General features: G+C 31.7%; 6 protein-coding genes and 1 long non-coding RNA gene across 9 annotated transcripts; 1 reads left to right on the forward strand and 6 right to left on the reverse strand.

The window, feature by feature from the left end:
• Positions 1 to 11,069: 11,069 nt before the first annotated feature.
• LOC114188449 lies at positions 11,070 to 12,966 on the reverse strand. The gene is made up of 4 exons (XM_028077027.1): positions 12,718 to 12,966; positions 12,471 to 12,675; positions 11,628 to 12,250; positions 11,070 to 11,570 (listed from the first exon to the last, which is right to left on the reverse strand). The coding sequence occupies exons 1-4, from the start codon at positions 12,964 to 12,966 to the stop codon at positions 11,070 to 11,072; spliced, it is 1,578 nt and encodes a 525-aa protein (XP_027932828.1).
• A 10,266-nt stretch (positions 12,967 to 23,232) lies between these two features.
• On the forward strand, positions 23,233 to 24,766 carry LOC114187109. Its single transcript, XR_003605191.1, has 2 exons — positions 23,233 to 23,492; positions 23,955 to 24,766. It is a non-coding gene; the product is annotated as an uncharacterized LOC114187109 (long non-coding RNA).
• Positions 24,767 to 24,830: 64 nt separating this feature from the next.
• On the reverse strand, positions 24,831 to 32,830 carry LOC114187108 (glutathione S-transferase F10-like). 3 transcript variants are annotated; one of them, XM_028075240.1, is made up of 4 exons: positions 32,741 to 32,830; positions 31,494 to 31,708; positions 31,314 to 31,362; positions 24,831 to 25,492 (listed from the first exon to the last, which is right to left on the reverse strand). In XM_028075240.1, the coding sequence occupies exons 2-4, from the start codon at positions 31,635 to 31,637 to the stop codon at positions 25,038 to 25,040; spliced, it is 648 nt and encodes a 215-aa protein (XP_027931041.1). In that variant the 5' UTR covers positions 31,638 to 31,708; positions 32,741 to 32,830; the 3' UTR covers positions 24,831 to 25,037. The 3 variants fall into 3 exon arrangements, with proteins under 3 accessions (XP_027931041.1, XP_027931043.1, XP_027931042.1); XM_028075242.1 differs by having other exon boundaries at positions 31,494 to 31,719; XM_028075241.1 differs by lacking the exon at positions 32,741 to 32,830 and having other exon boundaries at positions 31,494 to 31,752.
• Positions 32,831 to 37,341: 4,511 nt separating this feature from the next.
• LOC114189228 (glutathione S-transferase F10-like) lies at positions 37,342 to 38,935 on the reverse strand. The gene is made up of 3 exons (XM_028077946.1): positions 38,661 to 38,935; positions 38,478 to 38,526; positions 37,342 to 37,970 (listed from the first exon to the last, which is right to left on the reverse strand). The coding sequence occupies exons 1-3, from the start codon at positions 38,802 to 38,804 to the stop codon at positions 37,516 to 37,518; spliced, it is 648 nt and encodes a 215-aa protein (XP_027933747.1). The 5' UTR covers positions 38,805 to 38,935; the 3' UTR covers positions 37,342 to 37,515.
• Positions 38,936 to 41,403: 2,468 nt separating this feature from the next.
• Positions 41,404 to 42,950, reverse strand: LOC114186668 (glutathione S-transferase F10-like). Its single transcript, XM_028074645.1, has 3 exons — positions 42,691 to 42,950; positions 42,513 to 42,561; positions 41,404 to 42,125 (listed from the first exon to the last, which is right to left on the reverse strand). The coding sequence occupies exons 1-3, from the start codon at positions 42,832 to 42,834 to the stop codon at positions 41,671 to 41,673; spliced, it is 648 nt and encodes a 215-aa protein (XP_027930446.1). The 5' UTR covers positions 42,835 to 42,950; the 3' UTR covers positions 41,404 to 41,670.
• Positions 42,951 to 52,726: 9,776 nt separating this feature from the next.
• LOC114189003 (glutathione S-transferase F9-like) lies at positions 52,727 to 53,975 on the reverse strand. Its single transcript, XM_028077697.1, has 3 exons — positions 53,748 to 53,975; positions 53,625 to 53,673; positions 52,727 to 53,350 (listed from the first exon to the last, which is right to left on the reverse strand). Exons 1-3 carry the CDS (start codon positions 53,889 to 53,891, stop codon positions 52,875 to 52,877), a joined length of 669 nt encoding a protein of 222 aa, XP_027933498.1. The 5' UTR covers positions 53,892 to 53,975; the 3' UTR covers positions 52,727 to 52,874.
• A 42,291-nt stretch (positions 53,976 to 96,266) lies between these two features.
• Positions 96,267 to 98,119, reverse strand: LOC114186835 (feruloyl CoA ortho-hydroxylase 2-like). The gene is made up of 2 exons (XM_028074878.1): positions 97,550 to 98,119; positions 96,267 to 97,071 (listed from the first exon to the last, which is right to left on the reverse strand). The coding sequence occupies exons 1-2, from the start codon at positions 98,029 to 98,031 to the stop codon at positions 96,495 to 96,497; spliced, it is 1,059 nt and encodes a 352-aa protein (XP_027930679.1). The 5' UTR covers positions 98,032 to 98,119; the 3' UTR covers positions 96,267 to 96,494.
• Positions 98,120 to 125,904: the final 27,785 nt, after the last annotated feature.

Genomic DNA, 125,904 nt, shown 5'->3' on the forward strand with positions numbered 1-125,904 from the left:
AGACAAAATTGGGCTTGATGGGCTAGTACGGAACTAGGCTTGGTGGGCCAGTATGAAACTAGGCTTGGTGGGCTAGACAAAACTGGACTTGGTGGCCAGTACGAAACTAGGCTTGGTGGGCCAGTACGAAACTGGGGTTGGTGGGCCAGTACGAAACAGGGCTTAGAGGATATATAGGTCTTTGAAGATGATCCTCAATTTGAGAAATCTCAAGATGATTTTTGTAGATTGATTCCTTCAGAAGAAACAATGGTTGAAGATGTATGATGCATGAAAATGTTCGCTTGTTCATGATGTTAAGGTTTTTGCTTTTCGAATCTGGTGTCAATACATGAACAGTGATATATCATGCAAATGGTTATTCATGATAAAAAGCATGTTTTCTTATTTCAAGCACAAGGGATCAAAACATTATTGTAGAGATCAAGATCCTGAAATGTATGAATGCATGATGAAAAACTTGTTATGCTCTGCCTTTTGAAAATTTTTGCTAGAGTCAATTGTTCTCTTTTCAATCATCAAACTCATTGTTGTGGAGATATGTAGGATGAAAATCAACCTATTTTGAAATGGAGTAATGATTGCAAGAGATAGTTGACAAGGCGTTCAAACATTGGTAGCCATATCTTCAAAGAGAAGAAACAAGTTGTTGAAACTTTGACAGAATGATGAAACCCCAACTTAATAAGGAGAAAAACAAGATGTAGAACCTTGGCAAAGCGTAGGAACCCTAACTAAGACAAGAGAGACAAGATGTCGAAACCTTAGTGCAGGGATCAGGGTGTAGTAACCCTGATATGTAGGAGAAACAAGGTGTCAAAACCTTGGTGTAGGGATCAGGGTGTCGTAACCCCGATATGTAGGAGAAACAAGGCATCATAACCTTAGCGCAGGGATCAGGGTGTCGTAACCCCGATATGCATCAGAAACAAGGTGTCAAAACCTTAGTGCAGGGATTAGGGTGTTGTAACCCAGATATGCAGGAGAAAACAAGGTGTCAAAACCTTGGTGCAGGGATCAGGGTGTCGTAACCCCGATATGCAAAAGAAACAAGGTGTCAAAACCTTAGTGCAGGGATCAGGGTGTTGTAACCCCGATATGCAAGAGAAACAAGGTATCAAAAGCTTGATGCAAGGATGAGGGTGTCGAAACCCATATATGCATGAAAAGTTGAATGCCTGATGAAAACAATGTTGGTTGTGTTTTGTCCTTTGATTATTCTATGCAAGTATGAGCCAATTGTTTCATTTGCAATCATCAAACTCATTTATTTTCAATGTTTCATGAAAGTGAGGAATGTCACATTTATCGAGGTCTGACATCTTAAATGAGTATATCTTTGACTTTCTCTTTTATGATATTAGTGCACGCATGTTTGAATTCACAAGTGAGTGAAAGCTAGAAATGTTTGGGAAGAGTTTGAAGGAGACTGAGATAGTCGTGCGGGCACGTTGTCTCCACACACCCTTCAAAGGAGAAGCAATATGTGAATATCAGGTTGAAAAACACAAGAATCCCAAAACATGCCTAGTTATGGTGTATGAGAAAATTTTGAATGAACGAGGGATATTGTTTCAAAAGGGGAAGTAGAAATGGAAAGGATTGGGTGAAAAGGATTGCCCCAGTTGGTCTATTTTTCTTTCACTTGCCTTCGGTCAGTTAAATAGGGTGTTCCCTTCTTCATGACACATTATTTTTCTTTCACTTTTTCTTCACTTTTGAAATCAACTCTTTGGTCTGATCAATTTATTGAAAAACTTTTTATTTTATTTCTTTTGAAGCATTATCTAAACAACATGTATGAAATTTTTGATGGCTTAGAAGGGGTTGGATGAGATGACGAGGACCGACTAGGGAGCTGACCCAGTTTGATTTAGTCTTAGGGCACCAAGTATGTTTGGGCTTGCGCCAGCTATTGATGACATGAAGAAAATGAAATGGATTTCAAAAGTTGACCCAGTGTGAGAGTGTGGATTGGCCTCAGGGTACAAAATGTGTTCGACTTGCTCCATTTATGATGAAAAGGGTTAGACAAATTATAGGGAAGTTCAAAGATTTCTTTGATTTGAGGACTTGGATTGACGCACAAATTGTGTTTGATCTGCCCCAATTATGGCAAGACATGGAGTGGTTGAAAAAGATGGGGACATCAAAAGTTGCCCCTAGCGTGACCATGATTGGTCATATGAATGGTGATATGAAACAACTGTCTAGTTTGGATTTTAGAGAAAAAGGTTGGACAATTGTATGAAATTGTTGGACAATGTTTGGGCTGAGAGCAAAGGATATGGTAGGAAATGAAGATGAAATCCATGAAGAAGGTGAGAATGAAACAACAAAGGAGGATGCCCCTTATCTAATTGATTAATCAGGCTTATCAAAAACTGTCTGAATCACTGAAAGCAAATCTCAAAACCTATTTTTCAATTTTTATTTTTCCCTTTTTATTTTTGGATTCTGGACAAACCTTTCAGCACGTCAAAATGATTTCCATGAATTAAACTTTTTGAAAGGTACCGACAATCAGTCTTGGATCTGTGTGGGCTTTATTATGCTTGCATCGTGGTCAAGGCTAAGGGTATGAAAGCAAGTGTGGATAGTAAAAACTCAAAAAGATGTGATGGTATTTTGGAACAATGATCTTTGAATAATGCTGCATCATAAATTCATTTGCCTCTTATATGTTCACCATTTCTTTTTTTTTCTCTAAACATCGATTCTCCTTTTTTTTTTCTTCTTGATGTAACCAAATCATCATGATCATTTTTTTGTCTTTTTCAAACTTTTTGATTCTGATGGATTTTTTTTTATTGGTGAACCGTCTGTCAAACAAAAGTGCAAACCATCAATGTGAGGTGACCCTTTTCCAAGGTAATTTGAAAGAAAAATATTTGCTTTTTTAAGTCTCAAAGGGGTAACAAAGGATCACATTTTTGTGTTTTATGATAAAGAAACATGGCCACACATCATTTCGAAAACAAGATTATTTTCTCTTTCAAGAAATTTTAACTTAAGAAAAAAAAATTGGTTCATGTTAAAGTTTGTCCCTTGCTTTTATTCTTGTTTTTTTTTTTGCCTAAACCACCCTTTCAGGTTTTCAGTCTAGCAAACATTTTTTTATTTATTTTCATGCTAAGAGATTTGCTCATAGTCTATCCAGGCCAGTGTGCCCCTTTTATGTTGATCCTCCATGAAATTCAAAATGTAGGCTTTATGGTGCAAATGTGATGAAAAAATGATGAGTTTGAAAATCCCATGTTATGTAGATTAGACAAATGCTTCAAAAGATATGATATCAGACATTATCTATTTATTCAACCTACTTATCTAACCAAAGCATGTTTTGCCCTTTTTTTTAATAATAATTTTTTTTGTCTCGATGGATTTAATGACCACTCAACAAGTGTAGACAAAGATAAACTTAGAAAATCTACCAACTCTAAGGTTTATGTTTATCAACTTGGGTAATGTCAGTGTTGATAGGGCAAATCCTTCATTGTAGGGAAGCCGAAGGATGGACTGTTTCAAACCATGCGCACACGAACGTCTCAAAAGAAAAAGTCAAGTCGTTATTCTTGATTAAACATTTGACCTCAGAAAAGCGTGACACCCCATTATTCTCTTTTTTTAAAGAAGTGAATTTGATGATTTGCGAGAAAAACAAGTGACTCAAAATGTGACAACCTTTTTTATTTCCTTCCTCTCTTTCGCAGAGTCTGCATGATATGGATTAAAAAAACTATGTACATGCCACTATGACTAAAAACAACAATTGCAACGCAAGTTTGTGCCTAAGAGGCACTTACTCACTTGTATGTCGATGCGATTAAAGAGTACCATGCATGATATGCAACTAATTGAAAAAACCTACATGAGATGTAATGCATGTGCCTCAAGAGGCATTTATTCCTATGATATGATGATGAAATGTGATACAATTATTTGGAAACATCATGCATGATATGCAGAGTGACATAATGAAATGCATGAATGCAAAGTGACATAATGAAATGCATGTTTATGCCTCAAGAGGCGCTTATTTTCATGATATGTGATGTATGATATAAAAATGCTATGCGTGATTGTGCCTCAATAGGCACTTATTCACATGTACATTATGCACACCACAAGATGATGATTAAAGCAAGCAATCTCCCTTTGTGCTCAATAGAGGTTTGGCGCTTAAGATCTAGGGTGAAGTACGTGCGTTCACCAAGATGGTTCCCTAAACTTAAGGATCAAGGTCACTAGAGCTATGGCCCACTTCATGATATTTCCCACAACAGTTGGTATACAACAAGGAGTGAGAGTACCAAGGAAACAAGCAAACTCTAGTTGGAGTTCTCACAATGACCACTTGGGAAGTTCATCCACTGTGGCACTGTTATACAATCCCTTCTAATTCTAAGTTACACAGACCCGGGTATAGGGCCCACTCATGATATGCACAATGTGTGTGTGAAGGGAGGATGATGCATACCATAACCCCACATGCAAAATAGCCAAAAAATTTCCCAGACAAATATGTAACAAATAAGCAAAACAATTCACAAACAATTATTCCAAGAAACAAATATATACACATGCAAATAAAGACAATAATAAAAAAATAAAAAGAAAGAGGAAAGAAAAAATAATGAAAAACCACATCAAGTTTGCATATCTAATTAAATGACTTGACTCTCTAGCGTCCCAGTGGAGTCGCCAGCTGTCGCAACCGGAATCGCGACCGGAAGGCGAACCGAAAAAGAAAACGGGTTTTAAAAAGAGATTGGAAGTCGCCACCACAGCTATTTTGGGAAAACTATGGAAACCCATAAAAATAAAGCAAGTCTGCAAAAAACCAGATTTTTGGATTCGGGAGTCGGTTACGCGTAGGAAAGGTGTTAGCAACCTACAGCGCCCGTCCGAAGGCGGTACCTTTAATTAAAAGTGCAAAGTTGATGTGGTTTTCGAAATATTAATTTTTCCCAAAAATAATGAGACAAATAATACTAAAAAGAAACAAAAGTATTTTTTTGATTTTTGGGCCCGACAAGGATTGACCTTGGTCCTACGTATTCTCATTAAAGATAAGAAATCAGGGTTACGTAGTTCTTTAAAAAAGAACAATTTGGAAAACTATTTGAAAAAAAAAAGATTTAAATTTTTTGGTGGTGAACCTGACAAGGACTGGCCTTGCTCCTACGTATCTCACGGTGGAGAATCAAGGATCACGTAGTTCTAAAAAAGGACTCTTTGTTTGAAAATGTTGATGCTTTTCTATTTTGAAAATTTTATATTTTTTGGGTAATTTTGAATTACTTAAAAATATGTGTCACACGACGTGAGCGGTCGGACAGACACTAAAAGAGAAAAAAAAATTATTATTTTTTTGTATTTTTGAAAATCAATGTCACACGGTGCGGGCGACCGGACAGACACAATAAAGCAAAAATAACATTTTTCATATTTTTATATTTTTAATTTTTTTGTAATTTTTTTATATTTTAAAAATATTTTTGTTTCATTTTTTTAGAAAATTATAAAGGTAGAATTTAATATAAAAAAAAGGATAAAAGTGGAAAAACAAAATGTGAGGGTGCATGGATAATGTGTGAGGTGCATGAAGTAAATGAGATGAGTTTATTAAAAGGTGGGGTGCAGCGAGTAAAAGCTAAAAGTAAAGTGAACCTAGAAGGAGGGGTGTGAACTGTGAAAAGTGGGGTGCAATCAACAAATGGGGACTAATGACATAAGGAGTGTGAAACATAAACGGCAGGGGTGCAATGAGTAAACATAAATAGATACATCATAACACAAGAGGTGCAAGGCTAGTAAACATACGGGTACACACAGCATAATAATAAAACATGTCCAAACAAACAAAACACAGGGGTGCAGAGTTATCAGAATATGGAGGTGCACGAAGTAAATAGGTGGGGTGCTTAAACTGAGACATAGGTGTGAGAAATTAAATGAAGTGGAGTGTGTGCAAAGATTAAAAAAGGGGTGGTGTGAGAGTAAGGATGGATCTGGCTGCTAGCCCAACCTCTTCCTTTCTCAAATCAGAAAACCCTAAAAGCTTATTCCTCTTCTCCTCTCACGCAGACCTTGTCCTCGCAGAATCCGCAGCCGTTGCACCTTCATCCCACCACCGCGTGACTGCCTCGCCGGCGACATCGACCACCGTCGGCGTGGACGTCGACGTTAACGCCTCCTCGACCCACGACCTCCTTCTTCCGCAAGAGAGAAAGGCATCATGATCCCGGCAACTCACCACCGCCGCACTAGCCACCACCGCACCTGCCATCGCGATTGGGTAGCGCGAGCCCTGCAAAAACTGACCCCTTGGCCGCCGTGACCTAGTCCGTCTTCGCAGTCTCGTCACCGTTCACCGAGAGGGCTACTAGTGGTGTTTGTCCGTTCTTTATTCTCCAATGCGCGAGCCACACTGGGTTTGGAAGCTACGCCACCAAGCTTTACCGTCGCGCCCCCAATCGGAGTCGCCGTCACTCAGCTTGTTCGCAATCCGACTCGCAGGCGGCAATGCCGCCGAAAATTTTTGTTTTTCTCTGCTTTACTATTCTGTTATGGTGGTTTGTGCAGGTCCAAGATGAAAGTGATAATGGAGGGATTGAGAGGAGGTGAATTTGTTGAGTGAATCAAGGGGAATAATGGGTTATGGTATTTTAGTTGGAATCAAGAGGGTGAAGGTGTTGTTTTTCATCTTGCAGAGAACAGAATGAGAAAAAGCCTTCCAGTGAAGAAGGTGAAGGTCCCCTTTAATGAAGGGACCTTGATGATATTTGTTGTGCCTCTGCCCTGCTCCTTTCCCACCTCGAGACATGGGATAAGGCTAGAAGCAGATGTTGCTTCCTGCCCCTTCCTTCTTCAGCCATTATGACCATGGCCAGCTAGCTACCACCCATAGCTATTAGAGACCTTACGTTAACCTCTTGGTCTTTTTCTTTTTTTCATTTCATTTTTTTCCTTAAATAATAAAAAGTAAAAAGGAAAATAAAGTAAATAAAATAAAAATAAATTAAATAAGATTAAAACGAAAAATAAAATAAAAATAGAACAAAAATATAAAATAAAATAATAAAAAAATAGAATAATAATAAAAATAAAAATAAAAAAATAAAATAAAAGTAAAATAAGATGAAAAGAAAAAATCAAAATAAAAGTAAAATAAGATTTTGAGAACAAAAAGGTAAAATACATTATAACCCAGACAAATTTGGGTGTTGACACACATATACATTTTATATCATAGACTGACCATAGTATGATTAATTCTTCCATTAAGCTCACAGGATGGGCCCCTATTTTGATACCCCACCTGACCAAAGAGTACTCACCCCACTGCAGGTATATTTCAGCCATAAAACTTATCTGTCAGAGTTCTCTTCCCTATCCCCCATCTAATTCACCACATCTTATTAACCATACTTACGTCTCTACTCTCTTAAGCGTCCAATTCATCTCACATCCAAATTCCTTCACGTCCACTACTATTGCACAAACTGCACGAACTATACTACATCCAGCCCGAACCAGTCCAACCAATATTCCATCATGCCACTGATGTAACGCTGCCGCCTAGCGGTCACTTGTCTCCCGCCAGGCGGTGTATCAGACCTGGGAACCACTCTGGTTTCTTTCACCCCTGCCAACATTCCCGTTCACTCCCTATCACCTATCTCAATACAATCTCTCCCATTTTGGCATAATAAATCCAATAATTACAGCCCTCCAATCTCAATACCACTGTACCCAGCAAGGATCACAACAATTACACCCTAATTGTACCCCGCTTTCCTACCCTTGACATTTAATCATTGTTTCATTCACTTATACCTACTAATGCGTAAAAATGCACATCATACAATATCAAATTCATCTATTAATAACCACGAATAGCTTTCCCATTGATCAGAACCAGCCTAGATCACCAAAAATGTTGATTCGAGCCAGAACCCGCTCGCGCCGCCTGGCGGTTCACTTGCTACCGCCAGGCACTTCATCCTAACCCAGGAACCCAAAATCGTGAAATAAAGTATGAGCCGCCTGGCGGCTTTGAAAACCTGCCAGGCGGTTTCTGGAAAATTTCCAGAAACGTGAAATTATACAGCTTTAACCCGACAGAGACATTCAAATAAACATTCAATCATACAGATATTCATGCACATATGTATAAGCGAGTAAAACTCCCATAACCTGGATCCTTTTGCTAAGAATTGGTTTGCTTTGAAGAAATCCAATGATCACCACGTTCCCTCATCTATTGGTGTGCTCTCACTTGACTTCAGAACCTCACTCCACCTCACCAATCTCTCTTATTTTCGTGCCTAATTTTCTGGTATACTCTCAGTTTTGCAAAAACCCTAAGTTTAAGCCAAATCCTTCTTTTCAAAGGGTGTCTAAAACTATGTTAATTATTATACCTGAAAATTAAGTCATAATTGAGTTGTTAAATGCAATTTATCACATCCTTATGGCCATTTTCCAGCCACCTCTCTGCTGCCCACTCTAGGGTTTTCTCCCCAACCTTTCATATTCAATTCCAATCCAAAACACCAAAAAAATTAAGATTTTAGTTTAGATTTTCCAAGGTTTGAATCCATGACCACTCAATCACCATTTCATAGTATAACCAATTCAACTAATCGTATTTCATGCTTAACAACCCAATTCAGACATCATATCATTCCATAACATGACTTCACAAATTTAAATAATAAAACAATAACAAAAGTTAACATACATAGGACTCAAACCCAAGTCCTCACACACAATCAAAGTACTCTCAACATTTGAGCTAGTACTTTTCCACGTCATACCAACTATAATTTATTGTCATAAATGATTTGCCCACCCGCATTTATTAATTATTTATTTATTTAATTATCAAATTCTACGGGTCTTACAATACTCCCACCTTTAAAATTTTTCGTCCTCGAAAAAGAGAACTTACCAGCGAAAAGATGAGGATAGGACCGCCTCATGACATCTTCCATCTCCCATGTCATTTCCTGAGTTGGCTCATCCCTCTGAGTTGCTTTACTTGAGTTGCTTCACTGTTCGGATCTCCTTCCCTGTTCGGATCTCCTTCCCTCTGAGTTGCTTTACTTGAGAATCCAAGATCCTCACTGGTCCGACTCCCACCGTCAAGTCCTCCCGCACCTGCACGTCATCCTCCTCCAAAACATGCGTAGGATCGGCTATGTATTTTCTCAGCTGTGACACATGGAAAACATTATGCAAGTTTCCCAGGTGCAGTGGCAAAGCTATCTCATATGCGGCAGGACCAATCCTCCTCGTGATCTGATATGGCTCGATGAATCGAGGAGTGATTTTCCTCGATTTAAGTGCTCTGCCAATGCCTGCTGTAGGGGTCACTCGGAGAAATACGTGATCACCAGCCTCAAACTGAAGCGGCCTCCTCCTGTTGTCTGCATAGGATTTTTGCCGACTCTGAGTTGCACGCATGCGATCCTGTATCATCTTCACCTTCTTGGTGGTCTGCTGCAAGAACTCTGGCCCAAGTACCATCGACTCTCCGTCCTGCTGCCAACAAAGGGGTGTCCGGCATCTCCTACTGTACAATGCCTCATACGGTGCCATTCCAATGATGGAATGGTAACTATTATTATATGTGAACTCTACCAATGGCAGCATATCACTTTAAGTTCCCAGATGATCTAACACACAAGTCCTCTCAGATTGTTCATGAGTCTGAGGGTGATACGCTGAACTCATTCTCAACTGAGTACCCAAGGCCTTCTGCAAAGACTGCCAAAACCTCGACGTGAACCTCAGATCTCTGTCCAACACAATACTCACAGGCACCTCATGTAACCTGACAATCTCCCTGACATACAAATCCTCCAGCTTATCCATAGTCAACTTCTAATTAATCGGCAGAAAATGAGCACACTTCATCAATCTATCTACTATCACCCAGATTGAGTCATGCCCTCTCACCGATCTCGGCAGGTGCATGACGAAATCCATGGAAATGCTGTCCCATTTCCACTGTGGAATGTCCAGAGGCTCTAACATACCCCCTGGTCTCTAGTGCTCAATCTTCGCTTTCTGACATACCAAGCAGGAAGCGACGTAATCAGCCACATCTGTCTTCATACTCGTCCACCAGAAAGTAGCTTTCAAATCTTTATACATCTTAGTCATACCAGGGTGTATGCTAAGACGAATCTTATGCCCCTCATCTAGGAGCATCTTCCTCAAGACTCTACTACTAGGAACACACTCTCTCTGCCGAAATCTTAGTATACCGTCCCTGCCCACCTGGAAATCCTTCCTCTTCTCAGTGCCCAGTTCCCCAATGATCTGTCGCAGCTCCTGATCCTTACCTTGTTCAACTCGAACTTCATCTAGGAACTCATTTGTGATCCTTAGCATGTTGCATCGTATCTATCCAGGCCCCATATCCAGCCCCAGATTCATGTCCCGCAATTGTTCTATCAGCTCCAACTCTCTAATCATCATGGCTGACACATGAATTCTCTTCCTACTCAGGACATCCGTTACGACGTTAGCTTTACCAGGGTGGTACAATAGCTCAAAGTCGTAGTCCTTTAGATACTCCATCCAACGCCTTTGTCTCATATTCAGCTCCTTCTGATCAAACAAGTATTTTAAGCTTTTATGATCGCTGAATACCTGAAACTGCGCCCCATACAAATAATGCCTCCATGTCTTGAGGGAAAACATGACTGCCGCTAACTCCAAGTCGTATGTCGAGTAATTTTTCTCATGCACCTTCAACTATCTCGATGCATAGGCTACAGGTCGTTTATCCTGCATCAGTACACAACCCAACCTTGATACGAGGCATCACAATATACCTCAAATGTTTTAGTCGTGTCAAGGATTGCCAGTATCGGTGCGGTAGTCAATCTCCGCTTCATATCTTCAAAGCAGGCTTCACACTCATCTGTCCATGAGAAAGGCTAGTCCTTTCTGGTAAGCTGTGTCAGGGGACTCACCATCTTGGAGAAACCTTCCACAAATCATCGATAATACCCTGCCAAACCCAGGAAACTTCACACCTCTATAAGTATCTAGGGTCTCTCCCACTTCACCACTATCTCGATCTTAGCCGGATCAACTGCTATTCCTTGGGCTGAGATCACATGGCCCAAAAATTGTACTTCCTCCAACCAGAATTCACATTTTGATAACTTCCCATACAACTGGTGTTCCCTGAGAATCCCCAACACCACTCTTAGATGCTCTGCATGCTCTTCTCTGCTCTCAGAGTAGATCAGGATATCATCGATGAACACTACCACAAACTGATCTAGATATGGCCGAAAAATCCTATTCATATAGTCCATGAATATGGTCGGCGCATTGGTCACCCTAAATGGCATCACTACATACTCGTAGTGGCCATAACGTGACCTAAAAGAAGTCTTCTGTACGTCCTTCGGCCTGACTAGGATCTGATCGTATCCAGACCTCAAGTCTATTTTCGAGAACACCGCAGCTCCCCTCAGCTGATCCAATAGGTCATCAATCCTCGGCAGTGGGTACTTATTCTTTATCGTTAACTTGTTTAGCTGCCGGTAATCAACACATAACCTGGAGCTACCATCCTTCTTTTAAACTAACAGAACCGGTGCTCTCCGCGGTGATGCACTCGGTCGGATGAACTTCTTCTCAAGTAGATCCTCAATCTGTTTCTTTAATTTGTCTAACTCAGCAAGCACCATCCTGTACAGTGCCATAGAAACTGGCCATGCGCCAAGGATGAGGTCAATGGAGAAATCAACATCCCTGCTAGGCAGCAACTCCGGAATCTCATCCGTAAAGACATATGCGTATTCATCCACTACCAGAATCTTGCTGATTTTCTCGGCCGTACTCATCTTCTCCACATGAGCCACTATCATATAACATGTAGCTCCAGCCTCAATCTCCTTCACCGCCTGATTAGACGAGATAAGCTCCAACCCTGTTGTATCTGGGAACACTACCCTGCGCCGTCCGCAATCGATGACAACATGGTTGCTCGACAGCCAGTCCATGCCTAGAATCACGTCCAATCCCTCCATCGACAGACAAATAAGATTCAGCTTGAACCTGCGGCCTGCCACCTCCATGGGGCACCCCACACATATAGAAGTGGTGGATACCTCTCCAGATGTTAGCGTCGCGACTATCAATTCGCACTCCAGCTCTCGCATCGCAAGCCCGAGCGTTCTCACGCATTCATTAGACACGAACGAATGGGTGGCTCCTGAGTTAAATAACACCACAACCTCGTGGTCACACAACAAACACAAGAATTGCAATAAGTTACCTAACTGGGGTTGCCTCTGTAGTCGTCAAGGTGAACACACACCCTGGTGCTCTAGGCCGATCTCCAACAGGTGTCTTAGTTGGTGCACCCCCAGCTGGTTTTCTGTTAGGACACTAACGTGCAAAGTGTCCAGTCTACTCACACACGTAGCACTTACTAGTGCTACTACCTCCACTTGTACTGCTGGCAGGTCTAGTACAGTCTCTCCTCAAGTGCTCCCCACCGCAGTTATAGCATTGTAGCCTCCAGGAGGTATTTGGTGGCCTACTATAAGGTTTCTTCTGTGATCTGACATCTGGAGCAGTCTTCTGCTGTCTCCCTCCCCTTCTAGACCCCGTCTCCAACTGCTCCACAGTTTTGGCCTACTCGAGCAAAACTGGAAACTCTCTAATCCGAAGCGGCACAATGAAGCGACGCAGCTCATGTTTCAGTCCGCCCTCGAACTTCCTACACCTCCACTCCTCGGTAACTACAGGCGAGTAAAAACGAGCCAAGTACTCGAACCACTCTATGTATGCCTGCACGGTCATAGTTCCCTGCTGGAGGGTAAGGAACTTTGCCTCCCGCTCGTGCCTCGCATTGTCTGGGAAGTACTTCTCCAGGAACCTTGTCCTGAAGGTAGCCCAAGTTACCTGCTCCTCACGGGTCTGCATCAACTACTGCATCCCCTGCCACCAGTACTCTGCATCTGCCACCAGAAGGAATGTGACAAATGAAAGCTTCTAAGCATCTGTGCATTCCAACACTCTACAAATCTTCTCACACTCCCGCATCTAAGCGTCTGCCTCGTCAGGAGTGGCCTTGCCAAAGAACTTAGCTGGCCTGTGTTTCATGAAGTCCTCCATAGAGACTGGTCGGATAGGTGCCATTACGACTCTGGGTGGCGTCGCTATGGGCTGCATTGCGTCCACCATACGATGAATCGCCTAAGCTATATCATCAGCTCCAGCAATGTTTCTTCTCCTCATGTTAGCCATAGCTTGCACGCGCCACATCTTATAGTTGGTCACACACACAGCTCAAATTAGGATTTCACATCTAAAATTAATGTAACAATACAAGCAATTAGTCACGCAAGTGCAACACGGTAAGCTCACTCCCCATAGACCCCAAAAATCATTTTTGAAAACCATTGCTCTGATACCAAATGTAACATCCCATCAGGATATTACGAATTTATAAATAAATAAAGAAAATACATAATAACGTCGCATTTAATAATACCTCATTTCCCAAAACGCGGGAAATTTAAGTCTTTATTTCGTATATCGATAATGAAAATTCAGAACAAGTATTCGTCAATTATAAAATAGAAGTCCAAGAACATAAATGTTTACAACTGATTCAAAATCATAAAATAAAATCCCCAAGCTATCTCCTCTCCGCAGCGAAGCTTCACTAGAGCCACCTGCATCAACAACATCTACTCCCGTGTACCGCATACACGATCATCGCCAAACACACGCAGATAGGGTGAGCTTAACAGATAAAACATATATAATTATACAGTTTCATATACATATTCACATATCACTATGAATACTTAAACATTCTACTTTTGTTCTATACTTTAATTCCTACTATCTGACCCCCAATCAGATTATTCGTGTTCTACATCGTCTAATGATTACTTCAAGGTGACTTGATGCCATACCTATCAGCCACAACCGATAGAGCACATGTGGGAAACAATGCTACGAATCATACACCGTAACGCCAGGTAGAGTTCCCATATACGAACATAGTCTATATCGTCCCAAGACTACCAAACTCGTCAGCCAACAATTGAGGAGGGCAATCTATCTGGACCCATCCGTACTGGCCACAACCAGCACACTCACACCAGCAACACTCGCCAACCCGAGCCACAACTCAAGGGTTCCTCGTGTTCATCCGCCATCCCGAGCCACAACTCAAGAGATGTTATTCTGAGCCACAACTCAAGGAATACCACGTGCTTAACCCCTATCCCGAGCCACAACTCAAGGGATACGTTCCGAGCCACAACTCAAGGAACACTAGCAAACCCACCTTTAAAGCACCACTAGACGTCTTGTAGATCACAATTACACAACCAAATTCCAAGCTGGAGCAGTACGAATCGCCTGGCGGGGGACACGTGCCGCCATGCGCTGCCAGCTCCCAGACCGCCTGGCAGGTGTCGCGTACCGCCAGGCGCACAGCGCCTCAAAACATGCAGACTTAACAGCCACCGCCTAGCGGGTCAGCCCCCACCGCCAGGCGCCAACGCTACAGAATCCACTGTTGCTCTCACTACCGCCTGGCGTAATGCCTCTCATCGCCAGGCGCATCCAGCTAGGCAGCTTCCCTGTTCCGCTGCTATCGCCTGGCGGATTGGACCTCATCGCCAGGTGCCATATCAGAACCCCGCCAGGTACTAATTTCTCTACACTCCACTCCGCTGTTAAGACCTCATACATGCATTTGTACTACCCGGAATACTCGTTTTCACTAAATATTGTAACACCAAGATTGGTTAATATCAGTATGAGCCCTCTCATCCTATCTTGCCTGTGAGTTACTCTAATTAAGATTATTTAGCAATTCCCCAACAGCCAATTATCACACATATACATTTTATATCATAGAATGACCATAGTATGATTAATTCTTCCATTAAGCTCACAGGATGTGCCCCTATTTTGATACCCCACTTGACCAAAGAGTACTCACCCCACTGCAGGTATATTTAGCCATAAAACTTATCTGTCAAAGTTCTCTTCCCTATCCCCCCTCTAATTCACCACATCTTATTAACCATACTTACGTCTCTACTCTCCTAAGCGTCCAATTCATCTCACATCCAAATTCCTTCACGTCCACTATTATTGCACAAACTACATGAACTATACCACATCCAACCCGAACCAGTCCAACCAATATTCCATCATGCCACTGATGTAACGCTGTCGCTTGGCGGTAACTTGTCTCCCGCCAGGCGGTGTATCAGACCTGGGAACCACTCTGGTTTCTTTCACCCCTTCCAACATTCCCGTTCACTCCCTATCACCTATCTCAATACAATCTCTCCCATTTTGGCATTAACAAATCCAATAATTTCAACCCTCCAATCTCAATACCATTATACTTAGCAAGGATCACAACAATTACACCCTAATTATACCCCGCTTTCCTACCCTTGACATTTAATCATTGTTTCATTCACTTATACCTACTAATGCGTAAAAATGCACGTCATACAATATCGAATTCATCTATTAATAACCACGAATAACTTTCCCACCGATCAAAAATAGCCCAGATCACCAAAAATGTTGATTCGAGCCAGAACCCGCTCGCGCCACCTGGCGGTTCACTTGCTACCGCCAGGCGCTTCATCCCAACCCAGAAAAAATGAAGATCTCCTATGTGTCGCGTGGCGGCCAGGCAATTGCCGTCAGGTGTTTTGCTTTAAAGAACTCCAATTATCACCACGTTCCCTCCTCTATTGGTGTGCTCTCACTTGACTTTAGAACCTCACTCCACCTCACCAATCTCTCTGATTTTTGTGCCTAATTTTCTGGTATACTCTCAGTTTTGTAAAAACCCTAACTTTAAGCCAAATCCTTCTTTTTAAAGGGTGTCTAAAATTATGTTAATTACTATACCCGAAAATTAAGTCATAATTGAGTTGTTAAATGCAATTTACCACATCCTTATGGCCATTTTCCAGCCACCTCTCTGCCCACTCTAGGGTTTTCTCCCCAACCTTTCATATTCAATTCCAAGCCAAAACACCAAAAAAATTAAGATTTTAGTTTGGATTTTCCAAGGTTTGAATCCATGACCACTCAATCACCATTTCATAGTATAACCAATTCAACTAATCGTATTTTATGCTTAACAACCCAATTCAAACATCATAATCCTCACACACAATCAAAGTACTCTCAACCATTTAAGCTAGTACTTTTCCACGTCATACCAACTATAATTTAATGTCATAAATGATTTGTCCATCCGCATTTATTAATTATTTATTTATTTAATTAATCAAATTCTACGGGTCTTACAAGTATTATGGCGGGGATATGTACATCCCCATACCCAATTGAAAAAATTGGGGATTCCCCATACCCATACCCATACCCAGTCAATGTGGGGATTCCCCATCAAAACGAGAACGGGTTCGGGCAATACCCACGGGGCGGGTTTATTTGCCATCTCTAATTGTGAGTTGGTGAATATGAATGGACGCAGGTATATATGTATATACCTAGTATTAGCAGTGCCTCATTGACATTAAATATCTTATTTTTGAAAAATCAACTTATAATTTTGGAGGATTGTGAATACTTAGTATATAGATTTACATTTATGTGCGGTTGATTATTACTTATGTAATGATTTAAATTGGTATAATTATGTGTTAATTTGGGTCGTTACACATCCTTTTCTTTAGAAAAAAATCTCCTAAACATGAACATAAGACTTGATCAAGAATTTACTCATGATGATGATGAAGATGATGACATGAGTATGAAATTTTAAGGGGAATGTACTAGTGTTATTTGTTTGTTTTAAATAAAATGATGATCAATGTAGTTGTTTGTTCTTTAATCAAGGATTTTTTTTTCTGAGCTATTTGTTCTTTGGCTTAAATATACATTTGGTCCCTATTTTTGTTGATTTTATTCAATTTGGTCCCTATTTTTGTTTTATGTTCAATTAGGTCCTCATTTTCGTCAAATTGTGGTCAATTTGGTCCTTTTCACTAATGGTGTTTAAATAGTTAACGTTTTTTAACAGTACATGGCACGTGTCAGCTTCTGGTTTTTTTTATTTTTTTTTTATTTTTTAAATTTTTTAATTTTTAAAATTTTTTTTTTAATTTTTTAATTTCAAAAAATGGTCCACGTGTCAAGTCACAATTGTGCCATGTGTCAAGTCTAGTGCCACATATCAGTTTGTGGTAGTATTATCTTTTTTGTTCAATTTAGTCCCTATATTCGTTATTTTTGTTCAATTTAGTCCCAATTTTTAATAAAATAAATCAATTTTGTCCTTTTCAAATTGACACTAAATTTAATATCTTTTATACAAATTATATTAATATCTTTTCTAAAATTAACCTTTAAATTTATTATTTTTTAAATTCAATTATAAATTATTAAATTTAATTATAAATTGAATAAATTATTATATTTAATTGCTAAATAGAATATAATTATTTAAAATATTATAAGAATACAATTATTTTTTTCTTCTAATATTTATATTCTAAAATATTTTTAAAATTGATATATAAAAATATTTTAAATATTCAAAATATTTTAGAAAAATAAACTAATATTTGTAAAATTAACATTCACATATAAAATATTTTAGATTTTAATATCTAAAATGCAATAAAAATATTAATATTTTAAATTTAAATGCGAATTTTACAAATATTAATATATATTTTTTTAAAATTTTAATAATTATATTTTAATAATATTTAAATAATTATGTTCTATTTAACAATTGAATCTAAGAATTATATTTAATTAATAATTAAATATTATAATTTATAATTAAATTTAAAAAATAACTAATAATAATGTCAATTTTAAAAATTAAATGGTTCTATTTTCACAAAATTTGGGACTAAATTAAACAAAAGTAACGAATATAGGGACTAAATTGAACAAAAATAACGAATATAGGGACTAAATTGAACAAAAAAATAATATTACCACAAACTGACACGTGGTACAATTGTGACTTGACACTTGAACACTTTATTTGAAATTAAAAAATTTTTAAAAAAAATTAAAAAAATTAAAAAAAAAATCAAAAAAACTAGGAGCTGACACGTGGCATGTACTGTTCAAAAACATTAACTATTTAAACACCGTTAGTGAAAAGGACCAAATTGACCACAATTTGACAAAAATGAGGACCTAATTGAACATAAAATGAAAATAGGGACCAAATTGAATAAAATCAACAAAAATAGGGACCAAATGTATATTTAAGCCTTGTTGTTTTATCATTATCAAATTGAGGGGGAGTTTCTTCATGAGCAATAATTTTTTTCTTATGATTAAAATAGGGGCAGAAAAGTTTAAAGAACACATTGAAATTAACTTATTTAACTATTATCTTTGTAAGACTTCTGATTGCATGACATTACATATACTTTAAACATATTGTTTTGATCATCATAAAAAAAGGGGAGATTGTTGGCAAAAGCAAGACTTAAAGTTAAACAAGATTTTAATGATGACAAGGAATCTCAAGCGAATTGGAAGATGATCTGAAGACATGTGTTTTTATGTTTAAAGTCATCTTGTAAATAAGTTAAATATATTTTAAAGTAGTTTAGAATAAACTAGAATCAACAACATGCTCTTGATCTTTCTGGATCCTCTTATTTTGTAAAATTCACTGTGATAATTGATTATCACTTAGGATAATCAATTATCTGAAGTTGTGTTCAATTTTTCAAAAATCCAATGGAATAATCAATTATCTCCCTGGATAATCGGATATTTGCTCGAACTTTTGTTTTTAGAAAGCGCACTAGAATAATCGATTATCATAAGTGATAATCAATTATCCTTAACAGTTTTGGATTTGCCTTTTCAACTACTAGACCCAGATTTCGAATAGCTTTAAATAGAACTCGTTTTCACTTGTACACTTACCTTTTTGAGAATCAAAGTTCTAGTGTTGTGATTGCAATGAGTTTCTCTGACTGTTCTTAAAATAACTTTGAAAAACTTACTGTGAGTGGAGCGATAATTTTTCCTAAGGGGGTTGGGAGATTGGGTGTTGTTGTTATTGCTAGGAAAGTTGGTTTGTTCTCAGTGTGATTAAGAGGAAGTATCTCTTCATCTCTTGTATCTTCAAGAAAGGTGTTTTTTTTTCCCTATTCTTTTTAAGACAATGATATTTTGACTTCTAAATTTTGACAATTTTCTTTTATAACATGAGGTGAGATCTTTTAAGTGATTTTGGAATATTGAGAATGAGAAATGAAAAAAAATGAAAAACCACTTCAAAAATGACACCTAAAGTTATAAGAGAAAGTTGTCAAAATTTAGTAGTCAAAAAATCATTTTCCTTCTTTTTAATATGAATGTACTTTGATTTTTATAGTGATTAAGTTAATCTATTTGTTTAAAGAGATTAACAACTGGACTAGGGATGTCAACGAGGCGGTTAGTGTATGGGTAGTAGCTCCCTCGTACCTTACCCGTTGGATAAATATTTGCCTCGTACCCGTACCCATATCCGTCGAGTATCCGTTATGTGTACCCATATAAATTTTTAATATCCACGAGTATCCATGGGTACCCACGGGTATTTACAAACAAATAAAAAAAATATATTTAACAATATATTTTAATTGTAAATTCAAATAAAATACAATACATAACATTCGTAAATTTTAAACAAAGTCCAAATAACCCATTTAAATAGTGTTGAATGATAATTTACAAAAAAATGATTTTTTTTAAAACTAATTGATAACAAAAATAACTCATTCAAAATAAATATGTTAATATTTTAATCATTTTTTTAATTTAAATTAAAGTATAGCAGGTACGGGTATCCACGGGTATGGATATGATACTTGTAGCCGCCCCGTTGACATGCGGGTATTAAAAATATTCATACCCATTATCCGTAGGTATCCATTTATAATATTCATTTCCTACCCGTTGCGGGTTTTATCCGCGAATACCCACGAGTACGAATTTTGTTGACATCCCTAAACTGAATGTAGGATATTTTTATTTGAACTAATATAAATATCTCTGTTGAATCCTCCTCCCTATCTCTTTAATTTATTTGCTCTTGCATTTAAAGGAACCGAAAATTTAATTTTAACGATAAAATTTAAAAAAAAATAAAAGTATTAATTTTATTAATAAACCAATTCATTCCTCATGATTTTTTGCCATTAACAAATTAATTCGCTGCTTAATAACAACAAACCTATCATTTCCGAAAGTGGAAATTTAAAAAATTGTTGAGAATAGAGAAAAAAATGTTTGGAGGTACAGAAAAAACCCGTTATCAATTTTAATGATTTTTGTTGTAAGAGATGCCAAATTTATCATATATGATATGGTGAATATATATTATTTTGATTACATTGTTCTATTATTAGATGCTGGTTTACTAGCTTTTTTGTTTCGTCAATTTAACCGTTAACTTTTTTATTTGAAGTATGGCTTTTGCTAAAAAATGAGATCAAGATCTTTTCTGTTTATTGACATAATATTTGTTTGTGTTTTCTCCTTAACAAAGTAATTTTTGTTGCTAGTGAAAATATTGTAACTATAACTGTGATGGAAAATACTACTCTAATATAAAAAAATAGTTATAAACCGTATAATACAACAAATTAACTTATTGATACATTTGAATATAATTTTATATAAATGTAATATATAATATAAATACAAAATAAAAAATATATATGTTATTTTATTAATAATATATTTATTTTAAAATTGAAAAAATAGTAAGTACAAAATTTGTAATTGATCATTCAATTTAAATTTTTTATAATCTTTAATTAATTTTCTATATTTTAAAACTATAATTAGATTTTACTCTATATTTAATTTTTGTATATTTTAAAACTTTAATGTTTCTCACCGACTTCCATATTTTAATCTTTCACAAGAGTTGGAATTTAACATGAAAACAAAATCTAAAAATTTAAGAGTTTAAAAGATAGATTTGAATCATTTGATGATTCATAATGATATAATAATATATTATAAAATATAATAACATTTAATAACAATATAATAATTAAATAATATATTAGTACTAATATCTATACTTTATATATTTGATTTAATAAAAGTTATGTTTGAATAAAATATGTTGGAAGATTAATTAAGATAAGATTTATCATAAATTTGTCACCATTGTTACATAATTTTTTCATTCTCCTGGCTTCATATCTGTGTGGTATGATATAAATATTTCTTCAGACTTTTCTCTTAAAGCAAACAACATGGTTACATCACTTTGTGCTAATGGTTGTGGCTTCTATGGTTTTATTGCAACAAAGAACCTTTGTTCAAAGTGCTATAAAGATTATCTCGCCAAATCAAAGGGTTGTGAGGGTTTAGAATGTGAAACGAAAAGCAAGAGTTTTTCTTTGGAGAAATTATCATTATCATCATCATGTACTTCTAAAAATGAAAGTTCCACCATTGATGAGATAATTTCTCTTTCTACCACAAATTCTAAGCCAACAAGTGAGAAGAATGAGAGAAAGAGATGTAAGAGTTGCAAGAAGAAGATTCGGTTATTAGAGTTCCAATGTCGTTGTGGAGATGTTTTCTGTGGAATACACATATAGAAATGCATGCATGCAAAATAGATTTTAAGAAAATTGCTCGTGAAGTTTTGATTAAACAAAATTCCTTATGCGTAAGTGATAAACTAAAACATAGGATTTAATTTTTCAGTTTAGAATTAATACATATGATTATAGGAATATATTAGAATTCATCATTATATGTAAATGTTGGTATTGTGAATAAAAAATTAATATTCATTGTCATATTATTTAATCTATTATTTTTCTTGATATTTTATTTTAGATAATCTCTTAATGAAATTTATTTTATAGCACAACATGATATCTTCGATGATGTGAAATTGTAAAAGAACGACAATTTTTTTTTCAATCATTTTATATGATAAATAATAAGGAAAGTATTGTAAATTATATTATAGTTTAAAGAATGTAATATAAATAATATTATAATTTTATTTTTTATAAAAAGATATTTTTCGTGCATATAATATATTTTTGATTGTTATATATTTTTATTTTAAATTATTTATGATTTTGTTGATATCGGAGGAAGATGGAGGCAAACAAATTTAATAACCATTAAATTTAAGTATAATGATGAAAATGAATTTTTTATCTGAAAATATATATATAGAAAAATAGATATAGATAATAAAACTCGTTCCTATCATATTATTATTTTAATTACACAAGTAAAATTAATAATTATTATAAAAGTGAATAATCTTAGGATTTTTTGATTTAGTGGTTAGGTGGTTTTTTCATTTTTTTTTCACTACAAATGTTTTAAATTAAATTATTTGTCACTACAAATGTTTTAAATTAAATTGTTTTTCACATCTAAGAATATTGATTGACATGTCTCCTTTACACAAAAAATTAATTGAATATTTGATTATTAAATTAAGTGTGTAATTTAATTAGGTAATCTTATATTTAACCCCTCATTAATATTTATACCTTGTATAAGTTCACATTATTAATTTTAAGTATAAATTTCGAAATATGATTAATTTTTAAGCTTAATTAAATTCTAGCATTTTATAAATTTAAGTATTTTTAATTATAATTATATTAAAAGTTTTGTTCTTAAGTATCTAAAAGTTTATATTTTTAAATTAAATATATTTTTGTTTGACTTTATCGTCAATTATAATTAAATTTTAAATTTAAATACTTTTAACTATTGTTTAAAAAGATATTATATTATTAATTATTTAACATTTTATATTTTTTTAATTAAAAGATTTTAAACTTTTTAATATTTAATAAATTACTTTTAAAAATTTAATTAAAAGCATCTAAATTTATGAAAAAACTTAAAAATAAATTATATTATTTTTATAATTAAGAATAAGGACATCGATGAAAAAAAAATTCAATACGTAAACTTTGAAAAAAATATAAGATTAAATAATTGAAAAATATAAAAAAAATTAAAAGAAAAACCTTTGATTAAAAGTAGTGAGAAATTTAGATGAGTGATTAATTTTGATCAACGTTTGCAAAATAATTTTTGAATTTTTTTTGTCATCATTGTAATTAAAAAATAATTAAAAAAATAACATGAAGAAATGGAGGGATATAAATACGAGTATGGAGAAAAAGGAAGAATGGAAGGGTTGTTACAAAGGTTTGGAAGAGAGGGAGTGAAGAGAGTGCTGGAAGCGGCGCAATGGAAGGAAGGAAGAAACATGTGGACACTGAAACGCAACCTGAGAGAAACAAACAAAGGGGTTTTCATTCGACATTCCATGATGTTTCATATTTAGTTTTCAATCTGAATCTTCTTCCCGACTTTCCTTGTTGCTCGTCTTCTCTCACCCCCTCTCTCCACGCGCCACTGCTTCTACCCTTCGGCCTCGTGATGATAATCTGAAGGTTCCAGATCTCCATCGCATTCTTTCATTTTTTTTTTTAATTTTAAATCGAATAATCTTTTTGCTGATTTTATAGGTTTTGGTGTGTCTCTTGGGCCTCTCTATTTGAATTGGATTTTTTAAGGTTTTTTTATTTATTGAAGGTAGTTTTTAATTTTTTTAATTTGTTGCGTTTAAGTTTTTTTTCTTGTACGAGAATTCCCATTTTATCACTTTTTGGGTTTGTTTATTTGTTTTATTTGAAGATTCACTTTCAGGTTTTTATTTGGATTCTGCCCCTTTGGGGTTTTGTTTATAACAAAAAAAAATGATATCTGATTGGTTGGCAGTGTATTTTACACTGTAAAATTCTTTTACATTGTCTCTGCATGATCATTATAATCTTTGTTGATTTGAAAGTGCCATTTTCAGGGTTTATATGTTTGAAATTTGTACTTATTTGAATATACCTTGATATCTTCAGTAGCTTGGTTTTTCTTAAAGCTTGATTTGCTTGCCATCTGTGGATTTGTGCGAGTGTTGCATTGCACTGCATTGTGCTTTTTAATTGCATAATTTCTACATGAGGAAGCTGGGTGGAGAAGCCAAAAATTGAGACCAACATGTGAGTAAATCATCGAATTTGTTTATGAAAAATCTAGTGTTTATGAATGATGAAAATCATGTCTCAGGATCCAAATATGCAGTTTCTGGTCAAATAAATACTCATTGTAATTTTGTAATTTGCTTTTCCTTGTATGGTTTAGCTGTGTTGGATACATAGGCAAATGGGGGAAGGTGGGGAAAATAACCTAGACTCTATGTGTTTGTGAATATGCCGATGTATATTTTACCAACTTGGAGCCAACATTCACTTGATGGTTTCAACCTTATTCTATGTGATGCTGAAGTATTTTGCAGAGAAGTAGTCTCAGAGGGTGGAATTACTAGAAAAAAAAAGAGTTAAAGAGAGGTGTTTTTTTGAAACGTTAGTCACAAGTTGAAGGACAAAACTTTGATCCACCATTGCAGTTTGTTTGCCACCACATCTGGTGTCATTGTTGGTCTTGAAAGGAAGAAAGCTGGAAAAATGATTGTACATTAGTAGTATTTGTGAGTCTTGTTGATATTAGCCACCTTGGTGAACATGGGGAAAAGAATAGGATTATGCAAGTGGGAAATTTGGTCATCTTGGGAAAGAGCTATCAACTATTATCTGTGAAAGTTTTTAAAGAGAAGACTTCTGAACATTTTGTATCAGAGTATCATATGCCAGATAAAACAAAATTGTTAGTCTATTTTTATCCATTAAAAATTCAATAAAAATCTGGGTTGATCCTTGTAATTTAAATTTAAATTAATAACAATACTTAACTTTACATTTCTGATAACACAGGAAACACTGGTACAAGCATTATCATATCCAAGAAACACAGGTAAATAACAATACATAACACAGGTCTAAATCCAAAAACTAAAGATACTACTACATTTTATTTATTCTCAAGCAGGTATTAGAAAACACTGAAGAACCATAATGGAAACAGGGGTAGAGTTAATTAAGCATCTAAACAGCGTATTTGTATAGTTGAAGAACCTTCTTCCAAGATGGTCTATTGCTGATATCATCCCACCAAGCACTCACATGCTTCCTCTCTCTAACCAAATTCCCTCTTCCAGTTTGGTTCACCAAATAATGGCCAAATGGGAGATGGCTAAGATCAGCAAGGCTGAAGAACTCACCAGCCAAGTACTTGCTTTTTGAGAGCCTCTCCTCGTAAACATCAAGCACCTTCTCAAGCTTTTTATCACTCTCTTCTATTACTTTTTGGTCTGATGGAGCACCCATTAATGGGGCAAACAGAAGGTTGATAACCAAGTCGTAGATTGGTGGGTGAAAATTATGAGCTTCCACTTCAAGCCATTGTTCCACTAGTCCCTTTTCTTCTATTGTCTTTCCCAACAAGTCTGTTCCTTGGTCTTTATACTTCTCTGCATAGTATCTGATTATTGCACGAGATTCTGCAACATTGGTTTAAAATCAGTCTATTCGAATGGACGTAGACTATCTTACTTTTTGCACAAGAACAGAGAAAATGCATTCTGGAGAAGTAACCATTCAACCTTTCGGATTATCCTTCGTTGGAAATTTCAAACAATAAAAACCAATTCATGCCACCCCATTAAGGTTCACTGTAGAGAAATGTCTGATGCATCAAGGATCAAACCATAACATATCCTTATAAAAAACAACTAACACCAATTTCATAAAGTAACTAATTTCTAAACACTCCCCATTGATATCAGTGGGACATAACTTTATCACAAAAAAAAAAAAAATACTCACACGTACACCGGAAACGAGAGAGGAAGAGAGTTTTTGCTATATTTCAATCTAAAAATTTATATATTACTCTCGGTACAAGATTAGGCTTTTATAGGTTAAAAACATTATAATATTAATTTTTAGACAACCCGCTCAAGAAGGAATTATCAGAAAATAACCTTTCAACTTGTAGTTCTAATTGAACGGTGCTTACAATTTTGTGCGGTGTCTACAATTAACTTTACCATTGTAGCTGCGTTCATGCTTTCCAATAAAGTTACATAGCTTTCTCATAAGGTAAGTTTTGGTCCAATCAAACATTTTCTATTCGGTTAAAGTTTTCAACATTTGCAGCTTGATTTAATTACTGATATTGCCTCCTTTAAATCAAGCTTGTATCATTCCAAGCATTCTTTTTAACTTATAAAATAACTCAGCTTTCGGTGGCTTTGTAAAAATATCTACAACTTGTTCTATAGTTGGACAATATTTAATTGCTACTTCTTTCTCAACTACCAGTTCTCGGATTTTATGAAACCGAATATCTATGTGCTTGGATCGTCCATGAAATACTGGATTTTTGCATAATGCAATTGCTGACTTGTTATCACAAAATATCACTGTGGGAGTATCTTGCTTCTGATGCATCACTTCAAGCATTCTTCTTAACCATACAGTTTGGGTTGCACAACTAGCTACTGCCATGTATTCTTAAGTTGTTGAAAGAGCGACAACAAGTTATTTCTTTGAGGACCATGATACTGCTCTTGTTCCTAGATGAAATGTATACCCTGACGTGCTTTTTCTTGTTTCAACATCTCATGCCCAATCACTATTTGTATATCAAACAAGTTTCACAGCTTTAGTGTCAAAGTACCTTTGATATATCTAAGAATTCTCTTTGCTCCTTGTAAATGACATACACGCGGCTCTTCCATGAATCTGCTCAGCAGTCCTACTCCAAAGACAATATCTGGTCTAGTAGTAGTCAAATATTTGAGGCTTCCAATCAAGCTCTTGTGTTATGTTGAATCAATTCTTTTTTCATCACTATCCTTTTTTAGCTTCAACTACTCTTCAACAGGTGTTGAGATTGGCTTTGAATTCTCTATCTTGATATTTTTTAAAACGTCAGCATCATACTTCTTTTGAGATATAAAAATTCCATTATTTTGCTGAATGACCTCAATGCCAAGAAAATATGACATTAGGCCCAAATCTGTCATCTCAAAACATTTAACCATGGTCTCCCTAAATTCTGCAATCATCTTTGGATTATTGTCGGTAAAAATTAGATCATCAACATAGAGGCACATAATAAGAATACTGTCAGGGTCAACTGATTTGATATACAAAGTATGTTCAAACGAGCATCTCTGAAAACCATTATGCACAAAGTAAGAATCAATCTTTTTATACCACGCTCTGGGTGCCTGCTTCAAGCCATACAATGCCTTCTTCAATATGTAAACTTTATCTTCTTTTCCTTCAACTTCATATCCTGCAAGTTGCTTAACATATACTTTTTCTTCCAAAGTGTCATTCAGAAAAGCAGATTTAACATCCATTTGATGAATTTTCCAATTATTTTGAGCTGATAGAGAGATAAGCATACGAATTGTATCTAATCTCGCTACAGGAGCAAATACCTCAAAATAATCAATACTTGGATTTTGTTTGTACCCTTTTGCTACCAACCTTGCTTTGAAACGATCAATTTCTCCACTAGACTTGTACTTAGTTTTGTACACCCACTTTACTCCAATTGGCCTTTTGTTTGCTAGTAAGTCTATCAGCTCCCATGTTAATTCTTCTTAATGGCATGAATTTCTTCATCCATTGCTTTTTCTCCAATGTTGATTATTTGAAGCTTCTTCAAATGTTATAGGCTCACAATTTGCAAATAAGGAAAAATTGATAATTTCTTCATTAGATGGGTAATTGTCATTACCCACAACATAATCCTCCAATTTGATTGGTAGTCTTCGTTGCCTTTATGGTCTGCTTGATGTTTCTGGCTCATCAGGTGTTGGATCTACATGTCTAATCTCTTCTTCATAATTTTTTGGATTTACTGCATGCTCCTTTTGGGCTTTGGAAGACCAATCCCACATTCCTTCTTCATCAAAGGTCACATATATGCTAAAAATTACCTTCTTCGTCACTGGATTGTAAAACTTGTATGCCTTTGAGTTAGTGTTGTAACCAATTAAGATGCACTACTCTCCTTTGTCATCAAGCTTTTTTCTGAGTTGATATGGTACATGGGCATATGCTATACACCCAAAAACTCTGAGATGCCAGATTAAGGGTTTCCTTTCACTCCAAGCTTCTTTTGGTGTTTTATCACAAACACTCTTTGTTGGACACCTGTTCAAAATATACACAACAGTAGAAATTGCTTCTGCCCAGAATTCTCTAGGCATTTGTTTCGCCTTTAGCATGCATATCACCATATCCATGATTGTTCTGTTCTTGCTTTCTGCTACCCCATTTTGTTAAGGATTGTATTTGGTTGTCATTTGATGCTAAATTCCATGGTGGTCAAAGAAATTTGCACATGCAAGGTATTCTTGGCCTCTATCTGTCCTCAAAGCTTTTAATCTTGCAGCCACTTTGTTTCTCCACAAATGCCTTAAATGAATTAAAGGCATCACAAGATTCTAATTTCTGTTTCAATAAATACACCGAAGCTTTTCTGCTAAAGTCATCAATAAAAATAATGAAATACCTGCAACCACCATTCACAATCTCCAATGGCTTTCTTGCTCTCCAGGACTTTCCAGTTGAAAAAGATTCTCTATGTTTCTTTCCAATTTCACAAGTCTCACATATACCTTCAGGAATGTTTATAACAGGCAAACTAGATACATACACTTTTTTAGATAAAAAATTTAATCCAGAAAAGTGATAATGTCCAAAGCTCATGTGCCACAGCCAATCATCATTTTGTATAATGGAATTCAAGCAAGGAATTTTATCATGTTGAACTTTCAAAGGGAATAGGCGATTAAGAGTCATTTTTACCTTGACAATGAATCTCCTATTTTTGTCAATCAACATATAGTAGTCATCATGAATCTGCATGTTATAGCCTTTCTCTGATAATTGTCCCATGCTCAATAGGTTATGATGAAGACCAAGAGCATAGAAAACATCAGAGATGAAATTTTGAGAACCGTCCTTCAATCTGATTGCAACTCGGCCTTTTCCCAAAATTGGAATGTTTGAGTTATTTTCGAATTTCACGGTAGATTTTACTATTTCATCTAGTGAGAAAAATAACTCCTTTTTCCCACACATGTGGTTGTTGCAACCAGTATCTAGGTACCAAATATCTCCATCACCTAAAAAATTATTTGTTGCGAGAAGTAAGGTTTGTGGATTATTAGAACTCTCACCATATGCTGATATTTATTTTCTGCTATATTTGCTTGTTGTTTGAATCTACGATCTGCATCTTTGTACCCGAACTTTCCATAGTGGTAGCAATTGAAATTTGTCCTCTCCTGGTAGGTGAAACTGCCTCTTCCTCTTCCATGGTTGATAGATCTGACGTTGTGTCCACCTCTTCCTCTTCCTTGATTAGGTGGCCTGAAATTGTTGTCTCTCCATTGTTGATTGAAGTTACAACGACCTCTTCCTCTGAAGCTACCACGACCTCTACCTTTGAAATTTATATTTTTATCTTCACGACCTCTACCGTCTTTACTTCGGTTGGATTCTACTATGTTGGTAAAATTCACCTGACTTTTCAAGGCTTCTTCATTTTCTTTTTCAGTTTTCTCCAAGATTATGCTCACATGGTTTTCAATGCTACCTTGCAATTCTACAACCATCATGATGTCTGTGTCGTGGGACTCAATTATTGTAGTCACCACATGATCAAATTTCATCAACATTATGCGTAGAATTTTCTCTACCACCTTGTTTTCAGGGATGTCTTCTCCATACACCCTCATCTTGTTGACAAGATTTGTTACCCGTGAAAAATATTGTTCCACGGTTTCTAAACTGGACATCTCATATCTTTCATATTCTCGACACACGGATTGCAATTTGGATTTCTGAGCTTTTTCTACTCCTTTGTATGACAGCTTCAAAATGTCCCACGCTTCTTTGGCTGTTTTGGCATTTTCTATTTTGCCAAAAATTGAATAATCTACACCTTGGTGAATTTGTGATAGCGCTAACAGGTCCTTCCTTTGAGTTGCATCATCAGCTCCTTGTTGTATGCCTGATTCAAGAAAGCTCCAAATATTGTGAGCTTTCAAATGGGTGGACATTAACAATGCCCAATAATTGTAATCTAGTTTCCCATCTAATTTGGGATCAGACCAAACAATATTGTAGTTTGTGGCCATCTTTCTTTCTCAAATAGACTTTAAAAGTTTTGATAAAGTGAGAACTCTCTTGTTCCTCACACATTCAATATATTTTTTTAAATTTTCACTGACTTTCTCACAAACTCACAAAACCAATGCTGGATTTAACCAGCTCTGATACCAATTTGATATCAATGGGACATAATTTTATCAAAAAAAAAAACACTCATACATGTACAATGGAAATGAGAGAGGAAGAGAGAGTTTATGCTCAATATATTTCAATCTAAAAATTGATACATTACTCTTGGTATACGATTAGCCTTTTATAGGCTTTACAAAACATTATAATATTAATTTTTAGACAACCCAATTGTTAGAAAACAACCTTTCAACTTGTGGTTCTAATTGAACGGTGCCTACAATTTTGTGCGGTGTCTACAATTAATTTTACCAGTGTAGCTGCCTCCATGCTTTCCAATAAAGTTACACAACTTTCTCATAAGGTAAGTTTTGCTCCAATCAAACATTTTCTATCCGGTTAAAATTTTCAACATCTATGGCTTGATTTAATTATTGACACCAATCCTAATGCCTCCTTTAAGAACAAAGAAATAGCAATTAGGTAAGCAAGGTGTTGGGCATATGTGTTTTTTCGCGAGGCACCAACCCTCTGTTTTTCTGGAATGTTTATATATATATATATATATATATATATATATATATATATATATATATATATATATATAACATATAAATAAAATATAACAAGTTCATCCATATAACACATTTCTTATATCTTTTATATTTTTAAAAATTTCTAAGAATGGTATCATAAAGAATTATCTTTTCGAGACTTGTATAATGAAAGAAATTTCTCATAAATCACTATTCTATTTTTTTGCAAGTGTTTCACAAATGATTTTCATAAATATCAGGACCCTAAAATTAACAAAAAAAATTGAGATTATCTGAAAAGAGAATAGAAAGGAAATGACAAGATTTAAGATATGAATGTGTTAAATTTGATGAGACGGTTTAAGCTAAAAAAAATAAAGAATGCAAGAGATTATAATCTTTTAGTACATACATAAAATAAAACAAATTTTTTTTTTCGTATAACATATATCTTTTAAAACTCTTGAAATTTCCGATAAAACAAAAGAAGGTAGAAAATAATAAAGTGGTTTACCATAGAGAGTATAATCACCATCTTGAATAACAGGAAGTGATCCAAATGGCTGCAAAATTATCAGAGACAAGTGTAATTTAACATGAAAAAAGAGAGGCAAATATTACAGAAATCCTGAAACCAAGTGAAGCTTCAGCTGTTTTGGTGTTTAAAAACTAAGTAGGAAAAGAAAAAGTGAACCTGCAACTTGAGGAACTGGGCTTCCTTATTTTCTCCCTTAAAGAGATCAACATGAACTGCTTCAAACTCAATTTCCTTCTCAATCAGACACACAACCACCCTTTTGGGGCATCCATAAATTGGACCGTACACCTTCACCACCATTTTGTTTGTGTATCTCAGTCAACTTGTGCTTTAATGCTGTTCACTCATTGTTTTATCGCATACTTTTCCATCTGCAAGAATACTATTGATGATTTTAGAAAATTGTTTATGATGAAAAAAAGTAGTAGTTTGCTACCTTAGGCTATTTTGAAAAGTAAGCAAACACTTAGTTTTTCTAAGGGCTAATGACATTAAAAACACACCCTTTCTTTACGAAGCATTGCAAAATGCAACTCTTAAAAAAGATTATAGGCTTTTACTTCCTGCACCCCCTACGATTTCTTTTATCACCTTTTTCACTTTATAAAAGTGATTTCCAAAAGCTATCCGAAAATTTCGAAATAAGATTTTTGGAGATGAATTTCTGGAATAAAATTTTTGAAATGCATTAATTATATTCTATTCTGGATCAAGCTTCTGAAACAAATATAATGCCTTTTGGAACTAGTTTTCCATCACACCCCATGTGAAATGTGTTCCTTTCTTTGGATTTTCTCTTTTCCTTTTCCTAAACCGTTTCTCTCTCTCTTCTTCCTCTGCAACAACAGTGGTAATGGTGTGGGCTAGTGCTGAAAGGTAATTTAGTATTTTTTATTAGTGTATGGGTGAAGTTAGTAATTGTGGAAATCAAAGGAGCAATAACCGGAAGATTATGCTTCTCTTTGCACCTCTAAACACTTCTCATGTACTTCCAAGCATGGTAGCTAGAATCGTACGATTCTTATCGTGATACGGTTCAAATTTTTGGTCCCACGAAACGTATTAGTCGATGAATCATTTTCTTACTTGAATCGTGACATGAATCAGATGAATCGTGTTAGAATCATATGATTTTCGATTCAGTTTCGTTTCACCCGATTCTGCCCACGCTTACACTTCCCAAAATACACATCTCACAAAGCGACACACTGTCTACATGCTACTCACACCGGATACGCTTCACGCAACATATAATACACATCGAAAATGAAAAAACCCAACAAACTGAAGAGTCACATTGGATGGATATTTGGTTATAAATTAAGAAGGAAAAGAAATATGAGATGCATAAGAAGGTGGAGAAGAAGCATAAAGTGGAAGAGAAAAGAAGAAGCATAGAAAACCTGACTGCCCGTGAAGAATCATTTACGTGAAGAAGAAAGCACAGTGAAGAAGAAAGCATGAAAGCATTTGGAATAGGTTTGCTGAAGTGTTTTCTGCTCAAATGTTTTCTGTCCGCCTCTAAAATGGCTTTCTGATATATTGCTTTTTGATGAAGTTTCTAGATTTTTAATTTTAATAATATTTAATTTACTATAAAAGTAAATATACATCACATCAACCTTTTATTTCACTTTTTCTGAAATCTTCACATGTGATCTTTCTTTACCTTTTTATTTTTTGTTTAAATTCCATCTTAGAGCATAAAGCTCAATAGATATTATCGTGATCTTTCTTTACGTTTCTTTTTCAAATAAAATATACGTTTCTTTTTTTAAATAAAATAAAGTTTCATAGTTTATCAAAACAGAATTAATCTTTATGATCTACAACGTGAAATAAAACTTTATACTTTTATCCATGATCATGTGTGAACTTTTTTTATCTTTATCAAGAATTATATTTTGACTTCAAAATTATATTTTGATAGCTCTTTTTATATATATTTTTTATTTTGAATGTTAATTTATATTTTTTTAAGAAGAAATATTAGTTTGAATTTATTCTTATGTGTAGAATTAAAAAGAGTATGACTCAAACAAAAAGAAAGAAAGAAATAGATATTACATGAAGTCATTGTGAGAGTGTTCCTCCACATAGACTTTTAGTCAAGTGCAAATATTGTTCACATACTTATTGGGGTGGTGTTGCAACAATGAAACATCATCTTGCTAGAACAAAGCAGAATGTCATTGCTTGTACATATGTTCCTGATGATGTTAGAGAAATGATTTTGAAGTTGTTAAAGATAAAGAAAAAATAAAAGAAGCAAATCTGATAGATTGTTTTGAAGAAACAGATATTCAATGTAGTAAGAAGGGGAAACAAGGAGTTACAAAACAGAAAACCATAAATAAAATGTTTAAAGATAGAGAGTTGGTGATTCAAGATATTTGCAACTGCATATATGGAAATGCTTTGCCATTTAATTTGGTAAGAAACTCCTTATTTACCCAAATGTTGAAATCTGTTGGGGAATATGGAAATGGCTTAAAGCCTCCAACTTATCATGAAGTTAGAGTATCTTATATGAAAAAAACGGTTGACAATATTCAAGCTAGTTTGGAGAAATATAAAGTTGAACGGGAAAAATGGGAATGGACTTTGTAAGATCTCAAAATTTATATCATAATGTTTTCAGTATGCTAATATAAAAAAAATTGGTTAAATAGTTATAATATTTTTTTTCGGTTATAAAAATATATAAATTTCATATATATATATATATATATATATATATATATATATATATATATATATATAAATGACTGTACGTATAATATTTAAACGTGTATATATATATATATATATATATATATATATATATATATATTAATATCATAATGTTATAAACATTATATAATAGATTACATTTATGTTTTAAAGTATATGTATATATATAATACAAGTTTATCTTTTAGAATAAATGATGTAGGACAACATTCAATAATAGATAGAATTTCAATTAATAAGATTACTATTTTTGTACTGCAAATCTAAGATAGGTTTGGTGAATTTAATGATTGAATCTTCAAAGCCTCTATATAAAGAGATAGTGCAGTGAAAGCCATACGAGGAAAAGCAACAAGAAAAAAAAAAGAGATCTGAGAGTTAGAGAAGCACATTAGAAAAAGGAAAACGTAATAGTGAGACTCAAAGGAGAAATAAAAGTTGAATCGTGCATTCAGACCTTTTTCAATCTCTAATGTAAGGGAAGGAGACATTTATCATTCTATCTTTTGACTTTTATTTTTCTTATCTCCTCATAATTTTTTGTTATATTTACCTTTAAGTGAGGTGTCCCTAACCTCATTCTAATTTATATTTAGTTCTCGTTCCTATTTATTTATTTATTTATATTCATCTCCAGTTATGCACTGGTCCTATTTATTCAATTTATATTTATTCTCATTTACTTATTTATATTTATCTCCAGTTCCGTACTTGTCCTTTTTTTTATTTATATTTATTTTAACTATTCATTGATCCTATCTATTTATATAATTATATGGTTTAATATTGAAATAAAATTTATGATAAATAAAGATTTGATTATTGTAGTTGGAGGTATAACCTTAGGGATTTAAACGAGTTAGTATTACTCAAGATGAGATGTTCTTGAGTTACTTTGTTGGCCATGAGCTCATTTATCCTAACTAGTCATTTATATAGGGATTTATGCCTATATAGATTGTGGACAATAAAGTCAAGGAACTCGGAGGCAAATAAATTCCTCTAATAAAAGTTATTTGGAATGAAACTACTAGAGATACCACATGGGAATTGAAAGAAAAAATAAGAAGAATTTATCCTCATTTGTTTTAGTAAATAAAAGCTAAATCTCGAGGACAAAATTTCTGTTTCTGGAAAAGAAAATGTAACATCTCAAAATTTATACCACAATATTTTCGGTATGCTAACATAAAAAAAGATGGTTAAATAGTTATACTAATTTTTTTCAGTTATAAATTATATATATATATATATATATATATATATATATATCATACGTATGTATATATCTTGATATATAATATTTATAACATATTTTATATATATATATATATATATATATATATATATATATATATATATATATATATATCATAATTTTATAAACATTATATAATAGATTACGTTTACGTTTTAAAGTATATGTACATATATATATATAATATAAGTTTATCTTTTAGAATAAATGATGCAGGACAACATTCAGTAACAAATGATGCAGGAAAACATTCAGTAACAAATTGAATTTCAATTAATAGGATTCCTATTTCTGTACTGCAAATCTAAGATAGGATTGGGTGAAATGTTCATATATGTCTTATTCTTTTGGTTCAAATTAATTTGCTTCATCTTAAGTCACCACATGTAATAGTAACATGACCATCGTCATGATCATTCTCATTTTGCTTGTCTTTCTTGTCTCTGCTCTCATTTTTCCTAATTAAAACAATATCTTTGGATGTGTCCAGGTTTATTGCAATAACAACATTCCACATTCTTATATATTGACTTGAACTTGCTCTTTCTCTTTCTTTTTTGTCTACCATCCTTTAGTTCATTTTTCTAACTTTTCCCTTATTTTTTGTGACAAACACCTAAAACTCATGAGATGAAGAATCATGTACCTTCTTTCTCATCTCTTCATTAAGAGCACTGCTCTTTGCCATCTGGAAGGAAACAATGTCATTAGGGGTCGAGTTTGTAATTAAAACCTGAAATATCTTTCAATATTCTGGTAAAGTATTCAGTAGCCATTCCCAAACTTCATCATCAAAATTGATACCCAATCTTGGTTGTTGATCTAAGAGCCCTTAAAACGCATTTAAGTGAGCTGAAATGGAAGAATTCTCCTTGTATCTCAAATTCATCAAGCAATTCAACATATGCAATTTATTATTATCTAACTTAGATGAAATTTCTTAACAAATAACAAGTCTTTCATGTTGTCGTTCCACAAATGATAATTTGTATCATTTAAAACAATTTATATTTTCCTTCAACATTCAAGCAAGTAAATATAACCCCAAACTAAGAGGTTTGATACCACTATCATGAGAAAAACCACAACAAACAACAAAAAATACAAAGTATGGAGTGAAAATAATTTTCCCAAACTTGTGAGAATTTGAGTAGCAACAACAATAAAAAAAGAAAAACAATAATTATAGAAGAGAATACCAATATCTTTAACATGAGAAAACTCTCTCAATATAAGAAGTAAAAACCCACATAGACAAGTCAATCAATCAAGCTCCACTAAGATTAAATATTACAAGAAAGTTAAATAAAAAACACAAATAAGTACCCATAACTAATCAACACATCAAAACAATAACGGTCTCAAATATGAAGAATAAAGAAAAAGTCACCTAAAATAGAATAACATTGTAAAACTAATTTCTCTAACCACAAATCTCGAATTGACTATCCTAACAGTCAAATGAAGAAGCATATGCCTTGAACCTGCTATCAAATTCAACCAATCTAACAGTTAACTGAGCATGAATTACAATTTTACTAAGACAACTTAGTGAATATGCCAATCAATTTTCTGTCTTTTCTCTCTTCCAAAGTCTATGAAAATAACATTATCTGTTAACCTTCCCCACTTAAGTTAAATGAAACAAAATAGACTTAATTAATTTGAACTTTTTAGACACAGTTATAGTTTGAGTTAGGAGCCTAACCCAACACTAATAACTACCCTCCTTTCACTTCCATGATTATGACGATAGCCAATCTTTCACAAGTACACGAGATTATAGTCGTCAGACTTTCGTGGTTATGTCTGGTGCAATAAAAAGCCAAGAGGTTGATGAAAACATGGAGATAAAGCCAATGAAGATAATTTGGTCTTACTTTCTGTTTAGCATCAACTTTTAAGAATTATATAGATAAAATGATATTTTACCTCTTAAAATCAATTGGTCACAATAAATAACTTGAAACATGCATCCATATTCATGGTAATTATTGTATCTGTGACAAGATCTGAGCTTATAAGATATAACTATGTTTATTCAAGCAGAGGAAAAGATCCAAATCCAAAACAAGTTACAGGTCCACATCTTGCATATAGCTCCACTTTATTCTCAAGCAGGTATTAGAAAACACTAAAGGCTTATCCCTCAACCATTATGGAAAAAGAAATAGGGCCAATAAAGCATTAGACAGGGTATTGGTATAACTCAAGAACCTTCTTCCAAGATGGTCTATTGCTGATATCATCCCACCAAGCACTCACATGCTTCCTTTCTCTAACCAAATTCCCTCTTCCAGTTTGGTTCACCAAATAATGACCAAATGGGAGATGGCTAAGATCAGCAAGGCTGAAGAACTCACCAGCCAAGTACTTGCTTTTTGAGAGTCTCTCCTCATAAACATCAAGCACCTTCTCAAGCTTTTTATCACTCTCTTCTATCACTTTTTGGTCTGATGGAGCACCCATTAATGGGGCAAATAGAAGATTGATAACCAAGTTGTAGAGTGGTGGGTGAAAGTTATGAGCTTCCACTTCAAGCCATTGTTCCACTAGTCCCTTTTCTTCTATTGTCTTTCCCAACAAGTCTGTTCCTTGGTCTTTATACTTCTCTGCAAAGTATCTGATTATTGCTCGAGATTCTGCAACATTGGTTAAAATCAGTGAGTTAGAATGAACATAGACTATCTTACTTTTTGCAAAAGAACAGAGAAAATGCATTTTGGGGAAGTAAGCATTCGACCTTTCGGATTATCCTACATTGGGAATTTCGAACAATAAAAACCAATTCATACCAACCCATTAAGGTCCACGGCAGAGAAATGTATGATGCGTCATGGATCAAACAATAACATATGTTTATCAAAAACAATTAACACCAATTTCATGGAGCAACTGATTTATAAACCTCTCCGAGCCTCCTTTTAGAGCAAAGGAATAGCAATTAGGAAAGCAAAAGTGCAGAGCAAGAATAAACAACCCTAACCTCACAAATCAAACAACATTCTTGATAAATAGTTTCAACTACCCACATGAATAAGAGGGCAAATAAAGTGAAGAACATCACTAGAAAGATCAAAAGTTGAAAAGCCACCATTGCTTAACATAGGCACAAGAAAAAATATGCAGAAAGGAGCTTTGTGGTTTACCATAGAGAGTATAATCACCATCTTGAATAACAGGAAGTGATCCAAATGGCTGCAGAATCATCAGACACAAGTATAATTAATTAGACATGAAAAAAAAAAGGCAAATGTTACAAGAATTCCTAAAACCAAGTGAAGGTGCAGCTTATGTGGATCAAAAACTAAGTAGCAAAAGAAAAATTGAACCTGCAACTCAAGGAACTCGGGTTTCTTATTCTCTCCCTTGAAAAGATCAACATGAACTGCTTCAAACTCAATTTCCTTCTCGATCAGACACACAACCACCCTTTTAGGGGATGCATAAGTTGGACCATACACCTTCACCACCATTTTTGTGTCTAAATTTTGTTTGTGTCAGTCAAGTTGTGGTTTCATGCGGTTCACTCATGTTCTTATCACACATTCTTTTGCATTTTTATAATACCCTATTGATTATTTTAGAAAATTATTTATGACGAGAAAAAAAAATAGTACTTTGCTACCTTAGGCTACTTTGAAAAGTAACCAGACATCAAACTTTTTCCTATGGCTGGGCCCAACGTATTAAAGTAGCTGTCGGAAGAAAATCCTGCATCCCATTATTATTTACACCGTTTCTGTTGTCATTATTATCACAGTTGCTCTTTCATTCTCCACCGCGCTTTGATAGGAAGAAGACGAAGAAAAGAAAAAAATGAGAGTTTGTTTTTGAGGAAAACTCGTTCTCAAAATTTTGTTGTAAAAACTTGTTCTGAAACATATTTTATATATGCTGAAAAATTAGTTTTGAAAAGCTGGTTTCCGAAAATATTATATGTATTATAAAAAATTTGTTTTAAAAGTTTTGTTCCATAACACTCTTTGTAAATTATATTTCATGTATTCAAAAGAATCATGTTAAAAATCTTATTTCAAAATTCTCTTCCGAAAATTCTAAATCCAATCCTAATAAAAAACTTGTTGTAGAATGTTTTCGAAACAGATAATCTAGAGCTCACTGCTATAAACCGTAAAATGGTTATTTTAAAAATTGTAGGGTGTAATCAGAAATGATCGAAATAAAGGATGAAAAAAATTAAATAAAATGAAGAGAACATTGAGTTAGACCATCATAAATGGAATATTTATTTAATTTAAGTCCTTGAAATATTTTGACATAACATTATTTAGTGTTACCTTTGTAAGAATTATTAGAATAAAGGGATATTACCTGATTTAACTTCCTTTATTGTACTTTCTTTCCCGTCAATTTTGTGAAGTGTTTTAGAAATTAGTTAAGAGTATAAAATAGTTTTATAATTGATACCGGTATATTTTATTATTAAAAAGTAAATAATTATAAATAAAATTTTAGTTAAGCGAGTTTGATTTTATAAAATATTTCACTTCTAAACAACTTTTTTTTAAACGTTTTTTACTTTTTTTTTTCTAAGATTTTTACGTCTCTTCTGGTCTTTTAGAAGATTCGAGTTTATCATAAGACTCTTGGTGTAAAGATCAACAAATTGGATTTGTCTATAATGCAAGTTGTTTTTTTCTTTTTTCTTGAGTCAATTATACATTATGTTGCATGTGGCCTTTGAGGGATTGAACGTGGCTTTATCTAGTTGATATGTATTCTATTGTGGTCTTGATAGAATATTCAAATCACTGATATAGGGTTTCTATATGTAGTTAAAGTTACCTAAGGATTTTTGGTCTGAGCAAAGACTTGGACTCTTTATCTAAGATAAGGGAAACTATTTTATTTATAATATTTTTTTAGCTCTAAATTGATGATTGATTTTGTGTTAATGGAATGGAGAAGCGTGTTATGATTAATTGCCACACGGAATTTAATTCTAGGGACCCTTAGGAAGCATGGCGTTGGGCATATGTGTTTTTCCGCGGGGCTGTTAGAGAGACCTAGTAGTATAGTAGTGTTATATATGTATATATAGTTGCTTTGAGATACTCCTTCTTTTATGTTATATTCTGAAGAACTTGGAAGGTTTTAAAGGCAGTGTATGCATATATTTTATTTGATTGCACTTTATATCTTAAATGTTGATACTTATTAGTAGTTCTTTGTATTCTAATATAGGGCGACGCATTTTTTGTATCAGTTTGTGGGAAGTAGGGTTGTTAGATTTGTATAATTGTTGTTAGTTGATAATAGTCGTGCATTGTTTATTGTTTAAGGCTTGTTTTAAACTTTGCATTTGTGTTGCATCAGAAATGGCTCGTAGACCTCCTCAGTTTTACCGGTTGGTGAAGGCCATGGAGAGTATGACCGATGCTTTGTAGCAGTAGAATTGAAGTTGTGAGTTGGGAGAATTTCAAGCTGAGATTCTTGGATAAATACTTTTTGATAGTGCTAGATTTGATAAGGAAGCTGAGTTTTTGAGATTGGAGAAAAGAGAGATGTTAGTGAATGCCTATGCCTATAACTAATGATTTCTTGGAAATGATCTAGGCAAAATAGTTGTTGAATCCCGGTTTGAGAAAGACCACTGAATTGTTGGGTTGGGTAGTGATGAAGGAAGCTAAGGTTTTTAGTACGAGAATCGATGGTGTGTTGAGATTTAGAAAAATGGCGTGTGTACTAGAATATTATGAGTTGAAGCGTATGATTCTCGATAAGGAACACAAAAGTCGACTTATTATGCGTTTCGACATGAGTAAGATATATCAGACCAAAAAAAGAACAAAATCGTAAGTATTATGTGACCAGCTAGACATAGTAGATTGTGACCACCAACCTTGAAACAATAAAGACGATGAATGAATTCATGACACTCCTCACAAAAAAGCATGTTGCTGAATCATGAGTCCAGGAAGATAAAACCAATAAAGATAATTTGGTGGCACTTTCTTTACTTTTTAGCAGCAACTTGTAAGAATTATAAGAATAAAACGACATTTTACCTGTTAAAATCACTTTGTCACAATAAATAGCTTAAGTCATGCATATGGGTCAAATCAACAATAACCAGTCTCCAAAAACAGGAGAGGCTGCTCTCGGTCATTATTTGGATATGGTAATATTTGTGACAAGATCTGAACTTATAAGATACAACTATGTTTATTTTAGCAGAGAAAAAGATCCAAATCCAAAAACAAGTTACAGGTCCACATCTTGCATATAGCCTCCATTTTATTCTCAAGCAGGTATTAGAAAACACTGAAGGCTTATCCCTCAACCATCACGGATATAGAAATAGGGCTAATTAAGCATCTAGACAGGGTATTGGTATAACTCAAGAACCTTCTTCCAAGATGGTCTGTTGCTGATATCATCCCACCAAGCACTCACATGCTTCCTTTCTCTAACCAAATTCCCTCTTCCAGTTTGGTTCACCAAATAATGACCAAATGGGAGATGGCTAAGATCAGCAAGGCTGAAGAACTCACCAGCCAAGTACTTGCTTTTTGAGAGCCTCTCCTCATAAACATCAAGCACCTTCTCAAGCTTTTTATCACTCTCTTCTATCACTTTTTGGTCTGATGCAGCACCCCTTAATGGTGCAAACAGAAGATTGATAACCAAGTTGTAGAGTGGTGGGTGAAAATTATGAGCTTCCACTTCAAGCCATTGTTCCACAAGTCCCTTTTCTTCTATTGTCTTTCCCAACAAGTCTGTTCCTTGGTCTTTATACTTCTCTGCAAAGTATCTGATTATTGCACGAGATTCTGCAAAATTGGTTTAAATCAATGCATTAGAATGAACATAGACCATCCTACATTTGCAAAAGAACAGAGAAAATGAACATTGGAAAGTAAGCATTCAACATTTTAGACTATCCTGCATTGGAAATTTCACACAGCAATCTCATGGAGAAACTGATTTATAAGTAGAAATTAGTAAAGGCAATACTGCAGAGCAAGAATGAACAATCCTAACCTCACAACTCATACAACATTCTCGGTAAATAGTTTCAACTACCGACATAAATAAGAGACGCACAAAGTGAAGAACAAAACTAGAAAGATCAAAAGTTGGAAAGCCACCATTCCTTAACCACATGCACAAGAAAAAAAAAATGCAGAGAATAAAAAAAAGGGGTTTTTGTGGTTTACCATATAGAGTATAATCACCATCTTGAATAACAGGGACTGATCCAAATGGCTGCAGAATTATCAGACATATGTATAATTAAACATGAGAAAGAAAAAAGGCAAATGTTACAAAATTCCAAAAACCAAGTGAAGTTGCAGCTTTGGGGTCAAAAACTAAGTAACAAAAGAAAAAATAAACCTGCAACTTAAGGAACTCGGGTTCCTTATTCTCTCCCTTAAAGAGATCAACATGAACCGCTTCAAACTCAATATCTTTCTCAATCAGACACACAACCACCCTTTTGGGCGATGCAAAAGTTGGACCATACACCTTTACCACCATTTTTGTATCTAAATTTTTCTCTTTCTCTGTAGTTTGAATGTGTTTGTCTGTCAAGTTGTGGTTTTATGCTGTTCATTCATGAGCTTATAGCTTGAAAGTCATTGGTTTATCAGTTACTTTTCAATTGTTTAGTAAATTATTGAGCACAAATAGCATTTTGCTTTTTTAGTGCTTGATACTGACTATTGTTTTTTTAATTTTAACTTTATGTTTCCACTATCAGCACTCAATATATTTTATTACCATACAGATTTTGTTTCAAAACAAAAGATATAAGATGTGTTTAGATGATCGATGTTTTCTAAAACAGAAAAAAATTATTCAGAAGAATGTTACATTATTTAACATTCCACGACAGGATTCATGAAAAAGTTAAAAGAATCATTTGACCAAATATCTTGTCTAAATGGGATGTAATCGAATATATTTATTAGGGTGGGCTTAAATGTATAAGGTTACATATTCAGACTTCATTAATTGTTGAGTTATAAAACAAAAGAAGTGGCAAGAGTATATTTATAAAATCAAAGTAGATGCTGTTTTATTTTTCAAAAAATTATGATACGTATAAAATGTGTAAAATATTGATCAGAAATAATAAAAGCTTTTAAATAAAATTTTCGAAATAATAAGAATTAATTAGTAGAATATTGTGAACTTAGTTGTAATAATACAATGTGTAGTTGCTCAAGTAACAACTTTTTTGCCAACCAATGAAGAAGAGAAACTACAATTGGCCACATCTTGCTATAGCAATTTTGTGAATCACTAAATTCACAAAATTGTCTGTTTGTGACAGTCCCGTGATTGATTTTAAGTACAATATTATAGATATTCTTAAGTTATTTTAGTTAAAATATAAGTTATTTTATTTTCCATGTGTGACTTTACTCATGCGTCCTTACTTTATTCTTTATTATTTTACATTGTATGTATGTAGAAATTCGTGTAGAATGGATGGATTGAGACCCGACAAGTTGGATTTGCATTACTGAGAGTGCATTTTAGGATATGTCATTTTTCGTTAATGTGAGGGAAAAGGGTTTAATTATGTTTTTGATATTTATTTTCTCACGAAAATTTTAAATTGGTTTAGTTTTTTTTTTTCTCAATGAAGTTTTTATTTTTTAAAATATGATATAATTTGATTTTTTTTTGTTACGTGTTGGTTTATACTAAATATGATATCTAATTTTTCTTTCATTTAAATTACCTTAAACAAACATAAAGGTTATTACATTTACTTAAATGAGACTCTAAAATCATTTACAATTTATACAAAATAAAATTCAAATCACTACTGAATTTAAATCTTTTATATCAAGACAAAATTTGTTAAATTCCTTAGCAAGAGCCATCAACATTTCTTAAAACTACCGATTTATAATAAGTATTACTAACAATTTTGTTTTCTAACAACAATAAAATATAGAATAGTAAAATGGCAAAGATTAATTATCCTGAACATTTAGAATACATTTAACTCAAATAGACATAAGCAACCAATAGCTACAACATACAACACTTACCTCTTGACAACTTATACAAAGAACAAGCTTAACCTACACTCTTGACTTATACAAAGAAGAAGCTTAACCTAAACTACTAACAAGAACAACAACCTAACACTGTTAAGAACAAGGCAATAAAAGAAAGAATAAAGGAGAGAAAATAAACATAGAGAATTTAACGTTGTTCGGCATACAATGTGTATGCCTACGTCCATGACTACACTAGGAAGTATTTGTATTTCTGGTGTATCTCAAAGCTTTACATAGAGTCTCTTATATAGTAAAATAGAGAACCACATCTCACTATTCTAAGTGATGTGGGACTAAATCAAGTACCATAATACTAACAATTCTCTCACTTGGGGTTTGATTTACATTACCACCTAGTGTAGTGCCTTCATCATCAATTTTCTCGAAGGCTAGTTGAGGCAATGCAAAGCCTTAACTTAGTTGTTGTGACAGTCTTGGTCAACATATCAGCTAGACTCTCTGCACTTGGAATCTTCAACAAAATCAAGTCTCCATCATTTATCAAGTTTTTGATAAAATGATACTTCAATTCAATGTGCTTGCATCTGGAATGAAGAATTGGATTTTTAGCAAGACAAATGACACTTTGACTGTCACTGAACAATGGAGATTCATCTTGCCCTTTTCCTAATTCTTTTAGAAGATTTTTCAACCATATCATCTCTTTTGCTGCTTCTGAGATAGCTACATATTTAGCTTCAGTGGTTGAAAGGGAGACTCTATCTTGAAGTTTGGAATTCCAACTGATAGTTGTGCCACCCAACGTAAAAATATAACCTGTTGTGCTCTTTCTACCATCCAAATCACCTCCCAAATCTGCATCAGAAAACCCTTGTAAAGTGAGATTACTTCTTTTAAAAGACAAATTCATCTTTGAAGTGCCCTTCCAATATCTCAATATCCACTTCACGCCTTCCCAATGCTCCTTTTCGGGATTGGATAGAAACCTGCTCACAACTCCCACTGCATGTGCTATATCAAGTCTGGTGCAAACCATAGCATACATCAAGCTCCCTACTGCAGATGCATATGGCACTTTAGACATGTGACTTTCTTCTTCCTCCGTCTGAGAAGATTGCCTTTTTGAGAACTTTAAGTGAGTTCCCAAAGGTGTATTCCTAGTTTTAGCATTTCCAACATTGAACCTGTTAAGCAATTTTTCTATATATTTTTCCTGAGATAAGTTTAGAATACCTTCAGATCTATCCCTGGAAATTCTCATTACAAGAATTTATTTGGCTGGACCAAGATCCTTCATTTCAAAATTTTCTAACAATTGTTTCTTCAACCTGTCAATTTCTGCCATATTAGCACCAGCAATCAACATGTCATCAACATACAAGGCAAGAATGATATAACTATCAACATATTTCTTCACGTAACAACAATGATCTTCTTCACATGTTTGAAATCCTGAGTTTCTCATAAACTCATTAAACTTCTTGTACCATTGTCTTGGTGCTTATTTCAATCCATACAAACTTTTATGAAGCTTGCATACAAGATTCTTTTTGCCTTGTACTTCAAAACCTTTTGGTTGTGCCATAAAGATTTCTTCCTCAAGATCTCCATGTAGGAATGCAGTTTTCACATCTAACTACTCCAGATGAAGATTTTCTACAGCTACTATACTCAAGATAACTCTGATGGTAGTCATCTTGACAACAAGAGAGAAAATATCTGTGAAGTCAATTCCTTGTCTCTGTTGGAACCCTTTCACTACGAGTCCTTATATCATTTGCTACCATATGGTTCTTCTTTTAACCGATAGACCTACCTATTTTACAAAACCTTCTTTCCTTCTGGAAGCTTGGTTAAAGACCATGTCTTATTCTTCTGAAGAGACTTTATCTCATCTTCCATTGCTAGCTCCCACTTAATAGATTCATCTCCCTGCATAGCCTCAGCAAAATGCTCTAGCTCACCGCATCAATCAACAACAAGTAATGCAATGAAGGGAAGTACCTTTGTGGTGCTACAATTGTTCTGTTAGACCTTCTAGTCGGTAATTCAGGAGTTACTGACTCTACTATCTGTTCAGGTTCTGACCCAGACTTTGACTCAAGCTCTAACTCAGGCTCTACTTCTGTATTCTGCCTTCTGTTGACTACATCACTTTCTAAAATTTCTTCTAATGATACCTGCTCTAGCTGTTTTTTGCATTTGTAAATTCTGTAGTCCTATCCTTATAGAACATGTTTTCATTAAAACTAACATTTCTACTTCTGATAATTTTCTTGTTTTGGTCATCCCAAAACCTGTAGCCTTACATGTCAGATCCATAGCCAATGAAATAGCATCGCTTTTCCTTAGGGTCCAATTATCTCTACTATTAGAGTTCAACAAAATATAAAAACTTTCAGATGTGAAAGGTTTACCTCATTTCCAGACCAGACTTCTTCAGGTAACTGATAGCCTAAAGGAACTGATGGTCCTTTGTTTATGAGATAGACTATTGTGCTTATTGCATCTGCCCAAAATACCTTGGGTAATCCTGACTGGATTCTCATACATCTTGCTCTCTCATTCAAGGTTTTGTTCATTCTTTCTGCCACATCGTTTTGTTCTGGTGTTCCTGGAACCGTCTTGATCATTCTGATCTCATTCTCTGAACAAAACTCCTTGAATTGACTACTGTCATATTCTCCACCATTATCAGACTTCAACCATTTAATCTTTAAACCTGTTTGAGTCTCAACCTCCTGTTTCCACCTTTTAAACACAGAAAACACATCAGATTTATTTTTAAGAAAATAAACCCATACCTTTCTTGTAGAGTCATCACTGAAGGTTACATAATATTGTGAACCTCCAAGAGATTTCACTGGAGCTGGCCCCCAAATATCTGTATGCACTGGTGCTAGTCTTTCAACTTTAGACGACTTACTTGTTTTGGAGAAGCTAACATTTTTCTGCTTTCCAAAGATACAATGTTCGCAAGGTCCAACGTCAACATGCTTCAAGTTAGGTATTTTACCTTCTAAGACCATGAGCTTCATTCCTTTCTCACTCATATGCCAAGTCTTTGATGCCACAAAGAGGAACTGTTGCCAACTTTTGCAACTGATATCATATCCTCATCTGCAATCATGTAAAGAGATCCTTGCTTCTTTCCACGAGCAACAACAAGATTACCTTTCATTACCTTCCAATGTCCATCTCCAAAGGTGGTGTAATGCCCCTCATCATCCAACTGCCCTATAGATATTAAGTTTCTCTTTAAGGCTGTAATATGTCTGACATTCTTCAAAGTCCACACACTTCAATTAGAGGTTCTGAAATTGATATCACTTCTTCCTATAATATCAAGAGATTTTCCATATGCAAGGTAGGCCTTCCCAAACTTTCCTGGAACAAAGTTAGATAATAATTCTAAGGAAGGTGTAGTATGAAATGACGCACCCAAGTCCATAATCCATGAGTCAATAGAACTATCTAGACTACATAATAGTGCATCTTCAATTTCATCAGTTGCTGCATTTGCTGATTGATCATTATCTTGCCTCTTATTGTTGTTGTTCCTCCTTGGAGTCCTACATTGATTTGTAAAGTGACCCATTTTCTGACAATTCCAACAAGTGATATCATTCCAGAATTTTGGTTTTGATTTCTCTCTAGACTTTGATCTGCCTCGGCCTTGATTACGACCTTTCTGGCTACTTCTTCCTCTAGTTTCAGTACTCAATGTTGAACCAGAACTAGAACTAGAAGATTCCCCTGAACTTTTCCTGTGAACATCTTCGCTTAAGATCAAGTCACGGATGTTATCAAGCTTCAACTTACTATTACTTGCAGAATTACTAACTATAGTAACAGTTGCACTCCAACTTTCCAGAATAGATGATAATAAAATTAATGCTTTCACCTCATCATCAAATGTTATCTGCACTGATGTCAACTGTGCAATAATTGTATTAAATTCACTAATATGATTAGTAATCGAGTTACCTTCACCCATTTTTAGGTTGACTAGCCTGCGAATCAAATACACTTTATTGGCTGCAAATGGCTTCTCATACATATTTGACAATGCCTTCATCAAATCTACGGTTGTGTTCTCGTTCATGATGTTGAATGTAACATTCTTGGCTAATGTCAACCGGATCACACCGAGTGTCTGCCGATCTAACAAATCCCATTCTGCTTGCTCCATGTCGGTTGGCTTCTGCCCTGTTAAGGGTAGATACAACTTCTTCTGATACAGGTAGTCCTCTATCTGCATCTTCCAGAACCCGAAGTCATTGCCATCAAACTTCTCAATCCTCACATTCCCTTCTTCCAATGCCATTGCTCTTGCTGCTTTTAACCAAAGCTCTTTACTGCTTTTGACCAAAGCTCATGCTGCCTTTGACTAAAGCTCCTGCTGCGACTTTTGACCAAAGCTCCTGCTACCTTTGACCAAAGCTCTTGCTACCATTGACCAAAGCTCCTACTACTTCTCTAAACTGAGATTCCCAAGAAGAAAATAGAAACCAAATCTTTTCTGATGTGGAAGATTAGACAATGCTGCAACCACAGAGCATACTAAGAAAAATGGCTCTTGATACCAATTGTTAGGAACAAGGCAATAAAGGAAATAATAAAGGAGAGAAAATAGGCACAGAGAATTTAACGTGGTTCGGCGTACAATGTGTATGTCTACATCCACGACAACTAACACCACCCACCACAACTAAAAATTGCTCTTTTCCAGATCTACCACCTATAATACAATTTACACAAAATTAAATCACCAAAATATGAACCATAAAAAGACAATAGAGCCTGATCAACATAGATCAATCATTTTCACGTCGCACCAACACCTCTAACCAAGTCCATCAAGTGCCCCTAACCACACTGCAAACCAATGCAAATGCTCTTCACCGCACCTCCAACTATCACTTTATAGCTCTTGCAACACAAAGGAATGATTTTAAAGAACATACCAGTTAGTGGAACCAATGGCCCATGCAATCTCAAAACTTCACCAAAGGGGAATCACTAAAGTATGAACCATAAAAACATACCTTACCAACATAGATGAACCAACTTCATCTCGCACCAAGAACAACACACCGACACCTCGAACCACCTCCACCAAGTGCCCTTAACCACACTTCAAACACTACAAATGTTGTCCATCACAAATCACCGAATAGTTTCAGCTCTTGCTACACAAAACGAAAGGATATTTTGAAACACATCCAACAACAAAACATGCACACTCACACACTCATGACCCACCCACACACTTATGACCCACTATCACTCACACACAACACACATAAGAATCAGTTCCATAATTGATTCTCTCTCACCCACTCTCTCTCTCTCTCGCATACACATACACACGAGAATTAGTTCCATAGTCGATTCTACACTTTTACACAACACACTAAAATCAGTTACATAACTAATTATTTCACCTTTTAACACACATGAGAATCACTTATGGAACCAATTCTTGCACACATACACACAACACTCACATACACATTTTCACGATCTATGGTTGTTGTACAACATTCACACACACATGAACATGTTATTAAGAGGTTTGTTCTTCACCAACACCCTCACAGGAGCCACACTTCATTCCACTACTCACTCATCTCCAAAGGCTTAAGGACGAACAACACACTACACAACATAGAGCCATCTGCTTCCCAACTCTCACAACTTCATAGTCAATGTTCATTAATGGCAATTGAATAAGCTTATCCCTCTCCACCTCCCTTTTTCTGCCTTCTCTTTCCTCTCAACAATTGAAGTTCATGTCCACCATTTGAATTCATCCTTCTTCTTTGTGCAGTGGACAAAATTGGGACCAATGCAGAACCCTCTTCTCAAGCTAAGTCTTCCCCTCATTTCCGTAAGTTAGGCTTCAACTTTCAATTATTGGAATTTCAAAATATCTGAGCTAGAATCTCGAAACCTCACTTGCTTGGTGAATCTGCACTTTCCCCTTAGGTTTTGAGCAGTAGTGGTGCCCTTGTTAGGAGCTTCTTCTTTGCTAGCCAGTAGTTGTTTAAAGGTAAGGGAAGCTAACTTAATTACATGGAATTCTGTACAAAACACTTCTCTACTGGTTGTAAATTCTGTAATTGAGTGGTAAATTGTTGTTTGATTCGTTGATGCTTGAATTGATTTTATAATTCCCTTGATTTCTGAGTTTGCATGTGAGAACAGGTTAGAAACTCTTATGTTTTCGCCTAGGCGAGAAACCCTCGCCTGAGCAAAAACACCAGAAACTCACCTTTGTTCCTACGCGAATTGTCGCCTAGGCGAGCTGGTCTCGCTTGAGAGAGAGACACTCTCGCCCAAGCGAGACGGCCAAACCTGAGCGAGAATTCGCCAACAATTATAATTTCCCTATGTTTGAAGCCTTGCCCATGCGAGGATGACCCGCCTAAGCGAGATAGCTCCCTCGCGTGGACGAGATTCTCTGGCTTGAGCGAGAATCACTGTTGTGGGACTTTATTTCTCTGTTTTAAATGGATGAACCTATATTTAAATGAGATAATGTGAAAATTTTGAATACTATGCTGGATTGTTTTGACTAATAGTATGTGATGTGAAAAGTTGTATGAAATTGGATCATGAGAATATGTGGATGAACTAGAATTTCATGGGAAATTTCAGAGAATATGTTAGTGTGTGTGAGGACATGAGGACTCCTGATTCGTTGGTATCCTGAAACTCCAATAATCATTCACGCTCATGTAGAGCAAAATGGATTATGTCGTGAGGAGTAGCAAGAGGTCCTAGTCTCTGGACTTGATCAGTCTTAGACGCGAAGGAGACTTACCCTGTGAGTGGTCGGGTGATAACCCCTTGTGTCCAAACTCTGCAGAGTTTGGGCACCTTCACAGGTGCAAGCCACCAAGAAATCCAATGTCACTTACATAATCCGGATATTGAGTCTAGAGTCATGTATTTGTGTTGTGTCGTGGTGGTTTAAATATTTTTGATGGATGTGAAGATACTTGCTCATGAATTATGATTGAATTGCATAATTTCTCTTCTTTTAGTTAGCTTACTCTTTTTGTCTGTGCTTGTTTTTCTTGTGTATGTCCTCTTTTGCAATGATCACCTATGAATTGGTGTGAGCAGAGAAGGATTCAGGTGAAGATATTCCTCTCCTAGACAGGAGTTGATCCTTGGCTTGGAAATCCAGTAGTAGCTTTTGGGTTAGGCTCTATGGAGTTTTGTGATGTATAAATTATCTCTTCTGTAACATAGATTGTACACGTCGATAATGACTTATATGGTTATTTTGGATGACTGTATCATCACCCTATAATGGATATTTCTACTATCTGCTTTGTTGGATCATAATATGATGTTTTATTTAGTAGCGTAAAAACTATTAAATGGGATGTTACATTAACAATATTTACCACAAAATTTATCTACATCAAATTTGTTAACCACTTACAAAAAATTTATTAGCCATACTTTATTTACACAAAAACTATTAAAAAAGTTATTAAACACAAAATTTATTAACCAAAAATTTATTTTTTACAAATTTTCATATTTTATTAATATAGTAAAATAACAAAAAAAATAAAACTAATTTTAGTAATCTATAAACAATTACTTAATATTTTTAAGGTATCGATATATTTTAAAATTAAATATCTTTTTTTATTTAAATAGTCAAAAATATATAACAAAATTATAAAACATTAACAAAATTAAACCAATATACAATCAGTATGTTCATTAATTTCAACACATTAAAATTATCAAGTAAGTTCAACTTAATAAATTAATTATTTTTTAATTTCATTTTCATTTGTTTAATTTGTTTTTTTTTACTTGTTTTTTTTTAATTTTCTGTTTCAATTATTTTATATAAACTACTACTAATATTGATAAAATTTTAGTTAAACACAATTCGTCGTGAATTTTTTTTTTAATTTTTTTGTATTTTATATTTTTTTAAAATTAAATATTTTTCTCTAATAATATAAATATTTTTTGCATAAATTTTTTTTAAAAAAATCTGCTTACTTTTAAAACAATAAAAATACCATACTATAATTTAGTTTTCGCGAAACGAAATTCCAACTAATAAAAAAGGATTATGATTATCTGACAAACGTTTTTTGGACAAAATTTGAGAGTTTATTTTTTAACACACACTAAATTTTTTTTTTCTCCTTTTAAATAGTATCAAATCTTTATTTCATCCATTAAAATATTGTCAGGTGTATTTTATCAAAAATTTGATAATAAACCTTTGTCAAAACATAATCTTTCTTTAGGCTAAAAAGTATCATAATTGTGACAACTTTGTTTTTTCATGAAACGAGATTGGGCCTTTTGAATTTACACGAACTGCATCGATGGGTGAAACACACTAAACTATTAAACTGACATTTTATTTTGACCCTAAAATCCTTTTACATAGCTTTGATTCATAGGTTAACATCAAACTCTTATCATATGCTCAAGAACTACTACAAAGAAAAGGTAACATTTTATTGAGGTGAAAGAAAAGCTAAGACTCTACTTCATCTCCTTAAGCACATCATAAACGTTTCTGTAGGATCGAAGAACCTTCTTCCAAGAGGGTCTGCTGCTAATATCATCCCACCAACGACTCACATTCTTTCTTTCTCTAATCATAAACCCTCTTTCCATATCATTCACCAAATGATAAGTATATTGAAGATGATTAAGATCAGCAAGACTGAAGAAATCCCCTGCCAAGTACTTTGTCTCTGATAGCCTCGTTTCATAAATGTCAAGCACTTTTCCAAGCTTTTCCTCATTCTCTTCAATGGCCTTTGGGTCCATTGCTTCTCCACTTACTACATAAGCAATGTACATTTTTACCAAGTTGTAGATTGGTGGAGTATAGTGATGGGCTTCAACTTCAAGCCATTGTTCCACAAGCCCTCTTTCTTCCATTGTCTTTCCTAACAAATTCGACCCTTGATCTTTGTACTTTTCTGCATAATACCTCAGTATTGCTCGAGATTCTGCACAATCATTTATGTTATGTTAATATGTTTAGTTTTTCAAGAGAAAATAGATAATTACCGTGGATATACAACATCAATGAAACATGAGTCCAATTCATATATAAGGAACTGACATCATTTTCGATCTAAAATCTTAAGACAATGAGTTTATGGGTTATATGGTGTCTAACTTTTTTATTTTTACTCGATATTATGAGATTTAGATTCAAACTTGTATTTCTAAGTTAAAATTATGTATAAAGAAAATATGAAAATAGGTAAAGGAACTAACCATAAAGAACATAATCCCCATCTTCAACAACTGGAAAGAGTCCAAAGGGCTGAAAACAAGAAGCAAGAAGCATTGAGAAATAATAAATGGGTAAAATTGCAGAGAGAAAGAAAGAAAAAGAACCTGCAACTTTAGGTATTCGGGTTGTTTGTGCTCTCCCTTAAACCCATCAACATGCACAGTTTCAAACTCAACTTCCTTCTCAATCAGACACAGTATCACTCCCTTAGTGCTAGCATAATCTTGGCCATACACCTTCACAACCATTCTTATTTGCAGAATAAAACAACGTTAGAGAAGATTTGATCCAGGAATGAAGGTGAACCTTGTGGTCTCTTATAGTGTCAACCTCTACAAAAAGACGATGAAGTTTCAAGACAGGTTACGAAAAACGGACCACTTTATTTAATAATTATTGAAGTGCTCAAAAATATTAATTCATACCAAAGGTAATAAAACACTACACAATATTTTTAATTACAACCACATCAGGATGGATAAGGTTTAATAAATATTTAATAAATGTAATAAATAATAGTAATAAAGACTATTCAATGTCTTTAATTAGTGGTGACCACAGGTGAGAATTTGGGAATTTGATTATTCTATTTCAATCTCTCAGGGTAAAACAAATCATGTTTCTAATATTCATGTTGAATGAGAATGAAATTATTGTCTCCTTTTATTTTTATCAATGGGAACTATACTGTATTCCTAGGCGTGTACATGCCCACTTTTTTATTATTTCAAATATTAGTTTAAATAATTTTCTTTACAAAAATAAAAACTAAATAATAAAAGTATATGATATTATCAAGTATGAAAGAATATACATTTTCTTTGCTTTTCGTGAGCATCAAAAAACAAGACATAAATTATACTTGTATAAAAACTAAATAAGAGTATTAAATAACATTATCTAGATAATTGTGAAATAAAATCTGCCTTAAAAATAAGTTATCAAATTAAGGATATGAAAGAAAAATAATATAATTTTTTTAGATTATTCAATAAAATAAAGGTATTATAGGAGCATGTATGAGGATGGAGATGGATATTAATGTATATGAAAACGAAAATGAGATACATATATACATTAAAAGTTCAGTATTATCTATACTTATATTCAATGTCAAAGTAAATTTTTTATCCATGATTTGCGACACTAAGCATGAATACAAGTTCACTTGTCTATAATGAAACCAACGCGGAGAAAATATGAACAAATGGTAACAATCACACGTGGCAGTGGATACAAATAATGAAGTTAGAAGAAAGAGCACACGGTCCAAAATAACAAACGTACTTAGGGATTATGTTTTGTGAGACAATTAACATATAGGTCATGCTGATTGGTGGGGGAAGGGGCGGAGAATGATTGTGACAGACCCTTTCTCTCTTTTGGGTCCTTTTTTGTTTCTTGTTTCATCTTTTACTCTGTAATTACTGCTATATTCATAGGAGTAGACGGGTTCTCTATTTTTCTTTCCATAAATAATACAGTTATAGAGTTTTTTTTCTTCCCATTATAACTCTTTGTGTGATCATTGGTGACTACTGTTACATTGATGCTTCCATTGAATATGGCAGAAAACACTCGCTTGAAGGACCTCGCCTCCGATGTGAAGCGGTTGTTAGAAATGATGGATGCACGTGACAAGGAGTACTCTACTCGTTTTGCAACGATAGAATCAACAATAGAAGACACGCTCAAACGGTCACCGCAGGTGGAACCTAGTTCGTCGAACCCACCTTTCCAGGTCCGCAATGTCAATAGATTTTCCCCGTTTTGATGGAGTTGATGTTCTCTCGTGGATCTTCAAGGCCGAACAATTTTTTGATTATTACCATGCACCAGATGTTCATCGTTTAACCATTACAGCGATACATCTCGACAAAGACGTGGTTCCATGGTTCCAAATGATGTCACGAGCAAATGCATTTCCTACATAGGTTGCTTTCACGAGAGCTCTTGAATTAGAATTTGGACCCTTTCCTTACGAAGTCCCTCGATCAACCTTGTTCAAGCTTACTCAATTCGGATCTGTTCAAGACTATTATACTCAGTTCATAGCCTTAGCCAATCGCGTCCAAGGAGTCACCACTAAGGCTGTGTTGGATTGCTTTATGGGTGGTCTTAAACCAGATATCCGCAGACATGTAATTGCACAAGCCCCAACAACCTTACTTCACTCAGTATCCCTAGCTAAGCTTTATGAAGAAAAATACATACCCAAACCCAGACCTTATTACCAACAATTTCAGACCAAAACACAAACCCCAAACACTAGCCAATAGGTGACCCAATCACTCAAGTCCACCAACCTACCACCCTTATTGCCGAAACATGTGACCAATCAGAAAAATACCAACATCAAAAGAATTACCTTAGCGGAAATGCAACTACGTAGAGAGAAAGGGCTCTGTTTTACATGTGACGAAAAATTTGCCCTAAGCCACAAGTGCCCAAATAAGCAGTATTTGTTCTTGCAATTGGAAGATGAGGAGAACGTTGATATTCAACCTAAGCCACCTGATATCTCTGATTTGGTAGAAAACTTGAACGTACAAGAGCACCACTTATCATATAATGCACTAGAAGGTTCTTATGGAGTAGGTACTAAGAGGTTTTGTGGATCTATTAAGAGTATGCAAGTGCAGGTCTTACTTGATAGTGAAGCTCAAATAACTTTTTGCAGCCCAAAATCGTTCAATGCTTGAAATTGTCGGTTGAGCCCATACCTAATTTCCAAGTACTAATGGGGAATGGAAATGCTCTGATAGAAGAAGGATTGATTAAGAAGCTGGAAGTAACAATCCAAGGACATTCGTTAAAGTTGCTTGTTTATCTTTTACCTGTATCTGGGGCTGACTTGGTTTTAGGAGCAGCTTGGTTAGCAACCTTGGGAGCACATATTTCCGATTATAGCAAATTGGTATTGAATTTTTGTTTGGGCAATCAGTTTGTAACCTTGCAAGGGGAACAAACCAAATTACCCACTCAAGCACAATTTGATCATATGCGCAGAATGCACCAAAAACAAATGTTATTGATGAGTTGTTTACATTGCAAGTGGAATCTTCTCTATCTCCATTGGATCAATGGATTGACATCCCGACTAATTTAGACCCTGAAGTGGCCATTTTGTTACACACAAAACCATGCCATTACATTGCTTCTAGGATCTGGACCTGTCAAGGTGAGGCCCTATATGTAACATCCGTGTCACACTATAAATACCCTTATAGCCAGAAATTACAGATTGATAAAATGATTAAAGAGATGTTGGAGGAAGGAATTATAGTTCCGAGCACTAACCCTTTTTCTTCCCCTATCGTTTTGATGAAAAAGAATGATGGAACATGACGATTCTGCATTGATTACAAGGCCCTCGATGCTAAATGTTAAAGACAGTTTTCCCATACCTATTGTGGATGAACTCCTTAATGAGTTATTCGATGCTAAATTTTTTCCAAGTTGGATCTAAGGTCGGGCTATCACTAAATACTAGTGAAAGAGAAGGGTAGGCATAAAACAACTTTTAGGACCCATCAAGGTTTGTATGAATGGCTTGTTATGCCATTTGGTCTTTTTAATGCCCCGACAACCTTTAAGAGCCTTATGAATGGAGTATTTCAAGGTATCCTAAAAAAATTTGTCTTAGTATTTTTTTGACGATATCCTTGTATATAGTCCCTCGTGGTCTTCTCACTTGCACCATTTGGAAGTGGTTTTAAAATTATTACAGCAGCACAAGTTGTTTGCAAGAATGTCCAAATGCTCCTTCGAATTACAACAAATACAATATTTAGCTCACACGGTTTCGGATGAAAGTGTGTCAATGGAGAAAGAGAAAGTCCAAGCAGTGATAAACTGGCCTATTCCTCTAAATATGAAGCAATTGGGGGGTTCTTGGGACTCACAGGATACTATAGAAGATTCATCAAAGGTCATGCATCTATAGCTGGCTCTTTAACTAATTTGTTAAAGAAAGATAACTTTCAGTGGGATGCCCGAGCCACAACAACTATTGAGAAGCTTAAAACGGCCATCACTCAAGTCCCAATTTTGGCTTTCCTTGATTTTTCCAAACCATTTGTTTTGGAAACAAATGCCTCAGGTTCTGGAATAGGAGATGTTCTGAGTTAAGAATCTCATCATATAGCATATTTCTCAAAGAAATTAAATACGGGAATGTAGAGAGAATCCACTTACATTAGAGAGCTTTATGCCATAACAAAAGCAGTGGCTAAATTTAGGCACTACTTGCTGGGTCATAAATTCATCATAAGAACATATCAAAAAAGATTGAAAAGCCTTACCAATCAAGTACTTCAGAATCCGGAGCAGCAGAAGTGGTTCCACAAGTTGTTGGAGTATGATTTCACAATAGAATACAAAATGGGAAAAGACAATATTGTTGTTGATCCCTTTCTAGATCCTTTTATGTGGCATTATCCCAGCCTCAACTCCAGTTCATTCCTATATTGAAAGAAGCACTACTTGCAAATTCTAAATTAAAAAAATATTATAGATGCTTGCTTGCGGCACCAACCCCCAAATCCTCATTATTCAGTGAAGCAAGGTCTTCTATTTTGGAAAGGTAGAATAGTTATTCCAGTTGACCATTCCTTAGTCCAACAAGTATTACAGGAATTCCATAGTTCTGCCATAGGAGGTCATTCTGGTTATTCGAGAACGTTGGCCAAAATTTCTTCTCAATTTTACTGGCAAGGGATGAATACTGCAATCAAAGAATTTGTTCAAAATTGCTTGATCTGCCATCAAGCAAAGACTTCGAATACTCTTCCCTTGGGGTTATTACAACCACTTCCAATTCCTGATATGATTTGGGAAGACATAGCAATGGATTTTATTACGAGACTTCCACCATCCCATGGTTTTACAATGATCTTCGTAGTTGTGGACATATTATCTAAGTATGGCCATTTTTCTCCTCTGAAAACATATTACACTAGTAAACAGGTAGTAGAAAATTTTGTGTCCACGGTAATTAAACTACATGGATTTCCAAAAAGCATCATCACAGATAGGGACAAGGTTTTCACTAGCCAACTTTGGCAACACTTGTTTAGATTAAGTGGTACCACACTTTGTATGCCATCTGCTTACCATCCACAATCCAATGGTCAATCTGAGATTGTGAACAAGTGTTTGGAAATGTATTCAAGGTGCTTCACATTTCAAAATCCTAAAGAGTGGGTTAAGTTCTTGCCTTGAGCTGAATGCTAGTATAACACTTCCTATCACCACAGCACAGGCATGACTCCTTTCAAGGCAGTATATGGAAGAAACCCTCCGCCATTAGTCAAATATGTGCCTGACCCAGCAGATCTTATTTCAGTTCAAGAACAGTTGCTACAAAGAGACATTATTCTCTCCCATCTTAAACATAATCTTCATTGGGCTCAGCAAATAATGAAGAAAAATGCATATTAGAAGCGGATGGATGTGGAATTTAAAGTTGGAGATAAAGTCTTGGTCAAACTACAACCTTGTAGACAACACTTTGTTGCTTTAAGAAAAAAATCAAAAATTGAGTTTAAGGTACTTTGGTCCTTTCCCAATAATTGAAAGGATTGGTAAGGTTGCTTACAAACTGTTGTTATCAGAGACTGCGAGAATTCATCCAATTTTTCACATTTCACAGCTTAAGCCTTGTAAAAGGAACCATTCTCAATCTTATATTCCCTTACCTATAACTTCAGGGGACACACAACCAGTACTTCAACTAGTTGTTATTCTTAACTCTCGAGTGATTATTAGGGGCACAAAACATGTTTAACAACACTTAATCCAATGGGAGGGATTGGATAACACACAAGCCACCTGGGAAGATCACACTGCATTAGAATCTGCTTTCCCACAATTCAACCTTAGGGGCAAGGTTATGCTTAATAGGGGAGGAAATGTAATGAAACCAATGCCAGAATAGACAAATGAGGAGAAAATAGGAACAAATGGTAACAACCACGTGGCAGTGGATACAAATAATGAAGTCAGAAGAAAGAGCCCACGACCCAAAATAACAAACGTACGACTTAGGGATTATGTTTTGTGAGGCAATTAGCATATAGGTCATGTTGATTGGTGGGGGAAGGGGGGCGGAGAATGATTGTGACAGACCCTTCCTCTCTTTTGGGTCCTTTTCTATTTCTTGTTTCATCTTTTACTCTGTAATTACTGCTATATTCATAGGAGTAGACGGGTTCTCTATTTTTCTTTCCAGAAATAATACAGTTACAGAGTTTTTTTTCTTCCCATTATAACTCTTTGTGTGATCATTGGTGACTATTGTTACATACTTTTATACAATAAACTTATAAATTAAAGATGCAAACAACTCGTTCAAGATTAAACTGGAATTTTAGACATATCATTGTTGAAAGAATTTTGAATAGATATACTAAAATCCACCTGGACGACATGATAAACACTATATGTGCCCGACCCGACCTGTTGTCATCTTTATCAATAGCGAATCTTGGCGAATAATTTTAGCGAAGCTAAAATAATATACTAAAAATTTATATATTTAATTATTGTTACTAATATAAAAAATTAATACATAATTTAATATAATTGTAGCTCCAAAAGAAATAATTGTAACATAAAAAAAACATACATTAGATATTCCTATATTTTAAAACATTTTCTCATATCACATTCCAAAGAACAAATACGAAACTCCCCCTATAATTATTCTTTGAACATTAGGAAAGGGTCCCATTAATTGAACAATTAGATCATGAGTATCATGTTTTCTAATATGTAAAATGGTTGAATCTATTATTTAAAAAATAATAATTCTATTCTTTTATTTTTCATCAATATATCTTTTTTTTAAGTTTGAGATTAAAAAATAATTATCATTATCAGATCAAAAATTCAAAGACATAATTACTAAAATAAAAATTTATGATACTTAAGTCATATTTAAAAATCGGTTATGAAAAAACACATTATTTTTTTTCTTTTATATACATAAAAAATGAATATGCAAAGGCTCATAAGACTAAAAAGATAATGTTAACTATTAAACTAATATTTCACTATCAAGTGAGATAAAAGAGAATTACTTTCTTCTTCACGAATGGAAGAAAACAGGTAAAAAATAAGAGTAAAAATAGTGAATTTGTGTCTAACTTACTTTTTTCTTTATAAACAAAAAGGAAAACATGTGAGAGTGGAGGATGAGTACAATATGTAATAAACTAAAAAGATAGTGAGAAAAAAATAAAAAATATTTTTATTATTTATTATATTTTATTATTTATTAACATTAAATGTTGTATTATAAAAGAAATAATGAGATATCTAATTTAATTTTCTTCAATTCCTTATATATACACTACATATAATTTACAATTTAAAAAAAGAAACACTTTTAGGGGGGGTGCATGTCCCATTCTAGTCCCTTCAAACATTTGTCATTGCTCATAAGTCATCTATAAATGATACAATATTGAATCGCCTAATGCCCTTTACGGTACAATCATGACTAATTTGGAGAATTTCTAACGGTAGAGAATAAGCTAGAATTGGATGTTTAATGTAAAAATAAGGTGTTCTTAAAGATGGAGAAAATAATATGGTAAAAGACAAATCATCTAGAAAATGTATGGCTTGGATCGTCTAGTCAACATATCGTCTAATCAAGACATTGCTTGTATCATCTAGTTAGTATATTATTGGACTCGTCTTATCTATCATATGATGTGTGGTCTAATAGATGTATCATATGTTGAACTAGTTTACTGGACTCACCCAATATCATTGTCTAGTTTGTACTTTTGATTAACAAATTAGTGGTTTTGTTTGATATACATCATTTTTAGCACCTCGTTTACAACTATCGTTTGATGTGTTAGGGCCCATTTTAAATAGTTGTTACGAGATAGAAGTTGTTGATTAGGATATTATTCTTTTCAAAATTCAAGGTATATTTTGACGTGTGATGACCTTAGAGATAACATTCGAGATAGTGTTGTATTCTACAAACTTAAATGTTATCTCTAAGCCCTTAAATCATTGCACATAATTTGCATAAAATCTCTACATGGAAATCCGCAACAAAATCAACTTTGGACGTGATTTCAGAATCTAAAATTGAAGTGAGTACTTTGGATCCTTAACATGGATGATGCAACAACTAAGGTCCATCCGAAATTACTATAAAAGATGAGTTCCACTAAAACCTCCACCATTCCAAAATCACATTTTCCATCCATTACCACTTCCCTTCATGTCTTGGGTGTTCTTCCACATGGAAAAGCCATCCCTCTTGGTCGATATTATTAATTTCATAGTTGATTTAGAGGTTGGGTGCAAGAAAGGTATTATTCTTTAAATTTAGGATTATGTTAGGACAATTTTTTATAACTCAATTTTATTTCTTTGAATAAAATTCTTATTAGATTTCTGATAACCTCTTATTTAAGTGAATGGTAAGAACTTTACATTGTTGGCAATTGCACATTTAGAGTTTATATCGCACTGTATTCATATGTGATGGGATCGATAAAGTGTAAATAGAGTCTTAATTATATATATATATATATATATATATATATATATATATATATATATATATATATATATATATATATATATATATATATATATATATATATAATGGAGCGAGTAAGAAGCTAGATGAATTAATTGACTAGTTAACTCTCATTTATATGCATGTATGCTTAACAAAGAGGTAAAGGAATAGATAAGACTTTACATTGTTGGCGATTGCACATGGAAGTATAAAAAGTGTGTTGCTTGTATATGATGAAACAAGTAAGAAATTCAATTAATTGAATGGTTGTTTAGTTAATTTAAGGTCTATTTGGAAATTGATTAAGTGATAATCATATGAAAACCAATGGAGAATTCAACTATGGAAGAGTTAGAGAATCAACTTGTCCTTTTATATTTGTTTTTATTAACTTCTTTACTATTTTAAAGTCCTTTCTTTATTATTTATATGCTTCTAACCATTTTCTGCAGATCTTGTAAGTAATGTTCTAAGAGTTATTGCACCGGATTTGTTGGAAGATGACTAATAAGTGTCTAGTTTACTTAATATTGCATATGATTTTTTACACTTATCTTGCATGAATTTGGTGAAACATGCCCTTTTACTTTAGATTACAGAATGAGGAGTAGAGAAGAAAATATATAATTTAATGTGTTTGTGATGTTTTTTCATATAAATTCAAGGAACTCAATAGTATGGTGTTGAGCCCCAAAGTTGTCGTTGAGCACCGAAAGGCAGTTTACTAAAGATTCAAATATGAGCCATGTGGTTGAGTAGCGGTATTGGCCCTAAGCCTCAAATGAAGAAACCTTCACTGCAAGAAATCCCAAGCACCATTATTGGCAGCTAAGCTTTAGAGAAAACCCTAATAGGAAGGAAAGCTCAACTGTTGACCACCAGACCAAATGCTCAAGCTTGGAGAAAACCCACTTAGGAAGGAAACATCAATGGCGACAAACATCTTTATAGCTGAAGCAACACATTTCATTTCCATAAAAACATAGCCTTGCTTTGTTATTTGTATGGGTGGCAAATTGGTTGGCCCGACGGGCCAACTTGCCAGCCCGCCAAAATGGGCCGGGTCGGGTTGGCATTTTCAACCCGCCAACCCGTTTTGGTTCGACCCACCTAGCCCGCCAAATTAACGGTTAAATATAGGTCAGCCCAATTGTGGCCTATTGACCTGATTTTAGTTTATTTTTATTTATTTTTTAAAATTAAAAATAATTAAAAAGATTAAATTTTCTATATAATATTTTTGTAAAGATGTAAATATGGAATACATTATAATTTAAATCATTAACACTTACAAACTAAGTTCCAATTATTAGTTATAATAGAGTAATTTAACATGTAAATATAATTATGGGTTAAATATGTTTTTGGTCCTTCAACTTATAATGAAAATTGGAATTAGTTCCTCTTGTAAACCTTGAACCAATTTAGTCCCTCAACTCTGTAAATGCGTGGATTTAGTCCTTGACAAGACATTGTTTTCCCTTATTCCATTGCCCTTTTGTACCCATCTTGATGCTTATTTAGTGCTTAATTGTCTTTTGTTAGTACATTTTTCTCAATTGGATTGGGCCATTTTGTTTTTTAATTTTGAGTAATTTGGCATTAATTGGTCTAATTTTTGTTTCTAATTATTTTTAGGTATTTTGTGGAGCAAATTTTGGAGCTTGGACACTAATTTTAAGATGAAGAGAGGGTTGTCACATCATTGTCACGTCCGCATCATGTCAATGAACCTATCCATGTCACTAGGCCACCATTTTCAGCCCATAGAGGCGTTTTTATAATTATGAGTGGCAGAATGACAGTTTTGTAAATACTTTTATCTGTGGTGATGTGATCACGTTTTTTAGGTATTCTTCATGGGCAGCCATCTTCTTCTCCCACACTCTCCATTTTTACATTTTTAAAGAGCACCTAATTGGGATTTTCATTTTCCACTCATTTTCCACATGTTTTGAAGCGTTTTTTAGCATTTTTCTCAATATTTCAGTCTGTTTTCTTCATGATGGTGATATATTTTCGTTGCCTTTGCTTTGTAATTTGAATTCCATGGCTTTCTGATCTAGTGTATTGACTACTTGAAGGAGATGCAATTAAACTTTGAGGTTCTGTTTTGCATTTGTGTTTTATCTCTCTTCATCTTGATTATGTGATGAATGGTTATTCTTATTCTGTTAATGCTTAATTTACAGATTGGGTATGTGTTATTGGTTGATTTTGTTCATGCTTAATGAACTAGGTTGGTTGATAAAGAATAATAGATGTATGCTTTGCTTAATTGTGTATTGAAACATGTTTTTTACCCTCACTTAGTGGGTTTGAACGAGTGGATTGGGTGAGACCAGAACTCAAATTACGTCACCTATGATAAGTGAAATTGCATTCAAATTCAAGGAAGTCAATACTTTTTTTAATTTGTTTTATTAACATTTGCAAAACCGCTTAATTTATTTTCATAATTCTGGATTCTAAATCTGCCAACCCCTTTTTTATGTTGAATTGCATCTAGAAAACAAACTTTGAATGAAAGGTTTGGTCACTAGGAGACGACCTTGGGCTAACTCCTGAGTATTACATTTACATGTTTTATTTGGTTGGGTACGACATCAATCAATCATTTTAACCAAATTTTATTAAGTGTATTTGACGTTTTAAACACATCTCATTATAGTATTTTAGTTTGTTTACACCGTTTGACACATTTGCTTCAATATTAGTTGAGAAACGTGTTTGAAACGTCAAATAAATTTACAAAAAATTGATTTAAAGGACTAAATCCATGCATTTATAAAGATAAGGGACTAAATTGGTTCAAGGTTTTCAGGAGAGACTAATTCCAATTTTCACTAAAAGTTGAAAGATCAAAAACATATTTAGCCCTATAATAATTATTTTAGTTTACCCAATTAAAAATATAAATCAATCAATTAAAATCTTAGAAAATATTTATATGATTAAATATGCTTTAAATATTCATTTATAAGTATATATACAAACAAATTATATAAATAAAATTTAAAAAACATTTAAAAATCAAAAAAGAATTAAAAACAAAAAAAAATGGTGGGTCAGCCCTTCAGCCTGGCCTATTGCAGGTAGGGGTGTCAATGCAGGTCAGTCTGGCCCGCACTTGGCCCCCACAATACGAGCTGGCCCACCCGCCCCACATTTTTGTTAGTTTTGAAATGGTTAAAAAGCCAAGAAGGGGGGGTTGAATTGGCTAGTTAAAAACTTTAGGCTATTTTTGCAAGCTAAAAACCTCCTTTAATTGAATCAAATAGATCACCAAGTCAGGATGCAAACAGTACTGGACTATACACTTTCAGTCGATCAAAAACAGAGTTAACAGATTGAATTTACTAAACAGATTTTGTTCTGGTATAATCAATCGATTGAAACTGAAAAACAGTCGACTGAAATACTGGGAAAAATGCAGAAATGTGAATTTGAATTTTACACCAGAAACAATGCTCAAGAATGATCAAGATCAGTTCCAAATGATTATACAAACATGCTCAATGCTTCAGATGCTATAAAAACATGCAAGAACATGAAAAAGATTATTAAAGCATAAGTTCTTTAAACTTTAAAATGAAAATGCAAAAGAGAAAGATTAGAGAAGAGAGGACACCACGAATTTTTATACTGGTTCACTCAAACCTGAGCTACATCCAGTTTGTCAAGGCAACCTGAGCTTGACTTTGCACTATTTCAAAAGTTTTACAAAGAATCCACCCTTACACTTCCAAAATATGCAAAAACACCACAAAAGACTCTTGAATCACACAAGAATCACACCAGCACAGCAAGAACCCTCTTGCAGACCTGGAAAACCACCAGGCACACACACAAAGCTTGAGAAAGATCAAACCTTAGTGGTAGCACAGCCTTGCCTACCACAAACCACTTTCTCCAAGCTTCAAACCAAGCCAAAAGCTTCAAGAATTGATCCAAGATCAATCTTCAACAGGTGCAACACCTATGATCACGAAGGAGAGAGTTTCCACACGTTTCCAGAACCAAATCGTGCTCTAAAATGATCAACAGACCTCTCTTTCGAAAATCACAGCTTTTATAGTCAAACTGTTACGAAATTCAACAAGTTGATTTTCAAATCAATCGGTTGATTTCACTTAACTTAAGTGAAATCAGTCGATTAAAAACTAAATCAACTGATTGAATTTGTTGCAGTTTAAGACTACTGCAGCCAACCTTTTAACATGTTAAAAAGTCATTCAACAGATTAAAAGAGACATTTTAACCTGTTGAAAAACCATTCAACAGATTAAAAACACACCAAAGACCAAACAACATCTAATTAATGCTTTAAGGTCTACAACATGAATTACAAACTACAACTACATTTTCTTAATGATGTAATTACATGGGGAGCACATGTATCAACCTTGATCACCATGGATATCACCAAATCTCCTTTCCTTCATCAATGTAGGCTTCATTCCAATGTTTATGGCTTCAAGATAGTTCAAAAGAGCTTCATTCAATATTCATCAAATCTTCAAGAAGCAAACCACCTTGGCTTCTCATGTCAACAATTTTCAATGCGGGCTAAAAAGTTTAGCCTGCCCTGCATAAGTGTGGGCCCGTGGGCCAACCCGTTTTATTAAATCCTTTTTTAATTTTTTTTTAAATTCTTATGATAAAACTTTCAATGTTCAAAAAATTGGGGAACTGTAAGATGTTCACAAAATTAAGCAAAGACTTTGGGGAGTTGGATGATAAATTGATAATTCAACATTTTCATCATATTCATATTCATATTCGTACTTTGACATACACGATGTATTATTCAAATATTAGCACATTAAAAAATACATAATACTTGTCTTTTTCAGTCATACAAGAATTTGAAACGTTAATGCAAGAGTCCAAAAAAAAATTAATTGATATACACAAGTGGAGGGTTTTTTTTATTCGGGTTTGCAGGTCGGGGCACTACAGGCCTGCGGGTTCACTATCCTAGCCTGCCTCGCGTTATTTTTGCGGGTCGGCCTGGCGGGTTAAGCGCATATTGCCACCCCTAGTAACTTGCGGGACGGGTTGCAATTCTTGATTTATTTTAACGTGGGGACGCAATTGACATCTTTTTTAAAAGTGAGTATGAAACTGACACATTTAATCAAAAGTAGGTACTATCCAATTAACTAAATTTGTACATAAATAAAGAATCTCATATGAACTGAGAACGAATAAACATCTCATAGGAGGCTTGAAAATCTAAAAACATTTATGAAACTTTATAACCAAAACCGTTTTCATTAATACATGTGAAACCTTTACAATATCCACCCTCCAAATATCTGATATAAATATTCTACAAACTTGATTACATATACATGAAAACTATTTTTACAAAAGTTGAATTTCTCTTTCTTTCTCTCCCGACAGCAACTCTACTTTCCCTTCTCTGTTGTGCACTTAAAAACTCACCTATATACTCCTGCATAATAGGTTATACGATCCTCGAAGTAACAAACACAAGAAATTCAGGTTTTGTCCTTCCACATGAAATGATATTAAAGATATAGGAAGAACCTCATGTAGGAAGATATTCAGGTATTCGACTATTTTATGTGAACACCATATTAGTTAACTTAATTTTTAATCTACATATATACTGAATTCATTAAGGTTTCATACATTTTTTTTATACAACAAAGTTTTGACATACCATTGAAGGAAGTATAAGGGGGATCTGGGGGATATGTACAGAAAAGTAATGAACACAGAGCAAGGAGGAAATATGTACTGAAAAGTAAAGAAAGCACATAACAGAGGTAAAATTTATGAGAATATAAATCTGGCAAAGCCGGTTAGATATTCTCTCATAAACTTTAATCTCAGCAAGAATATAACCAGGAATATAAACAGAAAGATAAACAGAAAGATAAAATTCTGTACATAAAAGTAATTTAAGCCTTTAAATGATTATCGCATCTTTTAATAAATATTACTCAAGGCATCCGTAGATGCCTAAAAAGAAACTACTCCATGAAAACTTACTTTGATTCCAGAGGGAGGGGGGAGAGATCTGAAGTTCCTCGTTTATTTATGTTTGGAAGCGAAATATACAAGGGAAGAAATTAGAGAGAGAGATTTGTAGAGAGAAGGCAGAGGAAGAGGGAAGTGAGGATTTTGAGAGAGAAAGAGGTTCCGAGTTCTTGCCCAGCATAAGGGTCTTACAGACTCTTTTATAGAAAAATTTTTGACTTGTAACTTGTTGAACCGGTTTTAAATGACCGGTTACCTGTAGTGTCGGTCATGAGATGACTGTGTTGTTTTACCCTTCAGTCTATTACTCGGATAAGAGTAAAATTACTGTGTCACAGGTAAAACTTTTCTTTATTGTCCTTTTCTGGAGACCACAGTGGATGTTAAGTCTTCATGGTCTTCTTCTAGGATTTGATCAGAGTCTTCATTGTCTGATGGAAAAGAAGATCCAGGTGTTCCTTGTCCATGGCTTCCTGTTTCTTCATAGATTTCTCTGTATATTCTTTCTTTTTCAAATCTTTTTACTAGTATTGGACTAGCTTCAATAGGGAAAGGGTGAAATTTATTTCCCATAAACTTTTTCCAATACATCTTTGTGTTTATAGTTTCTTTCAAAAGGATATATTCTGAGTTATCCTTTCTAGAGAAATTCCAGTTTGATCCTTCAACATATGCCTTCCAAAGCTGGTATTGGTAAAACTTATCTTTATTTAAGGATAATCCTGTCAAGGTTCCGTGTTGAAGATGGACATGGGCCTCGGGATTTGTCTCTGTGTATAGTTTTATTACATGGGTTGCCATGCTGTCAGGGTTCGTGGCACTCTTCGGAGAAGAGGTAATTTGTAGGCAGATACTAGTCATGTATTCTGCCTGTATTTCATTCACTACCGAATTTATTTCTTGGGTGAGAGAGTTGAATTTTTCGGTCGGGGGAATGATAAGTGTCTGGAGACATCCTGCTTCTAATAATAGAGAAGGACATATGACTACATCTCTGTATAGTTGGTTTTTGAAGGTCTTTAAGTCAATTTGGGCCTTTCTAAAGATAAACTTGATCTGGCAAGTACACTTTGTGGACACTGTCTTACAATATTTGGAGGACTCTTGACACGGTGTCTTTGTATCAAAATATGTTTGGGGTTTAACAAACAAACCGTTGTAATTTTGTGTTTCAGAATGTACCTCAAACAAGAATTCCTGTATGACATCAAATTTTGCGAGGAAAATGTTTGGGTTTATTTGTGGTGAAAAACTGCAAGAAGCAGCATAGGTATGTGTTTGGGTCTTAGGTTCGAATGCCATTCCCATTTTTATTTTCTCTTCATCAATAGTTCCTAGTTTTAAAGCCATCTGGGCTTCTTCTAAGGAATTGAAACCTTTGTATGTAGACCAGAATTGGTCCTGTTTTGCCTCAGAGAGGTCTTTGTATGAAGTATAAACTCCTTTGTTTGGCCCTGTAATTAAGGCATAATGTGTAAATCCTTTCCCAGAGGGAGAGGCTGATGAAGTTAATAAAACTCCTTTGTTGTCTGCATTACAGAAATTGTATAATGCACTAATGATGCTTTGTTTCACCTTAGTTACTTGTTGTTCATTCTGAACTGTGTATTTTGGAATATTCCAAATGTTGTCAATTAAAACATTTAATTTGACATTTGTGTTATCTCTACCAGGGAAATGGTAGGTATTTGTAAGTATTGGCAACTCTTGTTTGCCATATTTTGTGTATTGGTCCACCACAAAAGGGGACTTTACGGGTTTAGGACCTAGAGGTCCTTTCTTTGTACTTTGTATAAATTCCATTCTTGGACTTTTGTACCTGTAATAAGAGCAAAGAGGTTAGGCAATAAAATGTGTAAGTCTTTGTAGGTGTTGTTCTAAAACTAAGATTTTGCCTTTGTACGAGGCAAGTGTATAAGCATATCTGAATGGGTTGTGTGGAAATAATTCATTTCTTCTTCTCCTTAATCTGGCTAATTTTCTTTTAAACCTTTTTATTTGTTTAGATACTTCGATGGCAGGATTAGGACTAAAACTAAGACTAATTCCTCGTGGCCATGATGTTTGTATGTTGACTATGACCCGGAATCCAGGAGGGATTTCAGGATCTTGGATGCGTAACTGATTCATGTATATGATTGTATAGAAGACTCTTTGAGTCTTACTTTTGTATGATGTACCTGGAAAGGATATCAGCAAACATATTGTCAGTTCCCTTAATATGTTCAAAATTTATAGTTTTTCCGGAATTTATATAGTCCCTAAAAAGTAGCCATCGCCTGTGAGGCTTTTTGTCATTATTTATTTGATTTTTTCCATAAGAAACAATTGCTTCGCAATCAGTTCTAATGGTTATTTCTGGTTTATTTATCAAAAATAATTTAAACGCTTCTAAGGCATGTATGATTGCATTAACCTCATAATCGGTGCTAGTTTGGTAAACTTGTGGTTTTACAGTATATTTTCCAGAAGCATACCTGCATATTTGTTCATCTTTTTTAGACAGATATTTATTTTTCTTCCTTTTTAGGATGGCTCCCCATCCTGATTCACATCCATCACATTCGACTACTAAGTAATCTGAATCTAATGGTAATTGTAAAATAGGTAGCTTATTTACCTTTTGTTTTATATTTTGGACTAATTTTATGTCTTCAGAATTGAATTTTCTTTCTCCTTTTAGAGAGGTTTTATTGTATAAAGGAGCAGTGTATTTTCCTAAATCTGGGATAAAATTTCGAGCATAATTCAAAAGTCCCAAAAAGGATCTTAATGTTTTTATGTCTTCCATTTTGTCAGGAAAATCTTGTATTTTCTTAGAAATATGGGGTTGGAGTTTAATAGTTCCATTACCTATTTCTGTTCCAAGGAATTCAATGAAATTTTTACAAATTTCCATTTTTCCTTTTGATATAATTAAACCATGTTTTTCCAGTTTGTATAGTACTTGTTTTAAATGGAGATAATGTTCTTCTTTTGTTTTGGAAAATATAAGTATATCATCTATGTAGACGCATGTGAAAGATTTGCAGTCATTAAAAATGTTGTCCATTTTTCTTTGGAAAATTGCTGGAGCATTTTTAAGACCAAAAGGCATAACGTGCCATTCGTATAATCCTTCGGAACAGGAGAATGCTGTCCATTTTATGGATTCTGGATCCATTTTTACTTGATGGAATCCACTTTTGAGATCGAATTTTGAAAACCATTTTGCGTTCTGAATTCGATTTATAAGAATTTCTTTAGATGGAATTGTGTATCCATCTTCAACTGTATTGTCGTTTAATCGTTTATAATTGTAAACCATTCTAGATTTACCTCTTTTTTGTTCAGAAGATTTATTAACTATGAAAGCAGGACTCTTGTGAGGACTTTCACTTGGAGTTATTACTTTCAACTTTAGAAGGTGGTCGATATGCATTCGACATTCTTCTTGTTCCCAGTTATTAAACTGTATATCTTTAGTTTTTATAACTAAATCTGGGTTAATTATGTTTAATTTGCAAGTAATGGGGTCACGATCCCAAAATTTGGTGGGATCTTCTCCTATTATGCTAGTTTTGTTTAACCTGTCCAAAATCTGTTGGATACTATCGAAAGTGATTGTTTTAGATATTTTTATTGATGAAAAAGAATCCATTGTGTCATCTGAATAATAATCTATATCTTCTAGATTTTCTTTCATACAATCACATTTTTCTGAGGATTTAGGGTTTGTACATGAGCATTCCTCAGGGACTTGTCTTGTATGGCTGTCTCCACTAATTATGGGTGACATTTGTGTTTTGTCACTAATAGTGACGTAATCTTTATTTATGGTAATAGCTCTATTCTGGCCTAAAATAAAATCTAGACCGATGATCATACTTTGTTTTGAAGGGACTAAGTTTTCTACTCGTATTGTTTTAAGGTGTATCTTTTGGCCAAAAAGGTCACAATTAGTACTAAATTGAAGAGAAATATTGTTTATTTCTTCATCATTTATCATTATTATTCCGGACATAGTCCTGGTCTTTTGTACATGTTTACTCTTAGTAATCATGTATGAGGGTACTTTTGTTTTGCAGACAACTGTCTCTGAACATCCTGTGTCTATGAGAGCCTGTATGATCTCTTCTTTAGCCGGGTTTTTGTTTTGTTTGGGAAAGTTTAATTTTACTAATACCTTAACAGATATTAGTTGTTTCTCGTTGCAAACTAATGGGATACATTCTGTGGTTCCCATCATGTTATTTGGTATGTTTTGTGAATTGGTGTTTGTTCCAAAATCTTGGATTATTTGTTCTAACTGAAGGATTCTTTCTTCCAGATTATTGACTCTGGTTTCTAAAATCGAGGTCCTAGTATCAATTATGTTTTTATCTTTAATGTTTTCTTTTTGTTCTAAAAAGATTGGTATTTCTTGTATTTTTAAATGTGTTGTAATACATTTTATACAAAAATTTTTGTAGCATAAAGGACAATGAGCCCTTTGTGATTTATGAAAATATCTGTCACAATACTGGCAGGGAATAGAAATTGGTCCTGAAAAGTATTGTAATGTATGGGAACATATATTTGTTTCAGTTATGTTCATTAGATAATATCCAGAATCATCTAATATTTCTCCTAATTCGTTGTATTTGTCATTTAATTTGAAATTATTTTCTTTAGGATAAATTTCGATAAATTCATTATTTGTGAAATCATTTATTAAATCATAATTTTTGGGTCGTTTTTCTAAATTGATTTCATCATTGAATTCTGTTATACTAACTATTGATAATATTTCAGAGTCAGTAGATACATCTTCGTCGATCGGAAGAAGATTCATGTGACAGGATTTTACAAGTTCTGCTTCTTTTGTATAGAGATTTGCCATGTTTGGACAATCTCTTGAGAAATGTCCAGTTTGGTTACAAGCATAACATTTTAATGCTTGTTTGTAATTTTTATTTTCTCTAAATTTTCTGACGTGCCTGTTAGGGTTTAGAGTGGGTTTTCTAGAATTTGAGGATCTTATTGTATAAGTTTTTCTAGAATTTGAAGGTTTTTGTACAGAAGTTTGAGACCTTTGACTGTAAGATTGGTTATATTTAGGTCTTCTTCTGGGAATGTATTTTCTGTTAGGTTTGTTTTGATGGTATTGTTGTGGAGTATAGATTTGTTTACAAATTCCAGAATCAGAATTTTTTAGTTGTTTTTGTATTGCAATATGTGTGCAGGTGTCTTCCATTATTTTCATAATGTGTTGTATTCTTATTGAGAGGTTATTTAACATAGGAGTTACCTCATCGTTTTTCCAGGATTCTCTAATTTTCTGACCTAATTTTCCTGGAAGTTTGAGAAACATTTTTTCTCCAATACTTATATCATGAAAGCATCCGGCTATGGAGGCATACATGAGATAATCTTGTAAAAATTCTTTAATTTTACCAAAATACGTTATAGACAACCTTTCTAGATGTCCTAGGTAAATTCGTTGTCTGAGCGTATTCCCATCATTTGCAGATTGGGAGGTGAGTAGTCTTTGTATTAGAGAACAAAAATTATAAATATTAGGACCGGGTTCGATCACTAATGTATTTAATTCTGTTGGGTACTTTTGTTTAAAAGATTCCCAACATGCTCTTGCTATATCACCTAAATAGGTTTCTCCTTTGGCAATCATTTCTTGTGAAGATTGGACTTCTTTTTCGTAATGGATACCATAATCACGGATTACAGTAGCAGTCCATTGTTCAATGTATGTTGGTAATAACTGAGGGTCAATTCCTCCTATATTTAATAAAAGATTTGGTAATGGGAAATTTGGTTCTATTGGGAGTCTTTTTCCCTGTGTTGTATATTGATTATCTGTAAGAATGACACTTGTTGGAGATTCTCTGGGTATGAACCCAGTAGAATAGTTTTGTGTACCAACATGTTCTAATTGATAACTGTTGGGGTTTACTGATCCTATACTTTCATTAACAAGACCTATTATAGATAGGGGTTCTGATTTTGCTGAAGAATTATCTTCTTCTTCTAAATGCAATCTGTCACAAAATTCATTTATGATATCTTCTGTTTCATCATAAATATCTTCAGAATCTGTGTTTATAGAGGGATTTAAAGATCCTTGTCTATACATGGCTATGATTTCTTGATGATGATTCCATTCTTCATCAGTCATTTCATCATCTTCATCTTCTTCGTATTGTATTATATTCATCATGGAGATGTGTTCTTTATTAGGAATGGCTGAAGTGCTATGTCTATTTTCAGCTATCCTTTCTTGTTCTAAGTCAATTTGTGGTATATTTGTGTAATCTACAAAGCTTAGACTAAGTCCTCTAGACCTGTTGTGTAAAATGGCAGATGAAGGGGCTGTAATTGGGTTATTTTCTTCTCTGGGTAGATGTGTTTGCCATAAATGTCCTTCGTTTCTTCTTGTGAAGGCTTGGGCTGGTAAGAATTGTGTACCATAAGAGCTAATAGCTTCTTCTAAAGGTCTGGTGTTTATTCTGTACATGGAAGAAATATGGTTACTTATTCTTCCTATGAAGGTTATGTCTAAATGTAGATTTTCACCAATCCAATCTGGTCCAAAACCTATTGTTTGTACTTCTAAGTTTATATGATTTATAAAATCTTGTAGAGTTAATGTGAAATTTGGAGCAAGATAAATAAGGGAAAAGGGTTGATTTAGATCTACTTCTAAAATCCCTATTACACTTTGTGAATCATTGTTTTGAAATCTTGAGTCGTGTAGAACTATCAAAGCTCTAGCTCCGATCATATGTCTAGCTAGGGATCTTACTCCAATGGTAATTAATCCCATGTGGACATATCTTCCTTGTTGGTTTTGTAATTGTCTCCCTGTTTGAGGAGATATTAGTGGGATTATCTCATAGGTGTTGTCAGGGAGATGAAAATCTTCCATTCTCCTATATCTGTAAAGGCTTGTTCGTTCAGAACTCAACCAGCCTATATTGTATAATTGTCTAGGATTCAAAGAATCTATCCTTGAGTTGGATCCTATGTCTGTATTTTGTTGTATATCTACTAAATCTTCTAATCTTCGAATATTAGTAGTTTGTTGTCTATTTAGGAATCTGTCTAAAATTCCTGGGTGTTGTATAAGATTTTGACTTCTAGTCTGGTGTTCTCTTAATCTTCTGGAGATTCCAGGGAATCTTTGTGTTTGTGTGCCATTTGGTGTACTATTCATGTTAATATTTTCTGTTTGTGTTTGTGTAGTAGTATCGGGTTGTGTCATCATTATAAACTATTATTGTTTGTGGCAGGTGCCGAGTTGGTACTTGCAGCTTTTATATCTTTTTTAGTTATAACTTTGATAAATTTTTGTGAATTCTTGAAGGTTGTTTTTATAGGTGTATGTGTCCCTAAAGAAAGTTTTGATACTTGCTTTATAAGACCATCTATGTCTTCAGACAAGTTTGTCTTTTTGGTAGAATCAATTATATGATTCAATTTTCTAGAAACTTCTTCTAAAAGAGCTATTATAGTGTTATTTTGTCCTATAAGGACTGTGTGTACTGAGTCTACTTCCGGAGCAGGTTTTTTATAACCTACAGGAGGAGAACATGTAATTTTTTCGACAGCTGTTAAAGCTGTTTTATAGTCTGAGCCTAAGAAAGGCTGTATGTTATCCATTAAAAATAAACAGAAAAAATCAGAAAGCAGTGTAACTGGATCAAAGCGGTAGTAAGCAGTTAGAGCGGAAAGACAGTAGTAGGAGATAAAAGACAGGAATCTACGGAATACACTGTAGAGTAATACTTATAAAAGAATATAAATAATCATAAGGCTCAAAAACTCTTTTTTTTTTTTTTTTTTTTTTAATAAAATCTGACTTCGTATACCTCAACTGCGAGCAAAGGGGTTGTTATACCCAAGTGCTATTAGCACTCCTCTTAATATATACTCCGTAGTTATATGCCCACTACAAGCGATATAACCCAGAATACACGCAGTGTTTGATTGTTTCTGTCAGATTTAAAACATTTAAGTTTTTACAAGAAAACATAAGTGTAAAGAGTGTCGCAATATGCAAAGTATTCCTCAACCCACAAAGGAAGATCATCTGGGACTTATAGTTCTGTCGGCTCTCCTAGCCTTAACATGCCCGATCTACAAAGGGTATCCTAGCGAATACAAGCCACTTCAATTACACGTATATCCAAAAAGGTATCCAAGGATTTCTCGCTCTGATACCATTGAAAGAGGTAAATCTAGAATGGTTTACAATTATAAACGATTAAACGACAATACAGTTGAAGATGGATACACAATTCCATCTAAAGAAATTCTTATAAATCGAATTCAGAACGCAAAATGGTTTTCAAAATTCGATCTCAAAAGTGGATTCCATCAAGTAAAAATGGATCCAGAATCCATAAAATGGACAGCATTCTCCTGTTCCGAAGGATTATACGAATGGCACGTTATGCCTTTTGGTCTTAAAAATGCTCCAGCAATTTTCCAAAGAAAAATGGACAACATTTTTAATGACTGCAAATCTTTCACATGCGTCTACATAGATGATATACTTATATTTTCCAAAACAAAAGAAGAACATTATCTCCATTTAAAACAAGTACTATACAAACTGGAAAAACATGGTTTAATTATATCAAAAGGAAAAATGGAAATTTGTAAAAATTTCATTGAATTCCTTGGAACAGAAATAGGTAATGGAACTATTAAACTCCAACCCCATATTTCTAAGAAAATACAAGATTTTCCTGACAAAATGGAAGACATAAAAACATTGAGATCCTTTTTGGGACTTTTGAATTATGCTCGAAATTTTATCCCAGATTTAGGAAAATACACTGCTCCTTTATACAATAAAACCTCTCTAAAAGGAGAAAGAAAATTCAATTCTGAAGACATAAAATTAGTCCAAAATATAAAACAAAAGGTAAATAAGCTACCTATTTTACAATTACCATTAGATTCAGATTACTTAGTAGTTGAATGTGATGGATGTGAATCAGGATGGGGAGCCATCCTAAAAAGGAAGATCAAAATTTAACGATAAAACTTTTGGTAGATGACGAGTTCACGGCAGCATTTCACATATTTCAACTTTTAGTACAATAAGAAAAAAAAAAGTATTAGTCTTAGTACAAACTTTAATTTCCTTAGTTTTTATTTAAACTCCATTGATGGTCGAGGTAATTGAACATGTATTTAATCTTCGGTAATTAATACGGAATTAACCTTACAATTATCTCAACTTTTGTACTCTAAATTCATAGTTTTGACTATACATCAATAGAAGATAAATTGTATTTTAACGTTTTCATTTAATAAACAAACATATTTATTATTAAAAACTAAACACCTATTCAATTATTCGTTTACTTTTAGAATATGTCAACAAATATGCCTCTAGGAAACTTTTAATTAATTATGTAACAGGGAACAACTATGATTTCTTTTTACATTTTGGTTCATTGGTGCACTTGCTTATTATGTCATTATTATTCAAATGCTACCTCTCCAACACTTATTATATTAAGAGCATTATGACTCCTAGTCCACTACTAGTACCATTTGAATGAATATTTGTATTGATTGCTTATTTTGAATTGGCCTTGGAGTTTTTGCTTTTTAGTTAATGAGATGTGTTATGAAAATGAATGCTTTTATTGAAACTTAGCCTCTAAAAGTATTCAATTTATTTATATTAGGGTAGGGTCATACAAAATGGTTAAGTTACTTTTCTTTTTGTTTTGGTTGTATTGTCAAATGTAATCATCCTCCAAAATAATAACGAAAACCAAAATGTTAAGTCATCAAATAGGAAATTCCATAAAATAAGATTCTTTTCGTACTCAAAGAATTAACTAAACAAATTAATTATTAGGAAAGTACAATTTTAGCATTATAGCAATGCCATAATAATATAAGGACTAACTTTTTGGTATTAACGGGGGTTTTTGAGGAATTATTGGGGGTTTTAGAATCCCAAGCATTAACGGGGTTTTCTGAACCCCAAGTATTAACAGGAGTTTTCAAAACTCCAGGCATTAATGGGGTTTTCAAAACCCCAGGCATTAGCGGGGGTTTTCGAAACCCTAAGTATTAACGAGGGTTTTGGAAATCCCTAGTAAGTTGCGCTAGTTCTAGGGGGTGCTAAAAACCCCGGTAATCCGTTAGTCACGCTTGCTCTTCCAGAAAAATTACAAACCCCTACTAAAAATAATTATTTTTTTAATGTAGAAAGAACCTCGTGTGGGATGATATTCAGGTATTTGACCATTTTATGTGAACACCATATTAGTTAATTTAATTTTTAATCTACATAATATTGAATTCATTAAGGTTTCATACATTTTTTTTATACAAGAAAGTTTTGACATTCCTAACATTGAGGTGCTCAAGAAGATTATAATTTAACGATAAAACTTTGGGTAGATAACTAGTTCACCACAGCATTTCACATATTTCAATTTTAGTACAATAAGAAAAAAAAAGTATTAGTCTTAGTACAAACTTTAATTTCCTTAGTTTTTCTTTAAACTCCATTGATGGTTGAGGTAATTGAACATGTGTTTAATCTTCGGTAATTATCACATATGAAAAAGTTAATACGGAATCTAATACTATATACAATTCTAAACTAACAAATGGAAACTTTCTCTATAAAATAATATATCTGATCTACTTGAATTCAAATTTTTCATTCTACAAAAGGTAAATTTGCTAACGTGTCAATCAACCAGAATTTACAGCTTTTAAAAAAAAATTCAAAATGTTCAAATTATGAGGTTCAAAAAGTTTCTCTCTCTCTTTTCTTCTTCCGTCTTTCCCAGTCTACACTCTTCGTTTCTCTCTCTCTCTCTCTCTCTTTTCTTCTCCTGTCTTTCCCAGTGTACACTCTTCAGCTTCTTCTCAACCTTCCTCTTTTCTCTATTTTTCTCACGCACAGACAACACCTCTTCATCTTCCTCTTTTCAGCTGTTTCAAATGAGAAGATCTGAATATATCACCTTTCTCAAGCAAGCAAACCGTTCATCTTCTTATATTTTTTCAGATCTAACTTTTTCAAGCATTTTTTTACAGGTTTAAACCCATAAGTCATTTTTGTTTTGATTTTTGTGAATCTAACGCCTATTTTTGTTCTTATATTTTTTCAGATCTAACCTTCTCATGCCTTTTTTTACAGGTTTAACCCCAGAAGTCGATTTTATTTTGAGTTTTCTCAACCGAACAACTCATTTTCTTATATTTTGTGAGATCTAACTTTTTCATGCGTTTTTTTTACAGGTTTTAATCCAGAAGTCGAATTTATTTTGAGTTTTCTCAACCGAACAACTCATCTTCTTCTTATATTTTCTGATATCTAACTTTTTGATGCGTTTTTTTATAGGTTTAAAACCAGAAGTCGATTTTATTTAGAGTTTTCTCAACCGAACAACTCATTTCTTCTTATTTTTTGTCAGATCTATCTTTTTCATTCGTTTTTCAGAGGTTTAAACCCAGAAGTCGTATTTATTTTGATTTTTCTCAAGCAAGCATCTCATTTTCTTCTTATATTTTGTCAGATCTAACTTTTTCATGCGTTTTTTTACAAGTAAGAACCCAGAAGTCGATTTTATTTCGAGTTTCTCAAGCGAACAACTCATTTTCTTCTTATATTTTGTCAGATCTAACTTTTTCATGCGCTTTTTTACAGGTAAGAACATATAAGTCGATTTTATTTTGAGTTTTCTAAAGCGAACAACTCATTTTCTTCTTATTTTTTGTCAGATCTATCTTTTTCATGCGTTTTTTTACAGGTTTAAACCTAGAAGTCGTTTTTATTTTGATTTTTCTCAAGCGAACATCTATTTTTTTCTTCTTATATTTTGTCAGATCTAACTTTTTCATGCATTTTTTTACATGTTTAAACCCATAAGTCAATTTTATTTTGAGTTTTCTCAACCGAACAACTCATTTTCTTCTTATATTTTGTTAGATCTAACTATTTGTTTCGTTTTTGTACAGGACTAATATGGTTCACTGCGACATATGGTTTTATTACGCAGATTTCGTTTTCATTTTAACCTTTCTCAAGCGAACAACTCATATTCTTCTTTTATTTTCTCAGATCTAAACTTTTTTTCCGATGATGGTATTTTCTAGGGTTACTACATGTCTAATATGGTTCACTGCGACAGATTTAACATCAGGTTTATAAAAACTTTTTATCTAACTATTTTTGCCGTTTATGTACTTTGATCTAGCTGTTTCTTATATTTTTCTTCTGTTTACATGCTTCAAATCAAGATTTCAAACTGATTCAAGAGTCTTTTTCGCTGTACAACTTAACTGGTAAGTAATTTGTATCAAAATCTACCTTTTTATTTACCAATTTATCTGTATTTTTCCACCTTTTACAAGCAACCCGTTCATCTTCTTCATTCTTCTACCTTCAACTCTCTTGGTGTCATTTTTTTTTCGTTCATGGTATTTTTTTAATAATGCATTATATCAGTAGATCTCTTTATTGTTACCCGATTTACGTTTTTATTTGGACATTTTTCAAAGAGTTCATCATACACTATATTTTTTCAAAGTTCTACACCAAAAAGAGTTAATCTAACTATTTTTTTCGTTTATCTACCTTGATCTAACTGTTTTTCTTCTGGATACAAGCTTCAAATCAAGATTTCAAAGTCATGCACGAGTCTTTTTCGCTGTACAACTTAATTGGTAAGTAATTTGTATCAAAATACATTTTTCTTTACCAATTTATCTATATTTTTCCACCTATAAGCAAATCCTTCATCTTCTTCATTTTTCTACCTTAAACTCTATTTGTGTCATTTTTTTTCGTTAATGGTATTTTTTAATAATGCACTGTATCACCAAATCTCTTTATTTTTACCCAATTTTTGTTTTTATTCGGACATTTTTTCAAAGAGTTCTTCACATTTTTCCAATCACCGTTTACTCCATCAAAACCATTTCGTTTACAAAACGTTTTGTATTCCAACCCTTTCAAATACTGTTTCAAACTTTTTCTAAATCAACCTGTCAATCAGTATTCAAACGCATTAAATTTCGCACTGCTCGAGATAATGATGAATAAACTGCTTCATCATCTGCCACTGCTCCATCATCTGCCACACGTTATAATTATTAAACTTTATTCTATTCCAATATTAAATACCACTTCCTGAAAAAAAATCAACATTAGTAAATTACATTAAATTATTCTTCTTATACTTTTAAGACGCTTCATAATTCTTTTTTTTTAACGTATTATTTTTTAATTCGTATTTATTAATCTGTACTTTTACCAGTTCAAACTGTCCAGTATGTACAGATACTTCCAACAACTATGACTTCTCCTATTCTTTATATATATATATATATATATATATATATATATATATATATATATATATATATATTCCCTATGTTTACCAATTCAAAGTCAGACATCTGATTTTTCTACTGTTACCCATTTTCTTCTCTCACAATTTTACTTCATCACCAACCTATGCTCCTGCAATGGAATCCATGCCCACACCACAATCCATACTTTCTTCAGAAATGGTTAGCAGATTCATTTCTATGTTTTTGAAAGACCATGTATATTTTTTGATTCAAACTCATTTATTTTTGTTATTTATATTTATTTATTTATTTATTCTTAACTTGCTAATCTTTTAAGGACTTTGGACACGTCGACCGAGTGTTCATAATACGCTATTGGAAGGACCTTGCTGCTAAATGGATTGTTGTTGATTACCAAAGTAATGTTCACCATGTTGCTTACAACATGGATATTCACACTCCAATGATTACCCAAGGCTGGAACCAACTAAGATCTTTCTATGGAGATCATCAACTCTTTGCAGAGGATCACCCTTAATTGTTTTTTGAAGTTGAAAGTGAAAGAACAAGCAGAGATATCAAAATTCTTTATCCATTTTTTTGGTATTAAAGTTGAAAATTTTGTATGTAATTTTGTTTGAATTTCTTATATATATATATCAATATATAAGAAGATTTCAATTCGACTCTTATTTTGTATGCAGTTATTATATATCTCAATATAAAAGTTATATTTTATTCTCTTTTATTATATGTATTTTCCTTTTTTGTATTAGATTTTGTTCAACTTCATTTTAGTCAATATAAATTATTTTTAATTAGAAATTGAATTAATTAACATTAATTACCATTCCATATAAATTGGAAATTTAAACGTTAGTGAAATACAATAACTATTACTTATTAATTATTATTATTAAAATAATATAAGTTATAAAATAATTAAAATATTTTTCACCATTTTCATACTCAGAAGAATTTAAGATCATTTTTTATGGAAAAATAAATTTAAAATGACCGTTTAAAAAACTTTTTGTATTCCAACGCCTTCAAAAAGTTGTTCGAATTACCTCCAAATCATGTCAATCAGTATTCAAATGCATTAAATTTTGCACTGCTCGAGATAATGATGACAACGTGTCAATCAGTATTCAAATGCATTAAATTTCGCACTGCTCGAGATAATGATGACTAAACTACTATATCATCTGCTACACGTTTTAATTATTAAATATTTTCATATTCCAATATTAAATACTAAATCGCCATCCAAGGAGCATTTCATTTTTTAAAATTTCTCTTCATTATGGTTTTCACTTCTCAAGATAAAATTAATTGCACTGTCCAGAGTTATCAACACTTCTCAAGACGATAATCATGATTGCTCTACGTAATATTATTATCACTAACACGCTTTGATTACCGGTACCTCTCTTCACACTCAAAGAACGTCGCTGCTACGTCTACAATTTACAACTTATCTTCTTTCAAGGATACTCATATGGGGTCATATGTGTAGATCAGATTTTCGATTTTCATACATGTATTGGAATATACAACATTCATTTATTATAGTAAGATAATGTCATGTCCCAAAAAAACATAATTGGTGATCTTCATAATTAATGTTTTGGAGCAGTAAGTATCATAAGATGACATTTTAGGAACCTTTACAAAGTTTTTTAGAGAAAGTAACTATTGTTTTTAAAATAAATTAAACTAAAAATGGTAATACAATAAATTAATTAGGATTTGGTGTGGAATTTACAAAATATTACACGATATTTATTGAAATGTTTCGTAGTTTTGAGAGTGAATACTTTCAAATATAATTTTCATGTTATTTGATACAATAATATTTACTATTTAAGAATTATAATAGTGAAGTAAATGGAAATCATAAGTTACAATTTATTTTTAAAATAAATGCAAATCGAGGTAAAATCTAAATTTTCTAAATTTTTCAACAAACAAAATTGAAATAAAGCTCATGCTTCAATAAATATTTATTAAAGTTTAATAAGTTAAATCCATGAATGAAATATATTTATTTGTTTCCTCATTCCGGTCCCACGTCTTAAAAATTTCAGAATACAAAAAATATTTATAATTTAAAATTAAAAGAATACATAATGATAACTACCAAATATTTTTATATAAATATTAATAGTTTCTCCTTTTCTATAGACAAAATTAGTTATTTTTTTAATTTTTGTTTTAAAAATAATATTACATATTACACTTTTTTGAATCTGATTAATTAATAATTTCTTATTAATAAAAAGTGCAAATAAAATTATTTACTTTAAATACATTTATTTACCAAATTAAAAATTAATTTTTTTTTGGCTTGCTAGATATGCTTTTAATACTTTTCAAAAAATATTTTTCATCTTCCAGAAATTAAAAGATGTTTAGGAGAATAAAAACAACTTTTCAGTTTCTTTCAACACTACTTTCAAGATAAAAATTTGTCTCTTCCAACACATTTTTATAATCAATTAGCATTAATTATGAAGAAACCAACAACTTTTTTAGTGTCTCAATACAATGTTATATTTGAATTTATTGTATTATAATTTTAAATGGAAAATATTTTAAAAAATCTACATACCTTCTTGAAAAACTTTTATACGGGGTCCAAAAATCTTCTCACATTCCCATAGAGTAAAAGTCATTTTGAATGACCAAAATCTCTAATAATATATAATCTAATATATAATTATATACAATTGCAAAGCTAACAATATTGGTTTGAGTTCTAATGTGCATTGTCCCAAAATATACATCATTAGTGGTCTTCATAATTAATATTTTGAAGTAAATATGATAAAATAACAACTTTAGAAACTTTTACAAAGTTTCTTGGAGAAGGTAGCTAATTTTTATAAAATAAATCTAATTAAAGAACGTAATATAATAAATTAATTAGGATTTTGTGTGAAATTTACGGATATTACATGACTGAAATGTTTTGTAGAATCGAGAGTGAATACTTTAAAATATAATATTAAATCTTATTTGATAAGATAATATTTATTATTTCAGAATTTTTATAGTGAAGTAAATGCAAATCATAAACTACATTTTATTTTTATAATAAATACAAATTATAAAGGCATAATCCAAGTTTTTAAATTTTTTAACAAACAAAATTAAAATAAAGTTCTGACTCCATGAATTTGTCTCATTAATGATAATATAGACTTTTAAAAAGTTCAAAGTAGAAGAAGGATTTATAACTAACAAATATTTTTTATATAAGTATTAATATTTTCTCCTCTTCTACAGAAAAATTATGTATTTTATTAAAATCTGATCAGTTAATAGTTTCTTAAAATTACTTACCTTAAATATATTTAATTACCAAATTAAAAATTAAGACTTTGTTTTTTTTACCTAGCTTACTGAAAAATATATTTATATTTTTCAAAATCTACTTTTCATCTTCCAAAAATATAAAGATGATAAGAATTAAAATAATTTTCCAGTTTTTTCCAACACTACTTCCAAGCTATATTTTTCAACCTCTTAAAGAACTTTTCAGTTTCTTCCAACCTACTTCCAAGATATATTTTTACGGCTTCTCAAAGATGAATGTCTTTGTCATTAAATAACATTAAATATTAGAAACCAACAACTTTTTGTGTTTCTCATTGCAATGCTATATATGAATTTATTGTATTAAAATTTTAAATGGAAAATATTTTAAAAATCTACCTACCTTTTTAAGAGAGCTTTATACAGTTTTCAAAAATCTTCTTAAATTTTAACTTAGCTTATTGAATAAACTTTATAAATCAACACTTACGTCTTTCAATATAAAAGTCAAAAATATACAGAATAAATGGAAAACTTTTCGTCTTCCAAGAATTTTTCATTTTGAATTATGACTATTTATTATGAACAACAACAATCATGATTTGTGGGACTCAATGAATCATGAAGTATCAATCAAATACATAATTAGAGTTTAAGACATTCACGAAAAATATTATTTATCAATTTTAAGTATATAAAAAATATAAAAATTTTATATCATCACATCATGTTGTTTTTTGAGATGTTATATGCTTCTTTATTTATCGCTAATGATTAATACAAAATGCAAAATCTTCTTCTATTAATGTGCTTGAAAACCGATTGATCTAATATTACTTATTATGGTTGTATTCTTAACTTTATATCAATTATGGTTTTAAAATATTGCATTGGAAACCAAAATCTTCTTCTATTAACGTGTTTGAAAACTGATTGATCTAATAATACTGATTATGGTTGTATTCTTAACTTTATATCAATTTATGATTAAATTTAAATATTAATTTAAGAATAAATTTATATTTATGTAGGATTAATGTAATATTATCATTTTATATTTTTATATAATATTACATTACATTGAATTTACATTGGAAACTATTTTTTTTCATTTAATGCCCTTCGAAACTGAACTTTTCTTATAGTTGATTTTTGTAAACATCAAGCAGTAGATAATATTAGGTAATATATTCCTTCTGTGTATTTTTAGAATAAATTTCAAAATTAATTCATTGAAAATAATATCGTTTTTAAGTTGTGAAAAATTAATCATAATACATATAATAATATTAATAAATTTTGGATTCAAATTTGAAATCGTAACGGACAGTAAAAGAAATAGAATGTGATAAAAAAATTAAATTTAACATTTAAAATGAAAAATATATACAAAAAGTTAATTTTTGTAATAAATACTTTAATATTTCTGATAAAAATATATAAATTCAAAAAATTTGATGACCCATAATGATATAATAATATATTATAAAATATAATAATATGTAACAATGTAAATATAAAATATAATAATATTAATATAATTAAAATATAAGGTAAAAATTATAAATTATAAATATTTTAAACTTTTAAAGATATGGAAATAATTAAATATTTCTATTTCAATATTATTGCAAGATTAAAATTCATATATTGTGAAAATTGGAATTCGAAGTATATACAGTAACATTTTCTCTAAAAGCAATTACCCAAACTGAAATTTTAGAATGAAAGTGGTACTATTTGACTAATTAAACAAAAAATATACCAATAAAATTTAAATTTTAACATTAAAAAAAATTGTAAAATAGTGTAGGTTTTTCAATAGATTCTTATAATGTCTCTAAACAACTTTCAAATACTTTTAACTTATAAGAAAGGTTCGTATTTTATATATTATCAAAATCTGAAAAATGATAAATTAAATTTTTTTAATGGAAATACATTAATATTCACAATTAAAAACAATAAAAGTTAAAAATATAATATAGAAAATAAACAAGTAATATAATATTTAGGAACAAAAGATCTATGGTTCTTAATAATATAATAATATATTAACATATTAGTCCTAATATAATAATAGTAGTAAAAATAATTAAAATATAGTGTAAAATAATAAATAAATAATTGTAAAATTTAAATATGAATTTTTAAATATTTTTAAATATTTTTCACATATTTTTTGACATTTTACACAAACTTAAACAATAATTTAAAAAATAATTTTTATAACATGGACATTGGTATATCATTACAAGTTAAAATTATACATTTTTAAAATTTTTAAAGATATAAAAATCACTAATAATGTCGATTTCAATATTTTTTTTTCTAAATTAGGATATATATTATCAAATTTGAAATTCAAAATATATAGTAATAAAGTTTAAATTTAAATTCTAAATTTTAAAAGCTATGAAATATAGGAGCAAAGTTAAAATTTGAAATTCAAAATCCAAAAAAATTGTAAAAAAAGGACTCCAATAGAAGAGTCTATCAACGTCTAACCTTTGTATTTTTGCATAGTGTACTATTTATATTTGTCTACATAGTCTACATTTTGTAAGTTTTGATTGTTTATTATTTATATTTTGTTTGCAGTCTAACATTTGTATCTTTAAAGAATCTACTATTTATAATTAGGTGTAATTAGTCGGATAATACTCACTTTTGTTTTGGATATGTCAGTTTCATACCCACTTTTACAAAGGTGTCAATTGGGTCCTAACTTTGGAAAATATGTCTCAATCAGGTCCCTTTGAGAAAAAAATATTAACGCCATTAATGGTATCGATATTTAAAATGACTTACAAGATTGAAAGTGTTATAAAATAAAGGTAATAAGAGAGACAAAGGAGAGGAAGAATAGAGAATTAGAGAGTAGGGAGCAACTTCTGTTTTTATGTGTGTATCATTACTGATAGGACGAGTCCTATTTATAGGTACAATATGGTAACCCAGAAAGGATATAAAATCAAATAGTAAATACAAAATATTACATCATAAAGAGTAATGAATAATATGATTATCAATCATATGAGTAATTGTATAAATCAATGGACGACCATTAATTCATAACACTCCCCCTTGGGTGTCCATTGATAAAAGAATGTGCCTCGTTAAAACCTTACTAGGAAAAACCCTTTGGGATAAAAACCTAGTGAAGGAAAAAGAGTACATCATTCTATATAATATTGTTCTTTGCATCTTCTAATTTCTCCCCCTCATGTAAACTTACATCATTAAGATGGCGGAGTCCAATCCTATGAACCAATTGCTCAAAAGTTCTCCTTGGCAAAGACTTTGTAAATAAATCTGCTAGATTTTCACATGAGCGAATCTTTTGGATCTCTACATCACCATTTCTTTGAAGATCATGAGTGAAAAAGAATTTTGGAAGAATATGTTTTGTTCTGTCTCCTTTAATATATCCTTCTTTCAATTGAGCAATGCATGCACTATTGTCTTCATATATCGTTGTTGGTTTCATTTTTCCCAAGGATAAACCACAAGTTTGTCGCACATGTTGAATTATAGACCTTAACCAAACACATTCACGACTTGCCTCATGTAATGCTAAAATTTCTGCATGATTTGACGATGTTGCTGTTATTGTTTGTTTCACAGATCGCCATGAAATCGCTGTGCCACCACATGTGAACAAATATCCTGTTTGTGATCGACCATTATGAGGATCTGATAAATAACCTGCATCTGCATAACCCATTAGATCTAATTTTGAATCATTTGGGTAAAACAAGCCCATATTCATAGTGCCTTTAAGGTAACGGAGTATTTGTTTTACTCCATTCCAATGTCTTCTTGTAGGTGAAGAACTATATCTTGCTAACAAATTTACAGCAAATGCTATATCGGGTCGAGTATAATTAGCAAGATACATTAGTGCTCCTATAGCACTAAGATATGGTACTTCAGGACCAAGTAGTTCTTCATCTTTTTCTTGAGGTCTAAAAGGGTCTTTATCAACATCTAATGACCTCACCACCATTGGAGTGCATAGTGAATGTGATTTGTCCATATAGAACTTTTTAAGCACTTTCGTTATATAAGCTTCTTGATGTACAAGAACACCTTTGTTTAAATACTCAATTTGTAATCCCAAACAAAACTTTGTCCTTCCAAGATCCTTCATCTCAAATTCTTTCTTTAAACAATCAATTGCCTTTGTGAGCTCATTAGGAGTTCCAACTATGTTTATGTCATCTACATAAACAGCAATTATGGCAAATTCATTCTCGGATCTTTTCATATAAATACAAGGACAAATAGGGTCATTTTTATACCCTTCCTTTAATAAGTACTCACTTAGACGGTTATACCACATACGTCCTGATTGTTTCAATCCATAAAGGGACTTATTCAATTTTATTGAATAATCCTTTTTAGAATTTGCTTTGTTGGGCACATTAAATCCTTCAGGGAGTTTCATATAAATATCATTTTCCAAAGAGCCATACAAATAGGCTGTAACAACATCCATGAGGTGCAAATTCAAACCTTCTTGTGCAACAAGGCTAATTAAATATCTAAATGTTGTTGCATCCAATACTGGAGAATATGTCTCCTCAAAATCAATACCAGGTCTTTGTGAAAAACCTTGAGCAACTAACCGTGCTTTGTATCTAACAATTTCACCATTCTCATTTCGTTTTTGTACAAAAACCCATCTGTACCCAATAGGTTTTACACCCTCAGGTGTGCGAACTACAGGTCCAAAAACCTTTCGTTTAGCAAGCGAATCTAATTCTGCTTGGATTGCATCTTTCCATTTTGGCCAATCATTTCTTTGCCGACAATCTTCAATTGTCATTGGTTCTTGATCATCATTGTCACTTATGACATCCTTTGCTACATTATATGCAAAAACCTCGTCAATATTGACTTTATTTCGATTCCATATTTTATGATTCATGACATAATTTATTGAGATCTCATCATTTTCAACAATTTCAGGTACCTGAGGTTCTTCTGGAACCGAATCATTGATTATGTCAAAAGAATCTTTTGGGACTTTTACCCCCTCGATTAGGCCATCTTGCCTTTTTTCCCTTTTTCTCACACGAGGATTTTTATCTTTGGAACCCAAAGGCCTACCACGCTTTAGGCGTGTTTGAGATTCATTTGCTATATTAGATTGTCCAACAGGAATATCAATTCTGATTGGAGTATTAGCAGCGGGTATATGCGACTTAGTTACCCTTTTTGTGTCAGTAAAAGCATCTGGTAATTGGTTGGCCAATTTTTGTAAATGAATTATCCGTTGAACTTCTAGTTCACACTCTTTTGTACGAGGATCAAGATGAGATAATGATAATTCATTCCAACCAATATCTTTTTCCAGTTTCTTTCTTTCTCCCCCTAACGTTGGAAAAATTGATTCATCAAAATGACTATCAGCAAATCGAGCTGTAAATAAGTCACCTGTTGATGGTTCAAGATATTTTATTATCGATGGAGAATCATATCCAACATATATTCCCAAACGTCTTTGAGGACCCATCATAGTCCTTTTTGGTGGGGAAATTGGGACATATACAGCACACCCAAAAATTCTTAAATGAGAAATATTTGGTTGTTGACCAAAAACCAACTGTAAAGGAGAGTATTTGTGATAACTTGTTGGTCTGATGCGAATCAATACTGCAGCATGCAGAATTGCATATCCCCAAGTAGTCATTGGAAGATTAGCTTTCATAAGTAAAGGTCGTGCAATCAATTTTAGACGTTTTATCAATGATTCTGCAAGTCCATTTTGAGTATGAACATGTGCTACTGGATGTTCAACTTCAATTCCAATTGACATACAATACTCATTAAAAGCATGAGATGTAAATTCACCAGCATTATCAAGACGAATTTTCTTAATTGGATAATCTGGGAAGTGGGCTCTTAACTTGATCAATTGTGCTAATAACTTAGCAAATGCTTGATTTCGAGTTGATAGTAAACAAATATGTGACCATCTAGTGGACGCATCAATTAATACCATGAAATATCTAAATGATCCACATGGTGGGTGTATTGGACCACAAATATCACCTTGTATTCGTTCTAAAAATGAGATTGACTCATTTCTAATTTTTTCTGGTGATGGTCTTATTATCAATTTTCCCTGCGAACATGCAGTACATGAGAAATCATTGGACTGAAGAAGCTTTTGACTTTTAAGTGGATGTCCACATGAGTTTTCAGCTATTTTTCGCATCATGATATATCCAGGATGACCCAACCGATCATGCCAAACAAGAAATTCATTCTTATTTGTAAGCTTCTGGCTTACAATAACATGCGTCTCAATCGCATTAATATATGTGTAGTACAAGCCATAAGAGAAGGCTGATAATTTCTCCAATACACATTTTTTATTTGACTCAATTTGAGTGATATAAAGATATTCAACATCTCCTTCATTATTTGTCTCAATATGATATCCATTTAGACGAATATCCTTGAAACTTAATAAGTTTCTATTGGACTTAGGAGAATAAAATGCATTTTTAATATGCAATCTTGTACCTCTTGGCAGAAGTACTGTAGCTCTTCCAGAGCCTTCAATTATATTTGTAGTACCAGAAATAGTACTAACATTGACTTCTCGCATTACCAAAGTAGAGAAAAATTTATTACTCTTGAGAATTGTATGAGTTGTTGCACTATCAGCAAGGCACAGATCCTCATCATTGGTGTTAATGCCAATATTCATTCTTCATATAAACATAAATATCAATATTAGAGATTACTTTGTAAGAGGAGAGAAAGAAAAAAAAAAATAAAATAGAGGATTTTATTCATAAAAACATAAAAACTTGTACATATAAAAGCAACATGAATTAAATATAAAACATTGTCTTAAAAATTAATCATAAAATAAAACTATTTTCTAACACTCCCATCACCAATAAGGTGATCAATGCTTCCATCGGGTTTAGAAAAGAAATCACCAATATCAAGATGAGTAGTATCCATATGACCATAATCAGAATCACCATCTTCATAAGCAAAGTGTGTTTCTACATTCTTCTTTTTAAGTGATTCTTGGTAGAGTTCAACAAGATGCTTTGGTGTATAACAGGCACGGGTCCAATGACCTTTACTACCACAACGGTAACATATATTTTCAGCCTTTTTGCCATTATTTTCACCCCTTTCTTTTTCCTTTTTCGCATTCTTGTTCCACTTCTGTTGATGAAGTTTCTCTTTGAAAATTTCCTTTATAACCATGTCCACGACCATGATTAATAGCATGACCACGACCACGACCATGGCTACGACCACGGCCAAAATTACGACCACGATTATTATTATGGTCTTGACCTCGTCCATGATTATATGGATCAGATGTTGCTGCATTCACTTCTGGGAATGGAGCAGAACCAGTTGGTCGGGCCTCATGATTTTTCATCAAGAGCTCATTATTTTGTTCAGCCACAAGAAGGCATGAAATCAATTCATAATATTGATTGCTCCATTCACTTCTGGGAATGGAGCAGATTAGGCGGATCTCATGATTTTTCATCAAAAGCTTTATTGCTTTGTCCAGCCAGCCATGCATAGGCATGAAATAAATTCACAATATTTGTGAAGTCTCTTTTCACAATATTTTTGTTATGAGCAAATTAGTTGCTTTATTTCTTTATTTAATGGTATCCCAATATCCATTGCATCTAAATATATTTCAACATTTAAAATCCAATATAAGGAATTCTTCCTTACAATATCAAGGGTCACAAATCCAAATTTTGCAACGTTTCGCGTGTTTAAAACTAACACATAAAATAATAATATTAATAATAATCATCATCATCAAAATAATAATATTAATAATAATCATCGTCATAATAAAAATATTATGACAGAGAATTTTGCAACGTTTCGCGTGTTTAAAACTAGCACATAAAATATTAATATAATCAAATTTCATGTATGAAATTATTAAAATCAAATAATAATAATAATAATAATATGACAGAGAAAAATAAATCAAACAATTATCATTACACAAAAAAAAAGAAAATGAGATAAAGTTTGTGAATGAGAAAAAGATTAGAAAGAACCTCGGTTAAGGAATATAGAGCGTTGTTCTTAGGGAGAAAAAAAAAATATGCCTTCACGCTCAGTTGGATAACCCTCGTGCTGATAACGTGTTATAAAATAAAGGTAATAAGAGAGACAAAGGAGAGGAAGAATAGAGAATTAGAGAGTAGGGAGCAACTTCTGTTTTTATGTGTGTATCATTACTGATAGGACGAGTCCTATTTATAGGTACAATATGGTAACCCAGAAAGGATATAAAATCAAATAGTAAATACAAAATATTACATCATAAAGAGTAATGAATAATATGATTATCAATCATATGAGTAATTGTATAAATCAATGGACGACCATTAATTCATAACAGAAAGGAACCTAATTGAGACATTTTTTCAAAAGTTGGGATTAGATTGACACATTTTTAAAAGTGAGTACCAAACTGACACATCTAAAGAGAGTGAGTACTATCTGACTAATTAAACATTACATTTATATGCACGATCTATTATTTGTAGCTTTATATCGCTTGCTCTTCACATTTTTTGTATCGTCTAATGTTTGTATCTTTATTAAGTCTACTCAATAATTTCTATATCGTCCATCATTTTTATTATTAGAGAAACAATTCTTATATTTTTTTACATTTTTTACTCAATATTTCATTCAAAATTAAATTTGATTTCTTAATTTTAATTATCTAAATCTTAATATATTATTTAAAATAATTATATATAATACATTTTATTAAAAATATATTTAAATAACTTAAATACATTCTTATTATAAAATCAATTAAAATATTATTATTGAATTTTATAAAATAAAATTTATATTAAATTTAATTATATTTTTATCATTTCAAATTAATTTAATAAATATACCGTAATTTTTAATTTTAAAATTCGATATCCCCGTGCGTTGCACGGGTAGAAATACTAGTTAACCTTACAATTAGGAATGGCAACAGGTCGGGTCGGACACGGATACTGCCTACCCGCAACTCGACCCGCCAAAAAAATATCCGCCCACTACCCGCCTTTTTACCCATCGGGTATCTGCTTAAAAAATATCCGCGGATATTTTTAAAACCCGCGGGTACCCGTGGATACCCGATACCCGCAAATATTTAAGAAAATATATATTTTATAATTTTTTTAATATAAAATTATAAAAGTGAAATATAAATTTTAATTATAATTTGTTAGTTTTGAAATGGTTGAAAAGCCAAGAAGGGGGGGTTGAATTGGCTAGTTAAAAATTTAGGCTATCTTTGCAAACTAAAAACCACCTTTAATTGAATCAAATAGATCACCAAGTTAGGATGCAAACAGTACTGAACTGTACACTTTCAATCGATCAAAAACAGAGTTAACAAATTGATTTTACTGAACAGATTTTGTTCTGGTATAATCAATCGATTGAAACAGAAAAACAGTCGACTGAAATACTAGGAAAATGCAGAAATGCGAATTTGAATTTTAAACCAGAAACAATGCTCAAGAATGATCAAGACCAGTTCCAAATGATTATACAAACATGCTCAATGTTATAGATGCCATGAAAGTATGCAAGAACATGAAAAAGATGATTAAAGCACAAGTTCTTTAAACTTTAAAATGAAAATGCAAGAGAGAAAGGTTAGAGAAGAGAGGACACCACAAGATTTTTATACTGGTTCACTCAAACCTGAGCTACATCCAGTTTGTCAAGGCAACCTTAGCTTGACTTTGCACTATTTCAAAAGTTTTACAAAGTATCCACCCTTACACTTCCAAAATATGCAAAATCACCATAAAAGACTCTTGAATCACACAAGAGTCACATCAACACAACAAGAACCCTCTTGCAGACTTGGAAAACCATCAGGCACACACACAAAGCTTGAGAAAGATCAAACCTCAGTGGTAGCACAAGCCATCCTACCACAAACCACTTTCTCCAAGCTTCAAACCAAGCCAAAAACTCCAAGAATTGATCCAAGATCAATCTTCAACAGTTGCAAAACGTATGATCACAAAGGAGAGAGTTTCCACAAGTTTCTAGAACAAAATCGTGCTCTAAAATGATCAACTTACCTTTCTTTCGAAAATCACAGCTTTTATAGTCAAACTGTTACGAAATTCAACAGGTTGATTTTCAAATCAATCGGTTGATTTCATTTGACTTAAGTGAAATCAGTCGATTAAAAACTAAATCAACTGATTGAATTTGTTGTAGTTTAAGACTACTACAGCCAACCTTTTAACCTATTAAAAAAACCATTCAACAGATTAAAAGAGACATTTTAACCTGTTGAAAAACTATTCAACAGATTAAAAGACACACCTAAGAACAAATACATCTAATTAATGCTACAAGGTCTACAAAATGAATTACAAACTTCAAATGCCCTTTCTTAATGATGTGACTACATGGAGAGCACATGTAGTTACAATGGATAGTATCAACATGGATATCATAAAATCTTCTTTCCTTCATCAATGTAGACTTCATTCCAATGGTAATGGCTTCAAGATAGTTCAAAATGCTTCATTTAATTATTCATCAAATCTTCAAGAAGCAAACCACATTGGATTCTCATGTCAACATAATTAAATTTGACATAATAATATACTGTTAATTTTAATTTTAATTAAATTTAACTTAATAAAATATAAATTTAATTTTAATTTTAATTTTTTGCGGGTAACGGATACCCACAAGTACGGATAGTATGATACTCGTACTCGACCCGTTTATAAGGGGGTATTAAAATACTCGTTACCCGCTACTCGTGGATAATAAATACCTGCGGATAGTAACTATCCGCCGCAGATTTTATCTGCAGATATCTGTGGGACGGATATTTTTGTCATCCCTACTTACAATTATCTCAACTATCTGTACTCTAAATTCATAGTTTTGACTATATATCAATAGAAGATAAATTGTATTTTAACGTTTTCATTTAATAAACAAACGTATTTATTATTAAAAACTAAACACCTATTCAATTACCTTAACCATCAACTAAGTTGAAACAAAAATAATGAAATTAAGTTTCATACAACTAAGACTATTATTTATGCTATATAATTAGAACCATATATTTAAAGTATAATATATTATATTGATAGTGTGGACTAGGATGAAACTAGTTTCCTACTTATTTTTAAAATTTCTGTTTGAAACTAAGTCCTCTTTCTCTCTTGAACATTCTTTTTCATGATTTCCCCTCTTTCTTTAATTGTTCTCCATTATTGTATAACTTTTTGGATATGTGGTGTTCATATTACCGGTAATAAAGCTTTGTGCAACAATAATTGGGGGAAATAAATCATTGGAGGAAAGATAGAAAAGAGAAGACATAGTGACAATGGTGTGGCCTAAGCAGAGGAGGGACATAAATGTTTATAAAAACTGTAAAGAAGCCATAACTGACCATTACAATAAAGGTATTATTACATAATCCACTATAACTTTTCTGTCTGACCACATACAAGTTATTGCATTTTCTGCTTCAATGTGTAGCATATGCAGGAATGCAGTTAAAGAAGATCTACACTTCAAACACCTTCAAGCAGTGTCAACCAACACCACAATCCTACAATCATATCATGGCAAATTCAATAGTTTTCTTCCCATCATGAGGCTTGCTGAAGAAATGCTTGAAATAGTCAGAGAACAAAAGCTGTTTATATTTTGGTTTATCACCGATTTCCAATACTTCTGACAAAGGACCAATAACAGCATCAGGTTTTGGGTTCACAAATATTGGAATAGAGATTCTGGTTTTCCTTTTATTTGCAATCACTCTATGCTCTATGCTTTTATATCTGTCATTGCTCATTATCTGCAACACATCCCCAATATTGATCACCAATGCACCCTCAACAGGAGGAACATAGATCCAACTCTCTCCATCATCACTGTCTCTAACATAAAGCCCTCCAATGTCATCTTGCAGAAGAACAGTGATTGATGATATGTCAGAATGAGGGGATACCCCTGATACAATTTCAGGCTCAGGGCATGCTGGGTAGTAATTGAATCCCAATATCATTGAACCCATTAGAGTGTCTTCTCTTGCTTCATCTAACTCCTCCACATTCAGTTTCTTAAGAAGCACCTTTAGCAGTTTTCTAATTAAAACTTCACAATGCTTCATATATTCCACTGCCTCATCCCTGCATAAAAACCAGTAAATGAACCACATACTTGTGAGAGAAAAAAACACTTGTATCATAATAATAAAGGGTCAAATTCAAATTGCACATCATTTCTCTTCTCTCTTGTGCTCATCAGCTCTGAGTTCATGGTGGATTCATATTATGAAGGCACAAACCATGTACTTAACCATACCAAATTTATCCTACACTAAGCGCATAAACTTACAGTCACACAATAGGTTTGAGACAACCCTTCATTTTTCTTTTATAACACTTTCCTTTCTGTTGCCTACATACAACATTGGATAAACTAAAATCAAATACAATTTTTCTTGTCATCCTGTACTCCTAGAAATAACATTCCATTCCAATGTATGAATTAAGATTAAATGTTATAAAGCTCTAAGATTACAGCAGAACAATAGTGTTGTCCTTGTAGATGATGCTAGTGTCATGAATTAGAGAAAAATCAGAGGTGTTAAGAACTGCCACTTACTTGCATATTACAGGCCAGTGTGCATGAATTTTTTCCTCTGAGGCATACACAAGTTGCAGATAATCTTTCCACTCCAAAACCATCTCAGCATGGGGGCTAAAACTGGTGCCTAATCTGACAACTTCAGGGGGTGAGTTCTCTTTGAGGCTCTTCTTTTCCTCAGCTGGCAATTCAAAGAATCTGTGCACAGTAGCCTTGAGATCATCAATAACCTTAAAGGGTATCCCATGGTTCACGATTTGGAAGAAACCCCAGTCGGTTGCAGCATCAAAAATGGAATTTTGAACATCTGGGTCTTCCCAGTTGGTGAAATCAACGATGGGTATTGATTTCCGAGGGATAATTTTGGAGTGATCTAATCTAGCTTGGAGAGGTTGAATGTATTGGGGAGGAACAGTTGGGAGGTTCAGATCAGCAAGACCCTTTACTCCATTCGCTTGATTCACCAAGAAATAAGTGAGATTGGAGAGAGTGGAAGCCATGGGAAAGTAGAATAGAGGAAAAGATAATAGTTGGATTTATGAACAGTTGAGAATAAAAGGAAGCAGTTATAACCAGTTGCACTCTTTTACTTTCCATGGTGTATCTTCATATTTTTTTGTAAGAAGTTCTTTCACACCGACAATCATTTAACGATTTTAAAAGGATAAAATAATCTTAATAAATGTTAATTTTTACATATTTAAAAAAAATAATAATAATAAAAGATAATATTAAATGATAGTAAAAAATGTGTGTCAAAATATCAGTGTTTTTTTTTTCATTAAACTGGCCAGCCGTAATGTTAATAGTTAATATTTTTAAAAGAAGAATTAAACTAAGAGTCTCTTCTATATTTTTTTTTTATTTTAAATTTACCAAATCAACTTATATCTTTAAATTTTCAGTGGAGGAATTGAAATCATAAATTCTCATACCTTATAGTTTTTGTTAGATTTCATAAACTAATAAATAAATAAATAAATAAAAGTGTAGCCGTGAAAACAGTATAGTGTGCATGTTGCACCATATCTGGTGACATTAGTTGATGAAGATTCAATAAATACTGCCCCAGTCGTTGCATTTCCTTATCCAATAAGGTCTAATAATAATAGTTAAAAAATATAAAGTTTGATATAAGTCAACACAAAAGTTTGATTGGAGATTTTATGGAATTGTTTTATTCCGAATATTCATGGTGGAGCCATGTGCCTACGTAGCATCTAGAAGGAGAAAAAGAAAAAGAGAATTATATAATATATATTAAAGATACTTTCACAAATGAAATTATTTTTTTACGTTGACAATGGATATCAAGTTCGTCATATTATGATATATACATATCGTTACATTTTGAATGGAAGAAGCCAAACTAAGGAGCACCATATTGCCATGAATATCCATGATAGTGTATAGATACTTAGTTATTTTATGCTCTTATGAATTCTTTTTTTTTTTTTTCTGTTGTAGTTCTAAACTTTAGTATGTATAAATTTTTCTATTGTGGGTTATTTGGTGTAAGAGGAATGTTCAAGGATTTTGGTAAGTCAGTTTCCTTCATCTCTATTAAATTTATTGGTGTTGTAGAAAATAGATATGAAGGAGTGATGAATAATAATAGTGTTGGAGAATTTATGATTCTTAAATGCTTTAAAATATCATGTGTCATATAAGGTTTTGAGACAAATTTGAATTTTTTATTTGATTATTTTGTATTTTATTTATTTATTTATTTATTTTGTGTTTTTAAGATATACGAATAGACACTGTTTTTAATATTTTAAAACATATTAAAAAGATTTTTAAACATTAACGTCGATGTATTCTTAATGTCCAACACAAAATAACATTAAAAAATTCAATAGAGACTAGACTCGTATCGATACAAAAGTTTTGGTAGTTTCATTTCATAAATTGGTAATGCCTTATCTTTGAAGACTTGAGCTATAAGAGCAATTTTGGATATTGGAACTTGTATTAGTTAAAGACTCATTCTTTTTTTCTTTTTTTTTTTGGTTGGAGGCTGATTTTATGTTGGAAGTTGAAGTTTTAAGAAGCTTTTCTTTTGTTCCTCGGGATAAATTGGTTAATCTAAAATATTTATTCTAGATGATATTTTCATTGGTTTGGAACTTTGTCTTCTTATATTAATCAGAAACTTTTTAGAAACTGGTCTAGATTACTACAATTTAGATTTTCTTAATTTACTATAAATTTTAGTCGGTTTAATCGGTGATCCTCTAATTTGTTATCATATATATGGATTTTGAAATCCGAGATATTTATACATTTTTTTCTTTTGGTTTTCCTTTCATATATAAAAAAAAAAGAAAAAATATATGAATATATAAAATCCGTTATAATATATATATATATATATTCTATTTGAATTTTCTTTTTTATTATTTTTTAAACTTTTCTAAAATTAATTATTTTTGAATTTTATTTATTTCTTAATTTTATTTAATTTAATTTGTAATATATTATATGAAAACAAAAATTATAATATATATATATATATATATATATATATATATATTAAGGTAAATATTTAACTAGCTTTCAAAATGGCAATTATTTCACTCGAAGAAATTAAGTAATTTCATCAATTGGATTTTAAAATCTAGTACTTACTTAATTCGAATTTTGAAATTAGATACTTCCCCAAACATGTTTTCTTCTTGAAACCCAAAGAAAAATGTACAAGGGGTTAATGCTAGTGGGTGGTTAAACATGAGAAGAGAGAAAAATTAGTTTTAATCTTAGTCAAAAAATCAAAAGTCATTGCAGGTGCAGGAAGAAATCCAAGATCAATTGCTTGATGACACCCTCCAAGGTTATGGGCTGGGCCCTAAAATATTTTTGTCCAGTAATTGTTGCAGTGGTTAACTGTCTCACTATTTAGTCCTTATAAGTTTGGGGTTTTTTTCCTTCACTCCCAATATTTCTTTTGCATCTCCATTTTTTTTAAAATTCAAAATTGTCCTTTAACTAGATTGAAATTTTAAATCAATTACTTCTCTCTCTTATTTAATGAAAATTACTCCCTCACTTTCTTTTAACCTAGCAGTCGTCCCACCCCCAAACCCTCTGCCTCACTCTCGTCACTCTCTAAGCTTGCCCCTTAAGCCACTCCTCATTGGTTTTGTTCTCTGGTCTCTCCTCTTCCCCTCTGTCATTCCTCTACATTAACACAGATATTGATATCTCTTTGTAATTTTTCATTTTTTTTTTGTGTTGTTACTGCCATGTTTGTCATGCATCTATACGATTAAGCATCATTTAGTTGATTGGAGTATAGATTTGTGGGCATCCATGTCTGAAACAAAAACCATAAACCGGAAGTCGACATCCGCAAGTGATTTAATTTCGGAAGTCGACTTCTGTAAGCCACAAGATAAGGAAAGTAGACTTTCGTAGACCACTATGAACAACATGAAAATGGCACCACTGGAAGTCGACTTCCATAAGCCATCAATACCGAAAGTCCACTTCAATAATTTAAACTAACTTCCGTAGTTGAAGGTGACTATCGTAGTTGAAAGTGACTTCTGTAAGAGGTGAGTGACTTTTGTAAGAGATGAGTGATTTCCGTAAGAGAATAGTGACTTCCGTAAAAGAGGGGTGATTTCCGTAAGTATTGTGCCCGGAAGTGAACTTCCATAGGTGTGCGAAAAATATCACCGGAAGTCGACTTTCGTTAGCACGTGGACGACTTCCGATGAATGGAATTGGGCAATGTTGGCTTAACTCACCAAATGTCGACTTCCAGAGATATTTGATTCCGGATGTCGACTTCTGATTGCTCTTTTTTATTTTTTAATTTAATTTAAATTTTTAATATTTATTATTTTATCATTGTTGTTATGTAATTTTTTTAGTTTACATTATAATTTATTTTGTAGTTAATTTTAATATAAATAACTTTTAATATTAATTAATTATAATTTAGAATAATTTTAATTTTAATTATTTACGATTTTGAATAATTTTAATTTTAATTAATTCTATTGTTGAGTAAATATAATTTTAATTAATTATAATTTTAAATAATTATAATTTTAAATAATAATAAATTTGAATAAATTTATTTTAATTCTTGGGAGTACAACGATACATATACAAACATTATCAATTAATTTAGGCAGCGACCTACTTCTGTCACTTCATAATTATTTAATTATTATATTTAATTAAAAGCATGAATCTTTGGAAGTGCATAAAAAATATTGGAGGTGGAGGAAGAAAATTCCTAAGTTTGGTGTTGCACAATGCAATTTTTTCATGCGTTTCCATAAATTGTTTTTTCTTGCACCTCCACAAATTCCTGTATTTTGGATTACGTAATTTAAAATTTAAAATTTTTCTTTTAAAATATATAATGTAGAATGTAATTTTAATTTCATATTCTAAAAAATACAATCTAAAATATAATATTTTGTATTCTGAAATATATAATTTAAAATTTAAAATGATATTTTAGATTGTATAAAATAAAATAAATTTGTATTTTAAATTATTTAATTTAAAATATTATTTTTATTTTGAATTTCAAAACTTCTTATATTTTTAATTTTACATTCTAATATTCAAGAATTTATTGAGATGCAAGTTTAAATTACGAAGTAGAGTACAGAAAGAAATGGCCGCTACTCAATATTGAAAAATTGTTTAGACTGTCAATAAACATTTTTTTTAACTAATAGATAAATAATTATTCATAAGTGATACATATTTATCTAGTCACAGCTTTGTAAAGTCTATTATTATTATTATTATTATTATTATTATTATTATTATTATAATAATAATAATAATAGTAATAATATTAAAAAACATAGGAGCCCGTAATATATATATATATATATATATATATATATATATATATATATATATATATAATTCGTAAAAGTATTAATAAATGATCTCATCATGTACAATTTCAACGACAATTAAATTTAATTAATTATTAATTTTTCAAATATAAAAATTAGTAATTAATTGAATCAAAATTTAATTTATTATGTGTGGTCAAACATTTAAAATAAACACTTCTAAAACAAAGAAATAATAAAAATAAATTAACTTTTTCTTAAATAATAGGTTAATCTACATTTATGATATTGTTTGTCACGCACTCATACTTCAACATTGATACATCAATTTCAGTCACCAGTGTCCGACATGTATCCGTGTTCAATACGTATCCGTGTCTGACATGTATCCACCGTGTCTAATACTTTATGATATTTTATCAATACTTATCAATGAAGTATATAATTTATAAAGTCGTAGTACACTACAAGAAAATCTTTAAATAATGATCAATTTCGATGACAAAAAATAATTAGTCACTATATAGTGACCAATTTAAGTATTAATTTAAAAAATAAAAATTATTGACAACTAAAATAGTTCCAAAAAATTATAATTGGTCTCTAAATTTTTAATTAAAATAGTTATTACTATGAAGTGGTTTCTAAATTGGTCACTAATATTAGCTATTAAAGTTTCGACTACCAGAATAATTTGTTTCTAAATTGGTCACTAACATTACCTACCAAGGTTTTGACTACCAAAATAATTGGTCTTTAATTAAGAAATTGGTGATTATTTAAGAGTTTTCTTGTAAGGGTACTTTTACGATCACAATAATTTATATTTTATATGTTGACAACTTTATAGTAATATAGTTTTAATTTAGATTCACATAATAACAATAATATATTTATTATGTTTTTAAGAATTATTGTAATTTTTCAATATTCATATATCACGTATCTATTACATATCGTATTTTATTATTTTCAAAATAAACACATCGATGTATCAAATGTATGTTGTATCCGATACATGTATGGTATCCGTGCATCATAGTTATAACCTTTTGAAATTTTTATTTGTAAGTTATATTTTAGTTTATAAAAAACCCATTTTTTAACTTATTTGTGTTTCTAGATAAATTTTATTTATTTATTCTAATTTTTCTATCTATATTTATTGATAAGTTTATCTCAATAAATTTATATTTATAGTTTGATGTTTGACTAAAAACCTTCATTGCTACGTGTCAATAAACCTTCCCCCTAGTGGTGGCTATTAATTTTGATAACATTTGATATTGGCCGTAGTATAAATGTAGTGTACAAAGTCCAAATTACTCTTTTTCTTCTTTCATGTACGATCTAAATACAATGCGTTGAGGAAATTGAAAATGGCTTAAATTCGACCACAAACACCACAATTTAAAGTCCATTCATGTACGACTAAAATCATCCTCACATTGCTTTTTCTTCCTATGTATGGCAGTGTGTCAGAATACTACCCATTTTTTTTTTCAAAGGAAGAGAAATGAGATGTGATTGCTTGGAAAGAAAAAAGAAAGTTGGTTGTAATGTTACATCAAAATTATTTATAAATGTCATATCGTTTTTAATTTCACATTTTCATGGTTGCATCATTGTAATAAATATGTTTATAGATTTTGCAAATATATATATATATATATATAAACCGATAACATTTGTATTACTTATATATTATAAATTTGTTTTATTTTTTATGTATGTGATATTTTTAACAATCATTTTTTATTGAAATATGTACATATTAAATGTGGTACTAATTTTTTTATCAGCATAATATATTTATATATTTATAATAAAACACTTGGAGTACTCCTATGTAAAATATGTGAAAAATTTAATAATAAAGTCTCACATTACAACATATAGATGAGATTAAAATTTTATCTATAAAAAACGCTAATATATAATTTTATATAGTCCAAATAAGTATATCAAGTGTGTCAATTGTCATATATCAACCACTTCGAGTACTTTGTCCTAATTTTAGATGTATGTTACCATGTGGCTCCTTAGCCGTTTAAGATATCATGGCTGCAAAAAAAAAAATGAGTGCAAACGTTAATTTCTACAAAAACCAGAGTTACCTTTTGCAAACATAACTTAGATGAATGTGGTACTTAATATTTATGAATAATTTGATAGTAATAATATAATAAGTTTAATATACTAAAAACTTGTTAAAATATACTTTTTTAAATGATAATCTTAAAAAATAAATTTTAAGTTTAATTAAATCTTAAAAAAATCAGGTTGTAAAGTGATATTTAAATCTAATTATATAAGATAAATTTGTCATATTCTAAATGACATGATATTTCTGACACGCAAATGATTTTAGGTATAATTGTTTCCATTAATTTGTCTTTTGTTTCTACACAATATTTGTTAGGAAATAACATCGATAAACTTTTCTGATCATTAAAAAAAGCATTTTTCACTTCATACATATGTTGTATCTCCTCTATAAGCAATTTCTGCAATATATAGTTTTCAACGATAGATAATTATAAATACTAAATAAAGCAACCAAAAAATGTTTTTTATTATAAGTCACGACCGTAAAATAAAATTATTAATATACTGCGTTAACCATTGAAAATGTATACAAAAAAAATAATGAAAATAAGAGAGATAAAAATAATTACAGATAATGTTTGATTTGATAGCAACATTTTTCATATTCGCACAATGCAAATGAAATTCATGAAAAAAGAAATTTAAAACTTTTCAGTAGTTTTATCTCCATATCATAAAATTGTAATTAAACAAAATGCATGAATAAACAGCAACATAGAAGTTTCATGTCACAGCTACATGGTGTTGGGTTGGTTTTGATGTTCCTCTGAATCATAATGCAAAGAGATCAATATATTCAACCTCACAATAACTAAATAAGAAATATTTTTCTTATAAAAAATTTAATTGATACTTTTTTAAAAGTGAATACTAAATTGATATATTTGAACAAAATTAAATTCATCCAACTAATTAAATCTATAAAAAATAAGAATTTTTTCTTCTGCTATAGAAAAAGTTAATGACTGTATTTGGTTTCAAGTTAATTAGGTTAAATTAAGGAATATTTTCTCATTGAATTTTTAAAAAATTTTTGGATATTGGTAATATGCTAAGTTTCACAATGAGAATAAACTTTGATACCTTATAGTTTTAAACCTGATTTGATATCATAAAACTGACTAAGTTTAAACTTATATATAGTGTACATGATTGGTAGATAACATTGCACATTAACAAAATTAATTTATATAAATAGCTACAAAGAAAATATTCTCAACAAATATTACTTTTATATAATTTGATCTCTCTTCTATGTTGTATAGTGTGAGACCATAGTAAGAAAAAGAATCTAAGATTGTCCAATCATACACAAATAAGCAAGATTTGAATTTATATAACTATTTAGAAAAGGTCATTTTCTAAATAAATTCACGCGTCTTGTTTATTTTAATTTTAATTAGTATATATATAATAACATTCGACGATCCATATTTATTTTCTTTCGCTTTTACATAAAAAACGGTCTCATCGTGTGATATATCGATCTGAACATTTTTAAAATTGAATATATCATATGAAAAATCTTGTGCGATATATGAGGATTAACTATATGAGGATTAACTAAATTTTAATTTCAATCATATACACATAATATTACCTAAAGGGTAACTTAATTTGTTGATTAGTTTTTATTCCAAAAAGGAACAAACAAAAATAAATTAAGTGAGTTATAGAAACCTCTATGAAATCTCGAAGAAGCATAGAGATATATGAGCATTGACATGCTCTATATAAAATGGACCCGTTTTCACACATGTCCAAATCTATGTTTGAAAGAGAGACAAATTTTAAAACAAGCACAATCATTCCGTACATTGTGCACCGCGTGAAATTAATTTATATAAAGTTTTTTTCTCTTAATTAATAAATAAAATATTCAAGATAATATTCATAATAATTTTACTTAACTTGATAGTGTTATAATTCCATCCCCAAAGTGAAGTTCAATGTTAGATACAAATGGAAATCGAGTGAAACATTGTTAGGAGTGAGCTTTAAGTCTAACTTAATCCCGCAAAATCGGCTTGTAAGGTGAAGTTTGCACCTCACGTATATACTATAAAATTGCCTTATCTCTGGTTAATGTGGGACTTCCAACACACCCCTCACACCGAGGTATATACATTTCGTGCGTGAGACTAGAAATTAATTGGTGGTCCATTAGCGACCCGGTAGCGGGTGGAACAGAATGTTTAAAAAATCTGGCTAGGATATATATATTTTTAAAATAATGGCTTTGATACTATGTTAGAAGCCGATTTTGTGGAGTTGAGTTAGACTTAAAACCCACTTCTAACAAACATAGTAAGAAGCACTAAGAAAATCATTTTAAGATTTTAGGTTGAATTAGATGTAAAATATATTTATATGACTCTCCACTAGTTCATGCACATTTTCTTAATATTTTAGTAATATTCTTCTTGATAATAGATTCATATATAGAGATTTAAAAGTATTTGGTAATGAAGAGTTTATATCAATACTCTTCCACATCCAAGATGTGATTAATTAAAAGAGGCATCATTTTGAAAAATGGTTAATGAAATAATTAGTATTATGTATTTAATTGTCAAATATCAATTAGGTACTACAACAACAGCTAATTAAAATATATCCATACTACATGTCAAATGAAAAGGTAAAAAAATACATCTTAAATCGTTAAAAGTAAAATAGAAAGAAAAAAAACATCTCAAATAAAGATTCAACTAATAAAATAGAAGGTTCCCGTCTCGTGAAAACATGTTTTAGTGTGGAAACAAGACTTAAAATGATGAGTGCGATTTTTTTTTTGAATTAAAATAAGTAAATCAAACAACAACAGAAAAACAAAAATACTCACAAATTTATTTAACTAATTGACACATCTTATAATTTCTAAGAAACAGAATTGTTATTGCTGCACACAATGCATAACAAAAAAAAAAAATTATTAAACCGTACATGCTTAAAGTTCTGGCCGTACGTTACTTTAAAAAAAAAAAAGCGCGTTTAGACGAGATGATTGAGAAGTGAAGAGTGAAATGCAGAAGAAGGCGTATAAATAAAGTACAGAAGAAAGAAACATGCATGAACGTGAAAAACCCGCTACCACCATGAACACCACTTAACCTTTCAATTTCATCTTCTCCATCACACTCACTTTTCAATCACACCAAAAGAAAATGATGCATTGAAAACTTTGCTTCGACGTGTTCCAACAAAACTTGGAAAAGTTTAATCAAACAAGAGTTTCATCTTTACTTTACAAAATATTCCTCTTTCTTTTACTTTTTATTTTGGACCTCCAACTATTTCGGAAGGTAAAGTTATTTTTGTTTTTCTTCATTTTTTCTTCTGTTTTTTCTTGTATACATATTTAGATAAGAGAAATGAAATAAAATAACATATACTTTTGTAATCAACGCTAAAATAATATCATTTATTGAACTTTGTTAAAGATCCTAAAAATGCTAAAATAGGAAAATAATATTTTAACAACTAAATTTTGATAATTTTCTCTTACAATTTGATGTGACATCTTTTAAGTGATTTTACATTTTTTCAATTTTCTCATTTTTATATATTTCAAAACCACTTAAAATATGTCACCTTAGGTTATAAGAGAAAGTTGTCAAGATATTATTGTCCAAAAGCATATATTCCTGTACTATTTACAATTCATTGTAGTATTGCTTTCTGGTACTATTTACACCTCATAAGTTCTGTCCCATATATATTCTTAATTTTAAACTCAAAATCTTAAAGAAAATATATTCTTAACTTTCTCGTCTTTATCCAATATGAAATATAGACTTACACTTAAATTACCAACTAAATTAATTTTTAAGGTCATCTCCCTCACTCCTGCACCTTTTTAAACAACATTCCTTGTGAAAAAACAAAATAAAAATGCACATTATAAATCAAAACTAATTTATTTATATAGAAAACTATATAAAATAATTTTTTTTTTTGCATAAATTAACATTTATAGAAAGGTTAATTATTCTATTTCTTTATTTTTTAATGAATAAAGTTATTTAAACGTACTCTTACATATACTCTAATTATACTTGTATCGTGTTATACATGTGTAGTTAAACACGTGAAATATTATATTTAAATTCTTATTTTATCTAAACAATATTATAAAATTATAAGAAAAACATAACATCAACTCTTTCTCTCTCTTTATTTTAAGTATTCACACTTTAAGTTTAAGATTTATCTAATATGTAAATTCCGTATAATGTTATATAGATTGTATTATTACAGCCATGTCATGTTAAATTGATCGTATTAGTGTATTTATGACGTATTTATTATAAAGGTGTCACATATGAATCTATTTCCTTTTTTTTTTCAAATAACATTAACGAATTAGATTGTAAAAGACATGCAACATCAAGTAGGTGTGGCTACACATTTAACTGAAAGATAATTCTTGATGTATACCTCATGAATTTAATCATCATACTTAACATGGAATTTTGTAGGTTTGTATATTGAAATTTGAACAATGACAAATAAACAAGTGGTTTACTTTTAGGATTTCTTCTTCTTTTTTCACTAATATTGAAAAGTGTGGGCATTGATGATCTTGTGATCGAATTTACAAAAGAAATTAGAATAATACTTTTAATTTAAATTTTTAAAATAATATATATATATATATATATATATATAGTATTTATTTGTTTTTACTTAATATAGAACTTTTAACTCATATTAACTATATCCATGAAATGAGATGTGTCATCTTAATTATAAAATACCAAATACCAAAAAAATAAAACAATCTTTTGAAATTATATTCCAATACAATTTTGTTTTGAAAATTATTTTTTCATTTCTTATGTAAGTTATTAAGCCTTTTCCATGTAAATTATTTGAATTTTATTATCAGTATTAATACAAAATTCAAAAAAAGTTATCAAACTTAAAATTAAATAATATTTCATATGCAATTATTATAATAATGCCAACGAACTTGAGGCAAAGAAGTTACCCAAGAAAAACCATTTAGAGATGAAATGTAATCATAGTTATTAATTAAATAGTTAAATATTAAGAAAAAGGTATGCTTAACTTTAGATTTCATTATATAAGTATTTCATTTTGTGATGATGATCTAATTTGGTTTATGACTCTATTTTTTCATTAAAGGCACCTCTTTAATAATTATTTTAGAAAATTCAAATTATATCTATTTTTAAATTACAAGAGTGTTGAAAAAAATTGTGAACTTTTAATTCATGTATAATTATAAATATGTTATAAAAAAAGGGGTAATTTTTATATAATTCAAAAAATAATTTAATAGACAGCCCTTTAGTGTAAAAAAAAAGAAAAAAAAAACTTGCACTTTTAACTATATGAACACGAGAAATTTAATATAATATACAAATGTTTGGTATCACTTTAATGCACAAAAAGCCTTTCGATGTGTGCTTTCTCCATTTGAACCAAACAGATAGACCTTAATGATTGCTCAAATTTGCTGTTATTAAAAATACTAAATAACCAAACTCAACCCCCAAAAATAAAAAAATAAAAAAGAAAAATAAAAATACAGGGTTGCAAAGAACAAATATAGGCTTCCTTATGCACTCGGTATATATTTATCAGCCGTAACCGTAATATAGGATTTCCCGCAAGAATAAACGATAATAAGCTTACAGAAATAAAGGAAAAAGAAGTGCATGGGACAGTTTTTCATTTGAAAACTAAATATTGAAATTTTTCAACGGAATCGAGAGAGTGCCACCAATAAATGTCGACAGAAAAAGACAAGGACAATTCTCTTTAAAACAAAAATTATATATATAAGAAAATATTTTCTATCACATTTTTAAACAAACATTTTATTATGTACATTAGCTTGAATTTGAATTCGTGATAAAAAGAACAAAATTGTGTAAAACAAGCTGGCTAAACAAGAAATACAATATACCAATTTTAAATTTGAATTAATAATAAAATTATTTACATAAATATTTTTCGTGTTACAAATGTCTATTTAACTTTTCTTTTTTGTCATTTCACAATTTTTATCTAATAGTATTACTGATCGTACATAAAAACTTCTCTGATCAACTCACTTTTGATAAGTATACGAGTTGTTTGAGTAGGTAAATCAAGTTAATAGCCATGTTTTAAAAATATTAATTTTCAAATAATTGTCAAAAAATATTTTTATTTTATTTATATTTTGCTCCATTTATAACTCTATTGATCACTATGCAATTAATTTGTAAAGATTAAAGTATAAGCATGACTTTCTGTCTAATCATTTTATTAGAGAGAAAAATATAATATTCTTTATCAATTATAACTTTACTTAGTGTATTTCATCATGAGTTGGAGAATTTGATTTCAACGGAATTGTTTATCCTTTAATTAATTTTGGTAATCAAACAAATAATTTTGCAAGCACATAATTTTCTAATCTCTTCCATAGAGTTGTTTTGTGGTTACATATACCGATTTCAGAGGACATGTTTGCAATTAATTCTTTAGGAGTGTTTTATTGTATCCTCTCTAGGATATTTTTCTTTGTAATTTTTATCAAACAGTACATTTGTTTGTAGATAGAAATGGCAACTAAAAAATATATGGAAAAGTCGTAAATGACTCAATATAAAGAATATTTAGTACTTTTAATTGTAGAGGAGATTAAAAGGTTTTTTTTTTAAGAGTAATGTTGTACATTCATGTAAAACAGAAATAATATGAAATAATGTTAGTCGTAATCAATTTTAATTATAGCGACACTCTATTCAATAATTTTATTGAGGTAGAATTAAATAAAATCTAAAATAAAGGAAGCACATATCATGTAACCACAAAATACTCACGCACTCATCATAAAGACTTCGATTTAATTTAAAGTCGAAGTTTATTTCAAAACCTTCTAAAAATACAGTGATATCTCTTAAAATATTTGTACAATTATAAATTGCACTTCAAGAATAACCAAAGTCTATATTTATAAGTATACATTTTGATTCCTTAAAGAATCGAAGCATATATGTATGAGTATAGGCTCTAGTCTTTAACATAGAGCTGAAACCTATATCATACGGTTAAGGTATAAATTTCGGTTATCCTTAAATCGCTGGTTATAGTTCTACAAATATTTTAAAAAATGTCATTGTGTTATTATAAATTTTATTTTTCTTAAAAGAGAAGCATATTAGGCAATGTTAAATCCTATTTTTGCACTAATACATCGTAAATATTTTATACTCGAGATGTATATGCTTTGAATAGTATGTGTTGGACGGTCCCACATATCTTACAAGCCAATTTTATAAGATTGAGTTAGATTTAAAATTGACCAAGTTGATATGTATTTGTCTTTCGGATTAAATATGTCTTTGATCCCTCAACTTTTAGTAAAATTTGAAATTAGTCTATCTTTGAAACTTTGGCCCAATTTAGTCCCTTATCTCCAAAGATGTGTGAATTTAGTCCTTTTAACCAATTTTTTATTTTATTTTGTTAGATGTTTCAAACACGTTTTATAATAGTTTCTTAGCTAGCATTAAAGCAAAAATATGTCATTCGGTACAAACAACTCAAATGTTATCATGAAACACCTTTGAAATGTGAAATAAACTTAACAAAATTTGATTAAAATGACTAAGTTCATGAATTTGTAAAGTTAAGGAACTAAATTTGGCCAAAGTTTCGAAAATGAATTATTTCCAATTTTTACTAAAAGTTAAGGGACTAAGAATATATTTAACTTTTTTTTCTTTTTATGTGTTTATCTCTTATCTCCGAATTTTAGGTGTTAAATATGATGAGATAAGTACTGATGCATCATTATTCAACGTTGAGAGTGGCTCTTTCTGAACAAATTTCGTGGATGTTTCGTGGGGTTAGTCATGTGGTGGTGGGGGCACTCTCTCATTTTCATGGCTACGTAATTTCTGTGTGTTTCTTCTTCGTTGTTGTTATGAAGAATTGACATGTATATATGCATAGAACCACAGAGGGAAGAAACGTAGATGCATAGTGTTCAAAGTCTTACACACTTGAAAAATACATGCACGATATGACTCGAAATTGCGTATGTCAATTTCATATAGTGCGTGTTTTTCTGCATTTGGGCGATTTGTACGGCAATAATTTCTGTACTTTCAAGGACAAACACATAAGAAGGATCCACACGAAACTATAACATGAGATTGATGGTTTTTTTTTTTTTTTTTTTTATTTTATTGATATCTTGCACCATGATTTAGTTGCCAAAAGATTACAATTATGTTATGTGTGTGGATTCTAAAAAAAGGGTTGATTTGTTTGATTAGTATTATCAAAAATCAATCTCTTAACTCTAAAGACTTGCATCTTATTTTAGAATGGGTGAGAATTGATCAAATCAAAGCTAAAAAAATGATATTTTTCATAATAAGAATATATTTTCCTTTTGTTTATAAATTTAGTTTAAAATATTTTTAAGACAAAAAAAATATCTAATAAAAGATTTGAACAAAAATATAATTTTAACTAATTATTATTGCTTTCTTTTATCACTCATCAAGTTAGAATATTATCTTTAATCAATCAGCATATCTAAAATGGTGTCTGTAAATTATTATTGGTTCTAATCTACATGATACTTTAACGAGTATTGTGAAACTTTATATTTTTATCTTCATAAATGATATTAATGTTTAGACATTAAACTCAATAAGATAATATCATTATAATTAATTAAATTTGAGTTATTTTTTTCTTTAAAACTTGATGTTTCTATTTACGGTTTTTGTTTCTAAAATATCTCTCACTAAGTTATAAGAGATAAAGGTATTATAAAATACCATTCAGCTCAACTATCGACTGATGTAAATCAAAACATTCATACTATTATATTTGTCATTTAATATGGTTGTTGAATATAAAATACTAATATAATTTTTTTTTTCGCAAGTTAAATTTTTTAGGCTTCCAAAGATATATTATTTATGAAATAATTAATCAATTGTTTTAGTTTCCCTATTTTGAAGTTCTCACAATTTATAGAAAACATTCGTGTGATGTTAATCCCTAATTAATTAACACGTCTTTCATGAATTAAATAATTTATTATTATATAGATTTTGTAGACTAAAATAGGTAAAAATACACTAAATCCTATTCTAAAAATTTTAGAAAATAATATTTTATCCGGTGTTTTTAATATAAATATAGACTTAATAAATTTTTAAATTATTCACAAACTTAGATATTTTCAATTGAGTTTTTTTGGGTTCAATATTTAATTTATATATTTTTTAATTGAGTTTTTATCATTTAATTTTTCTTTCCTTATCTGGATAATGTGACTATTATCTTATCCACTAGGTTAAGATATAATACTAAACTACCAAGATACTGTACCTATCATCTTTACCAAAATGCTCAATTATTCAAAGACCTTTTATCTTATATTTGGATGAAACATTTCAATAATGCTGAGAAATTGAAATACATTATATTTGAATTGCTTGCAATTAAATTCCCTTCATTTTCTAAACAATTTGTTTGGATAAAGAAATTAAATTACCTTACATCTTAATTCCTTGTTTAGATAAAATAATTGAATTTATTGTGAGATAAAATTTCATTTTAACAATACTTATTTCAGGCATAATTATGTTTTGAGTTTATGGAAAATTTAGAAACAGGATCGAAGACCTAAATGGGCCGAGTCGACCTGACTACCCAACTGAGCTGGTCCGACCCGACGACCTAGACGGGTCGAGCCAACAACGAAACCTAAAAAGGTTGAGCCGGCCCGACGATCCAAACAAGGCTTGACCAGCCCGATTGTCGCCCTGCCCATTCGGGTCATTAGGCTCGTTTGTGTCATCGACCCGCTTAAATAGTCATTGTCGTTGAGCCAGCCCGACCCGCCTAGGTTGTGGGGCCTTTGGTACCGCCCGGGTCGTCGGGCCTATCGAACCCGTCTAGGTAATTAGGCCAATCGAGCTTGTCTAGGTCGTCGAGCAGGTCAAGATTGTCAAGTCGACGGGTCGGTCGGGCCCATCTAGGTTTTTGGACCAGTTGGGCTTGTAGGGGTCGTTGGGTTAGTTGAACTCATACAGGTCGTTGGGCCTGCCTGATACATTTGGGTCGTCGAGCCCACTCAATCTGTTTGGGTCATTGGGCACCCAATAGGTGGTCGAGCTTACCCGTTACATCTAAGTCGTCGGGTCATCCCGACATATTTAGGTTGTTGGGCTTGCCCAACTGGTGTGCGTCGTTGTGTCGGGCCGTCCTGTTTGTGTTGTCAGGCCATCTTGATACGTTTGGGTCGTCGGACTCCATTTGTGTTGTATGGCCAGCCCAGTCCGTTTGGGTCGTCGGGCCTACCTAGCTCGTCGAGAGTCTAAAGTGTGAGGTTGAGTGAGACGAATTTCAAATTTCACCTATTTTGAGGATATTTGAATTTCTACTAATTTAGCTAATTGAAATACTTAAAAAAACTTGCATTTTAAATGCTTTTTAATTTCTCTATCCAAACAAAACATTTCATTACAAAAAAAATCTAAATTCTTAAAAAAAATGAATTATTTCATTAAAATACTCTATTCAAACACACTATTGTGTTTAGCTCTTGTTTTACATGATTTTAAGCATATTGGATAGTAGTACCAATAAAAATATGAAAGTATTACATTGTATAGTTATGTTTCATCTATAATCATGCTTTCAGTTGTGACATACAAACAAAATATTACCCTATTTCTATAATTCCATATTGTCTAGATAATTGCTATCCAAAATCCCTTTCAAATTTTATTTTATTTCCCATTTAGTTCCATTAAGTGGATGTGTAGGAAGTGGGATTTAGATTGGTTATGGTTCATTGAGCTTACTCCATCCTACCTATCACACAATTTCCAAACTTTTTAAGTTATTTTACAACAACAAAAAATGGTTAAATGTGTTTTTAGTCCCTCAACTTTCATGTAAAATAGGATTTCGTTCTTGTTCCAAACTTTGAATAATTTTCATAAAACCAAAACTTTCAATGTGACAAACGACATTGTCACGTGTGTGTCACTAACACAAAAGTGAATTTTAATGTCTATTATTTTCAAATTTTGAGGTCACGAAAACTTTCGACATTATAGAGTGACGTTAAAATGGATGTCGAAGCTAAAAGCTGAGGTGTCTTAACGTCAGGTAAACTGAAGTCTGACTTCACTTAATGTTGGTCATAATACCAACCGATGACATGTTGGTGCCATTTCAAACAAGATTTGGAATAACATTTAAAATCAGTTAGTGCTCTAACAATTGTTAAAAGACGTCATACTATTACAAAGCGGACGTTATTTAATGTTTGTTAGAGCACTAACACGTGACACACTGTTTTTTTAACGTCGTCCATAAATAAGGATAAAAAACAATAATTTTGAAAGTGTAGGGACCGACCAAGTTTTGATTTGGGATTATTTCCAAATTAAGGTCAAACTTCAAATATTAAAAGCATTTTTTTTTCCTTAAAATTTTATTCAATCAAAATTTAAGTTTTATAATAATTTTTATTATTTCACATATCAATTTGTTTATTATTTATTTATTTTTTTGAATTTTAACTATTATTTAAAATATTTAAACTTTAATTAAGCTCATTGGAGCAATTTTTGATAATTATTTTGAAAAGAATATGATAAGTTATTTTTTATATATATTAAGTAAAATGTTTATAACCTTATTATAAATATAAATATATATATATATATATATATATATATATATATATATATATATATATATATTAACTATATCTTTTTATATTCCATATTTGGAATCTATATGATGTGCATAATATTTTTTCTAGTCAAGTCAAAATCGTCCCATATTAATTAGGAATCATATTTTTTTTCTAAATTTTAAAAGGTTAAATATATTTTTAGTTCCTTAATTTGTTGTACAATTGGATTTCGTGTATATTTCAAACTTGTAATCATTTGATTTCAAACTTTATTAATGAATGGATCTAGTCTCATAATCATAAGACATTAAAGATTTGCAAAGGTGGAAAACATGTTGCCACATGTCCACTGATACCATTAATTTCTACCTTTTAATTGTGTCATATGTTTTTTGAATAAATAAAATCTTCCTTAATTTTTATCTTGTTTAATCTTCACTTTTCAAATTCTTCCAAATCCTTTCAATTTATAAATCCTAGGTTCTCCACTATGAAGAACTATCTCTTTTTGTTGAGATTATATTTAATAAGCTAATATATTGTGTTATTTGTGATGTTAATATATATGTTTTTTTTCCATGTTTAGGTTAGTATTTGATTTATATTAATGTTTGTTGTGGCTTGAACTTGATTCATTAGTAATTTTAAGACTTTTGAACTTAATTCATAATTTAATTTTTTAAGGATTCAAGGAATTGAAATTTATTATAGGTTCAAAATCATTAAAGATAGGATTTGAGTATAATTGTGAGTTAATTTCAACATAAATATGTAATTGAGTTGATTGTGAATGCATTGCACACTAACAGTTTAATAACATATAAATTTTTTTAATACCAAATACGCACATACTGATATATTTTAAAGATAAACTTACTTTAAATAATCTTCTTTTTAACAAGGCAGAAATATAATATCAGAGTACCAACCCTTTTACAATTTCACGATGTCACATAAGTAGTCTTATACCTAAAACGATAATAATGGAGAAGAAAATCATTAAGTTCTGTTTTAATACTTTTTGCTGTTTTTGTTTGAATAATCCCACTTCTAAAGTATATATATTCAATTTGGAATCGATGCATGGAGAAATTTTTGCAATTATCTATTATTTGCAACTTCGTTTTCGGCTTGGTCTACATCTTTTAGAAATTTTTCTTATATTTTAGTGCAAAACTCTTCTCTAATAAAAGTTGTCCGATATAATTAATATTTTCCTCTTCACATTCATACTTATTCAGTGATTGCATTATAAAATTTTGACAAATTCATATACATATGATTTTATATTCTTTCTGTAGAACACAAAGTCATAAGCTTCAACTTCACCAACACCCAAACATCCAGAAATTAAAGAAAAGTTTGTGATGATTTATATCCCACCTACTGATAGCAAAAAAAGTTTCACGATAGAAGAAAAATATGCAATGAATACCAAATGAAGAAATCACTCATTTGTTAATAAAGTAAATACGAATATTCAACTGGTAGATATCTGTTATCCATTATTAATGATTCTTATTTAAATCTTTTTAAAATAATTAGTTAACAAAAACAAAGTTATTAATAAAAAAATATAGATTTACGTGTTTTATTTATGTTTATGAAATTAAAATTAATTTTAAAGAGAATATATAACGTTTTAAATTTATACTTTACCGTGAAATTTATTTAATTTTTTTTAAAAAAAGGCTAAATTTATTTGTAATGACATGTTATTATACAACTTTATTTAGATTTCATCTTAAGATTAATTTTTTATTGTAAATATTTAATAAACAATTTCATTCTTTTTTTCTAAATATCTGCAAATATGTATAAATACTATGTAGATACCCATTGAAAAACGTTGGAGATAATTTTAGTCAAAATAATGACTTGTGGAGGTGTAGTTGTTGTGATGTTGTGCTTCATGTGGGTCAAATAAGGAATAAGTATTGTGTGAATAGTTTCTAAACCAAAGGGGGTGAGTGTTCAATAACTTTAATAGCATAGGGGGTGTACGTGTAATAGAATTAATAATATAAGGGGGTTATATGTAATAAATTTAATAATTGCAAGGGTGTATATGTAATATGCATATAACACTATATACCTAACATGTAGGAGAATGAATAGTTGAAAGAGTAATGAAATTAATTAAACTGGGAGAGGGTTTAGGTAGAATAAAACAACAATTTTTGTTGCATTTATCATAAGTCTTTCTTTTACTATAGCATGTTTGGGATGTCAAACAAATTAAAATAAAATACATTACTGTCATAAATTTTAAATAAATTTTAAATAAACTCAAGTTCATACAAGTCCAAGTAATTATAAAAATAAATATAAAATGACGTTCACCCCAATGAAAATTCTTTAATTAGTGTTTTGATCAACAAGTCCACTTTCTCCGATTGATTCCTGAAAAATAAACAAAATAAACCTCAACTGTCATGTGCTAAGTATTCTTATTTTGATTTCATCATTTGACAACAAGCATACCATGAATGTCACTCTCTATATAGGGTTTGATGTATATCCCAATTTAAAAGAAAGGAAAGAGAAGAATGTCAAGCAAGGGGTGTACCTGGAAGAAGATAACATACCGATACTTGAAGCTGTACAAATGAAGACAAAAGACAAGATGTGCAGCTTATAAAATATTAATCAAAATATTTTTTACTAATATATATATATATATATATATACATATATATATATATATATATGTATATATATATATATACATATATATATATATATATACATATATATATATATATATACATATATATATATATATACATATATATATATATATATATATAAGAATATTTTTGTAAATTAAAGTTTAGTAGGTACAAATATCCACGGGTACGGATATTGTGATACCTGTACCTGCCCTGTTAACATACGGGTATCAAAAATACCCATACTCGCGGGTAACGGGTATCCATTTTTAATATCGTTTTCTACCCGTTGCAGGTTTTATCCGCAGATACCCGCTAGTACGAATTTTTTTGACATCCCTAAACATAATTATCTTTAATAATATATATATATATATATATATATATATATATATATATATATTATAAAAGAAATAATTAATTTAAGTTTTGTATCATACTAATATGAATGATTTAAAAAATAATTTTGATATTAAAACAAAAGTGATAAACACGTCAAATTATTTAAATTTCGTCAATTAAAAATGAGATGGGTTGGATCGATTCATCACACTAAAATAAATAAAAATTCAATCTTGTTTTATTAATTGATGAAGCGATATATTAGATCATATTTAACAATTATTTTTAATTTTTTAATATATATATATATATATATTAAAAGTATATTTAATCATATAAATATATTATTAAATTTTAATTTATTAATTAATGTCTCTAATAAGATAAATTAAAATAATTATTATATTTACGTGTCAAATTATTTTATTATAATTAATAATTAAAATTTAATTTGTAATTCAAACTATAATATTATTACTAATGTACATAATATATTATATAAAAGTTAATTTTTTAAATTATTTTCATTTTATTTTTAAATTTAAATAAAAATACTAGTCAACAAATCATCCTATTTTGTCCCCTCTTTGATACGATAGTTTGACATACCAGATGGGACGAACTAAAACATATTAAGTAATTGATAATTTCAATTTGATTCATCAATTTTAACAAGTTAGCATACTGACCCGTAAATTGTTATCACTTTGTCATCTAATAAAAAAAACTTTTAGTAGATACCAAAATTCATAGAATTTTGTTTGAAACATGTCCCTATTTCAAAATGGGATAAAGAACGATAATTAATTATAGTTTTTATTTTGATATAATGATAGCAATTATCAAAAGTTGACTTGATATATCTCATGAAAATAACTATAGTGCCGCCCACTCTAATCACATGCTTTTCCTAGGCGACTCTTACCTAATTCATTTTTCTATTGTCTCAAACCATTGTCCTTTTCACAATCAACTCTTAATCAAATTTCAATTTCAATTTCAATTCTTGTTCTAAAATCTACCCTACCCTAATATAAAATTCACGATGCCACCATAAAAAACTTTAATAAAGTACAGTGTATTTAGCTGTACATCCAAAAAGATTGACGTAAGTCCTGCGGGGCAAATGGTATTACTTCTTGTGTAACTTTTATGAATTAGACCTAAATTTCTATATCCCAAAATCATGAAGGGAGTCAAATCACTTTAATATTACTATAGAATAAATTATTATTTTGATATGTGTGAATATAAATGGGTGTATATAAGTAAAACTTTTTATATACCGCTTTCTTCTATTTTTATTTTATGTAAAAATGTGAGATTAGCAGTAATGTTTAAGGTTTTGTTATTCCTAATTTTTAGATTATAGAATGTTTTGTAATTTTGAATATAGTTTGATGCTATTTAAAAATAAACTAAGCAATTATAAATTCATTTGTTCTTCTTAATTTTATATTATAGAATATTTTGTAATTATAAGTAAGAATTATTGTTAAAATATTTTTATCACAATTTATCGCGGGAATAATAATAGTGAAATGCATCAAGTCATTTTTTTTTACATGGTATTGGCCTAAAGCACGATCTTCTTTTTCTTTCTTGAGGCTTTCCTAGTTTCACAGTTCTTCTTCTTGGTTTTGCGATGTCCATGGCCTCGCTCATCGTTCTTGTTCATGATCTCGATTCGTGGTTCTGCTTCATAGTTTTCGTTTGTCGTTTTATTCGTGGTTTCGAGCACTGCTCGTTGTTGCGGTTCTGTTCGTACTTCTAGTCGTGGTTTCAGGCTTCTTGTTTTATACTCTAACAACATTGTTGCTCATTCTTTTGGCACTCACCATGACTACTCCAAAGAAAGACAATTCTTGTGTTCGCTTCATCGACAATAATTACTTTGCTTGGGAACTTCAATTGAAGACGCATGTCAAAAGGAAAGGATTATGGGATCACTTTGATGGAAAAATGCAACCACCCAAGGAAGAAGTTGCCTTCGCTACATGGGAGGCAAAAGATACTCAAATTATTTCTTGATCCTTAATACTATGATCAATAATTTACGCTCTTTTACAACTGATCAACAAATGTAGGATTATTTGAAACACATTTTCGACCAAGATAATAAAGCCAAACGTTTTCAGTTGAAATGGGAGATAACAAATTACAACTAAGGTATTTTTCTGAATTTATAGGATAAAACTCTCTGCCATTTTATATGTTGTTGTTCCCCAAGCTTCACTCGACTATTCAAGAAGTCTACAACACTAGCAAGCATAATCAATTTTTCATGAAACTTCCTTCCGAGTTTGAGGCTATCAGAAGTCCTTTGTTGAATAGGAGTCTAGTCCCATCTTTGGATACATGTGTTGGTGAACTTCTTATCCAAGGATCCATGACTCATGATGCTACTATTTCTGAACTTGCTCCGATTGCATATGTTGCCCACAATAAAAGTAAAGGTCGTGATATGTGACGAGTCCAATGCTTTTCTTGCAAAAAATTTGGTCATATTGCTCATAATTGTCATAAGAAGATTTGCAATTATTGTAAGCAATAAGGTCATATCATTGTTTATTGTCCCACACATCCTCTATCACCAATACAAGCATTTCATGCCACTACCAATGCAACCACTTGTCCTCCTACCCAATGTCCATGTAATGGTGGTGTTCTTCAAATGATTCAACAAATGGTACTTTTCGTTCTTTCATCCTTGGGTATTCATGGTAAGTCCTCTAGTGTTTCTCACTCATGGTTCCTTGATTCTTATGCATCCAATCACATGACGAGTTTCTCTCAAAATTTGCATAATGTACATTCTTATAATGGTACTCAAAAAAATACAAATTGTTGATGCAAATACTCTTTCTATCACTAATTATGGTGACATAAACTCTAATGTTTGGAATGTGCTTGTCTCACATGGACTTGCTTTCAATTTGTTGTATGTTGGTCAATTAGTGGACAATAATTGTGATGTTAAATTTTCTCGGGATGGTTGTCTTTTGCAGAAGCAAGTATCGGGGGAGGTGATCGCGAAGGGGCCTAAAATGGGACAATTGTTTCCACTCCAATTTATTTATAATCATTTGTCTTTTGCTTGTAATAATGTTTTGAATCTCTATGAGGTTTGGCATAGAAAACTGGGTCATCCAAATTCTACTGTTTTGTTTCACTTATTTAAAGCTAGTTTGTTGAGAAATAAAAATGTTCTTCTTGGTGATTCCATTTTATGTGTGTGACTTGGGTTTTACTCTTTTTATGTGTTGTCCACTCTTATTTGTTTTGAATCAATTCATTCTTCTCTTCTCTAGAACCTTGGAAAGGAATCTTCACATCTAGATAGTTTGCTATCTTAATGTCCAGTGGGAATTTTCTTGGTTTTCTTAACCAATCATCACCATATTTATTAATCTTCTAAAAGGAACAAGATAATCCTACATCATATTGTTTTGTTTCACTTATTTAAAACTAGTTTGTTGAGAAATAAAAATGTTCTTCTTGGTACACCTCTTTCTTGTTTTGTTTGCAAAATGATTAAAAGTAAAACTCTACCTTTTCCAACTAGTGCTCATCATGCTTTGAAATAAATCATAGTAATGCTTGGAGTATGTCTCATGTTGCTTCTCACACTTGTTATTAATATTTTGTCATATTTATTGATGATTGTAGTCGCTTTACTTGAATATATTTTATTCACTCTAAGTCTGAAGTGTTTTCCATGTTTAAGAAATTCATGACATATGTTGAGACTTAGTTCCAAATCAAAATTCAAATTTTTTGCTCAGATTCTACCAGTGAATACATATCTCATGAGTTTCAGAAATACCTTTAACAAAACGGTATTGTATTTCAACGTTCTTGTCCTAATAATCCTCAACAAAATGACATTGTTGAACGGAAAAATTGTCACTTGCTTGATGTGACCCACACATTGCTTCAAGCTTCTGATCCATCCAAATTTTGGGTGGAAGCTCTACCTATTACTCAGTTGTTAATAAATCACATTCCTTCTACGGTAATTGATTTTGACTCTCTTTTTTTCATCTTTTTAAACTCATCTTGATTATATTATTTTACATACTTGTGTGTTTTGTTCATTTACATACTTATATCAAGATAATAGTTGATGATATATTTATCAGTTGTTTGAATCTATTTTAAAAAGGTTTTTAAGATATTTTATGAAAAAAATCAATTTATATTAAAAAAGTTAGTTTATTTTATTTAAAAATTAACTATATATTTTTATGCGATAAATACACATTCAGTCAATACTTAATTAAGTTATTTATCCAAACACACTCCTAATTAACTTTGAGAGGAAAACTTTATAGAAGGGAGATGGTGCATTTGTTTGAAATGAGAAGGAGGAAGGTAAACATTTTCCATTATTGCTTCCATGAATGAAAGAGAAATAATTCAAATTAAAATCAATTGTTTCAACAAAAATATGAAAACTGAAAAGCATGTTTATAATCGTCTTCTCGAATTTGCGAAGAGTTGTGAGTTGAATTTTTGTAAAGGAAACATTACTTCCGCATCCATCATCTTTCTCAATATTGCTATCCTAATTAATTATTATTTTTGAACATTTTTCAAGCATTTATTTCGAAGATAAGACACAAAAAATATTTGACAAATTTCTCTACGTAGTAAATGTGCACAAAATTCAATTGTATAAAACACTACATATGTCATTAAGGGTAATATAATCAATTGAATTAAATGCATGATGTCTTCAAAATATTTAATGAGAATGAGATGTTTTTTTTTAAATAGGACAGAAAAAAGAAGTAATTTTTAATACGGCTAACGTATGCAAAAGTATCATGATAAAATTAGGGAATCTCAAAAAGTTACACATCATACAATATATATATATATATATATATATATATATATATATATATATATATATATATATATATATATATATATATATATATATATATATAAAATAAAATTATATAAGAAAACAAATTCATGAGGTGACTAATATCATTTGCTTCATATATGATATTCTTTTAGTCTCATAATTGAGAGGATAAAAATACACATTTCAATGTTTATTAATAAATTATTATAAAAATATACTTTGGATACCTTTATAATCGCAAAAGTTATGTTTTCATGTTTTAAGTAGTTTTCATTCTCACAAAAAGGAGGTTGAGTATCTCATTTTTTTTATCAGCAAAGAATGGATATAATTAAGAAAGAGCACTTAAAAGGGTGCTCTAACTTTTATACAAAATAACCTTGTACATATTGATGCTCTAGCTTGACATCATAGGACCATCAAAACAAAAAGCTAGAACAATAGCATAACCGTGAACAAAAACTATGGAATAGACTTGTGGATCCAAACACAGAGATCTAACAGATTCTGCATAATAGAGTTAATCCACCTCCTTTGAATTTCTATCCCAATCCCTTCTATTACAACAAAATTACACTGTGTCAATTTCCTAACTCTACCACTCTACCAAGGTTATCAGTCAAGAGTATCGGCCTGCTTCCATAAACACTACTTCATTGTGTTTTGCTTGCTACAGAACAGAACAGGCGTAATGGAGGTCTGCATAATATGCTGCATCATAAAATAGTTGTGAACATAGTGGAGGGAGATCTTTGCCGCTGGTAGTGTGTCCTTTTAATCCTCCAGCAATAGTGTCCAAGTTATCCCAGATGCCTTCGGCTTCACATGTAACTATAATATGTTTTGAACCTTGCTTTGTGTTCCCTTGTACACAGTCACCAACACAATACAATTCCATTTAGCTTTTGAACACCTGCAGTTTGATACCTATCACATTGAAACACACAACATTACCGTATCACATGGATTTTAAGCATGTAAATGGGGATAAATTCCAATCACTATAAGAGAACGTTATAGTAGGAATCTTATATTTCATCCATACCCAAACTACCATTTGAGCATGACTAAAAATTTCTATAGGGTCCACTTTCTTTTGTTTAAAGATTACCCCATTCCTATAGTTCCAAATTTTCCCTAAAGTATCTCATTATTTAATGTGAATGAAAGTTATTATCTACATTAACTACATATTTTTACTATATTTTTCTCTCTTTTTTCATTTTTTAATTAAATAATTTAATTTGGTTTTCTAAAATTACTTGATACCAAAGCATGCCTTTCGAAAAAACTCTAGAGGGTATAATATTTTTGGAAACATGTAAAACAAACATTCCTTTAATAACGTTTACGTTTCGAGAGGAAGTTTACTTTATGCTTATTATGGGAAAACTTTGCACCTCTCATAGGATTGTTTTGAGGTATCATGGTGGTGGAGATTTTAGATACACTATCAACTATTTTTATTTATTTTTTGAATGAACACGATATTTCTAGGTCGGAAGCTAATTTCTTGAGATACCGAAATTCATTGAAGGAATTAACATATTTTAATAGCATGTATAAATCAAGGATTGAACACTTAACACATACTTAAGAAATATCTCAATCACAATAAACCATGAAATTAAAAAACTAGTCTCTCTATCTTAAAATAACAGCAACTTTAATTTCTTTTAAAATAAAATAAAATAAAATAAATAATATTATTAATTTTTCATAATTTACCTAAAGTATTGATAGAATGTTATATATATTGAAAAAGTTATAATAATATTACTCAAACTAACCGAATAACATACAACAATGAGTTAAGAGTATTGATTATGACAACATAATCT

Source organism: Vigna unguiculata, chromosome 6 (assembly GCF_004118075.2).
Source record: "Vigna unguiculata cultivar IT97K-499-35 chromosome 6, ASM411807v1, whole genome shotgun sequence".
Classification (NCBI taxonomy): Eukaryota; Viridiplantae; Streptophyta; class Magnoliopsida; order Fabales; family Fabaceae; genus Vigna; species Vigna unguiculata.

Excerpts from the sequence above, each read along its gene's own strand:
- LOC114188449 (XM_028077027.1), bottom strand. The coding sequence starts at position 12,966 with ATGCAGACCCGTGAGGAGCAGGTAACTTGGGCTACCTTCAGGACAAGG. Across the intron at positions 12,676-12,717 it reads ATGAGCTGCGTCGCTTCATT|GCCAAAACTGTGGAGCAGTT; the intron begins GTGCCGCTTCGG and ends TTGCTCGAGTAG. Across the intron at positions 11,571-11,627 it reads CATCACCGCGGAGAGCACCG|CTAAACAAGTTAACGATAAA; the intron begins GTTCTGTTAGTT and ends GATTACCGGCAG.
- LOC114187108 (XM_028075240.1), bottom strand. The coding sequence starts at position 31,637 with ATGGTGGTGAAGGTGTACGGTCCAATTTATGGATGCCCCAAAAGGGTG. Across the intron at positions 31,363-31,493 it reads CCCAGTTCCTCAAGTTGCAG|CCATTTGGATCACTTCCTGT; the intron begins GTTCACTTTTTC and ends ATAATTTTGCAG. Across the intron at positions 25,493-31,313 it reads TGGTGATTATACTCTCTATG|AATCTCGTGCAATAATCAGA; the intron begins GTAAACCACTTT and ends CCAATGTTGCAG.
- LOC114189228 (XM_028077946.1), bottom strand. The coding sequence starts at position 38,804 with ATGGTGGTGAAGGTGTATGGTCCAACTTATGCATCCCCTAAAAGGGTG. Across the intron at positions 38,527-38,660 it reads CCGAGTTCCTTGAGTTGCAG|CCATTTGGATCACTTCCTGT; the intron begins GTTCAATTTTTC and ends ATGATTCTGCAG. Across the intron at positions 37,971-38,477 it reads TGGTGATTATACTCTCTATG|AATCTCGAGCAATAATCAGA; the intron begins GTAAACCACAAA and ends CCAATGTTGCAG.
- LOC114186668 (XM_028074645.1), bottom strand. The coding sequence starts at position 42,834 with ATGGTGGTAAAGGTGTATGGTCCAACTTTTGCATCGCCCAAAAGGGTG. Across the intron at positions 42,562-42,690 it reads CCGAGTTCCTTAAGTTGCAG|CCATTTGGATCAGTCCCTGT; the intron begins GTTTATTTTTTC and ends ATAATTCTGCAG. Across the intron at positions 42,126-42,512 it reads TGGTGATTATACTCTATATG|AATCTCGTGCAATAATCAGA; the intron begins GTAAACCACAAA and ends CCAATTTTGCAG.
- LOC114189003 (XM_028077697.1), bottom strand. The coding sequence starts at position 53,891 with ATGGTTGTGAAGGTGTATGGCCAAGATTATGCTAGCACTAAGGGAGTG. Across the intron at positions 53,674-53,747 it reads CCGAATACCTAAAGTTGCAG|CCCTTTGGACTCTTTCCAGT; the intron begins GTTCTTTTTCTT and ends TCTTGTTTTCAG. Across the intron at positions 53,351-53,624 it reads TGGGGATTATGTTCTTTATG|AATCTCGAGCAATACTGAGG; the intron begins GTTAGTTCCTTT and ends ATGATTGTGCAG.
- LOC114186835 (XM_028074878.1), bottom strand. The coding sequence starts at position 98,031 with ATGGCTTCCACTCTCTCCAATCTCACTTATTTCTTGGTGAATCAAGCG. Across the intron at positions 97,072-97,549 it reads CACTGGCCTGTAATATGCAA|GGATGAGGCAGTGGAATATA; the intron begins GTAAGTGGCAGT and ends GTTTTTATGCAG.